At 41.0% G+C, this 144,179-nt stretch overlaps 5 protein-coding genes and 2 long non-coding RNA genes across 10 annotated transcripts; 2 read left to right on the plus strand and 5 right to left on the minus strand.

Annotated features, from left to right (window-relative positions):
• Positions 1 to 24,601: 24,601 nt before the first annotated feature.
• Positions 24,602 to 33,907, minus strand: dalrd3 (DALR anticodon binding domain containing 3). The gene is made up of 13 exons (XM_068332098.1): positions 33,355 to 33,907; positions 31,625 to 31,932; positions 30,411 to 30,721; positions 29,650 to 29,708; positions 29,450 to 29,551; positions 29,208 to 29,272; positions 28,982 to 29,040; positions 28,747 to 28,829; positions 28,035 to 28,161; positions 27,045 to 27,103; positions 26,812 to 26,928; positions 26,663 to 26,731; positions 24,602 to 26,559 (listed from the first exon to the last, which is right to left on the minus strand). The coding sequence occupies exons 1-13, from the start codon at positions 33,586 to 33,588 to the stop codon at positions 26,440 to 26,442; spliced, it is 1,713 nt and encodes a 570-aa protein (XP_068188199.1). The 5' UTR covers positions 33,589 to 33,907; the 3' UTR covers positions 24,602 to 26,439.
• A 366-nt stretch (positions 33,908 to 34,273) lies between these two features.
• Positions 34,274 to 39,327, plus strand: LOC137608625 (uncharacterized). The gene is made up of 2 exons (XM_068335131.1): positions 34,274 to 35,376; positions 37,143 to 39,327. The coding sequence occupies exons 1-2, from the start codon at positions 34,866 to 34,868 to the stop codon at positions 37,433 to 37,435; spliced, it is 804 nt and encodes a 267-aa protein (XP_068191232.1). The 5' UTR covers positions 34,274 to 34,865; the 3' UTR covers positions 37,436 to 39,327.
• LOC137608635 (uncharacterized) lies at positions 35,131 to 40,619 on the minus strand. Of its 2 annotated transcripts, none has more exons than XR_011038211.1 (4): positions 40,465 to 40,619; positions 37,085 to 37,279; positions 36,364 to 36,735; positions 35,131 to 35,264 (listed from the first exon to the last, which is right to left on the minus strand). It is a non-coding gene; the product is annotated as an uncharacterized lncRNA (long non-coding RNA). The 2 variants fall into 2 exon arrangements; XR_011038210.1 differs by having other exon boundaries at positions 37,090 to 37,279; positions 40,465 to 40,612.
• A 7,614-nt stretch (positions 40,620 to 48,233) lies between these two features.
• impdh2 (IMP (inosine 5'-monophosphate) dehydrogenase 2) lies at positions 48,234 to 58,093 on the minus strand. The gene is made up of 14 exons (XM_068339460.1): positions 57,669 to 58,093; positions 56,301 to 56,349; positions 56,010 to 56,111; positions 55,856 to 55,930; positions 55,171 to 55,377; positions 53,939 to 54,026; positions 53,612 to 53,811; positions 52,864 to 52,954; positions 52,582 to 52,677; positions 49,759 to 49,902; positions 49,498 to 49,642; positions 49,075 to 49,218; positions 48,508 to 48,591; positions 48,234 to 48,367 (listed from the first exon to the last, which is right to left on the minus strand). The coding sequence occupies exons 1-14, from the start codon at positions 57,764 to 57,766 to the stop codon at positions 48,346 to 48,348; spliced, it is 1,545 nt and encodes a 514-aa protein (XP_068195561.1). The 5' UTR covers positions 57,767 to 58,093; the 3' UTR covers positions 48,234 to 48,345.
• Positions 58,094 to 61,771: 3,678 nt separating this feature from the next.
• arih2 (ariadne homolog 2 (Drosophila)) lies at positions 61,772 to 78,403 on the minus strand. Its single transcript, XM_068339778.1, has 15 exons — positions 78,275 to 78,403; positions 74,585 to 75,107; positions 73,417 to 73,484; positions 73,125 to 73,197; positions 71,956 to 72,097; positions 69,079 to 69,200; positions 68,175 to 68,284; positions 67,538 to 67,655; positions 67,277 to 67,327; positions 66,941 to 66,962; positions 65,904 to 66,055; positions 65,535 to 65,678; positions 63,866 to 63,934; positions 63,635 to 63,760; positions 61,772 to 63,387 (listed from the first exon to the last, which is right to left on the minus strand). Exons 2-15 carry the CDS (start codon positions 74,846 to 74,848, stop codon positions 63,316 to 63,318), a joined length of 1,533 nt encoding a protein of 510 aa, XP_068195879.1. The 5' UTR covers positions 74,849 to 75,107; positions 78,275 to 78,403; the 3' UTR covers positions 61,772 to 63,315.
• A 975-nt stretch (positions 78,404 to 79,378) lies between these two features.
• On the minus strand, positions 79,379 to 89,473 carry xpc (xeroderma pigmentosum, complementation group C). Of its 3 annotated transcripts, none has more exons than XM_068331289.1 (14): positions 89,159 to 89,473; positions 88,067 to 88,360; positions 87,791 to 87,887; positions 87,180 to 87,264; positions 86,939 to 87,096; positions 86,163 to 86,283; positions 85,966 to 86,055; positions 84,932 to 85,780; positions 84,102 to 84,262; positions 83,388 to 83,469; positions 82,667 to 82,798; positions 82,305 to 82,474; positions 80,795 to 80,888; positions 79,379 to 80,603 (listed from the first exon to the last, which is right to left on the minus strand). In XM_068331289.1, exons 1-14 carry the CDS (start codon positions 89,295 to 89,297, stop codon positions 80,274 to 80,276), a joined length of 2,802 nt encoding a protein of 933 aa, XP_068187390.1. In that variant the 5' UTR covers positions 89,298 to 89,473; the 3' UTR covers positions 79,379 to 80,273. The 3 variants fall into 3 exon arrangements, 1 of the variants encoding a protein (XP_068187390.1); XR_011037831.1 differs by having other exon boundaries at positions 80,555 to 80,603; positions 80,795 to 81,422; positions 82,209 to 82,474; XR_011037832.1 differs by having other exon boundaries at positions 80,558 to 80,603; positions 82,209 to 82,474.
• Positions 89,474 to 105,220: 15,747 nt separating this feature from the next.
• LOC137603531 (uncharacterized) lies at positions 105,221 to 129,078 on the plus strand. Its single transcript, XR_011037294.1, has 3 exons — positions 105,221 to 105,263; positions 123,897 to 124,021; positions 128,947 to 129,078. It is a non-coding gene; the product is annotated as an uncharacterized lncRNA (long non-coding RNA).
• Positions 129,079 to 144,179: the final 15,101 nt, after the last annotated feature.

The following is a 144,179-nucleotide window of genomic DNA, read 5'->3' on the forward strand; positions in this document are numbered from 1 at the left end:
TTCCCTACTCCTGCTGCTCTTCATTGGAACGATACCCAAGACTGTTTGAAGTTTTGCTGTCTTCTCCTCAGCGGATGAGACCTTCCAAACCTCTTCTCTTACTCACATGCTTGTTTTGTGGCTGTTATTCTGTTTCTCTCTCCTTCTGCATCACCACTGGCCTACTGGCCTGTGTTGAGTTCGGCGCAACCATGATGTCATTAATTGTTTGGGGAGAGATTAAATGATTAAGCATCTTTCTGTGTGCGTTTTTGTGTGCATGTGAATGCCTCAGTGAGTGTGTATGCACATTTTTCTGATTGTGTTTTGTATCTGGAGGCCACATTATTAGATTCATACCAGACCAAAGAGATTGCATGCACAGGCGTTTTGTTCATTAAATTCGTGAACCACTACTATTTTGTTGATGAAGTGAAAATGGAAGCAAGAATGGCAAACAAAGAGTAAAATAAATAAAAACCCTTTTTGATTCTTTCACTTCAAAGAAATCAAAAATTAGAATAAACAGTTGTTTTGAAGGCCAAAGAAGAAACAATAAAGAAAGAGGAGAGAAAATGAGAGATGATGATAGACGTCCAGCACAAGAGGAACCAAATAAACAAATGTGTGTGTTTTCTGACAGTGGGAATTTTCATGATGTGTTTGTATGTGTGCAGAGGGGGAGTGGCTTAAAGACCAGCTGTGTGTGCTTTTACTCAGTCAGTGACCTAAATCAGAGAATAGAACAGTGTGTGAAAAGAAATAAGAGGATAAGAAAGAGTGAGTGGAAGACCCATAGAGCAAGGGAAAAAATGAAAAAATGTTTAGAGACCAAAATAAAGGAGAAAAGGGGAGTTAATAGAGAAGGAAAGAAGGAGAGCAGAGTTGAGTGAGATGTGTATGGTATGTATATGTATGAGGGTGACTTTGTGAAGCAGATATAAATATCTGGGCTAGTTACTCATTCTTTGCCTGCTTTGCATTTCCAGAGCAAAAAAAACTTTCAAATGTTTTTTGCAGCCTCCTGTTTCCCTCTTGCGACTTTAGTACCCATTCGGGTACTAAACATAGCATCACATAATGCAAGAACATAGTTTTCTTCTGCTGGGAATTTGATTCAAAAGAAGGACAATTAACTACATTTTGGTAGTGAATTAACACAAAATACAATATGAAGAATTTTTGCAAACTGAAACAACATTACCTTTTAAGATATTTATATTGCAGAGGGTTGGTGGTCTTTGGTGTGAGAGAAGAGGATGCAGAAGATAGGGTTAGATGGAGGCTACTGATTCGCTGTGGCGACCCCTGAAGGGAAAAGCCGAAAGGAAAAGAAGAGAGGGTTGGTGGTCTTTGGACATTCATACCAGTACACAACAAATGAATGTAACAAAGACAGTCTGTTACATATTTATAGTATTATCATGGTCAGATATTTGGATTTGTGACTCAGAGTGTGGAAACATTAAGAGGGATCAGAAACAAGGGCACCGTCCATTAACATTACTTCCAGGCTTCACATCTGCTGACCTCCCTGCCGGCTTAGGACCAGTGCACTGCCAGGACTTCAACATCACTGTAGAGGAGATTCACAGCAGAGACTCAGCACTGGTGTGGAAAGCAAAATGTCAAGTAGGCGTGGAAGGGGGCTGCAAACTGTTGTTTGTTATCTGCTCTGATTCTTTAAATTTTGCAGTTTGCGATAAATAAAGTTTATCTATCTATCTATCTATCTATCTATCTTTCAATCCATCACTTGTAGATTTTATTTATCCTTCCACTTCCTGTGTAACCTTCACAGATGATATTGCATCATTGGTTTTTTTTATCAGTTTTCAGTTCATGGAGTAGATAGATCCACTGACATGTAGATTTATCCTGAAAAAGAAAGAAAATGACTATGAAGGAGAAATTCAGACTGTTTCTTATTAGTACTTACAATGGTATCTGAGATGGTTTCTGCCGTGCAGTAGTTTCTCCAGGGCTGCTCCAAAGTCTGGGTAGCTGCCAGGTGTGAATATATATAGGATTCTGATAAATAAATAAATAAATAAGGAAATAAAATACATAGAAACATGCTTGATCAGCACAAGTTTTTCCTGCATGTCTCTGAGACCTCCAGGAAGTTTCAAAGTCAATGCGTCTGATAACTGTCACCTTTCTTCCAAAAAATTTCAAGGACCATTTGTCTCAATAATGGCTGATAATCCTATAGGACTGCGGCAGCGATTATAAACCAGACCTTTTTTGAGGATCCGGATTGTTTTGAGGCTGTGGTGCTGATCATCCAGACACCCCAAGTCAAAGACAAAAACAACAAAAAAAAAGGGAATTTTTCCTCCTTGTTCCTTTTTTTCTTCTAATTCAATTTTTAAATGTACCATCTACAATAAATATCTTGTTTGCAGTGTGCTTGCAAATTCATGTCATTGAATATAAATGTTTCATTCCAAAGATGACCATGTTGTCACACTGACCAACAGCAGATATCCATCTAATCTAAATGAGACAGGTCAAATGATGCAACCTTGTCTAATTGGACAGATTTCAATTACTGTTTAGTTAAAGGAGCCAGTGAGGCCATGTCCAGTTTGTGTAGCATGTTGATCGGAATTAATCCAGAGCAGCCTGTGAGCACAGATGGAGTTTCAAACCCTAAAAGCTAATCAAATTCTCATAGTGTGTTCAGTTCAGCATCATTCCTAGGTTTCAAGTTAATGGTAAAATAATTAGCTTATTTCTATATACTATTTGAGCCATATCAAGGCAATCTTAAATCTTTAATATACAGCAGTGGACCAGCCTGATTAATAAGCAGTCGTAGTGGAAATATGGAAGCTTAGATTATATTGGCTGAAACTAATATGAAATGAATACATTTATTATAATAGGAATATAAATATTTCTACTTAATTCTTATGTCAGTCTTTTTAGATTAAGACGCTGTTGACAATCACATTGTTGAGCTGTTTTCAGTACATGAAAATCAATGTGTGGATGCAGATTAATTATATTATTGAAATTGGTCCGTAATGTGTGTAGATAATTTCTTTGCATAGGTGGATACAAATAACATGCAGGAGGCGATTCAAAGATTTTTCTCCTCCTCAGACAGACAGCTGGTGATGGACAAAATACATTCAAATAGAGTTACAGGAAATATCCACTATAAGAACACCAATATCTAAGACAACTATTGATTGAATCAAGACAAATAACGGAATGATTCTGCAACATAAAAGTTATGTTCAGATGTGCTAAACCCATAAAATAAACAAGTGGTGTAAATATAATGCCAGATGAATATGGAGCTCATCTGACTCTTACTTTATGTTCCAGTAATCTTTCTAATAAATTGAACTGACGGTGTAGGTTGAATCAGTAGTTGCCAAGCTTTGATCTGCTGATCGGATTGACTGCTCTGGTGAGAGAAGTCTTATTTAAACTCACATGGTTTTTTCCTTGAAAGCGGATCCACACTGCAGCTCTGTTAGCATGAGGCAGACGTCCTGTCCCACTGTGCCAGCAGGACATGCAGGAACCCAGATCGACTGTAAATTATTCACACTTGGATACAGGAACATCTCTCCATGTTAGACAGAACAGAACCAAAGAAATCTTTACTACAATTATGCTGATGACAGTGATGCAGTTTGATATTCTGCATGGCTTTGGAAATGAGGAACATTGTCAAAGGCATACAGAAACTTCATACAGAAACGTATATGCATATCAATTCATTTGAAAGTAGATGTGAACAAAAGCCACGCTATAAATAAAGTTGCTTTGGTTTCTTCGATTACCACTGATGTGACCCTTATGGCAAACCAGTATTTTTTATATGTATATTTGATAAAAAACCCTGTTCATTTTACAACAAAGAGTTGGACAAGAATATTTTCCCTTTCAGTAAATTTTATTCTAGATGTATATTCTAAAGCGATCAGCATCTATGTTTGTGCCAGAATAAACAGACAAAATGTTTTCTCTCTATCTTTTCTGTTAGCATCAATTCACAGCAAATATCTCTCTCCTCCTTTTCCCCTGCTCTTCAGCTTTGGATGTGAGCATCATTTCTCGCTACATCCCTCAGTCTGGATTTCATTCAACATTGCTTTACATCCCACCAACCACAAGTCATCTTAGATGACTGAACTGGTGATGGACTCTTAAAAAAATATTTGTAATCTGGATTTAAATACTCTTTATCGTGGATGTTCGATCAGTTTGAGTTTGGACCTGAATCAAAATGCATACATATTCAGATCAGAGTGGCTTTGTGCTACTCTGGCATCGTGGAGTGTGTGTTGGCACCAGACGAGTCAGCACGCAGCCAGAGCTCTGATGGAAACCAAGCCAAATTGGATCAATGTTGAATCCTGGAGACAAAAAAGGAGCTGTGTCTTATTCCAGACTAGAACTGGAAGGTTAGGCTCCAGATATGATTACAGAATTGCAGAGAGAAAATACTGTAGGTGACTACACATTAACACGCTCATTTTATATGCATCATTACACAAAGAGCAGTAGGTGGTAATCACACTATCTCAGCTCTTCTAATAGGATGGCTTTTGCTTTGAACTATAGAGAAATAGGAAGTCACTCATTATGCGTAATGGGATTACTGGATTACTAGAAATCTGATTACAAAAAAAACAGTAATACATTTTGCTATGACGGCTTACAATCCACAGCCACGAAAGCAACCCATCGTTAACAGTATAAAAAGGAAATAAATGATTTTGATAAAATTAATTTAATACAAAGGTTGACGCGAATTTAAGAGAGTTCAACTGACTGAACTGTGTTGGTAAAAGTTAGACATTCAGGTATTCAGTGGACACAAATACACTCTGAACAGATAGACACAGTGGACCTGGATTATTCTTCCTGTTGTGTTCGGATCTAAAGGGCAGGTCTTTGTGTTACCCATGAAATGTGACTGTCAGTCATTTTAGGGGAGCTGAGTGGGACTTTGCAAAAAATAAGCATTAATAGCAACTGTTCCTCTGCTATGGATTAAATCAAACCTACTATAATAGTCCACCTATTCTGTCTATGGTAGCAGATACTTTGCTGACATATGCCAGTCATTTAAACTGAAATCTGTCTTCTTCAGTAGTGCACAACCACTCTATAGATAGATAGATGCTTTAATAATCCTGGAGGAAATTGCTCTATAGGGCTGTAAGAGGAATAGACTCATCTTAGAACTTGATCACTTAATGAGCAAACATGCCAAGGCCTTGAGATGTGCATTAAAGTGGGACAGAGGAGTGTGCTGAGCAGAACAGATGGAAAATCTTCTATTCTTTGAAGGTATCTGTAGACCGTGAGGCATTCAAATGCATTTGCATTTCCACAATTTACACCACACAACCACTTGCCATAAGTGCACTCAGAAGGAGCTCTGGGAGGCAGAAAGATTATCCTTTCATTGTGGAAACCTTTGTGACAGATGATCGGGTTCCAGAAACTTAGAGGAGCTCTGCACAGAAGTGTTACCGCAGATTCACCACCTTCAAATGACAGTGAAGGGTGCTGAGCTCCTCCTCAGCTAGCCATGTATGTGAGCAAGGTTGTCGGGAACTATTTCATTCTTCTGTCAGGGAATCGGTGTGTTCAATAGGCTTTGTTTTGTTCTTTGTGGTGCAAGGACATAAAACACCAATGAGCCTACTGTAGTTTGTGAGTCAGCCCTGAAGCCGGTTAAGCATGATGAATGAGGCAATGGGTGTGAGACATTGCTGTCTGACTGGCTGCTGACTTTATAAATCACTGATTTCACTCATTCCGTGTTGCTCTTTGATTTGGAGTTTTTTCTTCCTTGGCTGAACGCACAAACAAAAGTTCACACTGCAAGTGTTCATCAAATATACCCTCATTTGCTACTCCAAGAATAAACAAGACTTTTTAAATGGATCTACAGTGGCATGACAGGCTGCGGCTGTTGGTTTGGCTTGCCTTTTAGTTTTCTTTTTCCATCACGTTTGGGTGTCAGGTTATTGTTTCTTGTCTAATTACTTTCCTTCTCACTCAGCCAAAGCGTTTCTATACTGGACTGCAGCCTCTGCCACGTGTGCTGGAAGGATGATTTAAGCTGTGAAGCACTTGACTACTGCATTGTGTTTCTAGATGTTCTTTGAGGCTGGTATATTGAACAAGAAAGGTAGCACATGGAAAATAGAATGTGGAATAGTGAGTCCAGGAATCAATAAACAACAGCTTTCTCTGACTGAAAAATCAAAACACTTGGCTGCAGGCAATTTATGTATAAAGAGATGCCAATCACTGAGTGTTTGCAATAAATGGAAAACCATCATAGAGACTTTCAATCAACCATTTAAGTGAAGTGTATCTGGTATTAAATGAAACAAGCCACGGTGGGTACTCAATGTGTGATGCTTTTATGTAGGGCACATACATGTAGCCGGCAGTCAGCTGGACTATAAATAACAACAGAAACTAGGTGGATGTACACAACCTGTGTGTCGTCCTCATACGTTAAAGAGGCCCTATTATGAAAATCACACTTTTTCAGGTCTCTACATATACATAGTGGTCCTCCCTAACCCGACCAACTACAATCTGGTAAATAAACGCTCCCTGCATCAATAGATATTTGGAGTTTTAGGAAGTCATGGCTCTGAACGACTCAAATCGATCATATTGCGCTAGAATAGCCATTCTTGACGTCAGACTAGACACTCTGTGCTATTGGACAGAATATTGGACGATATTGATATTGAGTTCTTTGCGTCGGACTTGAGGCAGCAGTCTGTTGAAATGGCGTCTGTGAGAGGGAGACATGAAAGTTGCTCAGTTGTTGATTGTACAAATCAACACCAGTGTTTATCTTTCATCCCATCCAATGAAGAACAGAAGAGACCGTGGTTGCATTTCATTTTTAATGGCAATTTGCCGGCAACATCCCCTGCACATTTGTTTGTGTGTGGAAGCACTTCACTCCAGCCTGTTTTAGCAATGAGGGTCAGTCCAGACGGGGCTTTGCCTCGAGACTGATCCTCATCAAAGGATTACTCTGGGACCAAGGACCTGCACCCTGGTTAGTCTCACCACATTTATCTTTTTTGCAGTTGTCTGCTAGCATTAGTGATCAAGTTCTATTTGGCTAATTAGGTAGTACTGTTTTGTTTCGCGTTTGCGTGTGGGCACGCTCCAACATGTGTGTGTGCTGAACCTATAGGTACAACGCAAATAAGTTGGCCTCACATTTTATCTTTTTTCCTGTTGTCGGTTAGCATGAATGAAGTCATGTTGTGCTAGTTTATGTAGGGAGGTCTCCTTTATTTCACGTTTTTGTATTTTGTGTGTGTGCGTGCACGCCCGAACACGTGTGTGCGTGCTGGATTTACAGTAGGTACAACACACATAAGTTGGTCTCATATTTTCTTATTGTTTGTTAGCATGAATGAAGTCATGTTATGCTAGGCTATGTAGGCCAATGTGCTTTTTTTCACCCTTGCGTGTCGTGTGTGTGTGCGCACGCTCCCACACGTGTGTGCGTGCCGGACCTGCAGTATAAAGGTAAAACGCACGTTAGTTGGTCTCATGTTTTCTTTCCTATTATCTGTCAGCATAAATAAAGTCAACTTATGCTAGGCTACGTAGGGAGTTGTGCTTTGTTTCGTATTGTGTGTGCGCGCACGTGTTAGAGTCGATTGTTTGTTCGGCGTCATAGCGACAACACACACAGGTTTGTCCTCCTTATCGAAAATCAGAACATTGGTGTCCTGAAATTAGTGTCCCTCTTGTGCATCCTTTCAGCCACCAGCATCAAGGGACATGGCATGCAAAAACTGACCCAGTGGACACTCATGCTGTTGGTACACAGCTGTCCTGCAGGAATCTTCATTCCCACTATTGAAGTAAAGGTATGTACAAGTCATATTCCATACAATATGTTTTAATAAAATTGGTTAAATAGACTAATTTTCTAAATATTGTTGTCTATAGGTTTTAGTGAGCCCACATGTGTTGATAGTAGTTCAGTAAAAAATAATAGTGTTGTGTATTAGAATATTCCAGCAAGACAGTAAGTGAAGTAAAGAGTTTAGTATAAAAAAATTTGAGACAGATTCATGTATGTCATATGATATTGTTTTGGCTCCTTATTTCGTTACGTTTGGTGTACCCCTCTACAAGATCCATTTTCCAAAGGCTTTTGAAGGGACAATGCAGAGTCAAACCTCACAAGACAGAGCCAACATTCTGTTAGTGTTGCAGTATTTTAATATTTCAAACAAATATGTTTTGAAATTCTGCCGGTAATTTCTCACAACAAAACACAGTAAAAAGTAACCATACAAATAAATAAATTAGTAGCAAGTACCAGGATGTATTTTGAACACAATTTTTCTAAACAAAGAAATGGAGCAAACGATATCAATAACAGTGTGAAGATGTATCTTTGTGTTTTATTGAACAGGTTTTGTGGCTGACATGTTGGACCTCATATTTGACAAAGTCTTGGTGGACCCCATGCCATACACAAATAAGATTTTGGCCATTCCTGTCTCCAAGAATCTGTGTGCCCTGTATGAGCGTCCGGACAAGGAGGAGGTCATTGCCAGCTACATGACCGGGTTCAACCGAGACTCAGTCTAAATCCAGCGTAGTGGCCTTCGTCCTCAGGAAACTCCTGGCGTATGTGAAGGACCACACAGGCTGGAATGACGACCCGGATTCTGCGTCCTTAGTAGCCCCAGCAGCAGTCAACAAAGGTGCGATAGGCCAGATGTCTGCACCGTCTACAGAAAAAAGACACAAAATTATTTATTTCACAATGTTTTCAATCCTGAGTATTACAACTGTTGTTGATTTCCTGATAGGATGGCTCTGTGTTCTCATTATTGTTATTGGATGTATTGTTTTATGTAAATAAATGCTTGTATATGTCAACATAAATGGATTGTGAATACCAAAAAATGTTCAACATGTCTATTAATAAGATAAAAATCAAGGTGTCGCAAATACAATATATTAGACTTTGTTGTACCTATATTTGTCATGTGTTACTGCATTAATGAAGGAATGCCTGATGAAGCAAAATAAGACATAACTAGTTTTTATTCTGTGACATTTTTCAAAGAACGACTTACCGATGTATTGGTCTCAGACATGAAGGGCCATACTCGGCCCTCAGTACATGACCAGCCATTTGTAGGGTGTACACGTTTAGGCACACAGGCTGGAACCCAGGATGTTGAGTCATGCACGGAACCTCATCAACCTGCAGACGGCTCCTAACCTACAGTGAAAAACATGGTAAAGGTCATTTGAATTTATAATTGTAAAAGTAGCCAAATAGAGACATAACTTTGTGGTTTAGCTGTGAGCTTGCTACTTGTGTGTCTCCAAACAACAGATGTTTTCTGCTTCTGTTGGCATCCGTTCAGTGTCCACAGGAACACCTGTACAACAGGTGAAGACACCTCAAAATAGAGCAGATAAAGGCATGACTGCAATATGGTTACATCATTTCACCATTAACCTGGTGTGATGGTAGCAGGTATTAGCTTCGTGTGTCTTGTCACAGAGGACTGCCTCAAATATTTAGCAGCTTAGTAACGGGTTAAATAAATGTGATATAAAAATAAAGTAACTTAGGTGAGCAGAAGCCAGCATTAGCCACATGGTAACAACTATCAGAACCACCATCAGACTTTACTGTCACTTACAGAAATACAGCAACATTTTAGCAGTTAACACATCTGTACATATACAAAATACATAAGACAGATATGACATTATTACTGTGTGAAAAGAGGCGGGAGTAGACAAAAAACAGTAGCTACCAGACGATGCTCCGGTCCTGTGAGGACGTAGGTTACACAACAAAACAACACAGAACCAACTAAGTAACGTTCACACGCACTAACCATTCAGAAACGTCCTGCTGCAGCCGCACCATCGGTGTTTCTTCAGGAGCCCCCGCTTCTGGGTCCGACTCAGGGTCATAAATGTACGGCAACACGATGGGGCCTCCAAAGGTGAAGGAGGCGTTGACCAGCAGAGCTCATTAGCATACTACAGCCGGAGGCCTGAAACAAAGCGTTTTGTGAGTAGCTCAGATGAGCGATTTTGAAGAGCTGATATTAAGGACCACAGATCACTTTAGGTCAAAAAAATACAGTTTAGTTGGACATCTGGCAGCTAAATGACATTAAGTTAAAAATACATAATATGGGACCTTTAAGAAGTGTATGACTCATTGCACACAATACAACTCAACCCCATCCTTATCTCTCTTCTCGCTGTCTATTCCCCAATCTCCAAAGACAATATGCAGCTGACCAATTTTAAACCATGTCTCTAACCTGAATGTCAATGAAAATAAAGTGTTTATGTCCATCGATGGGAATGCCAACATTTCATGAGGGTGATCTAAGAAATTAAAAAAGACCTGAAGAAACAGAGCAGAACAGAAAAAGACACAGGAGATGAGTTCCACCAACAGGACAGAAATACATCAAGCACAAATTATACCAGAATACATTATGGACACTACGATGTGCAATGAGTGTTGATTATTATTATTATTATTATTATTATTATTATTATTATTATTATTATTATTATTGCTGTTGTTGTTGTTTTAAATCACACAAATATTAAATTAAGGTAAAATTTATCAATCCTGAAGAGACTGTGAAGATGTCAGTAGCTTTCACTTTTTTTTTCTTTTTTTTTAAGTTTTTTTTTTTTTTTTTATTAAAGGAAAAAGAAAAAAAAGACAAATTACATTTCCACATTTCAGACTAAGGAACATTTCATACATTGGATCGATCAGACATGGGGTACAGGAAGGATACATTAATACTACTCAACCTTAAAAATAAAAAAGAAACAAACGTAACAAAAAAGATAAGGTTAAAATAAGAGGTCGATTTAGTCTTGAGTTAAGGCATTTATATAGTCTATTACATTTAGTGCTTGTTTGGTTTTAATATACTTCAGTGATTTTCTCAAGTTTTTTAATTCATTTATGTAAACACAAAATAATGGTCTCGTTTTCATGAAACGACACTTATGTATATGTTGTTTGACCAGAATAATTATGGTATTATATATATATTTTCCCTTTTTCTATCCTCCAGTAAAACACCAAATTTAATAACATCATAACTTAAATTAGGTGAATTTGAATCATTTTCAGATATCCAATTTTGGAAAGATCTCCAAAAGGTTTTCACATATTCACACTCAAAAAAAAGATGTTCCAATGATTCAGTTTGAGATTCACAAAATGTACAGTCGTTTTTTTCAAACTTAAATCTCTGTCTAAGAAATTCATTACAGGGGTAAATATCATTATTATCTTCAGATGAGTTTCTTTAGTTTTGGGCAAAACTGAGTAGCTTTCACTTTACAGTGTTTACATTCAAAATGCAGGTAGGGGGTGGGACCAATGATCACTGTCCAATCATTTCGCTCGCAGCTGCTTGAGGATCATACTAAGCTACGAGTCTCTTCTCTGTTTTTCTCTGTAACTTTTTTTTCTAACTGCAACTGGGAAAGTGGCTTCTGGAAAGTGCTGTATCAGCATCGTACAATCAATACATTAGAGCATTTCTAGTAGATTTCAAGCTGTGTATGCATTAACAAACCATACTGCCCACATTTCTCTAACCGCCTCTATGTCCATGTATACCAGCGCCTTCTTTTAGATGTCTCAACATGGAATGGCATAGGTGATGATTCACCATCCTTCTGTCTTAAACCTTTACTTATTTCCTCTAATTCTACCTTCCCAAGTACAGTGGCACCTCTACTTACGAAATTGATTGGTTCCGGAAGAAATTACGTAAGTAGAAAATTTCGTAAGTAGAGGTGCATTTTCCATGCAAATGCCCTAATCCGTTCCAAGACCCCCCAAAATTCAGGCACCCACACGATGCCTTAAACTCCTTAAACTTCCTTTTGTTTTAATAATGTGGCGACTGTAGATACATTACGTCCATATTCTTTGGTGAGATCAACCAAATGCATCCCTTTTTCATGCTTTGCTATTATCTCTTGCTTTGTTTGTATGCACTAAAAAACTCTTTTCTTCATCTTTTCTTTTTCTCTTTTCTCCGTCACTTTCTTGGGGTCCATAGTGAATAATCTAAAAGTTAATATATTCATGTAAAACTATCAGAACATCGCATGAGTCGAGGGCCGAATGACGAGAACGCTGTATAGACACCTATCCACACACAGAGGTCCTTCTTAGCCAATGGGATGCCAGGATGCTAGGTATATAGCCAATGGCAGAGCATCTATAAGAATGTTGCATTCAGGAACCTTTGGGAGCTATGAGTAGCAGCTCAAACTGTATTTTTACCTTTCGTAACTCGAAATTTCTTTCATAACTAGAGGCAATATTTTCCTGTTGAGGCGTTTCGTAAGCAGAAAATTTCGTATGTAGAGACATTCATAAGGAGGAACCACTGTACTCGAAAAGTTAATACAGTATATTTGCGCAAAACGATCAGAACACCTCACGGGTCGAGAGCCGAATGAAGAGGAAGCTGCATAAACCGATCTAGGTCCACACAGAGGTCCCTCTTAGCCAATGGGATGCCAGGAAGATACTAGGTAATAGCCAATGGCAGAGCAGCTATAAGGATGTTGCATTAAGGAACCTGTGGGAGCTGCAAGTATCAGCCCATACTGTATTTTTACCATTTGTAAGTCAAAATTTCTATGTAACTAGAGGCAATTTTTTCCTGCTGAGAAATTTCGTAAGTAGAAAATTTCGTAAGTAGAGGTACCACTGTATAGTCTTTATTGACAACTGCTGATAGCCAGGTATTACTTTGCTGTTACTTTGCATTGTGTTTGATAAATATTAAGTTGGATTAAATATCAACCTGTAATTCTCCCTGACTGTTCATAATCTTTTTTTTTTTGGTCTCTGTATTGTTTGTAGTAAAATTCTCATCCGTCACCACTTGAACACCATTTATAAAGTAGAGGCTGTGTTTCCTCCCGCGTCCATCAGAGTTCTGGTTTGTCTGTTCCTCTGGCCTCAGCATGTCTGATCAATAAAACAGACGTCACCAAAGAGTTGAGAATGTGTCAGCGTGTTGTGAGCTGTGTTGTACCCCACTGGTTCAGTCCAGCATCAGAAGCCCCAGACACTCTCACACACTAACTGTGGACTTCTTTCAGCTCCGTGGGGGTTCATTACACTCTGTTACACGCTCCTCCACTCCCTGCTGCTCCCTCCCAATTACTGAAGTATGATATGCACTCTTAAAGGATGTGTGTGTGTGTGTGTGTGTGTGTGTGTGTGTGTGTGTGTGTGTGTGTGTGTGTGTGTGTGTGTGTGTGTGTGTGTGTGTGTGTGTGTGTGCGTGCGTGTGCGTGTGCGTGTGTTATGTGATGGATAAATCAAGTGCATTACCATATGTGTCTGAGCTTGTATCCATTAAAGCAACTGTGTGCACATGCAGGCCAGTGTGTGTGTGTGTGTGTGTGTGTGTGTGTGTGTGTGTGTGTGTGTGTGTGTGTGTGTGTGTGTGTGTGTGTGTGCGTGCTGGTATGGGGCTTCCTTGTGCTTTTGGAGATACAGCGTCAGAAGAGGACTTTGAAGACTGGCTGGTTTCTCTGATTTTCCAATATTCCAGTAAAACTGAACAAAATTAAGCTAAATGGAATGTCAAAGATTAATGACATGCACTTCCGACTAGAGCACCTCTGGAAAGGAAATACGTTCTCCTGTTATTTGGTACAGTTTCTTTCAAACTGTCCTATAGAATGTGGCTCAGATGCTAATTATTATATCATATTATATCCATAGGTTTTCCTCAACGTTTTTCCTCATTTCCAGGAATCAACCCTGAAGTTTATTGTTTGACTTCATGAGGTTTGTTCAAGGAAGGAAGGAATGACTTCACTAAACAAGCTGCCTGCTGGGGGTCTGTGGTGGGGCCTCTACATCTGGATATGAGCATCAAGGTCCATTAAGGCTAATAAACAAGTGGAAATATGAGCACAGCAGTAGCTGCTATTCAGAATGTAAAACAACATTTAATGCAAGTTTATTTCTGTTCGTTTCCCATTTAGAACAAATATAAATGGAAAAGTTTAATTGTTGTTGTTGTTGTTGTTTAGGGCTCCAAGATATAATCATTTGTCATTTGTCATGACGAATGTACAACAAATTATTTTCATATATTATAAATTATATTGATTTTAATACATTTTAATTATTTCAATTATTTAGGGATTTTTCATGTATTATTTCATTAATGTGTAGAGAAACTGATATTCCATAATCACATTATTTAATATTATCTATCCACAGAGGCTCACAAACACACTCTCTAACCCTGACAATTAATCACCTTTCATGTGTAGGTAAAAGAAACATTTACAACGTTGTCTCAGAACATGGTTCTGTGGAATGATTCTGTTATTCTTCCCTTGTGGAAATGTGAAGAATTGAATTTACAAGATATGCAGTATATTATATCAAATCCCACCCAGTGTGTTATTTGGAACTGGAGCATGGAGATTTATGTTTGATCTCGGGGACGTACACTGTGTTTGGTCCATTATGTCAGATTTACAACATCACAGCATTATCTGTGTCGAGCTGCTAACCTGAAGCTCACAGGACGTAACCAAACACAGGAAGTGTCTTCAGTCCAAGTAGAGACGTTTTTTCAAATGATTGAGAGCTTGTCAAAAAGTACAGTAAGACAAATATCCCATGTTACTGTAAATTCCATTAAAAGTTCACAATGTATGTGGGGGGAGCTCAGCAGGTTTGGTGCAGCCAGTTGAGATGTTTCCACATCTTCTAACAATCCTAGATGACTTAATGCTGGAATAATCCAGCAGCAGAGATAAATTAAATTTACTGAGAGAATGGTGATGGTTCATACCGTCATATAAAGGTCAAAGGTTCAGTCTGTCATTGCTGGATTACTACACAACGCATCAGCAGGAGCGTAAAAAACCAACTTGTCCCACAACAGTCTAAGCCCAGCTCACAGTCCCCATTGGTGGGTAAACAATCAAACACTGAGAATTCAGCTTCACAAGGATGGGAAGAAGACAATGAGCTCACACCATCCACTGTGTGTGTGTGTGTGTGTGTGTGTGTGTGTGTGTGTGTGTGTGTGTGTGTGTGTGTGTGTGTGTGTGTGTGTGTGTGTGTGTGTGTGTGTGTGTGTGTGTGTGTGTGTGTGTGTGTGTGTGTGTGTGTGTGTGTGTGACTGGGTCATGAGGAGGCCGATCAGGGTGACAGATGTTATATCAGGAGTTTATCTGATTAAATCTGACCATCTCCGCCGTGGGAGGGAGAGATCCAGTTAACTGATGCCCCAAAGATTCACTCACACACACCACACATACACACACTATCACACATACACACACACACAAACACAAACACGCACGCATGCACACGCACACGCACACACACACAAACACACACAGTTTTGAGTTTAGGACAGCTCCTTTCAAATTTCACATCAGTTTAAATGCAGAAAGTTATGAAGCACATTATAAATGAGTTCAAACTCTCTGTGGCTGAAGGAAGTCACTGCAGATTGAATGAGGAAATGATTGAGCCGATCTTCACATCAAAGGTGACATTTTTGTAATTGACCTACTGGACGGAGTGGATCTGATCCGGCTGCTCACTGGTGTGTTCTGATAGATGGACACAAGCCAGCAGTCACCCGTTCACAGACTCATTCCACAATACGTCGTGCTCGCTCATCAGGGGCACTAGCCAGTCACACCATCAGATCCACAGCAGTTATTCAGCTTCTGGGAGAAAACTGGGCTTCAAGGATCAATTCAAGGACGCTTCAACCTGCAGGCTGCAGGAGACTGGGATCAAACTCCTGACCTTCAGATGAGACGTTTCCTCTTGGGAACGGCAGCTGTGAATTGAATCAGATGGACTGAAATACGATCGTCTGATTCCCAGAACCCATGGTGGCTGCAGTAAAGTGTGTGTGTTTGTGCACCTGCGTTGGGCTATTATTATCATGTAGTTGAAGTTTTTCATACACCTAGATTGAACTGACTTATAGTAAGTAAGTCTCTTCAACAATCTTTTGTTTTCCGTTAAAGTGCTGAATTATTTTTTTAAGCTGTGGTTAAGTATTCTGCCCGTCAACATGAGATTATGCTTTGCTTTACGCAGCACTGAGGAGATTATAATGACGCTTTATAATGAGGGTTATTGAAGGGCATGAGTCAGGTCTGACCTGCACTCAGGACGCCACCTGGTCTTTGTGCATGCATTGAGTTCTGGTTTAAATACTGCTAACACTGATGTATAGTGAATCGTTTACCATCATTGTTAAAAAGCAGCACTTGGTCTTTCATTCCAGAGTGTAATTTATTTTTCACTGCTGAGATCTTTTATGTGTGCAGGAAGACGAGGTGGGTATGTTTTTCTTTAACCCTTGTTAAGTACATAAATAATGGATGATGGGCGGTTCTTTTTGCTGTTTGATCCCAATAAAAGAACCAAAAATTGCAGAATAATTTTTCCCAAGGGTTTAGCATCACTGTTTCTGGCTCTCCTCTACCCAGCCCCCACATCTACCATGAGCCATAGCCTTGGGCTAGCAACCTCAGTTCAGAGCAATTAGGTGTATCCAGAATCGCAAATTTATTCAATTTGATTTAATTCAGTTCTCTACATATTCAATCATTGTGTGACACAGGCCTGAATTCTACCAGCCCACTTCCTCTCTTCCACCCTTGTCATGACCAAACCCCCACCAATCTTCTGCCTGTCATTCACATCCTTGCAGTACTTGACAGATGTATTCACAATTGTTTTGGATATGAATTAAAGCAGGACAGTAAACTAAATATGCCACGAGTCCAACAGAATGCTGAGCCTCTGCTTCAGAGAGATTATTCCACACCAGCCGATGTCTACGGCTCACTCTCAGTCTTACTCATCCTTGCTCTAAATCAATTGAAGTGCAGCGCTGTCTCCACAGAATCTGGCTTCATAGAAATGTTAGCTGTTGCTGGAAATGTGTGTGTCATGAAGCCCTGCACATGATTCAAGATGTTCAGTGCCCCAAAGAACACATCAGCACACCAGAATGCCTTCAAGAAAATGGAAAAATATAACCATTAACACTGAGCACTGGTTTCACATTAGGTGATATTACATGCTAATGATGCACGATCACAGAAATATACAGTATTTAAAACTGTTTTATGACATGAGAAGCAATTTCAAAGCTGGATTTTACTAATTAAGTGTGATGTAAAAGTGGATGTGAAGCTGGACACATTTTACATTCAGCAGTTAATCCTGTGATGTGGATTATATTCATGGATTCTGGATTGTTTGATCTGGAAGAAGGAACAGTTTAGTTTATTTAGTTTAACCAAGAAGAAAACACATCCATCACAAGTTGGTATTCCATGTGGAACATTTTCATGTGACAGGGAAGCTGGTGGTGTTCTACCTTCAACCGATTCAGATCAGTCCATTCCACACACACTGACCACTGTAATGTCATTTGACCACAGGCTGAAGAAATGTCATCAGTATGCTTCATTTATGTATTAATTCACAACAATCAATCTATCATAAACAAGTGATTTTGATTTTTATTATTTTACCAAATAGATGATTTTTCATAAACTCAACCAAAGTGAAATTGTAAAATTATGAAGGTTAAAATAACCAAAGTGCCTTTGTTGCTAAAATGGAACCAGTCCGGTATCAAACCCTGAGTTACGGTCCTGGATCATGTGAACTCACCATCCACCCTAAACACACACATCATGATATATTTAGCATTTAGATTTTTAGCTTTTGTGGGGAGGATATCTTTGAATGGCCACTATGATGAAAAGTGATTACAGACTGTTACATTATTAACATGGATGCCTTATATTGATTTTAACTGACTTTAAACTTCATGAACCTATACATCCACCTATTGTAGTCTCAAACATTTAAAACACTGTCTGTCAATAACATTTCAAAAACTTTTTATTGGCAGATTACTGCTGTGTACATTAATCATTCATTCTAAAAGCCACTGTGCTGAGTGTGCAAGACTACATGACTACATAAAAATGTCAACATTTTCTTCATTCACAATAAATTTTGACAGTTAACAAACCTATTATAGAGAGAGTGGTCTCTTGGTTTAGAAGTTAAAAGGGAATTGAACCCTACACAAGTTTACACAAAAACAATGTTGCTGGAAATAATACCCATGATTGAGTATCACTCGCAATTATCTTTGTGCTCACTTCAGTTTCATCTTTAAGGTAAATAGACCTTCTGCTGTAGTTATAATCACTCCACATAAAGTGGCCTCACCACAGGTCTCTTCTCAGTATTTCAGCGGTAAATGTGGAAATTCAGCAATTTTGAGTAAGAATACTGTAAAACTGGTGACGATAAATGGAAAATAACTATATAATACACATTACTGGATAAATAAAACCATTTAATTTATTTTTTCCATTTTCCATTTTTTTCTTTGAGGATGGCAGGTGAGGCTGTGCCTCACTTGCTTCCCTTGACCGCACATCACTGACACTCATCTTGTTCCACCTCTCTTGTCTGCAGATCACATATGAGAACATCTGTATCTCCTCTGTGGGACATTATGTGATTTTTCTGCTTACCATTTTCATCATTTGTTTCATGCCCACTGGATTTTATAATAGTTTAGTGAGCATGAACATGGGTTTATGATGAACAGGATTTTCCATACACACTGCATATTTATGATGCAGTGACCTATCGGTGGTCTGAATTGTTTCATGTATAATACCTGCTCAACTCCTTTGAAGCTTCAATGGAGGAGCCCAGGAGAAACAAAAAGAAGCCACTTGATCTCTGCGGAGACTTGACTTTACATTGACACCTTAGACGGTTGGTTCGTCACAGTAAAGATTATTACAGTGAATTCTGTCTTACATTTCATTGAGGTCATTCTGAACATCCAAAAATAACATAAAAAATATTTATGTTAGTAATTGTTACTACCATTATTGTTAATAGACATTGTTAATGATCCAGATCCCCCCAAACATTTAAGCAAATTCAGTTTAAAGTTTTAATTGTAACAAAAAATTGTTACAAGAAAAAAAAAAGTACTTTGAAAGAAACGAAAAAAATGCCAATAAAAGCATCACCTCTTAGAGGCAATGGGTTAAAGAAGAGGAGGATTAGGAGAGCCTCACAGTGATGCTGATGAGCCTGTGGGTGTTGAGGGTTTGAGTTCATTCACATGTGAAACACATTATTTCCCATTTGAACTAATAAAAAGAGCTGCCCAAAATCATTAACCTCTTTTGATTATGTTAAACATTTGATCAAAAGATTTTTTTAAAAGGAACCTTGAACAATTAATATTAGTTGTTAAACCTACTGTATGTGTTTGTCATCATGCAGCACCTCTGTCTTTTGCCGTTGATGTTTTTCCTCAGTAATCTCTCTTCTGCCTGACTTCTGCCTAATCTCTCTTCTGGTTGATCCATCTCAGTTTTTTTCGGCTCAGATCTCTTCTTTCTTTAGCTTACTAAACTATTCCTTTTAATGACTCATTACCTTCATTACTCATTTCTCAGGTAACAATTATTTGGTGGTCTCTCATCAGTCATTGGTCTTTCTGCTTCTATCCTGCTAATTGTTGTCTTCCACTCCATCTTGCATGCTTCCTTTGGTCGTTTCTCCATTTCCTGCTGTCAATTAATTCCTGTTGCCCTCAGTCACATGTCAGTCCATTTCCACCTCATGCATTTACTCTATCCATTCAACTATTTATTTCACTCCATCAAATCTCCCTATCTCTCTCCTCTCTCTCGCTCTTTATTCTCAGGGGCGTCCCTGACCCCATTCATTCTTCTCGCTTCATGACAGCAGATCCACTCTCAGCAGTTGCTCTACATGCTCCGCTCTCTTTAACATCCCCTCCTTGTGTTTTCTAACCACTCCCTCTCCCCCCATCCTGTTTTATCCTCTATCCCTCTCCTCCCTCTTTTGTGTCTGTCTCCAAACTCAAGCCTGAGGGCAGTGATTGACAACCAAGCGGGGTCTTGTAAAGAGGAGTTTCTGATTGGTGGTGAGGGAGATGAAAGCGATAAAGCCTCCTGGATCTGCCCTGACTGCACTGCAAAACAACAGCTGAAGGTGTATTTTCCTCAAGCATGTGTGAAATATCATCCATAGAGTCAGCAGCGTAACTTCATGTAGATTTTACAGTTGACACAGCATCCACAGGGTTTGTAGTGTATCAACAAATAACTGACAATTGAACTTTTGTGTTGGACGACTTCCCTCCATTTTTTTATTTGTGAACTACACTTTCACAGTCTTTCATTTTCTTTAAGATCTTGAAGGTCTAACTTAAAAGTAGCGGCATTTTCCAGTTTAGCTGCAGAAGGCGACCATCTGAACCTCCCTGTCCCACCCCACTAAAACCAGATGAGATGAGATGAGATTTGATGAGATGGAACTTTGTTTATCCCAAAGGAAATTTGTCAGCCAGGGAACGCTTCAAATTACAGCAACAATACATTACAGGATTAATCACAGTAATAGATATAAATAAAAATAAAAATGTAAATCAGGAGTAAACTCCAGACACACCACTAGAAATAAAATAAATGATGTAAAAAAAGAATTCCCAGAGACAAAGAACTGTTGACATGAAGAGCCAAATTGGAAGTGATATGAAAAGTAAGATAGTAATACTGCTCCTTATAATGGACTTAATAGTTCACATCATTTTAAATATCCTAATGTATATGATAATAATACTTGAAGTAATATATAAATTTCCACCTCGTGCATTCAACTATTTATTTCACTCCATCAAATCTCCCTATCTCTCTGTCCTCTCTTTATTTTTAATTTTTGTGAAAATTAAAATTACTTTTAATTTTCACAAATTTAAAGTAATTTTCTTTATCATAGTAATGAAAGTAATAATGAAATGATGATATGATTCTAAAAAATAATTTGACATATCATACCTTAAGAAACACCATGGCTCATTAAAGGCTCATTCATTCTCATTATTTACGGTGTACTTGAATGTGGTGTAACTCACAATATGGAGAAAACTGTCACCATGTTGTTCTTAAAAGTAAATTAATTTGAGATTGTTGTCACTAGTTAGTTCAATGACGTAACAACTAGGTTCATAGGTCAAAGAGCTGAGCGTGAAACCACATCAGATCTCCTGATGATACACAGCTTCTTCTCTGTGTGTGCTTAAAATCAGGGGCGTCAAACTCATTTTCACCGAGGGCCACATCAGCATAACGGCTATCCTCAAAGGGCCAGATGTAACTAATAAATGTAACTAAGTGTAACTCAATGTACAGTAATGTAAAATAAACGTAACTGCTCCTTAATGTTAAATAATTCTAAATGTATTACTTAATCAAGTTACAAACATTACAGTTACACAGACAAAATATATGTTTGTTTCTCTGTTATAACATAAATCCTTTTAATTTGTCAGGTTATGAAACCAACAGAACTCCATCAATCAAGGATCAAACTATCCAACGAATAAAGAAAAATAACATCAAACACAAGTTAGAACATTAACTTTGCTCACAATGTTTTTGTTCATTTTAAATAGCCTTAGTTACTGCATTGTGGGAAATGTAGTTTTGGTCAACACACACTTTTGATACACTATATATTTTTAGACACTTTGACCTTTTATGCTCTTGCGGGCCATTTAAAATGATGCGGTGGGCCACATGTGGCCCCGGGCCTTGAGTTTGACACATGTGCCTTAAAATGTTGGAGCACCAAAGAAGAAGAATGTTCCTTAATCTATCACAATCTATCATGGTAATAATAAGTTGTTTCAAAAATGTCTGGACTCATAATAGAATTTGTGTGTGTGTGTGTGTGTGTGTGTGTGTGTGTGTGTGTGTGTGTGTGTGTGTGTGTGTGTGTGTGTGTGTGTGTGTGTGTGTGTGTGTGTGTGTGTGTGTGTGTGTGTGTGTATTTAAGCCACTTAAAATGCATTTAAAGCCTAATCTTGCCACACTGATGGAACCAGAGTGATTGAATTGTGCAGATGTTCTAAAGGCTTCCGTAGATTATGTTTAAAAGTGACTTTTTTGCAGTGCATCTGGGTTCAGAGCTCGGTGTATGAAATCTATCTGAACATCACCACCATGTGGTGAACATGATTCACTGATACGTCATTATTCTGCATACACACTTGTTCGTTTTTTTGTTTGTCAGAGGAAATCAGACACCCACACATGCTATCATACACTGATGCATATTTGGGAAATGTGCATTTAACAGCATCTGTGTTGTGTGTAGCCTTCACATATTTAAGAGAGAATCCAACAGCCATGACAGCTCTGCAGCCATACAGGGTAATGAAATATTCAAACTGGGAGAAGAAGGAAAGCTCCTGTAAATATGCAAACAGTGGATGGAAAATTAACTGTGTTGTTTTCGAAGCACAGAAGAGCCTCCAACAACAGACGATTCCATAAATGAGGAGATGGAACAGTGTTCTCTTTGTCACATGACTCCACATACATTTACACAAAAATGTTGGTATGGATGATAAAACCTGAGAAGCACACGGAAATCTTTAAATATTGTAAATCTCATAAACAGATTAATTGGTAGTACATATAGTGTATATATTTTGCATTTGCAGCTCTGTGACATTCAGCTGACAGTTAAAGTTTTTCTTCTGAAAGGAAGAAGTCTGACACCAGGTTTCTCCGACACGGTTTCAACAGATTTGGTCTTCTTCTCCAAGAATTCATCAACAGTCAGGTGTCAAATCTGACAAACATGGGAGAAATATTGTTGTTTAATGAGACAAACAACGATACCAGTGTGATTCCTAATTCTAACGGTAGGTTTGACGTAAAAATGTGGCATTATGAGGGTCTTACTGGGTCAGATGCTTTCATGTTGCAGTGACATAATGAGGAAACTGAGTGGTCTTGGCAGTTTGCTCAGTCTTCACACTGTATAAATCATTATCTAACCCGTATGAAGTTACTAAGTGTAAGTGTGGTCACTTTCATCACCAGAAGTGTGTCTGAATCACTTGAAACAAGTCCAAAAACTTGATTTAAGTCACAAATTTGAGGCCTGAATTGTTGAATTATTGTTTCAGGGTGAATTAAAATCACACGTTCAAGAAATTTTTGGTCGGAACACCAGCATAGCTCCAGAAAATGTGTGTGTGTGTGTGTGTGTGTGTGTGTGTGTGTGTGTGTGTGTGTGTGTGTGTGTGTGTGTGTGTGTGTGTGTGTGTGTGTGTGTGTGTGTGTGTGTGTGTGTGTGTGTGTGTGTGTGTGCGTGTGTGCGTGCGTGTGTGTGTGTGTGTGCGCGTGCGTGCGTGTGTGATTCACAGACCGGTGCAGCTGACTGCAGCTCATTACTGCGGGTCAGGACAGGCCGTTAGGAGGAAACGTGTCATTAAACAGCTCTGCTCTCTCCGTCTCTCTCCAGGCTGTGATCACTGAGGTCTCCAAATGTCAGGAGTTTATACCATCACTTCAAATTAAGTCTTAAAGTTGCTTTCTTCTACTTAATGTGTAAACTGTATACTCTGCAGGCAAACAGCACTTCAGCTCTGCTTTGGGTGATCGTGAAAAAAAAAGCATATCTGTGTGTGAGCTGGGATTGGAGAAGGATCACGACTGCGTGGGTGAAGGCCATCCCTCAGTCTGGAAGAAGCAGAGGCTGACAGCCAGAACAGGAGACAGACAGCTAGAAAAGGAAAATAATTTTGCTAGTCTGCGCATAAAAATGCCAATAAGAGACACTGAAAGAGGAGGCATATACAGAGTGATGTACTTTAAGTTTAAGAACAGTAATTAACATGTAGGCCCTAGACTTTTGCGATGTAGTTGCAAAGCAACATCACGGTGCTATTATTTAAAGTTGCTGGTGATGATCTTTGTAAACAGATAATTAACATTCTTAATTTTTCATTGTTCAGCTGAGCTGATGGAAACCAGCACTGCAGCAGGAAGTCGTCGTCGCTGTCACGCCGTCCCACCTGGACTCCATACTGGCTACCCTGAGGTGGAGTTCTCCACTAATAGCATTATTTCTGTTGAGGCAACCCACTGGTGTGTGTGTGTGTGTGTGTGTGTGTTGTTCAGTTAATTCTCACACACCCAATCACTCGTGCCATTATCCCATCCCATCCCATATGGTTTACACAGTATAATCTTTTCATAAGAGCAAACAGATCACAGGATCCACACCTTATATAATAAAAGGACATCTCTTATTTTACCTCTTACTGAACCACAGCAGAAATGTGCTTTAGCCCAGTGAATTTTGAACTTCAGTTTAATGAGTGAGTTTTGTGTTAATGAGGTCACGATTGAGGGATGATCGGCACAATGAAATCAGGAAGTTAGGAATCCTTAAGGAGAGGGAATGATGGACACAGAAAATCACTGGATTGTTGATTTACCTGTTAACAGCATACAGTATTCTGAATATCTATGTAATGTGTATGCTATTATTGGATGTACAGCCTGAAGCCAGTGAACAGTGGTGAACTGGGAGGGGATTAATTTACAATATAGAACAAGAGAATGTAATATTTCCTGAAGCCAGAGAGGAACACAGAGCAACCGTTTGTAGGATTGTTTTAATTCTGCAGACAAGGGAAACACAGAAACAGAGAGCGATCAGCTGTGTATTGAATGTTTGACAGCATTGTGTCTACTTAGATCGGTGAAGGCTCCTCACCGTCACACGAGGAGTGATTGTCCTGGATTTAAACAATACACACGTTTTTACGACGAGAACATCCTAAGAACAGGAGAATGAGAAGTACCAGGTTCTGCATCGGTTCTGCTTTAATACTGTGATAAATACAGCAGTGGTAGTGGTTCGACAAATAAATCAACATATTACATCTGATTCTATTTTCTAACGAAAATAAACTACAGTATTTTCTGCACTATAAGGCGCACCTTTAAGCCTTTAATTTTCTCAATTTCTTATAATCCAATGTACCTTACATATGAAAAAGTTTTAAAATAGACCATTCATTGAAGATGAGTTCTAAGATGTGTTTTATAATCCAGTGTACTTTATGTACTTTTTTTTTTTTTTAAATACGCCATTCATTGAAGGTGCGCCTTATAATCCAGTGCTCCTTCTAGTGTGGAAAATACTGTAATTGTAAAACAGAACAAAATCCTTAGCAAAGTCTGCAAGGATCACACAAAATGTCATGCAGTGAGGACTGAGTCTGCGAGAACGTCTCACACAGTTAGTAGGTTTGTTGGAACAACAGATACTCACTTAAAAGAATACACCAAAATGCAGATCAATGTAAGCAGAAGGTTAGAACCAGCTATGGCACATTTTATCAGGCATTTTACTGGAATGACGACACATTTCGTATTTCAGATAGTAAACAGTACATTGTAGGTAATTTATAATCACATGCAAAAATTTATAAATAACATATCTGGCAAAAGAATTCATCCATATTATCTTCACAGCGTGTCATGCACGTTCTAAAGTGGTGGCACAACGCCCTAAATGCTGTGGCTGGATGTTCCGTCAGTAACTCCTGTTACATCTGATGGCTGATTGCTACTGAAGGCTTGTAGTTTTTCAAGCAGCTCAATTGTGACTAATCACAGCAAATAAGACTCATGATTAGAATAAATATTCTATACAGATGGGCTTTTTTTCTCCACAATAAATAATTTGTGTGGCATCAATGAATACAAGGAGGTTAACATACATGAAATGTGCCTTCAAGAGTAAAAACAAAAGTCTTCAGGCTGTGACAAAGACACCAATGTGTTCAAGAAATCAGAGACCTTTGGCAATCTGACATGGGTGTGTGTGTGTGGGGGGGGTGATCGAATGACATCATTTAGAAAGTTTAAAGCAATTAGGGAATGTCTAGACTAATGGTGGGGTTGGGGCGTCTTAGGTGCACGTAGAGATGCACCAGCTTAGCATTAAGACAGGAAGCAGGAGGGAACAGACAGACCCAGTTCAGTCCCAACTGAGCCCAGCAGCAACCAAACTGACTCTCCCTGTTTAATGCCTGTAATGATAATGTCGTGTTTTTTAAGGAGGTGGATTATTTCTCAGCTGAGTCCAACAAATAGTTGTTTTATTTAAACACATCAATGGCAGGCTCGCCTGCTCGCTGAAACCATCCATTTCCCCCTGCTTCTTAAACTCGATGCTAAGCTAACCTAACAACCTGAACATTTAGTAAGAATTAACTATATTTCTCAAAATTTCAAATAGTAATTAACAACATACAAATGATTTACTACAGTTGGCAGCCGTTAAGAGGGAAAGGTGACTGTTTTTCTGGGATGGGGTGTTTTAGCTTCTAAACATCTACGTGATTAAACAACACAGGAGAATGTGCGTTTGCAGATGAGACGGGTGGGGAGGTAGCGATAACAAGACAGATGTGTGAAGTGGTGCTATAGCTGCCTGATGGGAGGAAGATTGAGGATGTCCAGAGCGTTGTGGTAAAGCTCCCTCAAGGCTCTCAACAAGTGCAGACGACAAAACATCTGGTTGAAAAGATGAGGCAGCGGTTCCTGTAAGAGAAATGGAGACAGCTTACCTCCGACACTCATTCCCAAAGACTGAATCAGACATACATGACACGCTTTATGAGCGTTCATATCAATACTTCCTCACCCCAAGAACATGGACTCTGTTGTAGTATGAGCTGAAGTCTTTACTGAGAGAAACCAGAAATTTGCAGACCTGAGGACACAAACGCATGTATCAGTAGTTAGTCAGCAGATTTCACACATCTATACATTACATGATGTTCTATTGCCGACCTGTTCGGTCTTAATGTTGACTCTGGCCACTCTCTCTTCACAGTCTAACGCTTGTCCTGATTGGTCCAGGAGTTCAGAGAACGGAATGAGGTAATTGAACAGGAGAAGCCACTCACCCTGTCGGTTAAAAACATAGACAGAAGGACAGGATGGATGAAGAGATAAAGCAAAAGTAAAGAAAATGACATCAAAGGCAGAAATGAAAGGAGTGACACGAGCGAGTGAAGAAGTACCTCTTCTTTGAGGGCAGAGAAGTCAAGCTGGGAACCTTCAGGGATTTCAGGGTAGAGGCCTGCAGAAAAACAGAACATGAACTGGTGCTAGTTAGAGAATTAAACCTATTATTATTAGAAATAAATACTACAGACATACAGGATTTATTCCTCAATCCTCAGTCTAGAGGCCAAATGTAGCCCTCAAACAAATTTAACGTGAATGCTGAACCAGTTAACATTGTAGACATCAAGTGTCATGTAGCTACATTTACAAATTCTAACACGGCAGTCAGAGACTGCAACATCCCACAACAACATCACATTTTTGTGCCTCTGACTTCCTGAAAATGTTGCTTTTTGTTTTGTGATCATATCTCATCAGGTTTCTGAGATGTGTACCTAAAAATGTATAAAAGTGAAAATTTGACCTTGACCTAGTTTTTCAAGGTCAAGGTCAAATGAACACAACGCCTTTTTTACGCCTTTTTTTCATCTTTCTATCTAATCCAGTTCCTGGGATATGTCCAAAAAAATGTACAAAAGTTTAAATTTGACCTTGACCTAGTTTTCTCAAGGTCAAGGTCATCATCTCATTTTCATCCCCTTTGCCCCGCGAATAATGTGCTTTTTCCTTCATCTTTTTATCTGTAACGGTTGTGAAGATATTTGGTGGACGGAAGAACGGACACACAAACACTGACAATTGCAATACATCACCGCTTCGCAGGATGTAAATAGACCTCAACGGGCCATGTTAACATGAACACAAAGTCAGACTGTAACTAGAGGCTGTATCTGAGACCAGATATCAACAGATCATATAAACAATCTGCAGCAGGTTGTCAAAGACTCTGTAAAATCTGCAGCCCCTGTTTTTGAATTGAACGATGGATTTTCTGTCTTTACGTTTGTCTTCTCTTCCCCTCGGAGATGAATGGAGTGCTGACTGGTCACGGTGGAGTGAGTTATTGCTTTTTTTGTCATTGTAGAAATAAAAACAACCCTCACCCTTCTCCACTCCTCTCTCGTAGCTGTCGAACAGAGTGTGCAGTCGGGCACAGTTATACATCACAAAGGCTCCCCCTCGTGGCCCTTTGGTGGGCACGCCGCCTTCCCTCAGGACGTCCAGCGTCACCTGAACAGACACCCATCAATCATTTTGATTTATTCATTACTTCAAGGAGCACAGAGTCATCCGTTTCTGAAGCAGGAGGTTACTGATAGCTGACAAGCTTGTCAATCAAATGACTTAGTATGAGCAGCTCCTCCTGCGCGAGCTACAAACACACCACAATGAAAAATGCCTCAGACAGCATCACAACTAATGACAATTTCCAATTATGATCAATCTGTTGATTATTGTTTTAATCAATATATTTTCAACAAAACAAATGAATGTCCAGGAAAAAAGATGCATCCTTGACTGTAAAGCCAATTTGTCGATGTGGACAGACCACAAAATCTCTCATAGGTGAATGTGAGCAAACTGACAAAATAGACTTTGTTGATACAGCCTTAAAATCGTCACATTAAGCAAAGTGTGGGGACCAACGATTAGATGTACACCTTTAGAGTCTGAAAAAGTATGGTTGAAAATCACTGGTTCCATCTTTCAAGTTTTAAGATGTGGATGGATATAGGTAACCCTGCATGCTCCCCTTGGCAGAGGCATAAATAACTCATCAAAACAGCTATTCTGTTCTTTGGCAGTTGTGCTTACTGGACTTGTGTGGACCGTTGACAGCAACTCAAATCTAACAGTAGCGGAGGTCATGGCCCTGATGATGTCATCCCACGTCTGACCTACAAAAGGACAAAGACGTGACATTTAATTCCAGGAAATAAAATTCACCTGCAGCTGAGGGTAATTTTAGTATCAGTCAGCTTTAGAAATAAAGAGCATGAATAATAATGAGCACCAGTATAAATGCACATGCTGCTTAAAAGGCACACACCTTCTACTTGGTCTCCATACTTCATCTCTGAGGCCTCCTTCATCTGACCTCTCCTCAGCCTGGAACACAGGAGAAGGACAGAAAAAATGGAAACCTTGTTTGCACAATCAGCTGCATTAAAAACGTGTAGTTACGACACTGATGTGAAGTAAAACACCATCCATGCAGAGAGAGAGAGGACGCCTTCAGACAGAGACAGTAGGTGAGAGACAGGGAAGCGTCTTACTGCAGGTACTGAGCAGCAGTGAGGTGAGAACCAGGAGTCTTCACAGGCCCACACACCAGATGTCTCTGAAGACACACACAGCCCCAAAGGTAAGAACAGCACACCATACAGTGTGTGTGTGTGTGTGTGTGTGTGTGTGTGTGTGTGTGTGTGTGTGTGTGTGTGTGTGTGTGTGTGTGTGTGTGTGTGTGTGTGTGTGTGTGTGTGTGTGTGTGTGTGTGTGTGTGTGTGTGTTTTGCTACCTGTGTATATTTGGTTCCGCTGGCTCTCCACAGCACAGCTATCTGCTGCTGGCGGAACTCATCCTGACAGGACGTCACATGTAACACTGTTGCCATGGCTACCTATTACACAAATAAATATATATTGAGCTTCTGTTACTTTGACCTGAGAAAATTCAAATTGTCAACATGTTGATGTACTATATTTCTGTGTGTCTCACTGTGCAGGCGGCTGTAGCGAGGTCCAGTTGGGCCAGATGGGAAACACTGTCTCTGTGCACTGAAACCGAAACACCAGCAGCGTCTCAGTAATGAATCCACAGCACCATCAACTAATCTGAAGGTCAGATTTAAGTTTGGTGTTCTGAAAGAAGGGTTGACTGACACCACTGTCGTTACTGTAAATTAAAGGTTCCCTGTGGAGGTTCTGACATCTAATATTAACATTCCAACACTGGCTTCCTAGCAATCCAGGGAACAAGAAGTGGAAGTATTGCTCCAAGACATGCACCAATAAAGGAAACAAAAATAACAAGTAACTGTGAATTTAAACAACGCAGCATTCAAACTGTGGGAAAAAAATTGTTCGATGGTAAAAAAAAAAAAATAGTGAAAGGCTTGTACATGATTATTTTGAAGTGTCAAATATGTATCTAGGGTGGCAAGGTGGTGCAGTAGGTATTGCTGTCGCCACACACACACACGCGCGCGCACACACACACACACACACACACACACACACACAACTCTGGACAATTTACAGCAACCAATTCACCTAAGCTGCATGTATTTGGAGGTGGGAGGAAGTCGGAGAACCTGGACAGAACCCACGCAGACACGGGGAGACCATGCAAACTCCACACAGAGAGGAATCAAACCCAGAACCTTCTTGCTGTGAGGCAACAGCTCTACCCACTGCACTACCATGCCGCCCAAACTCAAAATCCACATCTGAATCAATCCAGCCTCCTGGCAGTCTCACCTGTGCAGGTACCAAGACTGGGGTCATATCCCAGCAGCCCCTCCTCCTGGAATACTCTCTTCAAGTTGACCTTGAGTGCTTCCTCATCCGCTTCGTCCTCCACCTTCCTTTGCCCTCCTCCGCTGACCCTCCTCCCCCTCTGTGTTTCCCTCTCTCTGTATGAGGAGGTCCTCAGGGCCTCCAGAATCTGCTCCTCCCGTTCTTCATTGGTCCATTTGGCTGGTGCAGTTGGCCAATTAATACCAAGAGCTCGGAGAAGGGTTATGATGTCACTCTCTTCAAGAAGCAAGGGGCAATAGGACACTGTAAATCTGAGACAGGAAAGGAGATTGGTGCTGAGTACAGCATAATTGTAAGTCTGGTACTATTAATAAATATTTTAAGATCTAATTATCGGTTGATCATTTGTTTATTTATTGTCTTCAATTTTTAGAATATTGAAAAATGCCAATTCAAGATTCACAAAACCTGACGTGCCATATTTCCTTTACTTTGGCCAACAGCTGTCTCCTGCACCATTCACACAGCCAAGGTGGTTCTGCTGTGGATTTATTCTGCCCCAGTGTTTTTTACAAATGCAGCAGAATCTCAATGGATTTTGTACAGACTCGAGACAGAACAGCAGGCAGGACTGGGCTGTGACCTTCTGCTGACATGTTTCCTGTGAGACCCAAAATTAGCAGCTATGGGTAGCCTCCAACTCAAAGACCAAAACTGTCTTTGAATGCTATGTCAGGAAGCGGCTTTCATTCTGAGTAGAGGGCGAGATAAGCTGCCATGTAACAGGAAAGTTACCTAATGTTAATCCATTATTAAAAAAGCAATACTTAATGCATAACTGCAACATCCGACTAAATGCTGGTTCTGCTGTTACGCGAAGAAACGTCTTCATATCGGTTCTCTGCACGAGGGCTTAAAACGTATTCAGATGTTAGATGTGCAATTTAAAAACATTAAAAAAGAGAAACTACAACATTTTCAAAGGGTAAATGTACAATATATAAATAAAGTCGATATTTAAATTTTTTTGGCATCTTGTAGATTTGGAACCAGAATGCTACAAAAAAGGAAAAGGAAAATCATAAAAAATATGTTATGATGAGCCAAGTGCAGATTTAAATGAATGTTTGTAAAATATTGAAAATACTAGCTACACATCAGTTCTACAGATCTGTCAATCATATTCCTCTCTTATTAAAATTCATCACACTTACCCCTGTCTTCTTAACAGCGCCCCCATGTGATCAGCTAGCAGAACAGTCCTCAGCTGGCCCAGAGTCAGCGTATCACTGGTGGGTGTGTTGGGTCTGGAGTGCAACGCAGGGCAGTTGAGCACCACACAGCCTTGCTTCTGACTTGAAGGCTTCAGGTACTCCGTGCTTCCTCCTGCCAGGACAGCTCTGAAGGCTGCGGCACGATCCACACTCACCCTCAGCCCCTCACATGTCACCTCCCCACCAGCAACGGGCAGAACCCCAATGCCACGGAGGGACCGGAGCCTGGACATCACTGCTGGAGGGACCTGGGATGATAAGGGGAGTGATTTACTGTTAATTTATCGCTTTCGCTTCGTTATGTCATTTTCAAAGGAAGTGATGAACTGTTTTCAGTGACAACAATTTTCAGGGTTTCTAAGCTACGTGGTAATAAGCTTCACAAAATCAAGTTTTTTATTAATTCAGTAATGCTTGAGGACTTAAAGGGCACAGTTATTCAAAGCAGTTACAATATTCTTGCTCTTTACATGCAAAGGTTTAACCAGAGTGCCTAAATCTTTCAATTAAATTATGGAGTGAAGATGGTGAAAATTCACAAATTCATTGAAATTGCACATTGAGAAACTTCAACTAATAAATGGCTTGCACTGCAGATTTGGGACCACTCCCCATCTTTGCTTGTGAACATCTAACCTGCCCCTTTCATACTCTATCATGATACCATCACCAACGGCAATGATCCTGTCAAGTTGTGGAATAATCCAATCAGCTGTTCTCCCAGCTTTTTCTGTATTTTTTTTTTGACCAGATCACAACTTAATATAAATGTGATGGAGGTACAAAATCCAAAATGCATACAGTTACAAAAATTAATTACATTTACAATGTACAGATATATCTTTGTATTATTTTAAAATAACCAGCATGTCACAATGGATTCGGAAATTGTCACATTCTCCTTTATCAATGCCATGAATAAAAATTGTAATTGCATGTGCGTGTGTGAATATTAGTTGATGTTTAAACATGTCTCCGAACATTAGCAGTGTGAACTGAGTAATATCCCTTTAAAAAGACAGTAAAATAAGTTCAGATCATAAACTTCCACTTATGCTAGATCATGTGTCGGATGGTGTAAAGGTCCCACAAGACATCAGCGTGATGCGTGAACACGCCCACCAACGCAACGTTCCAGGAAGTGGAAATTTGATCAAATACACGTTCACTATATTATCTTCACACCTTCGTGTCTGATGACGTCACCCAGGCTGCGGCAGCGCTGGCCCCACGTGCCGGGCTTGCAGCTGTGTGTTTCTGGTTGACCCATTTTACACAGCCACTCATGGGTTAATAATCACTGCTGCAGCCTCAAAACGTCTGATCGATCACTTGGAGCAATGTCAACGGCTCCGATCAGAATATTTAGTCATTTACGATTATGACACTCGGGTTTATCCTTAGTTTTAGGTGAAATAAGGACACAGCTTCAACCGTGTTTACATTATAAGCGAGTCTTCGATTCCGATTGGCCGGATCCTGCTCGAGACCTTCCGCTATGTAAATATTACTGCGCTAAAACCATTTGTATCTCAGTAAACACCTTTTGAAGTACAGTATACAGGAACTACATTGTTTGGCGGAAGAACAAAATTGACTAACAGACCACGAAATGACCATTAAACCAGTTAAAATGTTGACAGGCACCAACAGGTATAAGGCAAACCAACCTGTCCGTTCGCATACAACGTGTTCAGCATCGTGGTTGGAGACAAGAAATCCCTGTTACGCAGATTTTTAGCGCTGCTCTCCTTAAACCAAAGCTTCTCGGGTTCCGGGAATATCCTGTCGCCGTTTTGCTGTCTGGAATCGGGGCCATTTTCGCGCTTCCCCCGCAATGCGGAGCTCAGCGCCCGGACTGTAGGGGTGATCCGAAGGGTCGAAGACTCCTCGATGTTCTCCATCACCACCACAGCCCGAAGAGGTGCGCTCGGTGTCAGGCTATCAACACAACCACACCCTGCTCATGGCTTCGGGTAAAAAGCAGTTCCTTCGTATGGAATCGATACACGGTTACCATCGATCCCGAATCACATGTCAGCGTCCAGCCGTAGCAATGGTTGGTCACTGGTTAATGTCAGATATTGGCATGAGAGGATGGCAGCAAAGAGCTGTGGTGGCGGAACAAGTAATGTGTGGTCGTGTTTCTTCCGAGTTGAATTTAAGTGTTGGACTTGTTCTTAACAGCGCCCTCCAGGGTATGGAAGAGAAAGTACAGTATATTACATTATTATTATTATTATTATTATAAATTATTGTATATTATATGATATGACATGATATTATATTTTATTACATTATATTGTATTGTATTATACTTAATATAATAATAAAAATAATAATACTTTTGCAGTTGTGGGTAAGAAACATCCGCAGCTGACCAAAATGTCATTTGTATGTTATTTCTGAAATTGCTATTAAACATCTTCATCAACTTGGACTGAGGTTTGACATTATTCTAGGAATTATAATATAGTCCAGGAATAATATAGAATTTTGTAATAATATTCTTTGCATCAATAATTTTAAATTATATAAGGCAATCTGTTTTCCAAAATCATCATGAACAGTTTTCTTTATTTGCTGCCATTGACAGGATAATAAGGTCACTGCACTTTTTCTCTTATTAAGTCTAATGCCACTTTGTGTGTGTTATTAGCTCCATCAATGTTAATAAGTTGTTGCCATGTTTGTCTATCTGTCTGCTAGCAGGATTAAACAAAAACTACCTGACAATAGGGATACGTTGCTGCATTGACAGAGGTTTCTGTGTGCTGTCTAACATAACCTTTTGTTGTATATTTTAAATTTTGATGATTCATTCAGAACATTCGAAAACATTTTGGAAAGATCCTGCTGTCCATTAACAAATTTGTCTTGTGTTCTGTCATTTACATGAAACTATTTCCTTTAAATATAAGGGGATTTGGACCTGCTCTTGCACGAGTTTAATTTCCTCCATCTTTGTCCAATAAGAGAAGTCAGGTTTTTATTCTGGTGTCTCAAATCCTAAAATTCCAGTCCTCCTCCTCCAGTTTGTTATGATATTGTCCAATATCGCGAGAAGCGTGTCTTTTATCCGGCGCAGAAATATGACGTCACGAGTGCAAGGCTGCGACAGGACGCTTGTTTGTAGTAAGTTAAGGCGGTCCAGCGGCGCAGTTTCCCCACAGCAGCGAAGATGCACAACTGGCAGGAGAACGAAATCAAAGAACTCCTGAACATCCGTGGGTCGGAGGCGATCCGTCGCCAGATCACCGGCACCGTGAAGGACTCGGTAGTTTACAACCGGGTGAGCAAACTGCTGGCGGAGCGGGGGGTGTACCGGACCCACATGCAGGTGATCAGCAAGCTGAAGGCGCTGAGGAAGCAGTACACCAAGTACCACCAGCAGAAGATCCGCTTCGGGGGCGACCGCGTCGACTGGCCGTTTTACGAGCAGTGTCACTTGGCTTTTGGCAGTTCTCCCCCCATGTTGAACACGATGAAGCGGCCGAGGAGTCCCACACCACCGCCCCCACCTGCACCTCCGCCGCCGCCGCCCGCCATCAGCGGGAAGCACCAGGAGGTGGTCGTCAGCCTGTGGGACGAGGTGGACGACAGGGACATCAACAAGCACCTGGGCCCCGTGGACGTGGACGACGAGGAGGAGCAGTACAGCCCCCCCGAGCCGTTCCATCCCATCAGAACCAGTACGTATGTGTTTCATGTCAGTGTGAGCGATCTGCGTGGAGCCAGAGCCGAGGGGGGGGGGGGCGTCTGGGTTCAACCCCCTCACGATAGGACACCCCTCACCCTTTACATTAATGGACACCCCTCACCCTTTACATTAATGGACACCCCTCACCCTTTACATTAATGGACACCCCTCACCCTTTACATTAATGGACACCCCTCACCCTTTATTAATGGACACCCCTCACCCTTTATTAATGGACACCCCTCACCATTTACATTAATGGACACCCCTCACCCTTTACATTAATGGACACCCCTCACCCTTTACATTAATGGACACCCCTCACCCTTTACATTAATGGACACCCCTCACCCTTTATTAATGGACACCCCTCACCCTTTACATTAATGGACACCCCTCACCCTTTACATTAATGGACACCCCTCACCCTTTACATTAATGGACACCCTGCTGCATATTTGACCCTGACTCAACACATCATGGGTGTTTTTCTCTTCTTTCTATCTTGACCCCTTTTGAAGGCAGGGCTGTCGCCCCTCTGATCTCTATAGATCACAATGTGCAGACTTTGATTGCTGTCCAGGCGTGTGTGGAGTCGACCAGTGTGTCCGAGTGGGACGCTGCACATGTTATGCACAGACTTGATTATGACGATTAGCAAACACCAGACGTATAAATATGGAGTGATTTGTTAAAACTTCATGTAAAGTTCAAAGTCTTAATGAGTCCATTTGACTCTTAACTCCTCAAAGCTACTCCCTGCACACACACACCAACATTTTCTCATTCACTCTCATTGACTTTAGTTGCAGGGGATAATGTTGACTTCTTTTTTTTTCTTTTTTTTAAACGGGTTTTGTAAATTTTACTATGCAAAGCTCTTGTGTTTCTAATCTGTGCAGGTTGTGTACATCCACACTAAAGTCTCGTGTGCGCTGGTGATCTGCTCACAGTGCTGTGAAAGCGTTGCTATACTCACCATTAGCAGCTGCTCTCGGCATGACGGCAGGCGTGCTGTTAGATACCAAGGTTCAAACACGGCTGGAGAGAAAGCTTCAGGGAAAGCCCTTTTGCCAAAGTTCATTACAAAAATTGTGAAATTGTGTTGTATCTTATTCATTTTCATCGCTGCTTTCGAAGAATGTCGTTCACCCACCAGCAATCACCTGGTTAATATCTGTTGTTACCTGGGCGACGGTGGACTCAGCGACCTGTCAGCTTCGTTGACGTAATCTGAGAATCTGATGTCCAGCCAAGAGTAACAATGAGAACAAGATGGTTCACTCCACCTGACACACACCCAAAGGAATGGCACCGGAGAGAGCCTGACAGTCGATGATCGGGGATAACTCTGAAGCGTCAAACAAAGAGTTACTTCTTTCTGTACAAGAACCATTTTATCAGGTCTGTTAAAAAAATTGTCACATCTTGATATTGAACATGACTTCATGCGTTCATGTGTGGATTTAACGTTAGATCCTCCAGTCCAGTAAGGAAAAATGTACAAAACAGGTTTCCTACCTTATTTTTAAAGGGAAAATAATGGAGGAAACCTGAGGATTATTCAGAGAAGTCACATTCAGATCAAACAGATGACAAGAACAACATTTCTGATTCATGTAGGTAGTTGGTTCAGTGACAGTGAACCAACCCCGCTACACGATCTCCTCCTTTAACAGAACAATCAAAAACTTAAAAACCTCACTGATGATTCTTGATTGTGACGCAGATGATATGTTTTCTCCTCTCGTTTGCCAGCATACACAGTTCCAGAAAAGAAGACACGGAAAACGACGGTGATGGAGCAGGTGTCTACGTTGGTGTCGGCGACAGTCTCCCAGCTCAAAGAGATGGACGCGTCCATGCAGGCGCAGGAGGACGCCCGCTTACAGAGGCTGATGGAGCACGAGAAGGAAATGCAGAACAGTCTCATGAATCAGCTGGTCGCCATGCACGAACGCATCAGCCAGGAAAATCACGAGAGACACCTTGAACTCGTGGACAGGATACTCTCTAGTTTGCCTTCGCCCTCTTCATCTTCAGGGCCCTGACTGATGCTGGCGATGTGACATCATCACCTCACAGGGTTACTCAGATGGAGAGAACTCTTCTGTCTCTCTTCTACCAGCTGATTCGTGCCTAAACCCACGTTCATGTCGTTTTCACTTGAGTTTCCATGCTACAGGGGTTCCGCTGGGTTCGTCTCAACTTCAAGCACGACTCTGCTGGCCTCAGTTAACCCTTTGTGTGTCAACTTGTAGCTGAAACAGCAGAGGAATGACGAAAACGCCAGCACTGCACCAGTATGTCCACCTGAGACGCACCTCTTCCACTTTTAGAAATCACTATTTCATTGCGTTTTATAATGAAGTAGCAAAAAAACCAATTGTATTAAAAAAGTTTTAAATGTGCCCCAAAGGAGGAAGTCCATTTGAAATGGACGGCGAGGCCAGCCCCTTTTTTATGTCTAATCGTGTTGAGCATACCCAAAAGGATGATTTTTTAAGAAACATCATCCTTAAATCTTAACGATGACAATCTCAGCCTTAAACTTAAATCAATCAGTTATTTATCAGTGAGAACATGAAGTCTGAGTCACTTCAGTCTGAAACGTGGACTCGGTCAGCATGGACGGAGACTATGAGTCTGTTGGTAGATGGTGGAGAACACGGGGGTGCGAACGGCAAACCAGTCACACTGGCAGCTGCTGCCCTTTGTTGTTGGAAACTCTTTAAGCGTTTTCTTTCATGGGGGGGGATCACGGCTCTGTCTGCAGTACGCTGTGATGCTGCAGAAGCTGCACTACCAGCTATTTGTAGCACAGATCTCACATGATGCCTGGTGATGGTGTAGTAAGAAAAAAACCCCACATGATAACTGTAAAGTTTCATCATTCAGAGGTTTATTAGGATACACAAGAAATGCTGAAAAGAAAAAACCGACCGATTTGCAGTCACTCGGGTTGCGGTTCCTAGGAGTCATTCTTGGCTGACACGAAATTCCCGGTTGCGTTTATTGTCGTCAGCAATCCGGGAGAAAACGTGTCATTGAGGAAAAACACCTCGTGCATCGGAGCGTGGTGTCATCGCAGCTGTTTCACCGCTGTGTGTCCTGCTGTTTGTTAAAGCACAACATGAAACACAATCCTAGCTGGTGTTTCACTTTCCTGACGTTCTGAGAGGAATAAAAGTGTAATTCTTTCTTAAATAGAGCGAATGGCTCGGTGAAGCGTTAATACTGGCGGCATGACTGAGACTGGGCAGACTATAAGCTAACTGGTTTTATTCTTGTGGTTCAGTCAGCTGGGACTTGTAGTTTGAGCGTAGATACCTTTTATTATGTTAAAATGTGTTACTGTTTAAAAGTTATTGTTCTTTTGCTGTTTAGGGAACAATAAAACTTTCAACTGAAATCTTTTGGTCTGAATCTGAAAGCGAAGGATGTGGTCTTCCACTTGAGGAACTGCTGCTCGGCTTCAGGCCATATATTCAGGACGTCCTGTGCATTATGGGATTGAAACGGACCCCATAACCAGCTGAAGCTCAGGTTCACAGCTGCATTATGGGTTCCGTTACAATCCCACCCGCCCAGACAAGCTTCAGGTTGGGACTCAGGTTCAGTGAGATGGGAAAAGAAAAACGTTTATTAAACACAAGGAAAAGGTGGATTCCTTTAAATGACGGGGACTGACTGATCAAAACATTCAGCTTTGTTAAGAAATAAACACAACAACAGTGATACGTCAGATGTCTACATAACTGTCAACTAACAGTAACACTCGATCCTCTAGGAATGGATGTTTAGCTCTTTTCTGAAAATGTGTCCAACACCACAAACCCAAGTGCACCATTAAAAATCATCCTGTCAGCTGAATTTAAATTTAAAACTCCTTCCAGGGCAATGAAAACAAGATGTCAGTGCTAGAAATGTTTGCCTTACCTGTTTACCTTATCTTCCTATTTCATGAGGATATTCTTGTGATAATCTTCAACTGAAGTGATGATTAATTCTAAAATCTTTTACAAAATCTCTGACATTCAACAACATCCAGGTTTGTTTTGAACATTTTAAATCAAGCGTGATTCAGTTTAGAGTCTGGTGCAGATTTGTTTTATTTTGCAGCTCGAATGGAAGCTAATTAGTCAAATCAAAGTTCTGTTTCCTGTAGTCAGTACACCTTGATTGGAGCCAGATATGTACAATCTTGTGTGTGCAGATCACCCTAGAATTTACATCTAATCAACCAATCATGTTGGATTAAATGTGAATTAAATGCTGGAATTTTTTTTTAGAGATTAAATGCTAAAGCGTGTTAACAGCTTATTCTTGATACTTATATCGCATAATTTCAGCTCCAAGTTGCAGGAAAGGAAAAACGAACAGTTTAAAAAGGAAATAAATTCACAAAGCACAAACTTTAAAACTTCCTTCTGCAGCCGATGTGTCCGCATCATGTCAAATCAATTCAAATAATCTCAAAGACGTTCTGTTTAACACTGCTGGAGGGAATGCTGTCCAATCACATTAAGAGTCATTGGTGCCACATCTAGAAAAACTTGTGTATCAACTGAAAGAAAAAAAAAACAAGCTAGACGGCCTGACGAGGAGGAGCTGATAGAACAAATAGAAGAGAGGTGATATTTCTGGTCCTTCACTGACCTTACACTAATAATTAGGTGTTGATTTTTTAAAAGCTTCATTCTGTTTGCTTCAAATGCTTCAAAAATCCTGAAAAATGGGAACTAATCCCAGAAAGAGAAGCAACAGTTAGAAAAAGAGAAACTACTCTATAACATAACAGAAGGTGCATCATGCTTTCAGTTCTATCTATACTTCAGCCCCTGAAAGAAAGAAAGGCTGTTAGATGAATGCAGGAGTTCATTCATGAGGAGCTGTACAGTGCGGAAAAAGAGTGAGTTCAGAAGAGGCCACACAAGTAGGAAGAAAAGGTTGACTGAGGACACAGACTTGGCAGTCAGTGGAATGAAAATAAATTTAAAGCAGCAGCAACAGCTGCTGAACGACTGGAGTGTTTTCACTGTTATTATGAAGTCTGAAGAGAAATATTAAAAGTTCTCACCGTCGTCTCAGGTCGGCATGAGTCTCCCTCTCTGGTCCCGGTTGCTGACAGGTCTGGAGTCCAAACTTCCTCTTTAAATACTGAAGAAATGTATTTCACTTTCACTTCTCCGGAGCAGAAAAACGCCTCCTTTCCTTGACTTCCTCCACTCCCTCCCAGCTCCTCTCCCTGCTAGAAAGACTTAAAGCACAATTTCAGTATTTTTACTCTCCTTCACTTGGTTTTCGAGAAGAAATCAATCATTTGACAGAAGTTGCAATGATTGTTTTTAAGGTTTTCATAATCAGACAGTTGTGTGTTATTTATCATTTTGTTAAGGATGAAAGTATGCTGACATACCTCAGGATGATCATGTCTGACCCACTGGAAGTAGGGTCTGCAGGGACCCTGCAGGGTTTGATTTTATTGGTTTTTATGAGTTTTCTGTGTTTCTCGATTCTCTGGAAAGACGTCTCAACCAACAACCAAGGGTGTGTTTAGAAACCAGCTGACAAATATTTGTTTTAGTGTTTGTGCGGTTATGACTAGAATTATTTATTTTATGGATAACATAATGTAGGCTGTGTGCTGAACGTCAAGATTTCTTAAGAATTCAAAAATTTGTCTTTTTATTATAGTTTTATTATAGTTTTTATGATATTTATAGTTTTTTTAATAACTTCTATTTTTAAAAGTGAACACAGTTTTAAACTCCCACTCACTCAAGTACTGATCACTCTAAATTTACTTTCTTCTCTGTCCATTTTTTCTTTTTTTTTGGTAAGTCCTTTATTCTTCGTGTGTGTGTGTGTGTGTGTGTGTGTGTGCGTGCGTACTTACGTGCGTGTGTGTGGTAGTTACTTGTAAAACATAATTTTATTTTCACAGTATTTCCATGTATTTCTGTAGTTGGTTGAGGCTTAAAATTCCAAACTGTTTAAAAGGTTAAATTTAACAGGCGGTATTGACAATCTAGACATTAAGTAGACTTGGATCGATACATGTAACGGACCTTCCTCTCATGTTCATCACACATGTGACTTGAGACAGGTGTGACCAACGGAGCGTTAGGAAGAGTCCCATCAATACTCCGGTGTGGAAAGTCCGGTGGATTTACCCACCTGATCCTCCTTGCAGCCTGCAGCAGCAAGGAGAAGGCCAGTGCTGAAGACTACATCAATTCCACATTGAAAACTTTTTATTGGGATAAAGATAAATTTAGTTTCTTTTCTAAACGAAATGCAAACCGTTAACAAGGTAACTATATTGGTAACCTAGTGTTTGTGTTTCTTGGGTACCATATTTTACTATGTATTGAAGGAGCCACCTGTTTCTAATGTTGAGAAGAAATCAGTGGTGTAACACAGAATCTGTTTGTCACACTGACATGGATCAATGATCATGTAAAAGACATAAGGGAGTAAAAACCAAAGTCAAATAATTTACAAATCAAGAGAATAAAATCTACATTTTTCTCCTTCTTCTTCTTCAGACAAGAGCCTCTGTTTTTAGTTTGATAAATGTCAGTTTTATTATTATTATTATTATTATTATTATTATTATTATTATTATTGTTGTTGTTGTTGTTGTTATTATTATGAATTTGGCTTTGAGTCAGAATTAAATTATTTCACAAATATTTAAAATATTTTGCTCTTGATTCTAAAGCGATACATTGGCTTCAAAGTAATATATATGGAATGTTTAATCAATATATGGTTGAATAGTAATAATAATATTGTTCGACTATACATTGATTAAAGATGAATAATGAAACTGAAGTAATTCCATCTCTTATCAAACTGGAGGTTAAATTTTGCTTCCCTTCATCAGACCTCAGAGCTTCCTGTTGCTGATGTTTTTCATGAAACATGTTGCAGCACATTTCCTCAGGTCATGCTTCCCCTGCAGGTAACACGAGGATCTGTAATAGTATGTCCTCCTTTTTCTTTTGGCTTTTCCCTTCAGAGGTCGCCACAGCGAATCAGTTGCCTCCATCTAACCCTGTCTTCTGCATCCTCTTCTCTCACACCAACTACCTTCATGTCCTCTTTCACTACATCCATAAACCTCCTCTTTGGTCTTCCTCTAGGCCTCCTGCCTGGCAGTTCAAAACTCAGCATCCTTCTACCAATATATTCACTATCTCTCCTCTGGACATGTCCAAACCATCTCAGTCTGGCCTCTCTGACTTTATCGCCAAGTCAGAGGGTTAGGATGACCCTAAGGTTAAGGTTAGGTTTTGTGTGACCCTAAGTACTTAAAATCCTCCACCTTCTTGATCTCTTCTCCCTGTAACCTCACTCTTCCACTTGGATCCCTCTCATTCACACACATGTAGTCTGTCTTACTGCGGCTAACCTTCATTCCTCTCCTTTCCAGGACAAACCTCCACCTCTCTAGCTTCTCCTCCACCTGTTCCCTGCTCTCACTACAGATCACAATGTCATCTACAAGCATCATAGTCCATGGAGATTCCTGTCTGACCTCGTCTGTCAGCTTGTCCATCACCACAGCGCACAATCTGTAATAGTATGTAATAGTGTATAATAGATGGTGATAGGGTGTAATAGCTTGTAATGGATAAGAAGCTGAATACTGTTGGAAGTGTTAAAGGAAACTCACAACATTCATTCATTCATTCATTTTCCAACCCGCTTAATCTGCTAACGCAGGTCGCGGGGTAGCCAGTGCCTATCCTGGCAGTATCAGGGCGTGAGGCGGGGGACACTGCGGGCACGACGCCAGTGTACTGCGGAGCCACATACAAACAAACATACATTCACACACACACTCACTCCTATGGGCAATTTGGGACCGGCCAATTATCCTGAAGCGCATGCTTTTGGAGGTGGGAGGAAGCCGGAGAACCTGGAGAGAACCCACGCAGACACGGGGAGAGCATGCGAACTCCGCACAGAGCGGGACTCGAACCCGGGTCCGCCGTGTTGTGAGGCAGCAGCGCTAACCACTGCGCCACCGTGCCGCCCCACTCACAACATGGTCAGGCAAAATAGGTTATATAAAGGAAAAAGATATTAAGTGGATCAAGAGAAAGAAAAGAGACAGGAATTAGGTTAAGAAAAAGTGATAGAGATAGTAAGTAATAATCTATAAGAGTTTAGAAATGCTAGTGGAGAAGGAATTGTGTGCAAATAGTAAAGCATAAATGCAAATTTATGTTTATTGATGTACATCATTAGGGATACAGTACCTAACTGTTTAATTGATGATATGCTCATAGTTTGTATACAAGAGATAACTGGACGAACATTGAGGAATTGTTTATTAATTTAATCGTTTTTGGTTTATCAGTTTTAAGAAAATGGGTTATTGTCCACTTTGTTGTTTTTATTTGTTACAGAAAAAAAAGAATGTTATGACGATCGTTCATGCATTTTAAGAGTTTTGTTATGGCAATATGAAAACCTGTTGACATGCAATGATATCTGTCAAGATTAAGAATGTCTGGTTCTGAATAAATGAAGATGGATTGGTTTAATCTGCGACCAGATGGGATAGATTTGCAGGGTTTTGTGTGGAAAAAAGAGTAGAAAACAAAAGAAGAGAAGGAAGACGAACGAAAAAGTTCACAAGCATCATGTGGACGGAATGGAATAAAAATTAATAAAATATACACCTGGATTAAGAAAGTCATGGAAAAATGCAGTGCGTGAAAAAAAATAGCTCCATCCTATATCATGAACTTCAATATTTGTCCCCCTGATGTAAATATAAGAGGAGATATAGTTGTTGGTGTGTTTCTGTCCATAATTATTTTTATCTGGAGAATATTTACATATTTTCCAAACTACCTTTACCAAATTCCACACATTAATGAACTGGTCATTACCTTCAGTAATGGTGTGATGACCACATTAGCAGGTCATCCACTCTTGTATTCATACGATGATGTCATCACAACAACCTGCAGCTGTCAAATTAAGCAATGTTTTTATCATCAGTGGGTAGGGTTGATCGACAAAAAATGGATTTAATATATTATCAGATCCAGATCAGTTTTTATCCCAGATATAACCTGTCATAGATATGAAATCAGTGTGAATAGGTCTGGACTATCACAGCTACATATCGATGCAGTGTCACGTCGTCTGGTCCACACTGTGATCCCATATATGTCTAGTTTTAAGACGTATTAAGACGCAAAAGTTTTAAGCAGGTGTGAAGAATTAAGAAACATTTGAAAAATATCAAATGTGGCTGTTTACATTTATCTATGTACAAAATGCAGAGTGAGTGAAAAACAATGTTGACAACTATAAATACAGCAGATGAGAGACATCTTAACCTTAAAACCTTAAAAATCTTAACCTTAAAAAACCCAAGATGTCCAGCGCTGCACTGAAATCTGGCCTGACAACCTGCCCCAAAAAGCCACACCTCCAACATGGAAATAAGGCCAGGCTCCTCAGCTGTGCACAGATCACCAGGAAATGTGGTGCAGAGAGAAAAGCAGGTGTTTTTCATGATATTGGTAACATTCTGAAAAAAGTCCCTATCTTTCAAAGAAGATTTTGTGTACTCAGAGCTGCAGAGTAAACAAGTAACTGCCCTCCGGCCCTCCCGTTAGGGGACTCCACAGCGTATCAGCTTTTCTCAGATGAACATTCATATTTATTTGACAAAATTTTTTTTTACGCTGGATTCCAGTCCTGCCACAACCCGCTGGATTTATCTGGGTTTGGGACAGGTTTATGGTTCACGCTGGCTTGTGCCCCCGGAGGGCTGCAGATGCTGGTAGTTGAACCCAGGACAGCTTACGAGTTAAACGTTTTCTCCACCACTGAGCCCCTTCCCCGGCTTGCAGAATGAACAAATAGGTGTTAATTTTACTGGTAAGGAGGTTGATTAAGAAATACTTGATGGTTTAGAATCATTTCCCTACTTTTTAAAAAGATCTGCCCACTTATCCAGCACAATGGTTTAGTTGTTTTATCAGTCTTTTCTCTGCTCAAGTTCCAGCTGAGACTAATTTATCTATCGACCCATGATGACAGGAGGCTGGATGTCACTGGACTGGAGGCGCTGAACGTAACCTCAGTGTGTGTGCGTGTGTGTGTGTGTGTGTGCACACACATAGAAGTATCAACAGTGGGATAAAATCGGTTCTCTTCGCCTTTTCTGTTTTGTAGAAAATTGTGAGGAGGGATGACAATCAACAACAAATGAGATATTCCAACAAATGTTATTTATTTACACTTACTGGTATTTAACGTTTATGTACATATTATTAAGAGTTACAGCTCAAGATTATCAAAAGCTTGTCTTCCTTTTCCATCCAGAGCTCCTGCAAAGAAACACACCATGTCTGATTTCACCTCCAAAGGGCTTGCTAAAAAGAAAGTGATTTAATGTCTACATTTTAAAAATCAATCATTTCAACAAGATCACTGATTGTTAAGGGACCTGTTTCACAAGAAAAAACAAAAACAAACCAGGATCGTTATGGTGATTGGCTCATTTTCAGTGGTTTCATAGTTTAACAGTTTAAATTGAGTTGCTATGGAAACATCAGAAAAGTTATTTGGAGAAAAAAACTGAAAATCAAGTTTACCTTAAAATGTGGACATGTGACACTTGTCAAGGTTAGCAATGACCTTCTAACGGCTTCAGACAGAGGACTTGTTTCTATACTGGTTCTCTTGGACCTTAGTGCGGCGTTTGACACAATTGACCACAATATTCTTCTGTCATGACTGGACCAAACAATTGGTATTAAGGGATCAGCACTGATGTGGTTTAAGTCCTATTTAACTGACCGTTCCCAGTTTGTTCACGTTCATAACGACTCCTCTCAGTCAACTAGTTAGTTATGGAGTTCCTCAAGGCTCGGTTCTTGGTCCAATACTGTTCATCTTATACATGCTTCCTCTGGGTAATTTGATAAAGAAACACTCCATCAACTTACATTGTAATGCCGATGATACGCAATTATATATTTCGATTAAACCTGATGAAGTCAATCAGTTGTGCAAATTACAGGCGTGTATCAAAGAGATTAAAGATTGGATGACCAATAACTTTCTGCATCTCAATTCTGATAAAAGTGAGGTCATCGTGCTCGGCCTAAAAACTGCTAGGGATGTAGTGCCAAGTGATGTGATAGCCTTGGATGGCATCAAGTTTGAGGCCAAAACCACTGCGAGGAACCAAGGTGTCATCTTTGATCAGGATCTCTCGTTTAACACACGCATTAAGCAGGTTTCTAGAACGGCCTTTTTCCATCTCCGAAACATTGCTAAAATCATGCATATTTTAAAACGTAGTGATGCAGAGAAATTAATCCATGCTTTCATCACTTCCAGACTAGATTACTAGAACGCACTTTTTTCAGGCTGCCCCAAAAAATTACTGAAGACTCTTCAACTAATTCAGAATGCTGCCGCCCGTGTTCTGACCAGGACCAGTACCAGAGACCATATTTCTCCTGTGCTGGCTTCTCTGCACTGGTTTCCTGTGAAAGCTAGGATAGATTTTAAAATACTCCTCCTCACTTACAAAGCCCTTCGTGGCCAGGCACCGACCTATCTGAAGGAACTTTTAGTTCCATATAATCCATCTAGAGCATTACGCTCTCAACATACTGGCCTACTAGTGGTTTCTAGAATTTATAAAAGTAGGACGGGGGCTAGAGCCTTTTGCTATCAAGGCCCTCTATTGTGGAACCACCTCCCTACCTCAGTTCGGGGAGCAGACACCCTCTCACTATTTAAGACTAAACTTAAAACTTTTCTTTTTCATAAATTTGACAATTAATGGCAACTTAGGTTACTACGTTTATATTCATATAGACCTACACTGCTGGAGACTCAACATCCAGACTCACTGAGTTCCTCTCTCCTCCTCCTTCTCTCCAACCATCTGTTTCTCCTCCTCCTCTCTGATATCACTCTCCAAGTCTCCAATCACACCCTACTAACTAAACTTCTTCCCTGGAGTCTCTGTGCTCTATGTCCTCACAGGACATAGAGCGGGTGGAGGGGTGGAACCACACTGTTCCACCCCTCATCCACCCATCCGCTGTGGACCATCTGCTGTGGACCTGCACCTCCCATCCACCAGTATCACCCCTCACCTAACCATCGACTGGGGTCCTGCTGCCTCTCTTCCTTCGTGTCATCATACTGCTCCACCCCTCATCCGCCCATCAGCTGTGGACCTTCCTCTGTGGACCTGCACCTCCAAGCCCACCAGTACCACCCCTCAACTATCCATCGGCTGGGGTCCTGCTTCCTTTCTTCCTCCGTGCCGCCATACAGTCATCCACGCAGCTGTAATTGTGCCTTGACTTTAGCAACCTTAACCATATTGACACTGTCTCTATCTGGCCTATCTGTCACTCTCTGTCTCTCTCTCTCTGATGCTGTTCTTATCTTCCTTTGATTTCTTTTCCACCCAATGTTTACTATTATAGATTTATCAAATGAAGGCAGCCAACCAATAACATGAACAGAAGACAGCAGCTTGTGGAAAAACATTTATTATTGGACAATATTTATTGCAGTAAAATGGACAGAGACCTTTTTCTTCACACATGAAGGCATTGGAGGACTCAATCACACGTGCACTGATAGATACGAGCACGTTCACCTCCTTCACACACAAACAGCTACACTGAACACAGGCAGTGCATAGATGACACTGGAAGGAAGACTGATGGATCCTTGGTAGAGGACTGCACGTGTGTGTGTATGTGTGCAATATATTTTAGTCTGTATGAAAACTTACTTGTGCTGCTGTGTGTGTGTGTGTGTGTGTGTGTGTGTGTGTGTGTGTGTGTGTGTGTGTGTGTGTGTGTGTGTTGACCAAAAGTGTGTGTTGTTTGCATAATGCGTCTGTTGGTAGGATTCTCTATCTGTGGGTTGATCGCTGTGATTCTTCTCAAAACAGACGCTTTTCATAACTGTGGGAGGAAGAAGAGTGAGTCAGCGTGGAAAAGAACTTTGTCCAACATCCATGACTCAACTCTGAGGCCTCGTGTCATGACAGACAGCCGGCACTGAAGACCAGGTTCATGTGAAGTGTGCATCAGAATGTGTGTACCTGTGCAGGCTGTGGACTCCACCCTCTGTCTGAGCAGACACGGTTCTCCTCTCAAATTTCAGATCTCCGGAGTACATCATGGCTCTGCAGGAACAGAAGACAGGATGTTAGGAACCAGGTGTGAAGAAGTTGGAAACAACAAACAGAGAAACAGCCTAACACCAAGGCTAAACATGTGTGCCTAATCCACAATATAATTAAAGATATACTAAAATAAAAGATTTAGATTTATTCCCCTGCTTTATTTTAACCAAGATAGGTCAACATGCAAAATTCATCCTGGGGGAACACACATCTGAGAACTAATCTATCCAATAGTTTTGAGACACCGCGGTCTGGAGAAAAGGCGAGAGACACACTGGCTGACTTGATGTATCATCATATAGTTTCTGGGGTCATCTTTCCACTGTGTAGCACCGCCTCGACTCCATGAAGTAAAAGTACCTGGAACTTTTTGGCATAACCTCAACGGAGGTTCTACAAAAACTGAGGATGTGAAAACACTACAGGCTGCTGTAGCCAAAAGGCTCACTTTTGCGTCGTTATCAGTCTGCCTGTGATTCCTACCTGAGCTGTGTGAGACTCTTGGCTCCGATGTCCTGACAGGAGTGCTGAATTCCGGCCAGCAGGTAGGGAATAAACTTGTGGATGGAGCCTTTGTCCTGCACCGCTCCAGAAACACCCTGAGCCACTTTAATCTTATCACTCTCACTGCGAGAAGAGAGGAGGCAGCGGTGAGTGTTGGTGGGGTTTACCATTGTGATGTTTTTCTTTTCAAAAATGGAAGTGAATTGAGTGAAATGTTTGCCACTTCCTTTACTAGTGGGCACATTGTTCTTCATCACTGCGATGAAGAGGTGAATTAGTGAAAATGAAATGAGGAAAATGATTGATCATCTGGGAAACACTGGCTATTGCTTGTCCAACAGAGCCGAACTCTTCCTTTTCATCCTCTTTGTGTTCTACATAACAAATTCTGTGTTGGTTTACCTGAAATATCTGGTCTGAGAGCCCAGATTTTTATCCATGGCATCAAGGGAGCCCATGCCACGGTACTTTTTTAGCCGAATGCCATCAGAGAAAAAATATTCCCCGGGAGCTTCAGTGGTGGCAGCCAGCAGCGAGCCCATCATCACTGGACAAGCAGAGGCAGGAGGCAGGTCAGAGGAACATAAACTCTATTCCAATCATCTATCATTCACTTTTATTTGTTGTCTTTAACTCATCAATATTTCTCCCATCCATCCGTACCTGTGGACGCTCCCAGAGCCAGAGCTTTAGCAATGTGACCAACGTTCTGGATGCCTCCATCAGCGATGACCGGCACACCGAAACGCCGGGCGTATTCTGACACCTTATAGACGGCGGTGGCCTGAGGTCGGCCGCACGCCAGCACTGCAGGGAGGAAGAGGAGACACTGAATGATGAAGACCATGCTCAGTTTATCTACTATACCAACCCTCCACCTGCAAGCAAACACATAACAGTCTCACAGAGTAATAGTAAAGCACCCCCCCCCCCACATACAAACACATTCATTTCTGAAAATGGAATCAATTGCTGCCTTTTTCAACTTCAGCAGTCAAATATTGTTTTAAAATTACGTTTTCAGGATTTTAGCCCCCAAATTGGATCATTTGACACTGAGAGTTCAGTTTTCATGAACATGCACGGTGATTCAAAGCAGACACGCAGTGAGCAGACAGGCTGGGGATGTGACTCCTTGTCATGTTTGTTAAAGAAAAGGAAGCAGGAAGTTGAGTCATTGAACAGTGATTAACAACTGAATTTCATCAGGATTTCCATTGATGATCGTTCACTCCACCAACTAGTCCGAATAATCTAACATTTAATGGTGGCCCCAATCGAGCACTGACACACACACACACACACACACACACACACACACACACACACACACAAATACATAACTTTGAAGCAGGGGTAGCAGCTATGTTTTCTCTACACAAAGACACACTGTTTTGTTTGTTTGTAGAGTAAACAAGAGAACTCATTGCAAGTAAACATGAGGAAACCTGAATCCACTCACAATAAAAGACAGATTTTTACAAAAACACACAAATCAAAAAGTTTTATTTTACTAAAAATGAACCGAAGCCTAAACACTTTATTGAACGACAGCAGTGGAAACATTTTCTGTTACCGTTGTTTTGTTTTGTGACACAAGAAGCCTGATTGAGGCAGGACTGTCAGACCTTCACTCAACCCTCTAGAGACAATATGAAGGCCTGAGAGGTGGGGGGGGTGTCTGTGTTTAAAAAAAAGAAATTGCCGAGTAGGCGGTCTGTGGTTGGACAGGACTTGGGCAAATCTTTTTCACGCTGCTGCTTTATAGCCTGGGGTGTAACTGTGCGACTGCACCCCGTATGTAATCCTCAGAAAACATACAAACACAAACAGGAACTAAACTGGACCAATAGAAGCAGCTCGTCCTTCCTCTTGACAGATGCTGCTACACGACACAAAGCCGCTGACGCCACTCACCAGGTCAGGATGTAAATCAGCTTAAGGTGAAGCGATCACCGTTAGCGACACATTTCTGTCTGCCTGAAGCTGCATGTTGACTTATAAAAAGTTAGAATCACAAATTATAATACGATACAAACAATACAAATACAGTAAACACAATACAACCTGCCTGGTCCTGATCAGTTCACCAGGCTCACCAAACAGAGACGGCGTGTCGCCCTACGGTACTGAGACGATCTCTACGTGTTACAGTGCCTTGACGCTAGACTAGAGCTGTGTCTTTGTGTGTGTGTGTGTGTCTTGAGGGGGGGCATTCGCTCAGGACCACTAGCAGATTAGTGAGAACACATTGACAAGCAAAACCCCAAAGCCCCAAAAGCTTCAGAACAAACCAAACGTGTCACCATGACCCCTGCTACGTCTACCAATGCCAAGCTGTTAACCAATCAATGCAGCAGACTGTCAAGTGAGGGGGGGGGACGGACAGGCACTGATGGTGGAGCCTCCTGGAGGCCAGCACAGGCCAGAGGTGGCGGGTAAACTTACTGCAGTATCCTGTAACAGTGGTTGGGGTTTTGGGGCTGTGGAGCTTTATTGCTGGTGGTATAGTGAGGGGGGCTGGACACACAGGTGCAGGCACACGCGCGCGCGCACACACACACACACACACACACACACAATAAAGGGACAGCACAGGGAGGCAGAGGATGGGATTTAAGAGGAAAATGCAAAGAGAAAGGGTTGAGAAAGAAGTCAGAAGGACGAAAGTAAAAACTAAGCAAAAGAACGTCAACAGAACAAAAAGCGAATCTTTAAATCAGATGAAGAGATGAGTCAGAGACGACAAGAAGGACACAGATAGTTAAAACCAACTCAAACCAGAGCACTAGACTGAAAAATCACTGCATCAAGTATTCACTGCTGTTATTCCTACTGTTACCTTCACTAACAGCAGCTCACAGACGAAGCACAACAAGCGCCTCAAGAATCATGAAAAAGTATTCCGAGTAAATCGTCTCGCGTTCTTATGAACGAAAAAAGTGAAAGAATCTTTACAAAATCTTCAGGTGTAATGAAGAGAATGATGATGATGATGATGATAAAATGTATACGGTAATATGAAATCAAATCATCTAACCGTTACATGTTACTTCACTAAAGCCTGGTAGCACCGGTGACAGCTGCACACGACTACAATGTCAGACCTGTGCTCACCGTATCTCCGTGAAATGTCCTCTAATCATTCGGGTTGTTCAAGAACACAATATTCCATCAGAGTTCATCAGTCAAGAGTCACCAGAGACGGAATTCCACAAGCAGGAATTTCAACACGTCACCGACGCCAGATTAGAGAAAAAGAGGCAAATTTTGTGATGTTCTTTCCATCACGGGTTCCTGAGTCTTAGAGGCAGGATTTCTGATCTCTTTCATTCCCTCCAGAGGACAAAACCAGACATTTCTTTACCCGGATGATTGTTTTCTTGACAAAATTAATCACACGAGTGACGGATTTCGGGCTGATCAGGCTGTTGAACAAAATGACATGCCGCACATCGTTTTCATTCACCCACAACTCTTCCTCACCTTCCTGTGTGATGCAGATGGAGCCGCTGCCCATCCCAACCCTGAGCCCGTCCACTCCTGCATCGATCAGGTTCTTCGCCTGAGCTGCCGTCACCACTGCAGACACAAAGATGCTGAAATTATTTTTTTAGTCGAATGATGATTCCGATTTGCATCTTTGGTCTTTTTACTCTTATGATGTTGATCAAACATTACAAGATGCGCCTGAAAAAGGGTAAATGCACAACCCTGTTTGGTCATTATGCACAAGTTAGGTGTGACGGTAAAGATAAGTGGAGTTACCGTTGCCTCCGATCACCTGCAGGGTTGGATACTTTTCTTTGACATATCGGATCATGTTGATCTGGAAGATCGAGTTGCCCTGAGAAGAATCCTGGAAATATAGAAGAAACGTGACATTATGTAGAGACCCTCACACTCTGAATGGGTAAACTTCCATTCCAAAGATGAAATCACAGGAATCTACCCAAAACAGAACTGCTTCCGGGGAAGAGATCATTGTGTTCAGGTGTCACACGTCAACAGACACTTACTGTATGTACATTCGTCCACTTCCATGGCAAGCATACGTGCTTTAAATGTCCCATTCATTCATTCATTTTCTGCTGCTTCATCCACCGTAGCGGGTCACGGGGAGCTGGAGCCTATCTCAGCTGTCATAGGGCATGAGGCGGGGGACACTCCGGGCACAACACCAGTGCACCGCGGAGCCACACACAAAGACATACAACCATGCACACACACTCACTGCTTCAGGCAATTTGGGACCGGCCAATCAACCTGAAGCGCATGCTTTTGGAGGTGTATCTTTGGACAAGCCCAACTTTGTGTTTTGCTAAACACAAAACATCGATCTGCGATCGGCTGCCACCCATCTCAGCGCCACCCAAGTTCACCGCTACAAATTTCTGAAGAGCTCTTCACCTCCATTGATTCTCAGGAATCACGTCTAAGAGTGACAACATCTTTTTAAATAGTCTCCATGTTCAACAAGACAAACCACCTCCTAAATGTGTCCCCATGTCCTCACCAGTACAACCACATCCACACCGCTCTGCACCAGCAGGTCCAGACGGTACTTGTCGTCCTCGTGGGTTCCAATGGCAGCTCCACACAGCAGCTGTTTGCGTGAGTCTTTGGAGGCCAGAGGGAAGTCTCTGTTCTTCTTCAGGTCTGTCCGGGCAATGATGGACACCAGGGAGCCCTCTTCGTTCACTATGGGCAGTTTACCTGCAGGAGAAAAGAGTTGAATGTTTACAGATGTTCAACAAACACAGGTCAATGTGTTTTACTTTCTAAATGAAAGGATATCTGAGCACATCATGAATAACTCCTGAGAAATTAACATTCACCTCACCTTTTTTACTCCTTTGAAGGATTTCATTGGCCTCTTTTAGTGTCACTCCAGCAGGAGCAACAACAAGATCCTCTCGCTTTGTCATCACCTGTGAAGACGCATACAGGATTGATTTGAAGCATCATCGTTCCGAGAAGCCGGTATTTATGGTAGTTTGGAGCTTCAGTGGTGGTCCAGTGTGTAGGACAGAGAGCATGATTTGATTTAACCGCTCATGCTGGTTGATTCGATCACACATTTCCCAGTTTGTGCACTGACGGCTATCCCTGCTCCATGACACCTTCTCTAACAGTCAACCAAAGATGCTGATGCTCCACCTTTAGCAATGTTCTCACCTTGCGTCTTTGAAACAAGAAAGAGGAGAAGACGAAGAAAAGAGTTTTTTTGTCTGTACAAACAAAGCAAGAGATAATAGCAAAGCATGAAACAGGGATGTGTTTGGTTTATCTTGCCGAAGAATATGGCCGTAATGCATCTACAATCGCCACATTATTAAAACAAAAGGAAGTTTAAGGAGTTTAAGGCATCGCGTGGGTGGTTGGAGAAGTTCAAAAGGAGGACTGGAATTCACTCTGTTGTTCGACATCGATTTTCAAGGGCGCATGAACCAAAAAGGGCAAAAAACAATGAGGACAGCAGTTAAAAGGTAAATGACCGTCATTTTGATTCTTTACTCTATTCTTTGTTTTTCATATTAAGCACAACTTGTTTATTGTGTAATAATCTAATCGTAACATATATTTGTTACATGTTTTGATGCATTTTTATGCTTTATAAAACATGTCGGAATTTTGGGCGGCTTGGAACGGGTTAGGGTATTTGCATGGAAAACGCGTCTCTACTTACGAAATTTTCTACTTACGAAATGTCTTCCAGAACCAATAAATTTTGTAAGTAGAGGTACCACTGTATTGGGAAAAAATGCAGTTCCATTCAACAACAATATTAACAATTTATCCATTTTGAACCAGGAAACCTCCATTATGTTTTGATCTGGCACGAGTTTCTCGTCGAGACTGATCTGCTTGATTCTGCCTTATTAAATTTGACCCAACAGCAACATGACGTCTGCTCGTTTTACAGGGTGCAGTGAGAGCGAGCAGATAGTTAGATTGACTGTAGACTGTTGGGTTTGTCTGTTTAAGCGCTTTGAAATGTCTGCTGATATGATTAAGTGCTATACAAATAACAGGGTTTTAGTTACCTCTGGCTACTGGTTTACATCTACCCACCTCACTCAGTGGCAGATCATGATCCTCTGGCTTCAGGAAGTCAATGTCTCTGGAGGAGATGATGCCCACCAGTTTGCCACCCATTTTTCCGTTGTCTGTGATGGGGATGCCAGAGAACCCATGGCGAGCCTTGGCCTGGAATACGTCACGCACCTGCTCGTTGGGACTCATCACGACGGGGTCTGTGATAAAGCCCTGTTCATAACGCTGGGGGAGGAAGGGAGGGAAGGGGTGAGGAAAAAAAAAACATTGGAGAGGGAGAGGAAGGAGCAACGGTGTAGCACAATAACAAATACAAACAGTGGCAGGGAGGATGTGATTGCGAAAGCAGGTTTAAGTGTCTGTAAGGGACTCTGTAAGAAGGAAGTGGGTGAATTGGGCTGGAAGAATGAGAACTTTTAAAACGAGAAATGATTTAATTTTCTATCATCATTTAGAATTACTGTTCCTGCTGTTTCAGTTTTACGTCCTCCAAACCATCAGCAAACACAAAGAGAAAGATATGGAAAAATAAGGGGAAAAGAAAAGTGATGATATAAAAGACTCAGGATAATAAGAACCCAAGATGACACGGAGGAAAAAGATTGGGGGGGGGGGCATAAATCTTCGAAAGGAGACAAAAGGTGATACAAATGAGAGAACAGAAGGAAGAACTGAGATCCATGCCAATAATCAGAAAACCTACCTTGACTTTGCGGACTTCATTGGCCTGGAACTCCGGTGTGCAGTTGTGGTGGATGAAGCCGATGCCGCCCATTAACTGGAGGTAGACATCAGTGTTAACGTGAGAGCAGCACAGTTTGCCAATAATCAACAAAAACTTCCTGTATTGTCCTTACGGCCATAGCGATGGCCATGTTGGCCTCGGAAACAGTGTCCATGGGAGAGGAGATGAAGGGGGTTTTCATGGTGATTTTCCTGGTGAGCGCTGAGGTCAGGTCCTGAACAACAAACAGGAAGAGATGTCAAAGCACCTTCAGGAAGGAGATGCGAAGCCTCACTGTAAAATGAAACTACCTGAGAAAACTAAGATCTGATCTGCCCACCATAGATAATTTAAAGTTTAAAACAACAGCAGCAGTTTTAGTTGGATTGTATGCCTTTGTAAATATTTGCCCATCAGCTCTCACCACTTGTTCTGATGTGAAGTCGATGTAGCCTGGCAGAATCAGGAAGTCACTGAAAGAAAAAAAAGTGAGGTCAGGGCAGTAAAAAGGTGGAAAAAGGCAGTCACAGACTGCAACATCCTGCAACCCCTGAATTCAAAATTTTACCCTGATCAATGTGTACCTAAAAAGGCATAAAAGTGAAAATTTGACCTTGACCTAGTTTTTCAAGGTCAAGATCATCATCTCATTTTCATCCCCTTTGCCACATCTTTCTATCAGCAACAATTGTGAAGATATTTGGTGGACAGACAGACAAAGGCACAAACACTGACAATTACAATACATCACCACCTTGTGAGATGTAATCAATGTCAACAGTTGTGAATCATCATCAACAAATCAGACATTAAGGTTCCATTAACAGCCTTATATTTTAAAATGGAGTTGAATGACCCGGTAAATAGAGTAAAGGCTGTATCAAAAAGATGAGCAAAAACAGACCAAACAAAACTTCACATGGCTGTTTACGGCCATGTGAAGTTTGTTTAGGTCAACATTTTGTTCTGTGGAAAGACAAACAAGGAAAATGGTGGCTTCCTGAGCAGGAAATTAAGTGGCTTGACAACCTTCAAAGAATCATGCTTTGCCGATCCTTCAAAATAATTCTGCGGAGACCACGTTCAATGGCACCTCGATCCAACATCACCTGATCTAAGACCGGGCCGGGCAGAGTGTTCTGGATCAACATGACTAGATTTCAGCCATTATCAGCTTCAAACCCCCCAATAATATTATTTACTGTATAATCATATTCACTCTTTTTTCACTCACTTATCGCATTCAACAAATAAAACATGCGGTTTGACATGGCTGTCTAAGTTCACAGATGGTCACTAGTAGAACTTCATGATGAATCACTTTACATCTCTGTGTGCTTTGTGGTGGAGGACGAGCGAGCAGACGCTCTAAATATAGCCCCAACAGTCCTCCATAACAACACAGGACCGGGTAACACCGTCTAAATGTGGGACCAGTGTGAGCACAAAAGGAATGAAAGATCTGCTTTCCGAGAGCAGCTTCAAGCGGAACACTTTACCAGAAAACATCTGACAACAGAACAGACTGTATTTCCCCACAAGAATTACTGATCTACTTATAAAAAGTTGTTTTGCATCGTGAGTTGACTAAAGTTTGAAAAATAAAGAGAAATAACACTCATATAATAAATGCAATGATATCAATCTACAAGCACAACAGGTTGCACCGGGAGCGGGGAACATGTTAGCTAACTTGAGGAGCTCCGGTTAGAGCCGCTCACTGACCGGCACCGGGTTTCTACTCCGGACCGGTGTTAGCCGCCCGGTTCTGGGAACACTGAGGGGTCTTTACTTGTAGGTGAACCCGTCTCCCGCGGTGAACAGCTGCTGCGCCGACAGCCCGTCCTCAGGCACGTAACCGGTCTGCCCGCTGATCAGGTAGTCCGCCATGACGCTCCAGTTCCCCGAAGCAGTCGCTCAGTCTCTGGGAGCAAACCCCCAGAACACACCGCTGAACAAACACACAGGCCTGACAACTTTGGTGCTATGCTGGGTGCCGCCGCCCGCGTTCCACTCGTCTACCCGCCCCACGTCTCTCAGGAGCCGGGAGGACACGGCAGTCTGTCGGCCTGAGACAGGAGAGGGAGAACCGGACACCCGCCGGGTCGCTGTGAACGTTATACTTCCCTCCTCAGGCCTGTCGGGTCTCCGCCGTGTTTGTTCATCTTCCTTCGACACGTGCGTGACATTCTCATCTGACTGGGCTTCCGAAGTGACGTCACGTCCGGTCGACCCGCCCACATATTTTTGGCGGTGGTTACTGAATGGGAGAAGTTTGTATTTTTATGTAAATGAAGTAATTTGTAATGTTACGAGGTTACGCTTTCTAGGTTGCCTGTTTGTTTGTTTGTTTGTTTGTTTGTTTAGCAGGATTATATAAAACCACCTGAACAGAAATTTGGCAGATGACCCTTTATTCAGAAAAGGCCCCATATAATACTTAATTTAAATTTTATCTTTAACATTAAAAGATAGGACATAGACATATTAATGGGGCTGGAATACAGTTTTTGCATGCAGTATAAAAACTCCATTGTGAGGCATCTTGGGAGTTATGTTGAACCAGGATAAATCATTTCTCTTCCGTATAAAACACATTTCCGAGATTCCCTTCTTTGCACGTCTCAAAACAGATTAAGAAAATTTAAGCCACAGATTTTTTAGTTCCAGGCAGTACAGCTACAACAACTCCATTGTTGAGAACATCTCCGGTATTAACCTCCCTGCAATGTCTCCCTGTAAAACAGAACAAAATATGAAATCCTTCAAGGGCTCAAGAGTTTACAACATTTAGACAATTAAACTCACAGGATACAGGCTTCCTTATGATCTCTAGGGTCTCCATCACTAAAATAGGAGCCAGAGCCTGCAGTCATCAGACTCCTCTACTGTGGGACCATCTTATAGTCTTGAATTTTGAGTCAGATGTGACCAGTAGAGAATGTCCCTCCTGAGCCACCAGAGTTTGGTAGCAGTCAGCTCCTTCCACCAATCCGCCAGGAATTGGTATAAACTGTTACCATGCTTCCTTTCTGGCTCAGGAGTTGATCGTTGCACGTGACATGCTGATGAGAGTTGTCTTGTTTTTTATGTGAATGTACTTTGTATGTTTTCTTAGATTTCTTTGTCACACTTTTGTTTTGGTTTTGTTCAATGGCTTCCCTCCTGCTCACACAGGTGGATTCCTAGAAAGGGTTATTCCAGAGGAGGTAAAAGGCCAATTTCTTTTGTGTGTGAATCAGTTTATCTGCCTGAAGCATTATTCATTTAACCTGCTTTCTTTCATTATAGACTGCCACAGCTGTTTTGTTTTCATTGTTTTGTTTCATTGTTTTATTCTTCTCCACTTTGCTTGTTAGGTTATTGTGCCCTTTTGTAGTCCTTGTATTTCTTCTGGGCTCGTATTTACTTTCCCTCCAAGACAATATACTGGACTGTGGCAGCAGTCTTGCTAACTTTTAACATGTTTAATTGTCTTTTCCTTTGCATGAGTGCTGCGGGGCCGGTGACAGTGGGAGTCTTTGGACGGTGAAGCTATCGGTGGTCGGGGTCCCTTACTTCAGCTCCACACTCCCCTTAGTTTGTGTGTACAGTATAGCTATTTTCGCACAGTCTTTACATTTTATACTTTTATTCCTTGTCTTTTGGTTTATGTTTGCTGTGTGAGTGTGTGTGTCGGGCATGGAGCTTGGTGAATGCTCTGGCCTCGATTGGCTCCCTGATTGCAGTCGTCCTGGCCGTCCTGCAGTGAGACCTGATAGGTCCGTTGGTGTTTGTGTTGCTGATTTTATTCTTTTAATTAAGTTTGTAGTCTTGGGGGACAATCTTTTGTTTCTCACCATTATTGGACAGTCACTTGTGTCACTTTTCAATCTGTGGCCTGTCGGTGAGTTTAGACAAGTCTCACAATTTAGTCATTTAATGTTCTCCGACTATATTCTGAGTCCTCAGTTTTGCAGCAGCTACAGACATGCTCTCTACACATAAGTGTGTTTTAATAAAGCCATGAGTACTTGGCTTTCTGTTTTTAAGTTAAACCGCTGGGGGATTTAGGCCTAATACCAGTTTTTTAATCTACCCCTTATTTTCAAGTGCACTTTTTTAGCTTGCCCCTTAAAATATAGTTAAGAGGGTTAGCGGTTGAAATAGTTTGTAGGAAATGGAATAACTTTCCTCCAATCATCAGTAAATGTTACATTATACTTAAGATAAATGTCAGAGGGAGGCGCAGTGGGTAGGTGTGAGTGTGTTCTTGTCTGTGTGCCTTGGCGGTGCACTGGCGTCGCGCCTGGAGTTTCCTCTGCCTCACGCCCAGTCAGGTGGGATAGGCCCCAGCCCCCAGCCACAGCGGATGAAGTGGTATAAGATAAATAAATCATCCAGGTTTAAATGTTTACCTGTCATAATTCCTGTTGCCATCCTTCAGACGAAAACTGAAGACGCCTCTTGGATAAGAGGTGAAACGTTTTCAAGGAACTTTCCTCAAGTCCAGTGCATTCATTTAATCAACTTTAGATAACAATGGCCTGGATTAATGAGAACCTACACAGACAATTCCTGTTGCTATCCTTTAATTATGGTGGTAGGGATACCAGTTTGATTTTGGATGATATTGGATTTAATTCCTCAACTTTGTGTCATTCTGCTTTTACAAACTCAGAGGCCTTCGTAACCAGCTCTTTAAAGTTTAGTGGGTAAATTACGTTAAAAACAACTTGTATTAACATGCAATTGTGTATAGAGCATTATCATTGCTGAACTTTTCCCCACATAACAAGTTTCAAAACAGGTTAAGCCTCTGTTGAGTTTGAAATACCTGACAGTGTGATCCTCCCTGTACTCATATTACTGCAGAGGTGAAAGGAGGACACACACATGCATAAGATCAGGCACGCAGCAGAGGATTTAAGACTATTCTGGAACATTGTTACCATCATCTATATTAGGAAGTCAAGGTCATAATGTCTTTTAAAGATTCCAAAGGAAAATGTTAGTCCTTTTATGTACTTTTTCTCAAAATTGCTTGGTGCACATGGTTACCCATAATGCCTCTTCTCACCTCTGAAGAGCTTTGTTCTGCCCTCTGGGAAAATGAACAAGGTTCATCAATAAACTGTTAATTCCCACATTTAAAATCCAGTTTGACAAGTAGATTTAAGTAACGTATTTGGTCTGTGTTATTCATTACATAACATTTACCGTAGATTTGTAAAATGGATTTTTGTGCTATGTTTTTTGTTATATAGTGCACTACAATATGTATATTTGCACACTATCTGTGGCCTAAATAAAGCATTAAAAAAAGTATTAAATGAAAAGCAGTGTTTTAGGTAAAAACACCCCACTTAAATAAAATGAAAAAATAAAGCGGTGTCATCAAAGCTGTTTTGAGCTCGGAAACCAGATTAATTTGAGACAGACTAAAGTAGTTGTGATCATTGTGATCGAATATAACTGGTTCACATAGATCAATGTCACTGACTACAAGTAATGGTTAGGAACATGTTTGAAACATGTGTGGACCTAAAATGAAGAAAGCTGTCAGAAACATAATTGTGAAATTAAAACCGGCTGAATATGTGTATGTAAAAGGTATATTTAAATATAACTTCTTATGTGTAATACAGTATGTGTCTACTGAGGGTAGGGCTACAGCAGTGATTCTCAGTGATCTTCTGAATCTGGCCTCATCGAGCGTTATACCGACTTTTCACATCACCTTTTGCCAAAAATAAAAGGCTAACCACTCCTTGAGAGAATTAAATATTTTCAGACAAACAAAACAATGGCTGGGGGGGGGGGGCATTTATTTCTCAGTACGTCTGAGGTTTAGTCCGAGTCAGCCTGCTCCACACCAGAGTTTGGGTTTGCGTAATGAACACACAAGAGACAAGGTCCGGGTTTTAAAAACTCTCAGTAACTCTATCTGTATTAATGTACAACCGTTGAAAATTACAATTTTTTTGTATTTTTCTCTTTTTGTCAAATGAACTATCAACAGCCATTTTCCAGCAAAAAAGTGAACAATGTGAGCAGGGATGTAAGAGGAAATAAAGACCAAAAGAAAGTGAGAGGATGAATGCAAAGAAGAGCACAATATAGGGGGAGGAGGAAAATTAATGATTAACATTTATTTTCTGAAGGAGTGTTTGTGTATGTGCGTGCAAATACCAGGTAAATTCATGTTTCTGTAGTGTACATAAATGGCTGAGATTAATCCTGCTGCCTCACAACCTAATATCTGACCAATGGAGGAGGTCTGGCTCATAGTGGTCCGAATCTACATGAGCTGCACACAATCAAGCAACAATACTGGTATGACAATCTAAAGGAACCAAACTCAATGAAGCTAAATGGTATTTTACCTCGATCATAATGACTAACAACAACTCGCTGGCAGCAACGAACAGGGGTGGTGTGTTTATTGTGGAAATAAAATTTAAAAATATTACCTAAAGAAGAACACATTCTTTATAGTCTTTAGTATTTTGCGTACATGAACATGCATCATACAGTATGTAATAAAATATTGCATTTTTTTTAACGTCTATCAAGGAGTATGCGGGACTGAGATCAACATTGTCCACAGTAAACACACCGTGTATATGTTCATGGCAGGATGTAAAAAAGGCTCGTAGAATGTAAGGTCGTATCTCCTGGTGGATCATCTCTGACACTTCACTGGTACACCGTCAGGTTCTGTAATAACTACTGGAAATAAATTGAATCCATGAATGTTACCAGACATTTCCTTTACCTGTGTTGTCACTTATTCGTAATTTATTTCAGAATTTCACCGGAAATTTAAATGTATGAAAAGTATCAATTATTAGAATATTATCGTTTGCATCTGTTCAGACTAATACAGAGAGTACTGCTACAGGTAGAGCTGCCAGCAAGAACCCGCTACTCATTATGGTCTTTCTGAAACCATCAAATAAAACAGATCCCTTCCCCACATCATCTTCTGTTGATAAAAGCGTTTACGTTCTTTTAAAGGTCACTCCAGCAGCACAGGGATAATGTTCAGAGCTCAGACTCTTACACTCTTTTCAGAGGCTACATGTTGCTTTTAGCTGCTCGTATCAGTGACTAAATGCTGATACTGGTTTTTACAAGAATCTCAAAACGCCACCTTCACCTTTTAACCAAATATAAGTTGATGCTATGAAGCAGAAACCTGAACATGAGGTGAGGATGAGACTGAGAGGAAGGAGATACAATCATGCCATTCTGTGCTCCTGCAGCATTAAAAGAATAAGGGGGAGGGGGCGACAAAGGAAAATGTAAATGAGAGAGTGTACAGAAGCGGAAAGGAGGGGGGGGTGAGTATGACAGCACGGTGGGATGATCATGGAAAGAAGCAACAGCAGGAGGAAGAGGAAGAAAGGGAGGAAGGAAGGAGGGTGATGCTGGTGCTTTGCAGTCGCGATGGAGCTTCAGGTGTCGTGGAAATCCTTCAGCAGCGTGCGTCGCTTCTGCTCAGCAATGTGCATCTGATTCTCCAGATCCTGAAAAAAACAGACAAAACATCAGTTTTAATTAAAAACCAAATGTAAGTGAGATTTCACCCAACTACTTTTTTTTATTACTCAACTAATTGTAAAAGTTTGTCAACCAGGCGCTTTAACCCCCCCCCCCCAATAAGGATTAAACATTGTTACTTTACCATCATTACATTTTGATGGTACAGGTGAAATGTCAGATAACCTCTAAAATGAGCAGAAATTCTCCTGTGGTTTGCATGAACATTCTTACCCCTCTGTCACTGGCGCTGAGCTCCCCCTCACCCCCCACCACTCCTCTCTCGTAGCTGTCGGCCCGCTCCACCTTCCACGACAGGTTTTCTATCTCTGCTTCCAGCTGGGCCTGCTGGTACTCAAACTACGGGGAGCGTAGGTAAAGAAAAAAAAGTAACCAAAAATATTTTCACACTAACATTTCAAGCATATTCTATGACAAAGGCCCACAAACATGTTTCTGACTCACCAGTTTTTTGCGTGGGCCGGATTCCATGTAATAGGCATAAGGATATGTGTACTGCAGTGTGTAGCGACACTGCAAACAATGAAGACGAGACATAGTCATGAGGTAACGCTAACTAGAATCTTGAGTGTTTAGACAGAAGTTAGGTTGCATCTGTTTTACAGAACATGACAGCGGTGTGAAAGAGCTGCGAGACATTTTTATTCTGGCACCAAAGTCCTTGAATAAGTGCTGACGTATCACTTTGTAACACTTACAAAGTGAGTGTCATGTGTGTTCATACACTGCATGTAACTACATGATGACTTTGTTCACACTGATGATAAAGAAAAGCCTGATCGGTGACTTCTCTGGGTGTAAACAAGGTGAGCATGCAGTTTTTAAATAGTGACATCACAACACCTCATGAGTTCAAGTGATCAATTCAGTTTTTTCACAAAAACTACCTGATACATCAACTGTTGATGAGTTGAGGATGTGGCAGAGTTCAACATTAAGTTACAGATCCATGAGTTTTTGACTTTGAAGGATGGTTTTTATTTTACTCCATTTCTGCTTACCATGTGCAAACAACCTGTTGTATTTTGATGTGACTTTGAGGAAAGGTTGGTCGTGTAGCACCGAAAACTAAAACACTTTGATTTGGGTCAAGATTAAGAGCTGGGCTCAGGAGGGGCCTTTAGATTATGTTTATTCAATTACATTACTACGCCTACTTGACAGGTTAACATGCGAAAAAGTGAGCATTGTCCCAGTGGGCCTGAATGAGAGCTGATCAGGATAAAGGGTTGGCTCATATTGTTTTTTTCTCGACCGTCTTCAACCATAAAAGATGCTTTAAGTTACAGATATTAGCATGAAGCTTTTATCAGAGGCAGGCAATCAAACAGGTGATAGGGAAAGGTTGGTGTATGCAGTAATCCCTCGTTTATTCGTGCTTCAAGATGCACGGCTTCACTACAATGCAGATCTTGAATAGGTAGTCACGTGATACCGTACGCACAGGTTATTGGCTAACAGCGCCCGTGTGTGTGCTGCGTTGAGACTCACAGAACACAGCACGCTTCCATGTTAAAGAAACACTTTTCTTTAATACAAAGACAGTCTATCAGAGTGTGGGAAAAGGTAATACAGTAATAAGGTGGTTTAATATCAGTATTGGGAGGGTTCATAAAAGTTTAAATTTCCATAAATAATAAAAATTAATAGTTTATCGCTATATCACGGAATTTTGTTTTTCAAGGGTGGTCCTGGAACGCATTAACCGCGAGTAACAAGGGATTACTGCATGTTCAAAGTGAAATGGCCTAAATACAGGAGTCACATTTAATCAGGATATATAACTTGTGGGAAGAGGGGCCCTATGAATTGATTGCCTTGATTTATTTGAATGAGCTCCACTGTGGCCAGTTACTGTACTGTAATTGTTCTGCTCATATCAGTTGCAGTAAACTGCTGCCACCTTCTGGCAATATTGATGCATCGCCAAGCTCTCAAAAACACTTCCACGACAAAACAAATGGTAGCGTATAAACGTCTTTCTATTAATAAATGAATTATACTAAATTAACATCAATTTGAATATTCAAAAGTAAAAGCTCATCTCTTTTCTTATATCCTTGCATTTAGAGTTTATACACAGATACAGCTGCAGTTCAATTTGTGTCGGTACCTTAGCCAGTAGCTTTGCAGCATTATGCAGGTACTGCCAGTCGATCCAGGTCCCCAAGTTGTTCATCACTCTCTCCTGGATCTTCTCTTGAATCCTCTGGTACGTCTGAGCCTCCAATTGCAGAGACTTGTTGTGATTCTCCCACTGGTGAGAAAATGTTAGGCTTTTCATTTGGCCTTAGCGTGAACTACCACATTTTTTACCATTGCAATTTTACCCTTGGTATCAAAAGTAAACATTTGAACAGCAATAGGGGAAGGAAATAAAGACATTAGAAGTTTTTTAATCCTCTATTTTCATCCATGAGGAAGTTATTTCTACCCATAATATTTTATTTCATGTAATTTGAGCGTAGCAAAAGCCACTCACCCTCTCGAAGTAGAAGAGGTATTTCTTGAGAGCCTCTCTGGCCTGAGCCTGCTGGCTCTGGTTGACAATATCGGGGTTTTCCTTGTAGCGACTGCACTCGTAGTATTCACTGCCGTGAGTCTTCCAGTCACCAAGACACATCCAACAGAAGTCTTGCAGGGAACACAAACCAGACATTAATGAACTCCACAATATCCCTGCATTACATTTTACCTGCAGCAAGAAAAACACATTTAAAAGTCTTCTGTAACAGTCAAAAAGCTCAGCTGTGTTTTTACTGTGGCTAAACTGGAGGATATCTGGGAGCAAGTAGCTCAGTTCACTAGGTCTTGATTTGGGGACTGGAGGGTGACTGGTTCAAGACCTGTGTGGAGTGGGAACTGGTAGCTGGAGAAGTGCTAGTTCACCTTCTGAGCACTGCCAAGGTGCCCTAGAACAAGGCACCAATCTCCACAAGCTGCCCTTGGGGCGCTACATAGCTGCCCATCATTTAACTATATTTCTCCATGATTTGCATGCCTACAAGCCCTTAATGTGTGTGTGTGTGTGTGTGTGTGTGTGTGTGTGTGTGCGCCTGTGTGCTTGTGTTGTAGCCTGTGTATATGTGTGAAATACATACAAAAAATGAAAAAATTAATCTCCCAAAAGAAAGTAACTTTTTCTTTCTGATATTGGCTCTAGATATTCTGTTTCTCCAGATGATGGACTAGATGTCGGTTTATGCACATTAGTCAAGACACATTGGATGGAGGCAAAGTGAAAAACAATTCTCAACTTGTAGCTTGTAGAGTTTTGTTTCTTTATGAAGATTTTATTTTCTCCCCATACCCCACTGGATTTTCTATATCAACTGTTTCCTTTAGACAAAAAGTGCAAAGGAATAAATACCATGTACAAACTGCAATTTTAAAAAAAATCCACTTTCAGAAACTAATTTCATAATTTTAAAATGTTGTAATTATGGTTGATGCTGTCCTGTATTGTTCTACTGGGTAAAAGCAAAGTGTCCGGTGACTTCATGCTGCTGGGAGACTCACCGTGTTTACACTTGGAGCATTGCTGAAACAAAGACACAAGAAAAAGTCAAATTCATGAAGAACCAAGACAGTCAGAGACTGCAACGTCCTGCAACTTTCAGGGTACCCTGACCTACCCTTAGTAAGTAGGTCAGGGTACCCTGAAAGTAGTACCTGACAAGTGCATAGCTTTGACCTTTAAAGGTTGGGTAGTTCAAAGCTAAAGCTAATTTAACTGATATTAAAATCAATAAATTTGAGGCCTTAAATTGCGAAATGCATGACAGTGATTCAAGAGAAGTTGAAATTCCTTAAGACATCAATAAAACAGAAACAATGAAAAGGGAAAAGACTTACCATGTGATTACACCCTCCATTCTTTTCAATGCAGATATTGCACTTCGGACACTAGTGGAGAATTAGAAAAATTAGGTTTGGCTAAATTACGTAACATATCTGCTGTACAAGTCTGGAACAGTTTAAGTGTCTCACTATGAGATTTTATGTTGCTGTATAAGTGCATTAAACTAAAGAATGCGTTATGTACATTGCATTGAACGCGAATAGCGCTTGTGTATATGCATGCTGCATAACGAATGCGTACACAGTAAGTCATACATCTTTAGTGTGTGCGCTAATGTAGTTAGCCGTTTCAGAGTCATCTGCACATTTGGTCAGCCACTTCCGAATTGTTGCACAGTCTGTGGGTGCGTGGTACATCTGACGACATTTAAAACTGTGAGAGAGTGAGAGAAAGAGAGAAAGAAGAGATCACACATTTTACAAGTACATAACGCTGAGCTTCATCCTCCGGGTTTATTAACTCAGTTCAAGGTTATTTGTCCTGTATGACAAAGCATTTTTTCCAAGAGAAAACAACCCAACAGATTCATCTTATAATAAAAAATATATATTTACATCTGTATGTAATGTGCAAAACTAACTGGGGATTTGTTAGACTGAATTTGACACTAATATAAAAAAAATATAGCATAAATAGCTCAATAAGGAGACTGTGTGCATATTCAGACACCAGTCTGATAATATAATTGAATCCTACACCACAGTTGACAAAACTGTCTAACAATTGTGTTGTGCATTCTTTTCTTTTTTTTGTTAAGTGTAGATATGTTAGGTACTTAAACACAAATATTCTACGGAAATAGACAAGAGTTCCTGGTTATTGTAAAAATAAATGCTTGGGGGGTGGGGGGTCGTGATCTAGGTGGACTTAAGTGTGTGGTGTGACTTTTACCAGAAGACTTCACTGCAGCGGCTGCACTGCACCCTGCGTGCCCGGGGCTCCTGCACCTTAATAACAATGGGACAGTCTGCGCCTGGACACAACTGCAACTGGAAATGACTCTGAGACAGCGAGACAGATGGATTATAAATTACACATGGACAATGTCAAAAAGGCAGAGATGACAGAGTATCTGTTGATTGAGAACACTTTAGATGGAACTACAAATTACTGAACTGTAATACAGCATGAACTGTTACTTTATATCATTTGAACATCATAGAAGAGGTTCATCGTATAATAGCTGACATAACTGCCATGTGAGCAGCAGAAATACCATTAATTTTGTATTATTTTAAACGGGGAAAATTTGTTTGAGTTACGAGTTTTTTGACTGACAAAGTGGAACTTGTGATCTACAACAGAAACAAATACGAGGAGGTGGATGTGGATACACAATCAGCCAGCTGTCAAGATGTGTGATGTTAATTTGTGTGAGACGAGTGACAGAACAGAAGAAGAGGTGCACATAGAAGTCATATCTACAAGGTCTATGTGCAGTAAATAAACTGTGACTCATGAGCTCAGTCAAAGAAAGAATTAAACTCATATCTCAAGGTACTAGTGTAGTGGCTGTCATTTAATGTTAAATAAGCATGAGTGTTGATTAGAATTAATGAGGCAAAATCTTTAAAAAATTGCTAGCTTACTTTGAAGTCTAATTGGCCAGTCTTGCAAGATAAAGCAGTAAGTGAAGGGACTCATCTCATGGAGATGTGAGGAAGCCTCAAAAATTAACTTGTTAAAACAACCAGGGTTCAGGGTTTTCTCATCTCATCAAATGCTTCTGATGTCTCACTCGTAAAAGATGCAAACCTTGACACAGGATCTGTGTCACACGCACACCCTCACACACCTCAACATAGTCTCTGAAGAGGTAGCGTCTGTATTTGTCCTTTAGCTCCTCTGTTGGCAGCAGCGGCAGGACAAAGTCTTCTGGCATCTGCAGGGAACAGTCCTGAGCCATACACGAGATTCCTGAACAAACACACACACACACACACACACACACACACACACACACACACACACACACACACACACACACACGCACACGCACACACACACACACTAAACGTAAGGATTTCTGGGTCACTGACAGGGTGTAGGGAGAGGAGCAGTACTCACACTGCCTCTCAGATGCTGTAGGTATGTATTGGGCTTTCTTTACTAACAAATAAATTGCATCATTCTAACGTCATCTGAGACAAGAAGAAGGTCTGTCTGTCACTTTTTTATTTGCTTCTTGAATTTCTCAATATGTGTTTTTACGTAAGTACAGTAACTGCTACTGAACCATCCAGACAAAGGACCCAACTGCCTGCAATTTAAATGATTTTGTAGATGGACTTGAGTCGGAAGTGAATTGCTTCTTTACAAAAACATATTTAAAGTGGTATGTTCCTTTCCCTGCACAAAAAACAAGTCCTTGCCTCAGTAGATGAAAACTATTTGATGCGCCTCCCTCATTGGCACCACCCTGATTGCTGAAAATATTGTGGAGGAAATTCTGTGAAGAGCTTACACCTTAAAGGAACCATGATAGAATTCTGACATATTTTGGCTTCAGTGATGATCATATTAAACAAAAAGGCTGCGTTCAAACTGCAGGTGTATTGGATTTCCTTCCATATCCAGTTTTTAGGGATGACAGTTCACTGATTTTAACAAGTGTCCAAATGTGATCTGGCTGTTCAGACTGGGCCACATTATCGGCTGATCTGATGGGTTGCCGTAACAACGACTTCGGGGCAGAGGCGTTATTCAGCGCTTGTAATGTGTGAGGTCACATAATTGCAACAACGACGACGAACATGAAGTTTTGTTACCTTAGTGCAGGGGTATTCAATTAAAAGTCACAGAGGTCCAGTTATTACAATTTCCTTAGTATACGGTCCAAACCCAAGTCCAGTTTGGCTCTTGTTGCCAATCCCTATATCCACATTTTCAGTTATTATCAATTTTCAATGCAGGATATTATTTAACTAAGTGCACAGCTAGCTCTTTTACCATAAATAAAAGTAGACGCAGGCAAATAAATTTAAAGCCTTTATGTAAGATTGAAGAACACACACAAACCTCAGATTTAAAAATAAAGTGCAAACAGAGCTGAAGAACCCTTTTTTCTCATAAATTAAAGAGGTTCCAGCCTAAATAACTGAAGGCCTACACTTCCAAGTAAAAAAATCATTCAAATCTTCAGAAAGCATAAATAAAAAGTGGCTCTTTCAGGGGGAAAATGCAAACAGAACTTTCTGTATCACTTTCTGGTAGAGGTGGAGGAAACCCACACACACCAAGGCCAAAGAGAAACACATCTCAGCTTTAGGGCCTTGTTCAGACTAGTCGCCTCTATCCGATTTTTAGCCGATCCAGATTGATATCGGATATGCCGTTTGTAGTCTGAACAGTCACATACCACATGATATTCGATTTTCGTGGGACGGATTGAAACCACATTCGGGACGTAGTTTCATATCAGATATGGACAGATCAGTCTGAACAGCGCCAAACACTCCAATTGGATACGGCGGACCGTGACATCATATTTGCGACACGAGAGCAAGGCACCAGAAGGAAGAGCGTCACACATTACAGAGCAGCAAAACACGGAGGAAGTTGACGATGTCTGGTGTGTGTGAGATTTTCTCCACCTCTAACAGACAGTGATATCGCCAATATGCTAAGGTAACAAAACTTCATGTTTGCCGTCGTTGCTGTTGTTGCCACCGTCGCAATTATATGACACCTCCGCCCCGATGTAATTGTTACTGCAACCTATCAGATGTGGCCCAGTCTGAACAGAGCCAGATCGCATTTGGACGCTTGCTAAAAACAGTGTGAACAGTCAGCCCTACAAATTGGATATGGAGTGAAATCTGATATGCCTGCAGAATGAACACAGCCTTAGTCAACTGGATTACAGTAAAGATCTTGTCACAGAATTTTGCAGATACCTGTAGTATTAAACAAAGTGATATAACAAATAATCCTTCATTAAGTGGAATGAAGGCTAAAGTGTTAAATAACTGTGGTGCTGCCTGGAAGTTAGAGCAGCCAGATCTACTCTATAATGACAATTATATTAACTTTGAATCTCCAGCAGGCTGGTTTTGAATTACAGTGACTCAGATAATGGAGTGGCATCCTCCTCCACCATAACTATGCCTTTAAAACAGCTGACAGAGCAATGCTTATCAGGCTCAGGAGGCTCCATTACACTGCCTGACTTCATCAGAGAGATTGTTAGATAGTGGGGCAGCAACACAACTGCATACACACAATTGCAAATGCACTCACACCTACAATAAAAAGGTTCAGGAATTCCACACACACACAAATCACTAAGGAGCATGCCTCCCTGGTTAATGGATAGCAGGTGGGAATTATCTAAACTAAACTAAACCTGTGACTCCTTTATCTACGACATCTCCAGTCACTTGGAATTTTACAGACACACAAACTCAAATCACTCACAAACACATTCCAAACAAGTGTAAAAGAAACTGTTCCTTCTTTTACACTTGTCCTGTTTGAATCTGCAGTACTTTTGCACCATGGAGAGAGGAGTAGCTCCTCTTGTTGAATTCAGTGGGGTCTGCAGACCTGCTGGTCTGACAGGAACACAGGCTAAAACTCAGACTGAGGCGAAACCCTGAATCACATGGGAACTGACATCAAATAAAGCTCGACTCACAGCATTGATGCTTCACACAGCCTTTCTACTACTCACCCACTCCCATGCCATCTTTGACTAGTACAGTGCAGTGCTGCTCCCAGCATGCTTTACAGAAGGAGTGCTGGCAGGGCAGCGCTAGAAGGGAGTCTCTCCGGACAACCTGTAGACACACCCCGCACTGGAGGGACTGAGTGGCCTGAAACAGATACACAGATATGAATATGCCATCCCCAATGTTGAAACAACCTCCCAAGCAGTCAGATCAGGGAGGTTCTTCTCCAGGTTCAACACACTTATCCTTCTCCTCTCTCTGTTTACACCCCTCTCTTCACCGCTTTCTTGATCTCATCCCTCTGAACTCCTATGGATAGCTGAGAACCATAAGGTGGTATTTTTATTTACAAGGTCTCAGTTGCCTCATACTTTAACGGTTGCCGACACTTTGAAATCACTTTGGATAAAAGCTACTGCTAAATGACTAGATGGCACATAGATTTAAATCAAACACAAACTGCACTGGACAGTTTGTGGGCTCATTTTACATTTAGGAGTGATTTTAGGTATTCTATGTATTTTAACCTCATCTCCTTGTTACATTATTATAGTATTATTATTAATATTATTTTTGTTATACTATTATTATTAGTGCTGCTATTATCACTAGTAGCCTCAGCAGTTTAGTGGTTGCAGTAATCAGGAGTTGATGCTTTCTGTGGAACCGACTTGTATGAAACACAATTTTGTTTCTCTGAACTCCAGCGTTTATCACATGTGCGTTACTATAATAATTCTGTTTTTGTAGAGTAGGTTTATTTATCTGAGCAGAGATTTTTATTTTGTCTGATTTGATGAAATTATTCTTGGTGTTGGTGCTGTTAGTATTATTGTTTTTATAAAATCCATCTACTATCACTGGATTATCTCCTGTATTACAATAATAACTACTTTGCTGCCATTAAGGTGACTGTGATGAATCAGTGACATTGCTGGCTACAGATAAAATAGATTTTGTTTTTCAATGTGTGGGTGTAGGCTTAAAGGTTATTCAAAATAGTGTTCACAAAAATAAAGGACATGGTTAGAACTGAATCAACAGGTTTACAGTAAATGTCAGCTTTTCCATTAAATACAAATGACAGAAAATTGCACTGAGGAATTAACAAAGCAGGTAAAAACTACTGTTCAAGTACGCCTTCATTTATTGCAAAAGATTTGTTACTTACAGTGACTGATCTGCAGATGTTGCTGGGCTGGACTAGAGCATCTGACAACAGGAGAGATGAGTTTGACTTATACCTAGATGGAAGCAAGAGTCGAATGAGTTTAAGGCAGGAAAATGTTGAAACTGCAGTGTAGTGGTGTAGAGTAAGAAGACGGAATTATAATGACAAAGTACAATCCACAAGTATTAAAAAGAGGAAACAGGGGGTTGATTGAACCAACAAAGAAAAAAACGAGACCCCATGAATGGAAATGAAAAAGGCAAGAACAAGGAAGATGCAGATGACACACTACCTGTCCAGTATTTGTGTAACCTGCCAGTGAAAATGCACCAGGATTAGTTTTGCTACTGCCGGTAAAACCTGAGAATAGAAAGAGCAGAGAGGGAGAGATTAGTTACTTCAATGACATTCAATTCAAAGCAACAAAATACTACCCTCACATGAACAACTTGAATGTCGGCTAATCTGTAACGACACAAAACACTCAACCCCACTCAAGATTTCTTTGTATTCCTCATTTATAAATGCAGCATGTTTTGGTTTATTGAAGCCTGACAATCCATTTTAAAAAGATCACATTGTGTCACAAATCCTGTTATTACACAACATGGAGATGCATGACATGCTACTGACAAGAGCCAATAATATAAAACAAATTGTTTTCATGGACTCAATAAGAATATCTAATTAAATTTGATTTGCGATAAAGACAAAACAGGAGGAGAGAAAGCAAAAGAGAGAAGCGGGGATGACAAAAGAAGAATGGACGTGAGCAATACGGTTTCAAGGAGGTTTAATGAACGTAAGATTTACTCTTTCACCTTTTGTCCAACATTTTATCCGCGTTTGGAAAGTGGATCATATTTAAAAGTTTTCATATGAACACATACATATTTACAACACGTACCTTCACTGTTTTTTTTTCTCTTTTACAAACTTAATAACTCAGTCAGGACAGTCAGTACCTGAAAAATGTGTTAATACCATTCTCTCGTGCCTTTAGTCCCTCGAACACGTCCACAATTTATCATTCTACTGTGGACAACGTCAGCTTTTTCAGGTTTATGCCTTTGTAGCACAGGTGTAAAATAAAGTAGGAGAGTTTTACAATATCAAGTTTTTGCTATTTATTGATTGTAAGCCAGGAAGAGTAACTGAACTCATCAGTGTGGTTCTTATTAGGTATTTAAACAATACCTTAACAGCTAAAATCTGGTGAGAAACTACCTCTAGTTTAACTCAGGATTCTATGAAGTGTACGGCAGCCTGCGAGATCTGAAAGCAAGCTACGTCTCAAAGAGGGTGAACAAAACTATTTTACAACCAACCCGGTGTATCAGTTGAGAAAGACACAATTTATCAACACATTTTTCCTACTAACTTGATCCTGGTCAGGAATCCTGTTTCATTACCATAATATTACAGTACAGCATCACAAACATAACTAGCGAAGAGCTCACCTTCAGTGCAGCAGCCACAGTGTTCACCTCCTCTGTCAACACCCTCTGACTCTCTTTGTAGGTCAAACAGGTGAACTGGTACTCCTCTGGGTCAAAGGAGTCAGCGCCTTGCTGCTCGACATCGCTGGCCACGCCTTCGTAGTAACCTGCAATATCACCCTGATCATCCTCCTCTCCTCCATCATCATCTTCCTCTTCTTCAGAGTTCACCCCAAAGTCTTCCTCATTACTGTCTGACGCCTGGCTGTTCATGTCCACAGACATCCAGTCGATTGAATCAATAACCCGGACAGGTAGACAGCTGGCCTACCTGTCGGATCCTAGTGGTTCGATTGGCTGAAATAGCTCGTTTGCAGCGGGAGCCGTCTTCCCACGCCCCTCTCCACCTGCCTGTGACACTGTTCAGACACACCCTGCCTTCCAGTCTGTCTGAGGTGCATAGAGACTACACTCAGCAGCAGCGGAAGAAGCAGAAGAAGTCACACTCCCCGTCACTCATTTGGAAAGCTGATTACAAGCCGATCTGAGGAGAGGAAACAAGAGTAATGAGGAGACAAGAGGCAAAGAATGAGGGAGAAGAAATATGGAGAACCAAAAAAAACATAAGACGCTAAAAAGCATAAGAGTTGAGAACAATGAAGTGAACAAAAGTAGAGCAAAGAAAAGGAAAATTATGAAAAAAATGGGAAAAAGGAGTTAAGCAATCAAAATTGCGAATCTTTTTTTTTTACCAAACTTCATTTTTTATTACTCCTTTGTTAATCATTATTATCAAATCGAGGCCTCTGAGTTTCGTGATATTCCAAATAAATTTCACAAACTTATTTAAATGTATCCGTTTTCTATACGCATCCAAAATTTGCGTGGTCCATGTAAGCACTACAGAGTACACCACCAGTTGTTTTGAAATGTTTAAAGAAAACGTGTTCCTAAAAATACGTATTTATTAGCCAGCATAAATTATTTGGTTTATAAAATATCACAATTAAAAGTGCCAGTCACCATGTTGTGACGTCTAAAGTAACGTGATCCAATGTATGGTCTGACTGGCCAAAGCTAAAGATTTTCAATTCCCAATCAACAATGTTCATTTTATTTTTTAAGAGTAACATCTTCACTAATTGGGTTTCATGCTGTTTCAAGATAATCACTGGTAAGATAAAGATAAAGTCACCTTTTCATTACATATTTATCAAACAACAATCACATATGAACTTGAGCCAGAAGTAGTACCTCTGCTTTCAAACTTGATAAGCAAATTAAAGAAAAAAAAAATCAGTCAAGAGAAAACCTCATTTAGGTAGTTGACAAGGAAAGATTGAGTAACAAACCACAAACAACAACTGCGAAACGCACACACTGTCCAAATAACTCCCACTGATATTGTGTTGTTTTCTCCATGAAAAAGGAATACTGAAGATGTGATTTTTCAATGAATGTCTCAAAATTTCTCAAAAATACAGTACCTGTTTTATTTACAGTACATCTCCTATTTTCACATTTAGCATTTCATTTCAATAAACCAAGTTTGAGTCAACTCATAAAACAATTTTTATGCCATTTTAATATAAAGCATTTATCCCTAATTGTTAAATTTATTAATAAACAATTTCAGCATTGTTCTGATTAAAAGTATGCCAATTTAATAGGATTATAACTATGCAGTGCTATAAACAGTCCACTCTTCCATTACATGTATAGTTCACCTTTGACAACCCATGAAATGGATATTACAGCACTCTGCAGTTTGCAATGTTTTCTTCTACTACATGAAGCGTGTGCTATTTCCAACTACCCTTCAGTCTGAGTCAACAAGGTCTGTATCATATTAAATCTGCTTTCTACACTAACCAGTGTGACCTGTGGGCAAACTGACATGCTCTGAAATGACTGCATAGCCATGGACTTAATTATTGATTTTGGCAAATTGTCCTTCCTCCCGTGCTGCATTCAGATCACAGCTACACACGTCATAGACACTATTGTGTTGCCATGTTTCTATGCTGTGAACATCCTATTGATTGGACTGAACTTTACAAAGAGGAATTTAAATCAGGTCTTGTTCACATATACTACCCTGCTGCAATGCAAATCTGTTATACACGTGCAGAACACGAGTCATGTGTTAACGCTTAATGTCACGGTTTAGAGGATTAACTGAAGAAGACACTCTAGCATTAAGTATGACACAAACTGTCAAAGCATGACTACAGTTAACAGACAGAAAAATACATTGCACAAATAAACAGTAGGAGGAAGCTATTGTAGATGGGTTTGCATGATTGCATTGGTAGTAAACAAATATTTACATCGATTACATCCCGCTTCAAAGCGGTGATGTATTGTGATTGTCAGTGTTTGTCCGTCCACCAAATATCTTTGCAACCCTTGCAGATAGAAAAATGAAACAAAAAGCACATCACTCAGGCAACAAAGGGGATGAAAATGAGATGATGACCTTGAGAAAACTGGGTCAAGGTCAAATTTCAACTTGTGCACACTCAGGAACCGGATAAGACAGAAAGACGAGGGAAAAGGCTAGTGTGAGTAAGACAATAGACCAAAGCTAGAGCTTTGATCTATAATGAGAGGTCAGGGTAAATTTTGAATTCAGGGGTGTTGCTGGATGTTGCAGTCTCTGACTGCCTTGTTATTTATGTAATTATTTGAGTTTTGCCACTCTGTGAAACACACGTTTTTTTTGTGGAGTACCCAAACAGATTTGCTCAGGGCTTTTTTCCGAAATATTAGTAAATGTGTACTAAATCGAACATCCGCCTTCCAACACAGAGCAGAACTCCCCATGCCTGAGGTTTGTGAGGATCCTCCCACGAGTGTTTTTTTTTTTACGTTTTACAGCAGACATTTCCAAATTCCTTTGCGTGTGAGAAGTCGCCAGTGTGTCTTCCTTTTTTTTTCATAATAGGTTCAAATAATAAAGTGTTTCAACAAGTTAACGCCACAGCGGCCTTGTTATCGGCTTTGTTCATCGTGTGACTTGATGCGACTCTGGTCAAGGGGAGACTGTTCGCGGGATCAAATGTGTCATCACTAGCCTCCATCTGGGGAGGTAACACGGTTAGCCCCGGTCCCGCCCGGCGACAGATGAATGCAAGCATTCCGCCCGGTCCGGGCTAAAAATAGCGAACTGGGTGACACACGTCTCGCTAGGCTAATGTATCACAGCGACCCAGCGCAGGCTTGGTAACAAATTTCGGGGGGTTGGGGAGTAACATGTTTTGGAATAAACTAATCAACGCTAAGTTGACTTAGTAGCAGCAGGATATCGACATTTTCGTCTGACGTGAAGGAAACTAAAGTGAATTAATTAAAATCTACAGATCGTCTTGCTAATTCACCGTTAGCCGGATTAGCTTCCAGGCTACCATCGTGGTAGTTTAACAGAGTAGATAAGTAACGGCAACACAAACTCACAGGTTTAAGGAGTTAAATTGCTAAGTACTTTAAGTACATACATGCAAAAGTTTTCGAAAAAGTTGTGTTTGTCCCTTGATAAGAATTTTCCACACAAGCGCTAGCCAGTATAGCCAAAACGCTTATCGCCCCCCCGCTGTGCCCCTGCATCTCATCCACTTTAGTCCGGGGATTGATATGTAAACAAGGCCGTTTGGAGCTCAGAAGCAAGTATCAATAAAGTAATTTTCACTGGTTTTAGTCGGATATAGTTACCTGTCAGAACAGCGTCAGCACAGCCCACGTTGAAAGCCAGGAGTGATTTTTATGAGGGAAACCCAAACAGCGATTAACACTCTACTCGCTAGGCTGGGAGGCGGAAGATAGAAGGTTCTTATCTGTGACGTCACGTCCGTATTCCTCTCGACATGGGCGGAAGCAGCAGCTGATGCGTTACTGCTGTCCATTACAACTAGAATAGATCACGGCATCCTCAGGATTCAATGTGGTATGGCTTTCATTTAATAGGAATTTTCCAGTAGAACAACCAGGATGTATCTATTAGCGTGTTCCAGGCTTTCATTGTTTGTATTAACTTTATTTCAAAGTGCGTAGTCCTCACTCCAAGATAAAAAATTAATAAAAAGTAAAGAACAACAAATAACACTCAGCAGACTGCATAGAGTTGCCGAGGCCCAGCACACTCCTTTAATTAAATCAACTCTTATCCAAAATCAAAATCAAAGCTGCAGGGCAACAGGCCAGACTGCCTCCTAAACCAACATTTTAAAATGTGCTGGATCCAGAGTTCCTCAATTGGGTCTTCACCACAGCACTCAATTAAGATTAGAATTAGGATTTAAACCTCCGCATTTGATGTTTTCCAATTTGAAGACATTCTACCTGTCAACCAAGGGCGCTAGAGGTTGGACTCTAACTGCAAGGGCAACAGCATCAAGAAGGAAACGCAAAGAGCTTTAGCGCTGGAGGCAGAAGACCAACACTTTATAAAGAGTTCATTACCATCTGCTGTGCTCCACCAGAGTCGCTTAATGCATAGGTGATTGGGTCTTGAATTTCTGAGGAAGATGCATCAGTATCAAATACAAAATGTTACTCTTAACAGTTAAGCTGCAATCGATATAAAATTAAATTCATGTTCTTAAAATATCGACACTTAAAAAAATTAGAAAATAAATTAGAATCATAAATTAGAAGTCATATAAACAAACCAGGGAGTCTTCTCTCTCTCTCTCTCTCTCACACACACACACACACACACACACACACACACACACACACACACACACACACACAAACACACTTTGTTCAAATGATACTGAAGAAAACGGAATGCAAATATTATTTATTGGTATTTAAACATGTTATAAAAATAAGATTCATAAAAAAGTTTTATATTACATGCCAGTACATTTATCTTCTTTGAACAAGTCATGTACACACACAACATGAAACAGTGATTTAAGTGTAAAAGACAGAACTGACTGTGAATAATGCAATGAAAACAAGTGATCATGCATTTTTTTTTATAACTAAACAGAAAAAATGTTTAGTTCTTCTGAGAAATGTTACCACAAATTTAGAGATTTTCATGTTTAAAATTTTCTATAGGAAAATCCTGCAAGCTAAAAATACTTTCAGTCATCCAGATTATTTTGTATCGTTCATGTTGTTCATGCTGTGTTGGTGCACAGGTTTTTTCTGTGTGTCGTTACCTGTGTCATTTCTGTGTGAAATGAATACTGTGCATATATTAATCAAACCAGCACCGTAGTGAAGTCCGCCTGAAGGCTCTTATAGAGTCACCTGTATCACAGGAGTCATTGTTCGATCAGTCTTAATGTCACCTCAAACACGAGACTATAAGACCACGTCCCTGTTCTCACATTCATATTGCTTTTGTTCTCGCCAAGTAAACATTGTTGTGCCCTATGTGTGTTCCCTTCCCTTGGTACCTTGGCCTTAACTAAACCCAACAGTATGCAAAATGAACAATATGTGGCATGGCAATGCTGGGGAGAGTGAGAGTTGGTCTGATGATTCTAGTCACCACTGGTAGGATTAGATAAAACCTGAGATCACTTCACAAAAAGTTACTTTCTCCTCTTTCTCTCAAGCCCACTAGACGAATAAAGTCTTCTGCCGTTAAGCAATAATTACATCTCCGTTAGAAACTCTTAGGAGTTACCAGCTGAGTTCAGAATGTAATAAACTTGTTTTAACCACACTTGAGTTTTCTGTGAGATCGCCAGCATTAAACTTTCTCAAAGGGGAACAAATGTTTTTCTTGTCCTCTCTTTTCTCGTTTGGTTCTTTTCTTCTTCAGTCCACTAACTCTCCCTTCATTCTCCTCTGCTTGTCTGTTCTGGGGCCAGGACATGGCCAGGGTTTCAGAAGCAGTCTTAGCTCCATGACTTCCACCTTCATCCGCCTCCTCATCAGAAGAAAGCACGTTGGTCTCTTCTCCTTTAGCGAGACTATTCAGTGCCTGGTTCTTCTTGCTGTAGCGCTGCTTAAGCTTCTCTCTGATAAGGAGACCCTTCACCAACAGTGTCCAGTTGGAGTTTGCCCGCTTTTCTCTTTTCTACAATGGGAGGAGAAAAAAAGGCTCATATGGTTTTCAATACAGTATTTTTCCTCTAACATAAAAGCTGATTAATAGTAACTACATTTCTCAAAATAAGATTTTAACTTTTTAGTTCAAAACAAAATCCATACAACGGTACTGTAATGTCAGCTGATAAGTCAGGTTGACACAGTTAAATACAAACACACCTCTTTTTCCTTCTGTTTTTGAAGCTCTTGTTCTTCCACCCAGGCTGCTCGGAGAATCTCCTCATGCTCTTCACACACAATGTAACCATCAGTCCTGAAACACACCCATCCAACCCAGATTAAAAAAGAAAATGGAATGCTCTCCAAGATGTTAATAAAACAGAGGTGATATGTCTGGCTCGGGATTTCATCACTGGCCTCTGGGATTCAGCCAGTAATGGAGTCCAGAGCCAGGCAAACCTCCAGTGAGAGGATTCATGTATGACTTCACCATAACAAACTCTTGCCATGGCCAGGCAGGGTGGGCCTAAAAACACAAAGGGACTCGGTATCAATGGCAAGGATGTCACTGAAGCCGAATAAGTCAAAGATGATAATGATACGGAGACGTCAAGTGACCCACAAATGTGAGGTTAAAAGGTCTTGGAGGAGGTCATCCCATCAGTCCAGGAAAATCCCTTCAGGTGCCAGTGAAAGCAGCATAATGAGCTTCTCAGAGACAGAAGCACCTTAGCCAATGCTGAACGGAAGACAAATGAAAGGCTGACGACGACTGAAAGAGCAAGATTGCAGAAGTACTGGAAAGGTCTGCTACCAAGACTGACGCTCTGCATCATACTGAAGACGTCTATGGAAGGAGTGGAGAGAGGAGTGAAGAATAGAACAGAGTCAATCCCAGCTTGACATTAGTTGGGTTCCTAGATCCAGTCAGCTGCAGCTCCCCCTTTTATCAGTGGGGGGAGAATTCAAGGTTTGTACCTGTGTATGGAGACTCATGTAATGAGAATGCTGAAAGTGTGGATCCTAGGCTGTGGGTCTCCAGTTCAGACCTGTACCCTGCTCAACTTGTATGTCAAGCAAGAATGGGACAGAATTCCACTTCCAAATTCAAACCAGACATGAGCCTATCGCAGCTTTTTTTTTTTTTAAAAGCCAGCTGGGATAGGCTCCAGCTCCCCGTGACCTGCTACGGCGGATACAGTGGCGGTACATGAAAATGACTGAATATTGCAATCATCAAATTCAGAGGTATCATATATTTATGAAAAATACATAAAAGTTTATCATACATTTGGTACCTTATTAAACTGCATTTACAATTCAAATCACTGTTATTTATTGACATTTATAAGGTTCTTTTTAAAGTCATAAATGTCCTGTCAAGAGATTATATAAAGACCTCGTGGTGCTCATGACTGATTATTTTAAGCATTGACATGATATCAAGCAACAAAATAACAAGAAAAAAACTGTTCCTCAGGCGTTGGGTTAATATTTCTTGACACAACAACTCTAAATATTTTTTCCTTTTCTTAGGATGTTTCAGATGAGATGTTTTTTCACAAGTTATCCTGCAACAATAAAAGTAACTGTGTCTAAAAGCAAAAATTTAGACACAAAGAATCCAACTCACTGGAGACTGGGAGGGACATGCTCCTGCACTGACCACACACTTCCTGGTGTTTATTTGATGCTTTATTAGCTGGAGATGTACTGAGTGTTGTCTTACACGGCGTGCGAGTAGCCTCCGTGGAAATCAAAGCCTGTGACTGCAGAGGCAGCGTCGACATCCAGCTTTTTGGCCACGCGGTGCAGGTTGGGCAGCCTCAGGTGAACACACCCAACTGGTAGCATACAGGGTTTAAACAGGTACACATTACCAAAGTCATTCCGGGGAACCTGAAAGCAGGAGACAAGAGACTTGTAACATACAGTATATTTCGCATTATTTTTCACATCTTTCAGTTTTACATCTTAATTTTTTGGTTGTTTATACAACCTAGGGCCCATTTCTCTGCTGTGTCTCCAACTTTAAGGCTACAGGGATCTTATTTTCTTTCAGTAACCACTCCTGTTCACAGAGACAGGTACCTTCCCATCCACAGCTATCGGTGGCTGATACTCCTCAGTTTGCCATTCTCCAAAGAGAGGAAGGTCATTCTCATCCTTCCGCTCAGACATCATCCTGGCCTTACGGGAACGATTAGAGAAGCCCTTTACCATCTAAAAGGGAGACACAGTGGTATAGCGTTACATACAATAAATAATTAGAAAAAATTAACGCCTTTAAGTTTCAGATCCAGAGGCAATAATGACTGCATCATTCTATTCAGTAATTCCCTGTTTAAATCTGGAGAGACTGTGGAAATACTATCGAGAAGTAACTTAATCTTTTCAGTGTCTTAGAAAGAATAATGGTCTCTAACCAGGCGTGAAAGAAGATGCGTGTCTTGAGTTAAGGACGTCCTCACAAAGAAGCGGTTACATAGACCCTTCTTCCTGTCAACACTTACAGCAATTGTTTGGCCAAAAATTCATGCTGGTGATTGCATTCAGTTTTCAACGTTCACATCCACCAGACCTCATCTACATAAATGTTAGAAAGGATTGTTGAAGGGTTTTGATTTCCATTTAAATGAACAGATTATGGCCACTTTCATTTCGTGACCAAATGTTCCTCTTTTTTTGGTCAAGTCACGCATTGTGCAGATTAAGACCTCTAACATGACTAGAGAAGATTTAAGGAGAACAAACACTGACAAACTAAAAGCCTAGGATTGAAAACAAACAAGCAACAAGTATTGTCTCTTACCTTGTACGGTTCCTCTCCTAGTCTGACAGTTCGTGCTTCTTTCAGCCAAGTGTCTTTGGAATGGAGGGTGTGAACACAGTCCCTGAGGAGAGAGATGATTTAACATTAGATTTAACAACTAAACAACAGTCCTCATTCGTTCAAGATTGGCTTGCGCCCAGTGCACACTTCCTTCCTTCTGGATTGTATTCAAATATGCATTTCAAGTGTGAAAGTGTGAACAATTTCCAAACAAACATTAGCAATCAAAAAGAGCAAAAGACATAATTTGCTGTGAGCTGAGGTGTCAACACAACACCCTCAAGCACACAACACCAAAGATGGTATGAGAGCACCACCAGGAGGATATGGATGCTCACATGAGCAAATACAGGTCAGCTTCTAGCTCGCACATCAGACCAATCAGGTTTGTCCTTGAGAGGCCAAGAAGTCCAGATCAGACTTCATAATGAAGTACGTTAGTTTGAAGTACACAGGAAGGACGTAGTGATTAAATGATCAATGACATCATAAAATTATTCCATAACACTACAAATAGTGCATGCTGTTCCTCCTGCATCAAAATATACTACTTGACTTCAGCAGGTCACTTATTTCTTTTTTGTACTTCAAATGCAACATTAAAAAAGCATTCACTCAGGGGCTAAAAGAAAATATAGCATCTTGATTCAAATAGACTCACAACTAAGAGTTTTATTTTTTTGTTTCTCTCACCTGGAGTAAACTGGCTCTCCTCTACAATATCCCAGAACGGTGGCTGTCCCAGGATATATGGCTTCATATTTCAGCAGGTGTCTCTTTAAGGCGTACAGTGGGTGATTCTTATACTCAGCCACTGAGATCGGCAGTGGCTTGTTCACTAGCTTGTTCTGCAGCTATGTGATCAAAAAAACAGACAGATGTTAAATCAACAATAAATAAAACAGAAATCTCTTTTTCCACAAAATCAGAACCTTTTATCTGTGCCCTATATCATTTTAGTTCTGTGAAAGCACACACACCTCCAAGAGACTCTGCTTCTGTAGGCTTTGGATATTATTATTTAACATAGTACATCATTTAAGTGATAAAACCAGACATTAAAAACGTCCGTGTGTTGATAACGAACAAAGCAATCGCAGGAAGTAAAACATAAAAATTTTCCCACTGATTTGTTTGATCAGCATTTAACAGAACCACTGCGTAAAAAGTCTTCAGTGACAAACTAAATGACATTGGTGTCTTTATCAAGTGGTGAGCAAATATCCATCTAAAATCCCCTCATTTTTGATTATTTACTGTTCATGGACTTTTTAGACAATAATTTAAACCAGCAAGAAATAAATGAAATAAAATGAGATTTTGAAATGAAACTTTTTAACAATAGCAGCTGGAATTAAAGGACAACTTCACAGGCAAGACAAAGGCTGCGAAATGAGCTGAAAAGGGGAGACATGGAATAAAACCTAATAATACATGTCTATGAAATATGAAGAATAATTAGCTTTAGTCATATGTATAAAAAAATAGATCCTTAGCTGTTGACAGCTGTCCATCTGTCTCACCTCTTTGTCTTCCTTTATGTCCCTCTCGTCCTCAGGTCCAAGGAATGGCTCAAGCATTTCCTGCCACCATTCCTCATCCACACGCCTCTTCCTGGACAAAGTCATCCAGGTGGGGTCATATTTCCTCCCCAAGTCTTTTAAAAATCCATCCCCATCCACTGACACCACGTATGTCACTGGTGCTGTTGCATTCTGGGAGCAGAGGGAAGGCAACCCGACCCCGTGCTCCACATCCACACAAATCCAGGAAGAGGCATTTTCAATATATACCTCCAGCCACTCATCAGCTCCAGAGCCCTCCTTCTTTTTCTTGCTCCTGTGCTTTAATCCATTGCTCACTGCTTCTTTACCCTCATTATCATCTCCCTCCTCTTCCTCCTGCTTTACCTGTTTCTTCCCACCACTCCTCCTCACTGTGGTAGTGGTATTTTTTCGTTTGGTCACTTTTGCTTTGTTCTTTCCTTTCCAATTTCCGTTCTTTGAAGATTTAGCTCCACTCTCTGAATCTGCACTATCATCATCCTCAGTGGTCATCTGAAAGTCTTCATCGCTAAGTCCCTCATCTACATTTTCCACTTCACTGCTGCTGTCCTCCTTGTAGCTAACTTTTGAGGCTATGCTGCGGCGTTTCGAGTTCTTTGGCCTCTGTCCTCCTGATGCTAAAGCCTTCTCCTCAACCTCCTCCTTTATTTCTGACCTCTTTGCTCTCTTTCCTCCTCTTTCCACTTTGGTTTTCCCTCCTCCTGCTGGTCTTTTGGTGCCTGGAGACACCTTTGACTCAGGGGGGCTGGTCTTAGGGTTTTTCTGGTATGTGTTGCTCTTTCCTGGAGCACCAGCACCTCCTTTGCTCTAGAGAAAGAATTTGTAGATTAGAAGAGATGTTTTTCCTCCCACTGATGAGCTTTCTTGATACACTCTTCAAAACATTAACAGAAGAGTATGGACCGTTGTGGATGAAATAATAAGTAAAAAGTAAAAGGTTAAAATAGTTAATTAAAAGTTAAAAATTGCTTAGTATCCTTCAATGGGAGTACCTTGGAAGGGTGGGGTTTGAGGGGAACTGGTTGCAATGAAAGAACCAATCGGCAGAAGAGCTGCAGAGATCTCAACACCAGCAGGAAGAGCTGCATAAAACATAAACCACTGAAGTATTTTATAACATCCAATTTATTATAACTTTGTATGTTCAACATAATGCAATCTACTTTATTAGAGGGACTAGGATACTAACATGAGTCATCTCCTGGTGGTTACGAGCCGACAGACTGGCCAGCCGTCTTTCCATCAGAGCCCTGAGGTCTGGACTCTCCTCATAAGGGAGGCTGGGGTTGATGGTGAATGTTGCTCTAAACCTGGAAAAGCACAAATTTTAGGATTGGATGGAATCAGAATTTAGAAATAAAGCTGTATTTACACCAAACCAGTCACTAAAAAGGTAAAGAGGTAAAGATGATTACTCTAGAACAGAGGAAGACCACACAGCATAATAGCTGTTCTCAAAAGGCCAGATGTAACTTAGAAATGTAACTAAATGTAACTCAATGTAATGTAACATAAATGTAACTACTCCTTAATGTTAAATAACGCTGAATTTATTATTTATTCAAGTCACAAAAATTACAGTTACACAGAAAAACATGTTTGCTTGATTCTCTGTTACAACCTACTGTATATCCTTTTACTGTAATTTGTCAGGTTATGAAACCCAAAAAACTCCCATCAATCAAGGATCAAACTATCCAAGTGAATAAATGAAAACAACATCAAACACAAGTTAGGACATTAACTTTGTTCAAAACATTTGGTCAAAGTTAAAATGGGCTGAATTACTGCATTGTGGGAAATGTAGTTAGTCAAAGCACACTTTTTCGAAACTTTGACCTTTTATGCTCTCGTGGGCCACATAAAATTATATGGCGGGCCACATTTGTCAAACCGTGCCATGTGTTTGACACATGTGTTCTGGAACCTCACATTACATGCATTTCCTATTTCATAAACCCTTACCATTTAAGCAGTCCGGACAGGTAGTTCTGGTTGATGCGTTCCTTGGAAACCAGAGCGAAGTGAGTGGGCAGGAGCGACAGAGTGATGGCCAGCAGGTCCGGTTCACTGCACAGACGGTTGCGGAACATCCCACTGGCAATCAGGCACATGAGGTGAACCTGGGAGACCACACAAGGTTTGCAGTGATCACAAACCTCTGAGGTGATTTCATATGAAATGTAAGATTAAAAAGTGTTTTCACTTTGTGTGTGTCCACCAGCAGGTCCTTCTTGTATCGGTTCACCATCCGCCTCAGATAGGTCTCAAACTCTGCCTGCCTCTTCTTCCTTGCCAATGAGTGATTACAATTAGATGAAAGCAGACAACAAAGCTCCAAAGTGTATGACCGCACACAAAACTGCAAATCAAAATGCTAATCAAATGAACATCTAAACCAACACACAGTGGGCACTAAAGTGGGCACTAAAAACACAAAAGGTTCTGTAAAGCATCGAGCTGGAAGACGACAGATACTGCGGACGGGGCCCACGTCCTTGTAGGAATCAATCTAAGACAAAATGATTTTATTTTTGATTCTCCTGCAGATGGGGCGGGTTATGTCTAGCACTCCTGTCAATCAATCTCATTGTTACATCATGATGGAGGCTGAATTTATGTATTTTATTATTTATGTATTAATTTCAGGACATTTTTATACTCCTGGATGTTTTTCTAGATGCAGTATTACAGTTGATACAGGACTTGTTAATCAGATTCTAGGAGTTGGTAGGGTTAGGGGGACCACTATGTACATGTAGAGACCCGAAAAACATGTTTTTCATAATAGGGTCCCTTTAACGCATAAATACTTACTTTTTCCTGACTTCTGGAGTCTCGATCTCTATCTCTACCGGCTGAGAGGGCAGCGCAGGCTCTGGTAATTCAACTGGACCCAGCGGCTCCTTCAGTTCTGATCAAAACACACACATGCAAATATTTCTCCAGTTGTCAGACTTTTAATGAAGCAGGTTTCACCGGTGAAATTAGTATTCTCCCAGTTCTTCCATTGGTATTTACAAATGAAGACATTTTTGAAATATTATCAGGCATAATAATCTTAACACTGCTTTCTGGTGAACCACAGATTACCTTCAACTTCCTCCCAATCATCCTCGTCTTCTTCACTGTCCTCCTCCTCTTCCTCTTTCCCTGTTCTCTCGGCATTCACGACGACAACAGGTGCAGCTGAGGTTACCATCTCAAAGTCCTCCTCACTGTCTGGCTCCTCCTCTTTCACTGGTGACTGAAAGTATTTACTGGTTTTTGCAGCAGCAGTGGTTGTTGTGGTAGAAGGGGCATTCTTGACTGTCCATTTTGTAGAAGAACGCCGTTTGGGTATGACCTTCCTCTCAAGCTTATCCTCTTCCTCTTTAATATCCCTACCTTGAAGAAGAGACACAAAGAAATAGTTGCTAGCTGATTGATTCTGAAAATGACGGCTTTCTACCTCTTCTTTCTTGACTTACTCAGTTGAAAAACTATAGATTAAGGGCATTGTATATTTGTGTGTGTGTGTGTATATATATATATATATATATATATATATATATATATATATATGCATGCATGCATTTGATTAACAAAGTTACTAGTGTGTGCCGGATTATTTACACCACTGTTGACCTTCTAAATTATGAATTATAAAAACTGCACATTGAAATCACTAGTATTGGGGAACTCACAAAACAATTGTGTGAATTGCCACTTAGTTTAACATAATATCAGCATCCATCCATCCACATAATGTTCCAATGATTATTCCACTGTTAAAAGACACTTCATACTGACTTTGGTTTTGCATGAGGAGTTTGACACAATGAAGAGGAACCGGCAAAACAAACGCACCGTATTTAACCCATCATTTTGTTTGCATTCTACATTTGTACGGTAATAAATCGCACTATATCACGCCTTCTGTTACATGTACATCATTAACGTGTTATGGTTAATGTTACTGATCAGTAATGTATCAACTGAATAGGTCTTAATATATAATCCAAGACTGATGCAGTGATGACATTCATCAATCCAATGTTTTCAGATGAACCACAGGAGTTCACAGAGAAAAATAAACGCATTACAATAGAAGGGGTTACATAGTCATTACCTGGCCCTCCTATAGTTCCCGGTACTGCATCCCATCACTTTTCAGGGACGACAAGAGGACCAGTCCTCACTTACCGGTGTCTCTCTCTAGTCCTTTGCTGGTCACACCTGCAGGCTTCATCCTCTGTCTGCCTCCGCTGCTCGTTGCCTTCTTCACCTGCTTCAGTTTGTTGGCATCGGCCGCTGTCTGCGCACACGCTTCGTGTTTGGCCATGCTGTCTCTCCTCTACTCTCAGATACACTCAAATAACTTCCGGTCACTTTGGTTTCTGAACCAAAGCAGCGGCGGGAGTCCCTCCGCTGTCCACGCGGTGTTGCGTAAAGGCAGGAAATCAGTAGTTATTCAACGTTTCACACAGACGCTTTTGTAACATATACCCCACACGGGGTTTGTTATGGGGGGGGGGCATTGCGTGACGTCACATCCGCTCTGTCTTCTTCGTCGCTTATAACGCAGTAGTGCTAAAAAAAAAAAAGCGACTTATCGCTTTAAACCTACCAAAAACTCAAAATCACTCATTATTTCAGCGTGTAAAGAGCTTTCATTCCTATCGCTGATATTATCATAACCGAATCGGAGATTGTGTGCGTGTCTCTACGGTGGCGTATTTATGTAATGTCACTATTTGGACACTAGGAGGCGCTGTCGTGATGTATCAGGAACTAAGACGCATTGCATGAGGAGACCAGACCAGTGTGTGTTTCCGTGTCCACAGTCATTGTCGATTTGAGGCTTGACAGGACTTTGCAGTGACACATTAACAATCTATTCATGCGGTTTTAAATAAAAGACACTCATTCTGTTAGTTGTACAACTATGTGACAGCAGAACAGTTGGATAATTTTTTTTTTAATTGACAGCCCTCATCTGGTGCCAAACAATGAGTTGGACTTTGTTGAACAACAGTTCTAGATTAACAAATCTAAAGACAGCTGTGGGAAAAATGTGATTTGATTAATCTGATTCAGTTCTTATTGTAAAGTGGATTTTTGTTGTTCCAAAAAACTGTTTTACAGAATATGTAGTTTCCTTCTTGCATATGAGTGGGCCATTCTCATGACTTGACTTACAGTACATGCATTCTCAGACGTACTACTACTTTATGACAATCTGCTGTAATTTTTAAGGAAAATGATAATGCTTAATATGATGGATTAGCTCAAGCAATCCATCTTAGTATTCATAACAAACTGTCTTAAATGGAAGCGTTGAATATATAAAGAATAAAGAAGAGATATAATACTACTGAAAAATAAAATAATGGTGCCATTTGCTCTGAAATAGAAAGTTTTGCCTCAACCAATGCAAAATTTCTATGAAAGTCTCTATAGAGATGAAGGTATGACACATGACATTGTTTCTCATACAGAATTTAAAAAGAAGTGACAGAATATAATTTTTAAGAACTTCATATTTATTATACATCAGTGACTTGTGTCACATTGCATTGCATTTTTTTAAACATTAAGCGTGCCTTGAAGAAAATGTTGAATGCTATTCTCAGGCAAATAAGAAAGGCACATATTCATGGAGTCTTGGACACATTTAGCTTCAGTATGATGACAAATGGATCCACAATGTGCACAGGAGCCAACTCTTGTGAGCTATCTGGCAAAATCATCTGGTTTAGCAGCCAGATCTGAAAACAAGCAGTCACAAGTAGATTTCTAATGGTTACACCAATGGAGATCTGAAGCAGATATAACAGATTTAAGACTTTTTGTTATGTTCTATTATCCACATAACTAGTAAGAGTGTAACAGTTAAAGTTTTTTTTTTCTGCTTATGATGAACAACACATCCTCTATCAGTGTCCTCCTCACTGATATAATTTGCTTCTGTTATGAAGGTATGATAACTATTTTCTTTAGAGGATCACAGTCCCTCAGTCTAATCAATTTAACAATTAGAATCAATTTGATTCACATTCCATACCATGGGATTAAGATGGTGTTTTCTTAATATGTAACAATCATTTCCAGAGAATGTCTATACTTTCCACCAAGTGCATGCTGGGATTCTGTCTTTTTTCCACAGGAACTGAATTCGAATTAATAGGGCAAAAGAGCATGACTGAATGAATTCTCTGTCTTGTCTTTTGCGACTTGTCTGTGTGATACCTCTGTGATGAGTTCTGCCTCTTCAGTTTAAATCAATTCAGTTTATTTCAGTTCAATTTAACTTTCATTCTACTCTGATGTGATCGGTATTGATCATTTTGGGATTCTGTGGCAGATGTGTGTTTCACTTCAGAGAGTTGCCTGTCAGCTGATACAGTCAGATAGCTTCAGACTGACTCGCTGCAGTCGGGGCCTGATGAGAATGGGCAACCATTAGTGTTCCTAATGTGTGAATATTCATCTGTCATACATGCATCCATCTACTGAATGCTACTGCAAAGATGAATGTACACTTATGCGTTCTGTGCATGTGCATCCATAATTCTGTGACTGTGTGGCAGGTTTTTTCGCTTCACACTCACTTGTATATGTGCATGAATTTATTGCTTCCAGTGAGCCTTGAGAGTTTGCGTATGCATTAGGTTGTGAGTGCATGTGCTGTATGTATATGTGTGAGATGACGGGGCTGGAGTCCATGGTCCAGTGCGCTGCACTCCAAGCGCGGTGCATGGCTTCCATCCCTATATGAGCCATCAGTACAGTCAGATAGGAATAAAAAGCCATACAGCGCACTGAGCATTGGGAAGACTGGATTTTAAGAGCTAAGGTGTGAGTCCACGTGTGCGCGCAGACACATGCACACACACACAGCGGGACGGTATCTGGAAAAGCATTAAAACAAAACCTTCTGGGGAGGACAAAACTGGAAAACAGAATAAAAGCAGAAGGACATTTGGAAAGCGGAAGGCAAGACTCTGCCCCGTATTCCATTTATACTGGGAATACAGCATCATACTGGACCAAGGACTGTTAGACAACCTGACCAGAGAACAAGTAGTGTGTGACTGAGAGGGCGAGCAGAAGAGGGTTCATGGAAGATGAATGATGCCATCAGGTGATGAAGTATGGAAACAAGTGTGACATTTACTCAGAAAGCACGGATACTGGGCTTTTATCTCCACTGTATTGTTACCAAGGCAGCTGGATTTCCAAATGTGCTGCTCCTGTACCTTGACTGTCAGTCAGAAAAACCCTGAATACAACGTGTAAGACCTTTTAATGGCGTGTCTTAGATGGTTCAGTCACTATGTAGGTTACAATATAGTGGTGTCCTTGCCTTTTCTCTTTGCATCTCGTATTTTCATCTCCTCGAGCTCAGGTTATGGTCCAGGTGCCTGTGGTAACAGAATAAACAGCTACAGATGGAAATGTTAAGAAGTGCGTGAAAAAAACACAATTCAAATCTAACTGATATCTCTATCATCTTTTCTTCACTTAATATTCCATACAAAAAAACTCATATTCAGAATTTTATATCCTTTCTGATGAGCACTTTCTCTCAAGAGATAGATGAGAAAAGATTCCACCATTGCCATCCACATTAAAAAAAAAAAAGATTACCAGGCATTTGGTGTTGGTATAAATCTAAATGTTGTGGGTAAACTCATCCAGGAATGAGAGCTCTGTGGCACCTGATGCCGCAAGTACAACCAGACCGAAAGACGTTGATCAAACCCGTTTCTAAAAACCTGTCAGTGGAGATTTTCCGTTTCACGGAACAACGAACTAGTTTTGGTTTAGTCTAGGTTCACATGCAGCGCCAACTTGCTCCTGACACATACAGTATACAGCTGTTTCTGGAATATCCATGAATCAAATAACTAAAATAGTCTATGAATCGTAGTGGATACTGATGACATCAGAAGGACTTTTTATTTTGCATCATGTGAAATGTAAAAAAAAACCGCGCCATTCTGCGTAAAAGCGCCAGATGTCCCGATCAGACCTGTATGACTGCCCCCCTACAGAAGCTTCATGGGTGACTTGATGAGGACTGAGACTTTGTAAGTGACTACATTAAATATCCCGGGTCTACAGTGGCTCTGCTAGTATTTGCTTTCTACAGATATAAAGCATGAGAAATAATTCCTCTGGCGCCGTAAGAGGCTTCACAGCTTCACGGAGCGGATATGAAATAAATCCAATTACCGGCCTGTCAATCATGTTGTTAATTAGCCCGACTCCAGCAGACTAAGTGGCATCAAAGCTAAAGACTCAAAATAGACACGAAGAGAAACAGAAAAATCACAGAAAGCGCGAAAATTCTGGAAACAACTACCGCGAATAAATCAGACAGACGCTCCTTCACTCAACCTCTAGACGGGCTGCTGCTATTTCTGGATCGCCACAGACAGCTCATGACAAAAAAAAAAAAGACAATGATTAAAAAAAAAAAAAAAACCACGAAGAAGAAGCGAGGCATCCACGCATCCGTTCCGGGACACCGCGGGTCCCCCCTCCGCCTCTGTCCCCACTTTACGCTGCGTCCTGCGGCCACGCTGCCGGCTGATCCGAGCGAACAGGGTCCGACCTCAAACAGGTGGGCTTCCGTCCTGGTGCCTCCGAATGAGGCCTGAACAGTTGTCAAAAACAGCAGCCTGTCCCCTCCTGTCCTCCTGTCCTAAGAGAAGGAGTGATAATGCTGCTATCGCCGGTGGATATGTGGAGTTTGACCGCCCCTTTACGCATCTGTGGTATTTCCATTCAGCGACGGAGAGAAAGAGAGAGGGGGGGAGAGAGAGAGAGAGGGAGAGAGAGAGAGAGAGAGAGAGAGAGGGAGGGAGAGAGAGAGGGGGGGAGGGAGAGAGAGAGGGGGGAGAGAGGGAGAGAGAGAGAGAGGTGGGGAAGGAGACAGACTGAGAAGAGGTGGAGAAAGGAGGATAAGGGAAGGAGGTGTGTGACAAAAGCGCATGAGTGAGAAGGAAAAAAACGGATGACAGAAAGGGAAAAAAGCGAGGAGGGGGCATCATCATACCTGAACAGGAGACCTTTCACTGTGTGTGCGCGCGTGCGAGCGTGCGTGTGTGTGTGTGTGTGTGTGTGTGTGTGTGTGTGTGTGTGTGTGTGTGTGTGTGTGTGTGTGTGTGTGTGTGTGTGTGTGACAGAAAGAGGGAGAGGGAGAGAGAGTGAGGAAGCCCATGTCGCCTCAGTGATGTGCAGTGTTAATAAAAGCTGGGCAGAGGGAATGAATAGGGCTCTTTTTAGTCTCATTCAAATCCCACCAGAAAGCACTTTCATTCTGCTGATAAAGTAGAGAGACTGTGTGTGGTGGCACGTTTGAGCCGTGTAACTCTGTGTGTATGTGTGTGTGTGTGTCTGTGTGTGTGTATGTGTGTGTGTGTGTGTGTGTGTACATCTGCATCCCTGTGTGTTTGCCCTCTCTTCCCCATTCCTCCGCCCGTGGCTTTCACTGGCATTTACACTGCAGGCAGACAAACAGACATGGGGTGTACAGCCGGCTGATGGCTGTTAAACAAAAGCCCCAAAGTGAAACCAGAGATGGGGGAAAATAAAGAACCAAATCAAGTTCCAAAAGCATGTGATATTAATAAGGTAAGGGATGAGGAGCGAGACAGGTGGTTAATGTCTGAAAGGAGATAAGGAGAAACAAAAGGTGTATAAAGAGAGCGTAACAATCCTCAGCGCCCTCATTTCAGTGATAGAGGGCAAATGAAAGGGAAGCAAAATGTCCTCAGACAAAACACAGACACAAACAGACAAGCAATGAAAGAGAAACAAAATGAGGAGTGCAAGACAAGGAAAAGAAAAAATAAGAGAGAGATTTGGGGAGAAACACTTCACAGAGATGAAGTGGAAATACTTGCTCTCGATCTCCCCTTCCTCCACCTCCTCCTGTTCTCAGGGGCTCGGCTGGAGTTGCATTCCAACGTGTCGCTCTCAATCCCTGTTACTCCAGGCAACACAGTTCCTTGATCTGGTCCCACGTCATGCAGGGCTGAGGGTGAGATGACAGGGTGGAGGGAGGTGAGCAAGGAGGTAAAGAGGGAGTGAGAAGAGGAGCCGGTGAGGGAAGGAAGGAGGGAGGACGGCAACAACGAGGAAAACAGGGTCACGATGAAGAGGAGGGAGCAGGACAGTGGAAGAAGGAGATGTGAGGTGAGAAGAGGACACAACCGTGGAAGAAGAATTAGGAGAGAAGAAGGAAAGGAAAGGCCAAGAAATGAGAGAGGACAGGAGCTGGTGAGAAGGAGTGAAGGACCAAAGGGTGAGAAAAAGGAAGAGTGAATACGTGTGGGAGGTGGACATGCAGAGGAAAGACAGAAAGTGTTTAAAAAGAGGAGAAGTTGCAAAACCCCCAATGGCCCTCTCTCAATCCTCAGTCTCGCGTACAATAAAATTAAAATTAAAATCATTGCTAAGGATCATTTGCTTCTCTCAAGACTTCAATAAAGTTCAATAAACTAGAATTAAATAGACAGAGAGAGAGAGACAGATAGGACGATAAAGGAGACTGAGAGGTGAAACAACTCATGGCTGGAGCTGTGGCCAGACGTGTTGGAGCTTATTACATCCCGCCTCAAAGCAGTGATGTATTGTAATTGTCAGGGTTTGTGTGTTAATTCATTTGCTCGTCTGTCTGTCCGTCTGTTAGTATGTCCACCAAATATCTTTGCAACCATTGCATGTAGAAAGATGAAACAAAAAGCACATTACTCGGGCAGCAAAGGGGATGAAAATGAGATGATGACTTTTTCGACTTTTGTACACTCAGTAACCGGATAAGATAGACAGACGAGGAAGAAGGCCAGTGTGAGACTGAAGATCAAAGCTACTGCTTTGATCAATGAAAGTATGTCAGAGCATTAGCTTTGATCTTTGACCTACGCAAGTATGTTAAGAATAAAATTTTGTGTTAAGGGGTGTCGCGGGATGTTGCAGTCTGCGACTGCATTGGTTCTAGTTTGAAATACATTGCTTTGGCAGACAGCTGGTATTTCAACCAGTATAGTCTCAGAATACTAAGAAAATCCAGCACAGGTTGTGTAGGTCAGCATAAAGTTCGTGACATTTTACTTTATATTGAAATACAGATGAAGAGAAATGTCACTGACATCATTTCCTAAGGACAGGTTAAGTTTCCTGTGAGTTGAAATACTTTCATTTTTTGTCTTCTGAACATCTGAATATGGATGAATTCAAGGGTAACATTTATTGAATTATCAAACATTATTATTACTTTTATTATTATTATTATTACTCCCATAACCTTGATCTAAAATACATCATTATCATGCTGTCTATTGTGTATCATGTATTCAACATTTATTAAGTGTCTGCACAAAGACTTGGAGTCTGAATGCAGGTTGCTGCTCAGCATATGGAGTACATTTGTTTTTTTTCTAATGTGCTGACTAAGAAATTTAATATTTAGATCAAAGACAAAAAGAAAATTCTCTGTAGAGCGGGGACAAAGCGCCGTGTCTGATACTAACCAATGTTACCAAGTCTGTTATCACAGGAGGCTCTGGGCTTGTTTTTCTGTGGAGTCGCTGACAAATATTGTAGTTTTCTGGGCTTGTTTCTGAAACATGTTTGATTATTTGGGCTCCTTTCCCCTGTCTCATCTTTAGTCAGTCATTGTTCATTTTAAATATTGCTATATATGAGAAAGTTAAAATTAAGAGGTAGAGCAGATTTTATAATGGTCGTTTATGAAATGCACACCTACGAACTGATCTAACAATTGCTTTCATGCATGGTGGTTGGTAAGGTTGCCTCTTTTTGGTTGACCTGGTTATTTGTTTCTCTGGTGAGAAATGGGAATGCTGAGGCAAACTTCGGTCGAAAACCTGCAGCCTGACTGGCAGCTTCTTGACTGAGGTTATGAAAATAACACACAAACTGACCGTGCTTGCTCTAACCTATCATGACCCCTGGCTGATCACGAGGCGATATCACCTCTGTTTCAATTCATTTTGAGTGACCAATGAGATAACTCAGAAATTAATAAATTGGTATTTATTGACATCCACAACAGCCACAGTGGTTGAACTAGATTCATTCATCATCACTCAAGCATGCGGCAGCAACTATAAGATGGAAAATCACCCATCTGGTTATTCAAGGAGGCCTACAGTCAGCACAATCAATACACATGTTTTTTATTGATCCATATGTGAACAAGAGTGTGGAACAAAGGTTGAAGGTCACAAAACCTTGATTTGGAAGAATGATTTTGATCCCAATATTTTTAACAACTTAACATTTCATATTTAGACAATAAATAATAGTTTTTTTTCATTTATTTGTTCTTCATAGTCTTTATAGTCTTTGAGACAAGATTTTAAGTATCACAGTGATCACTGATCAGTGTTACGAGATCCTAAAGACTATGCAGAGTTTTTTTTCTGCTCTTACAGGACATTGGTGCTTCCTGGTGTAAAGGGCTTGTGTGTTGGATTAAAACCAAAAGAAACACAATAAAAAGATTTAGAAACTGCAACCATGTCCCTGGCTCAGTAAGGCTGTCATGATGGGCGGATATGGACCCAAATGCAGGACACCAAAGGCAAATCTTTCTTCCATGATTTATTCAAAACTCAAAAAATTCTCCAGACAGGCAAGAAACAGAACAGACTTCCAGGAACCCAACTAGAGAAAACCAACCAGCAACTAGCTCTCATCCCACCTGGCTTACAAGCCTCATCCTGTTTACACCACTTGAGTCCAGGTGTGACGACAAGTAACTGGTGCTGCTCGCAGTGTTTTATGCTAAACTGTGTTTTATCAGTTTGCATGTGTTGCTTAAGCTGCTAAGAATGAAACACTGAAATGCAATGGTTTTAAAAACCCACAGAAACATTGTGGCTTGGCTGAAAGTGACATCAGATCAGAAAACGATTTTGTATGTCATTCCAGAAGGCATGAGCAAACATTTCTGTTGTTTAATTAGGAGGAACAATGAAAGTCTATGAAATGTTTAGGAAAATCCATCAAGTAGATGTTGAAATAACTGTCAGTATAAGTGAAAAATTTCACTTGATGGTGGGCAAGAGGAAAAGTCAGGGCATCAAGTCATTAGGCTTAATCCTTCGGAGACCATAAATGTCTCAACCAAATTTCATTACATCCATCAAACAGTTGAGATATTTCAGTCTGGGCCAAAGCAATGGACCAACTGACTGGCATTTTCATAAGCAGAACTTTCCGGGTGGCAAAACACAAGGACGAGTGGACTGCCATATTAGGCAGGAATTAAATATGTACAGAATAAAGCATGGTTGGTTATTTTTCTCACTTTCTTCCATTTGGTATATAAAAGTAAATGACATTGAACAAGACTTATTAGTTGGCACACATGCATTGGCAACTGTTGTGAAAAGGCCATAATGTGCAGAGGACTGCTCTGTACCGTGAATATGGATATGACGATGATGCATCAGGCAGCGGTGACGCAGAACCGAGATTTTACCACTGTAATCAAACAGTAGTCAGGCCTGGAAATGATAGGAATTTTAATTTGTCAGCATCTGCAAAGAAAAATACTTCCATATCAGAGCTGGATGAAGCAAAAAGTATGGTACAGAGAGAAAGGTTAATTCATCTCATTTGAGAATTTTAATGGAAGTAATTTGGGAGCAATGATCTAACTTTTTTCTCAATTCATTGAACACAGACGCTACTGCATATTCACATCTATACCGTAACAAGCAATCATCAATGGTAGACCAAATTGATAACGCACAGAATAAACACACAGGCAGGGTGTGCTTTTTGATCATTGCTTCAGGCATTTGATCCTTTGAAAGAAGAACAGGGGAAATTAGTTTTTTATGTTTTCGACAGTATCTGTCTGACTGTGGCACGCTCCATGATTACATAAAAAACATTAGCAGGGTAAGAGGAAGTGAATGAGGAGAAGAGAGAAAAGAATGAAATACGCAAGCGGGGGAAAAAATACAGAAAATGAATCCCGCGAGTGAGAATTGAACACAACAGCAGAGAATGGGCTGCAAAAAAAAAAAACATTAAATATGAAAAATGAATAGGCCCTTGATGATATTCCCACTCTATCTGCCTGTCAGTATGACTTCATTCATATTCAGGGGAGAACACTCCTTCTAGCATCACACATCAAAAGCTAGTGTTATGATCAATAAATATGTCATAGGAATCAAAGCTTTTTTTCTTTGATAGTATTGGTCATTTGCCCAGAAACTGTTTGGAAGTTGAGCCAGGTTTGAAGGCAGTGTGGTATGAGTCACCGGTTACATTTAAAAGAGGGCAGAAAATCCGATTTTTGACCTTCTCTTGGTCATCTGAGCCTCTCATCCCCTTGTAGAGTATCTTTGGTGGAGAAGCGGTCCGACTCATCACCACTGAGACAGCCTTGAAAAGAACACTTGTAAAAAAGAAAGCTGGTACCAATAGTAAAAATGTCCATAAAGAGTTTGTACCCTTCGACTTTTTGATTGATAATACTGCAGTAATAACAAATTGTGTGGCATTTCAGGGTTAACCCACGGGTTTAGGTCTGATTGGATGTTTGGACCTGCATGAGACGTGTATATAAAATTCCACAGGAATGACTGAGCAGTGAAAGTATTCCTTGGACTGGTTTTGCACACAGGTACCATATGTCAACTAAAATGGTACCTCCACCAAGACTGAACAGTCCTACTCATCTGCTTAGCTTTTCAGGCATGTGTCATACGCTTCGACAATTTTTTATAGTTCCAGGAGTAGTAAATGTTAAGTGATTTGGAAAAATACACAAAAAAATCAACTTTATGTTACAGAATAAGGGCTGAACCAGGCTCTGATTCTGCACTGAAATATATTGGGATGTATTCTGACCAAAAAAAACAACTCCATTGTCCCATCCAGTTTCATGGAATTCAGTAGAGTAGCTGTTTGTTGTTGTTTGTGTAATCCTGCAGACAAAGCAACCAACAAGCAGTCAGAAATAAGAATTTTTGAAATCAACAATTTTTTACAGGTCAGATACATAACAAAATGTTATTCCAATAAATTGTGATGATTATTTTAAATCATTATTGCTTCAGTTCAATACAGTGTACAGTATACAACTTGCAGAGGTTTGAAATGTCACACTGAGAATCAACACTACCTCTTGACTAAGTGTCTGAAAACTGTGGATCCACAGATTTTGGTTGGTTAGTGTTAAACATATTTATCCTCAGACACATGCCACATTTTTTTTTCTTCTACATCTCTTCTTTGAGAGGTGTTCCTGAGAGGTTCCCAGGAAACACACAAAAAACAAATTTCCTGCAAGGATACTCTAGTTTGATTTTTTGTTTTCCGGCCAGTTTAACAGAATAAATACATCCACAGGACCATCCAAATGAAATCCCACACTACAGTATATTAACTGGTTCCATTCAGTCGCTCAACTCTGTAAACCCCGTCCTGTTCCTGAGGCTGGGCTCAAACAGACTATGAAGGAAACTAATTTGAGCAGTGGGGAAATGTCTTTTAAAGCAAAAAATAAAGCTAATGTCAAACAGTCTGCAGTTCTAGATGATCATTTTTATAGTATAGTACATAGCAACCATCTTCCTCAGTCAGTGTTGTTGAATAAATGTTCTTTTGCTTCAGACAGGGATCCTCTCCCTTTATATATCCATTATTGTCTTCTTAGAAATAATTTGCCCCCATCCACCTCTTTTTCACAGATGCACTTTCATTGCAAATAAGAAAAATAAAACATCAAAACTGCAATTACTTCTTTCTAAGCCAATATCCAATCGCTGAGTCGTATTAAAGACCTTCTGATATCCATTTTTGAAGAGCCGATCAGTCCCAGTGGCTCCTACTCATCAGACTTCTATTAACACCAGGGCCAAATGCTGCTGCAATTACTATCACTGTCATGGCAGACACAAGTGGCACAATCCTGTTGATTAAAGTCAGGCTTTGGCTCTCTCTCACACATATGTGCACACACACACACACACACACACACACACACACACACACACACACACACACACACACACACACACACACACACACACACACACACACACACACACACAGTTGGTAGTTGTAACTTGCCTAAGTGGATGCTCCATCGTGATGCTACACTCAAACACCTGCTACCCTCTCGGCACCCTCACTTCAGACCGGATCATAACGGTTTCTGAGACGTTCGACATTAGTCATTAATTGAGCTAAATTGTCTCATTGTTTAATTGTCTGAGACCAGCCTAATGATTATGCCAAGATTCAAGAGCACTGAACACCTGGCTGCAATAAACCTGGAGCCATGAGTTTCTTAAACTAAGGGCGAGAAAAGGGAAGAGGTGTCAGACTCTTCCCTGCTGTGTCCACCTATGACAAGAGCAGGAACATTTAATGAGGCCTGGACCAGAGTTGAAACCAGGGTTTAAAAACTTATAACCACATTTGCAAAAATTTGCAAATCGCTATCTCTAAAAATCACTTACCTAAACGACAGTAAGCTCTATATGGTAAAACTGATAGTTCTGTGGATGATGCCATCAATTTTTTTTTAATGTTACAGTAAAAACTAGGATCAGTCTTCAGGAATAAATAGAAGGGCTGTAATTGTCCTCGCACATATAGCAATAAAAAATGTGCGTGTGTTTTTGCCTGGAGCAAAACTCCAATTACCACAACTGAGATGATTGTTTGGCAAGAAAGTGACAGTTGGCTTAAATCTCCTGGATTTGTTAGGTAACTGTGAGCACACACATGCATTCACACATGCATTCACACATGTCAGTGTGTGAGTGTCATACTGATTCAGGAGGCTGCAGCAGACACTGACAGAATGGCAGGCCGTGTACATGGGGCGATGAGGTGTGGGGCAATCAGAAAGGGGATGCATGTGGCAGGACGGTGGGGATTTTGAGGGTTATTGGGTGGACCGCTGCCCGTCTTTTGTACTCCAAATCCAAGGGAATCTGCTAGCCATTGTGGTTCCCTGCTTGTTCACCAGCCAGAGAGCTGAGAGAGGGGATTTCAGCTCTGCAGAGCCGATGACAAGCAGGTTTTTCCAAATTATCCTCTCTGGGTTTCTCTCGTGCTCTTTTATCCTCTCTGTGTTTCCACGCTGTCTCTCCACTTTGTTCTGGAAGCAATGCACAGTCAGCCCTGCACAGCTATAGTGAAGTAATCTGTGACTGACTGAGGTTAATGAGTCAGTCCGGGGTCTGCTTTAGTTTTCAGGGGCTAGTACCTGTGTGGCTCATGTGCGCCGCTTTATGTTACAAGTTCCATTTTTAACGTTTTGTCCCAGTTAAAAAACCAAGACAAAACAGCTTGCATTCATTTAGACTAGGCTATTTTTGTTGAGTCAAAATCTATGTTTATCATCTTATTACTTGAACAGTAACGTCTCCTCCCAAATCATCAGCATGAAGGAGCTTGTGAAGCAGCATGCAGACCGCCTGACATCAGACACGGCTCAGTCGAGACCAGTATTAATGAGATTCTTTGGCGGGATGGCGGTGACTCAAGGTGGAGTGATGCACCAATTCAAGTGGCAAAGAAAACTGCAGAACAACTATATTTCACATAATAAAGTCAGACATAAGTCTGATCCCATCTAAAGATCATAATACCTAACAAGTCATTTTGAAGAGAAGCAAAGTCTTTGACCTCCAAGCATGAAAGGTATAGGAAACTCATTTTGAAGTGATATACTTTTTGTTTATCATTATGAATTAATGAATAAAACAACAACTCCTGATGTCTGGCATCATCCCTGTGGTCAGGACACCTTAAAATATGCGCTGCATTAGCTTCCGTGTCGGGCTCTCCAGCAGGGGTCACTTGGGGTCATACGTCATTGGCGACACCCGTCGCTTCATCAGTCAGGGCGGCCATTACAACACAGTAGGATCACTGAAGCAATAAATCCGATAAAGTCATGGTTACCTGTGAGGTGAATGGTTGTTCCAACACCTCAAGAGTTAGACACAAAGATAGGAACCTTTCTTTCTTCAAAATATCTTCTGGAAAGATTGAAGAGCAGTGGAAAGCAAGGATAAACAGGGTCAAAATGACCAAAGGTCCAAGAATCTGCCATGAGCACTTAACCCGAGATGATTTTGAAGGTAAGATCATTTTCAGACAACCCATAGTACTTATTCAGAATTCCTTAGGTGTAGTGGATAATTAATTCACGTCTGGAGCTTCTTGGGTTATTGCATGAATGTTTTTATGACCAGATTATCAGGCGATTATGACACTCGTGAAAAGCAAACAATATCAAAAGTGTTAGACAGGTCATTTCACTAAGAAGATCTGTGAAACTGAAATAAAACATACAAAAACAGCATGTCAGGCCCTGATCCTTATACAGGTGCCCTTGAGCAAGGCACCGTCCCCCCTACAAGCTGCTCAATTGGGGCGCGTTCCTGAAGCCGCTGCCTGTCACTCTGCCTCCCTATGTGTGATGTTTGATGTGTGTACTAACTGCTAACTGCATACTTACAGGCCCCCCTGTGTGCTGTGTTTCACGGGGCCTGTGTATACACTGATTGCCATTAAAAAAACTAACACAAAGTACATTTAAAAAAATATACCTGAGTGACTATGTAATTTCCCTGCAGGGATTAATAAAGTGTACTTCTTCTTCTTCTTCTTCTTCTTCTACATTCGTAAATACAAGACGTCTCCCCACCTACATATTTGAATAAGTGCGCTTGAAAATCTCACGATGTCCTGTTTTTACTCCACCCACTAATGCCCAACCAATCATGGCATATCTGTGAGAAGGAATCACATGAACAATATGACGTAAGACAACGAAGATATCCAGGACAAACACGCTGGCCAAAGTGAAGTGTTTTGTAAACGCCGGGTCTGCCGTGTCGTGTGAACGCTGTAACCAAAACTTTTTTCTATCCGGGGGGCGTCTCCTTGCAACGAAAACCGCTGTGATGTTAGTGTGTGTGACCCGTGTCTTCATATACACACAGAATTGACGGAGTTAAAACTGGCTATTTTCTGACATATAACAGCTCCACGTCAAAGACACGTTGATAAACATGCTTGACAGTTGGATATTTGTTTGTTTGGTTCTCTCTTTATCAGTCATAAAGTTTATATATTTATTTATTTTATTCATTCATTTATTCACGTTCCTCAACAAAGACACCGACGATGTTTCTGGGTCAAACCGGGATGCGCTGCCTGCTTGTGGGAGAACTCTATAATGGGTTTGTAATACCAATACATTTGTTTTCATATGTTTGGTATGGAGTCTGATATTATTGTTTTATCTTGGAATTTCCATGGGTTTCTGCTAGTATTGAGATAACAGCGCTGTTATGAATTCACCATAATATCTACTAGTGCGTCACTTCCGCTGTCATGATTTGCACCATAACTTATGATATATTTTGTTTTTCCAAGTCCCCATTGATCATAAAAAAATTAAAATGCCACCAAAACTTAACTTTAATTATGTTCTTCAAATACACAACTATTTCATTTTGAATTTCCTGTCCCTTTAATCCCCATTTTACTGTTACGAGGAAAACATTTTTTTGGAGCTATGATTAAATTGATTTTTATTTGTTTCTGTTTCCTTGTGAATCACCAAACTCAGTTCAGCAGGCTTCAATTGTCATGAAAAGTTTCTATTCAGAGAAATAATCATTGAGATATTCATGCATTGTGTTTACTTTGCTGTACATCAGCAGAATACTGCTGATGTACAGCAAAATGGTTATTAATGATCTAATAACTACTGTATCTGCTGTTATATGCTGTTGCACTGGCAACCAATATAATGTGATTTTCAATACCTCAGGATCTCTCCATGTGAACAATTTGAACAGTTTAATTTACTTCCACAGAGTTGGCCACAACCTTTATGTTAAAATATTCAAACCTATTGTAGGCCAATTTCTGTCTGTGCAGTGTAAAGACAGAAATAGGCCTAGTGGTCAAAGGGCCAACAGTTTAAGAGTTCAAAAATATTGTAAACAGTTTTAACTTCGCTATATCCCTGCACTTTGGAGATGTGGGGAATAACCAGTGATGAGTGAAGCAGAAAAGCCTCTATGGTAGCGACGATTTAGAAAACAAATGGGGCTTCCTGGTGAGTTTTGAGCTTCAGTGCAGATGTGTGTCTCTGTGTGTGTGGGTTTGCTTCCAGTTTCGTGCTGGGTTGTTGCGTCTCACTGCTCCATTTCTTTTCTCGCTACTCTGTGGGTTGTCGCATGGCCTGAAGGATGGCGTACGCATTCAGAGGAAGGTGAGATGTACGCTCTTCTTTAAAATGAAATGGATGTAATATGAATTGGTGGATCCTGATGAGGAGACGGAGGACTTCATTGACTCCAGTAATGACAGGGTCAGTTCAACAGCATGCAAGTTTTCATTCAGAGCCGTAACCTGTTGAGAAATTACAATATAACCCTGAGAAAAACAAGGGTCCCCATAGTGAGCTTTTGAAGTTGTCAGGAACTGATAATTAAGCAATGCTAATATTTTTTTGGTAAAAGTGAGGCCAATATCATCCTTTGAAGACCATCTGTAAGCTGGGACACACGCAGAGGCACCAAAAAGCAAAAACAAAATGAAATCAGATTAAGGCTTTAAAAAAAAAAAGCTTCAGTGAAAACATAGAGGGAGGCAGAAGAAGGAAGGGAAGCAAATGTACAGGCTCAAGAATAATGTCGACAATCAAGGTGAGAGCGCTCCAGGTAAGTCAGCTTCTCTGCTGCTCTGGTGATCTTTCATCCACATACTTCCTAAATGAGTCAAATACACTCCGTGAGAATTGGGCCGATTTATGCCACCCAGCAATCAGAGAAAAAACTAGTTTTGTAACTTTGATCAGTTCTGATGTTCTGCCAAGATAATCTGGCACTGTTCGCTGTTTACAGATCCAGTCTCACACTTCACAATCTGCTCTTGGACAATTCGGAGCTGCGCTGATGTTCAAAACAAGTCCAGTATTTCAGTATTGAATCTGCATGATTACAACAGTAATTTCCAAGCAGGACTACATTAGCCAGTGACTCATGCTGCAGCAGGTGATGGTTCGGCAAAACAGCAGTAGAACATTCCAGCCATACATTAACCAGCATACTACTGTTGAAATTAGGATAAATTAAAAATCTGGCCTCCAAGTTCTCCTAAAAGGAGGGACAGCCTGTTCAGTTGTGTCTTTCCAACCACGTCTTCGTCCACACTGGTGTCTGGTGGTTCGTTCTTTTCTAACTGTAAAGTAGGCTGAACGCTACATCATTTTGTTTCTGCCTCTCCAGAAATCACATGAGGCGGTGAATGTGTTCATCACTGCCTTGAGTACCAGCATCTTGTGTGATAAGAAATGAGCAAGGAACATCTTGTAGAGTGTATGATGAAAACCATTTGATTATTGGTGTATAGCAGGGCTGGAAATCCACCTTGAATAAATTGGATTTTTTTCTGTTTATTTATAAAATTCTGAATTTGTCTTTTTTACCACAGAATGATCTATTACAAAATGTGGGCCTTCCTACAATTTGTTTCTTTTGGAAAAAGTGATGACAGTCCAGGTTTGAAGACTCTATCAAGCGTCACTTTAATGTATAGCTGTGCTTACTGCTCGTATCCATTCATTCATCCTCTTGAAGACGAGATGTTTACGATTCAAAATATTGTTTGCGGGTTATGCTGCAGCCTGTCCCAACTGGCTATGGGCAAGGCGCAGGGTACACTCTGGATGAGATGCCAGATCATTGCAGGGCCACACATTGACAGACATTCATGCTCACATTCACATCTACAGACAATTTAGTGTGTGTCCAAGTCACCTAAGTTACATGTTTCCAGAAGAACCCACACAGACATACAAACTCCACAGGTTCAATTCCCAGGTGGGATCGATCCTAGGACCTTCTTGCTGTGAGGCAGTCATGCTACCCACTGCAGCACTGTGCTGCCCACTGTTTGGATTGTAAATGTGTATTTAACTGACCAAATGTGTGTTTCTTCTTTCATTGCTGACATTGTTGAAGTTTTTAGATGGTCAAGGATGGAGCGGTTTTCAAATTGTGTTGCTACAAACTCAAAAAATAATTCAGCTTTGGAGAACTAACCCTAACTAAAACTCTAACCCCTGTGTCACAGAAAAAAGGGTTGTTGTTTTTTTCACATTGACAATTTGTGAAAATATTCAAATATAAATAAATTTTTGTTTTGTCCTCTAATAACAATTTAAGCTTGAACTTTTGAATTTTAAAGTATTTCAGTGAGTCCCCTATCAAGGGTTAGCATCCTAATAATTTCCTAGAGACGGTTATGCTAACGTTACATGATCAATTTGATTAATTTATTTCTATCATAATTAACTATCTTAATATATTTTTACAATTTTTGCATTCATACAATCGGTTTATTCTCTTTATTGATTACCATGAACCTGGTGGAGAGTTTTTTGAAGGAGGACCCATTAAATTTTGTACTAGATCTCGATTCAGTGCTGGATCCACACTCCACAATCCACTGTCTTGATGAACACGAGGCCCTGACTGCAACCATTTAACTCAAATAATTACAGACACATTTGCATGAATGTTTCAGCTGAGGTACACATCAGAGCTGAAAATATATGGGCAATGTTTGTGAAGCAAACTTGTCTGGAACAGCAGTATCCCCTCAGAAGAAACCTTTGGATTGATCTGTTAAAGGTGTATGCTATCATGCTGATAATGATAAAAGTCATTAAAAGTCACAAGCCTGAGAATAAGATGAGTAGATAAGAAAAGAAAAGCCATGAGAGGTTAAACAAAAAGACAAGGAGTTAGCCAGCAGGAGGAGAAAGGGAGACGACAGGTGGCGATAAACAGAACTTTTAACTGGAACCTGTGGGAGTGGAGACAGCGGAGAAACACACAGCATGATGTGAAAGAAAGGGAAAGAATAAGAAACCGGGATATAAAGGACACGAAACAGGACAGGAATAGTGTGCACATATGTGTGAAAATGTGTGTGTGTGTGAGATCCTGTGTGAGCCGTGTGGAGGGTAGACTGCATGGCTGAGCAATTCCTGTCCAGTTGGCTGGTTGACTGTGAGTGTGTGCGGTGGGGGGTCCTGGGGAGGCCTTTGATCATTAGCCAGTGTGACAGAAGAGTTCTGACAGAGGGGCAACCCCCCCCCTACCTCACACTCACACATGTACCGGTAACAACATCACCACAACTGCTGATGTTCCTCCTGTACTGGAGCAGATGCAGACATGTAGCAGAAGGTGAACCTTCTCAAGTTCAGACTTCACGCTACTCGTCCCTTTCGCTTCTTTTGCCTGAAATTGAATTCAGCTGCAACCATCATGCATTGCGTCTGTCACAAGAATAAAGCCTTGTTACACACAGACAACAGCCCTGCAATGAAGTTTTTTTTTTCTACAACGGCTTTTGATTGTCCACACTAAATTATGGCCGAATATCCATTTTAGATCACATGAATAAAATGTCAAAATGTCACAGCCTAGCCCTTCATTTTCAGACAGACAGACATTATTTGACGGTAGTGAACAACTACTTAAAGATTTCTGTGTGAGTCACAGCAGCATCTTACAGGATAACATTCTGATCATCATCCTGTTTTCAACACTTCACAGGGTTTAGAGATGTTAGTGGACTGAGTACCTCTGAAATGACTGCAATTGCGAATCTCCAGAGAGACATTCCATGTGAGGCTGTTGTTGATAACCATGGCAGGTCTTGGTTTTTGGTGCAGTTTATGTATTTAGGGTTATGTTGGCATAACCCTAAATACAAACCATATGAAGCCAACATGGGCTTTTACCAGTCACCATGCTCATGTAGGGGACGGGTGGAAGTGGGTGTTCAATCCTGAACTTTACTAAATTCAATATACTGAACCTTTAAATGTTGTTAATAGTTTGACTTTTATGGCCTCGATATGACAAAAGATATGAACACCCAAGTATTCTGCTCCCATACGAAGTTTATCTCACCAAGAAGGTCCGCCCCACCAGCATTCAGGCAAAGGACACTTTCACCCGTCAGTTGTGGACAATGTTCACAGAATGAGGTACAGATTTAAATTGTAATTTGAAAAACTCAGTGTTCACTCACCAATGTTCCATCGAAATATTTTTCATATTTTAATAAAAATGACCCAAAGAATGACAAAAAGTGACCCTGAAGGCAATCAAATAATCATACCTTCCAAAATACCAGCCCACACACACATTCTCAGTCAAATAATAGAACATTAAATTCACAATTTTTTTTGTCTATAGTTACCAGCCTGTAAGTCCTTCAGGTGTTTTCAGTGAGGTCTAGGTTTCTCAGACACCCTGTGAACTGGTAATTAGTTTCCCTTGGCTTTCTGTCTCGTAGTCTGTGTGTGTGTGTGTGTGTGTGTGTGTGTGTGTGTGTGTGTGTGTGTGTGTGTGTGTGTGTGTGTGTGTGTGTGTGTGTGTGTGTGTGTGTGTGTGTGTGTGTGAGAGAGAGAGAGTCACATCCAGACAGAAATCAATTTCAAGCGGAGATCTATCAGCTTTTGTAGCCAGCGATCCAATCATCAAATAATGCATCTGATATCACGCTGTCGAGGTGGTCTGTTCAGGGAATGATTCACTGTCTCTCTCCTTCACTTTCCCATTCTCTCTCTGTCCAATCTTTGCCTCCACCACCCACACACCTGCAGTATTTGTCACACACACACACACACACACACACACACACACACACACACACACACACACACACACACACACACACACACACACACACACACACACACACACACACACACACACACGCACGCACACACACACACACACACACACACAGTGACAAATGTGATGGATAGTATTTGTCTTTACCTCAGTATCATCAGGGGAATAAGTCCCCTACAGATTATTTTAAACCCTTGGATTATCAATCTGAGACATTCGCAGCACAACAAGGGAACATTTTTGATAATTGGTATCTAAACATCATGTGTTGCATTTGTTTTTATGCTAAGGCTGCTATATCTTCCTCTAATTCAATCGGTGATGTCCTACTAGATGCTGTGAAAATGTTTCCAGCTGCTTTAACAATAAATGGAATGAACAGCGTACGGTAAGACTGATAGCATGGAGGAGGACGTTTGTTTTCAAGGTGCGAGCTGCACCTCCTCTCATTTACAACACTCATGCGCTGCTGCTGCTTCACTTTCTGGTTCATTAGGAAAACTGTTGGTCTAGAAACTCTTCATCAGTCTCTTGTGTGACGGATTCCTCCCTGAATCCAACATCTGACTCCAGACTTTTGCTACTGATGGCAAAACTGTCACTGTCGGTGTTGCTGTTGAACTGACATTACTGGATAATTGCAGCTTACTTCATTTTAAATCTTATTTTATGTCCAAGTATTCCTATTTGTCACAATCTTGTTCCAAATCATCTCCTGAGATCAGGAGGCAGAGATTCAGCTGATCAGTCATTTGATCAGTTAATTGATCAGGATCAAACTCTTTTCTTACCCAAATGTATTCATGAGAAGGGGATGATAAAAAATTTCAACAACTGTCTCTTTGACCTTTGATACTTCCTATTGTTATGAAGCACAAGGAATTTTCCCTACATTTCAGGTGCACTTTCTCTCAGCTCATTTCCTTGTCTTTCTAGGTTTCTGATCATCTGAATACCTGTGTGTTTGGAGCTGTTGGACCTGCAGTAATGACCATGTATTGCCAGGTGTCTATTATGAAATATGTCATGATAATTGTCCTTTATATTCAGATGATTGACATCAACTGGCTCTGGGGATGTGAATGTTAGTTATTCTACTGAAAAGGGATTCTGCTGATCCAGTATTTTTTACACATACCATCAATAAGGATTCAGTCTTACTGAATTTCTGTGTTGTATTACATCATACAGCAAAGTTAGTTTTTAGAGAACGGGTGAAGCTGTGGTGACTGAGCAGTCTACAGCAAGGAGTATGATGTCCTCTCAACGATGTGTGTGTGGAATTCTAAAATCTGATGAGGCAGTCAAAATTCCTGTACTGAAGACTTAATGTGTCTTATTTATTCAATCAGACGATAGTAAACGTCTCATCTTCAATCCCATGAATACGGGCCATGGGTTTATGCTGGGAGTCTATCCCAGATGGCATCGGACAAGAGGCAGAGTATACCCTGGACAAGTCACCAATTTATCGCAGGGCCACACAGAAAAACACACCCACTCATGCTCACACTCACATCCATGGACAATTTACAGCAATAAATTCATTTACTTGTGTGTTTTTGGAGTGGGAGGAAGCTGGAGAACCCAATCAGGCACAAGGAGAACATACAAACTGCACAGAAAGGCTCCAGGTAGATTTGCGTTGAGGCATCAGTGCTACCCACTGTACCACTGTGCTGTCCTAATATGACTTGAAAATGAATAAATAATTACATAAAATATTAAGAAATAACTAATTCAACATTTAACAGCAGGTGGCATGGTGACACAGTGGGTAGCGCTGTCATCACACAGCAATGCAGTTCCGGGTTTGTGTCCCGCTCTGTGCAGAGTTTGCATGTTCTCCCCGTGTCTGCGTGGGTTCTCTGGCTTCCTCCCACCTCCAAAAACATGCACTTCAGGTTGGTTAATTGGCCGGCTTCATGCGTGAGTGTCTGTCTGCATGTGGCTCTACGGTACACTGGGATTGTCCCCGGAGTGTACCCTGCCTCACACCCCCAGTCAGCTGGAATAGGCTGCAGTACCCCGCGATCCACGACAGCAGAAGAAAAGGGGCACTTAAATGTTCTTTCAAACGATTGAAAGAACATTTAACAGCACCTTTTTTCTTTTTTTGTGTGTGTTCAAATGATGAAAATGAAAAGTCCTTTGTCCATCAGTCCACTTTAATGCTCTACCAGGAGAAAAACCGGAGATAGGCTGAGTGGGGGACAAGTGCTCTCAACTGGTATGTTTCCATGTTGTCAATATGTGTCATGTCAATGTGTGTGATATGTGTGTGATATATGTTCTTCTCTGTTGCATAAAGCGGCTGCTGGGTCGCAAAACAAATTTCAGCACTGTTGACAAATAAAATTCATGTTATGTTATGTGTTATGTTAAAATGTGCGGTGTCAGTGATATATTATGATGCAGAAAATATGTGCACATTCTCTTTAATTGATAAAAATCAGTGAATTTGTAGTTGGTGAACGGGTCCAACAAAAATGTATTTTAAAGAAAGGTAGGCATATGCACACAGTGTATTACCACTCTCAATGTTTTTCCCACAGCACATCAAAGACCTGCACGCTTCGCTCTCAGTGTTAACAGGTTTTCTTCCCGCTCCACTTTTGTGTGCATGCATCTGTGTGTGTGTGTGTGTGTGTGTGTGTGTGTGTGTGTGTGTGTGTGTGTGTGTGTGTGTGTGTGTGTGTGTGTGAGTGTGTGTGTGTGTGTGTCTTGTGTATGTGGTTAAGAGCTCTGAATGTTTCACCTCTTCAAGCTGGAGTGTTGCACACCTGCAGCTTGTGTTTTTTTATGTAAATGCAAGATCTGGGTGTGTGTGTGTGTGTGTGTGTGTGTGTGTGTGCGTGCGTACATGCGTGTGTGCATGCGTATGTGTGTGTGTGTTTTTATAGCTTGAACATTGATGTCATAATGCATGGACAGAGACAGCCCTTCCCAGTGTGATGTCGTCATGGTTACCACATAAAGACACAGCACTGTAAATATCTATTTACCATCAGTTAATCACACATACACACACACACACACACACACACACACACACGCACGCACACATACACACAAAGCCATGTACATATACTGTGCACACACACATACAATCAATCACTCCCCCTGTTGTCTTTCTCACTAACACATTTTACCACGAGAATCTCACAACAGACATAAATACATTGACACACAATCACCTTCACACATGTGTTTGAAAACAGAGGCACACACAGACACACAACACACTTCACACCGTGTACATGCATGCACATTATCATCTGATGCACACAAACACTTATCTTTCTACTGTGGTAAATTATTATTCGCTCGTTCACACACATCACTACCTTCCTGGCTACGTGTACTGCCTCTCTGCCTCTCTCTCCTTCAGGAGAAAGGTCAGCGCTCACCATGAGACCCACCGCCCTGTCAGACACGTGGTGGGGGGTGGGGGGTATGATGGAGCACAGCCTCTGCTCAGCTGGTGAAATATGAAAAAAAGAAAAAACCTGTCTATTCCATTGCAGTTAAAATTTCATAAAGATGTTAACTGCACTGACATAATTAAAGATGCATTAATTATAAACCCAACACTAAATATAGTAGCTGGTATTGTGGTTGCGTATGTCTGTGTTCTTATTCTTCACTCCTCCAGTTTCTCTTCATAATGCCCCTCCCTCTCTCTTTCTGTCTATCATTCTCTCTCAACACATACATCTTCTCTCTCTCCTTCTCTCAATCCCCATCTCCCCATCTTTACCTTTTTATTTCAGTCACAGCAGCAGGTCAAAGCAGAGTCTTGGTCCTACTCAAGGTTTCTGCCTGTTAACAGGCAGGTTTTCTTCATTGCTTTTCTTGCTCATTGGAGATTGTTAGAGATAAATTGTTAGAATAAACAGTCGGTCTAGACAAGCTCATCTCTGAATACACATTGAGATAACATCTTTAGCCATTTGGAGCTTTATGAATAAAATGGACTTGACTTAATACAAGATGATCTAATCTCATGCGCACGACCTGTCAACTGAATTCAGATGCAGATTGAAATCTTGGTTCTGCCTCATCAGCATCTAGTCCTACCATATCTGAGCAGGTTTACTTCATTATTTTATAAGTTTTGTGTTCCTTGACAGTAAAAAAAATTAGTCATTTTCAGATTTATCCACATATTAATAAATATGAAAGGCAAATATTTAGCTGGTGTAACTTGTTCACCTTATAGGATAATAATTAAATATGTTATTACATATTTAATGTTAGGGATTGTTCGAGTCTGGACCCCAAAGAGTAGAGACTGACACGAAAAGTAAAAATCAACAGTTTTATTGCTCAGGCCAAAAACACGAGAGAGCAATGAAAACCAAAAGCAACAGAGCAAAAAATGACATAAATCCACCAGCACTGAAAAGGACAGGAAGCTGAGTGACAACTAGGAACAGTAGCACTGCTGACACAGAACAGAATTATCAGGAACCCTCTTAGGAGAGGACCAGGCCTTTTGAGATCTGATGAGCATGAGTAGGAACTGGTGCGCCTCAGCCCCTGGGTGCCAGCCACACCCTCTGCCACAGCCTGACCTGCAGGAGAAAACAAGCTTAACACAAAAACGGACTTGCCAAGAGTACAAAAACAGAACCATGATGTTTACATGGAGTATAAAACATTACTGAAGGTTAAAAGGCGATCTCTCCCTGCACCATGTGCTTTATTTTGCCTCTTTATTGCCAATGGAAGTATGTGACAGTCCTTCTTAATGGAAATAGGAAATTAATGAAATAATGTTGTGATATCCATTAACACTGCAAGCATCCTTGACTGTCCTCTACAGAGACTAGACAGGATTTTCCTCTTTTGTCGTTCTTTTTTTTCTGTATTTCCCTTCACCTTGTCTGTTATGTCTTTTGCTGTTAGTGAGATGCCTTCCACAGAAGTTCAAAAAGCATAATACAATTTTGTACCCATGTGTTGATATTGATTTTTTGTCTCCCTATTGTGTGTATTGTGGTTTCTTAACAGAGTTTATGTGAGTATTTTTCACATCTCTCCATCAATATAAACAACCCCATCTCAAGTAAATCTACACAGGCCGTTATTCTCACTTACTCACCCAAACAAACACCACGACACAACACGAGAAGAATAAAGAAAAGAATAAGACCTTGAGTCGAAGAGTGAATAAGAAGAATGAAAAGATGAATTTGAAGGTGGATTTGATTTCCTCAGGCAACTCCAAGGAGACTAACGCAGGTAGAATATGAATGAGGGAAGGGTAGTATGTGTGTGAAGGGTGGTGGGATAGGAGGGGTGGTGGGTGTAGGAGAGATCCGCAGAGTGACAGAGATGTGAGTGGGGGGCAAAGGAACAGAGTGGAAACAGAAAAAGCGAGGGGAAAAGGGGGAAAGGGGCCAAGAGAGTGATGCAGAAAAAAAATGACAGGATAGAGAGACAGACTGTCAAGCCAATGGCAAAAAACAATAAGAGACACTAAATGAAAAAGTTATGAGTAAAGTGATACTTTTTTGACAGTTCCAGGAGGGGAAATTAGGTTTTATGATGAAGGTGGGAGGGTCATGGAAGAAAAGACTGTACACAGAAAAAAATTATTTTAAAAAAGGGATATTTACAGTTTTTGAACCCGAAGTAGTTTTCAGATACGGTTTATTAGTTTCATATGGCAACTTCTTAAAGAAATTTGAATTGAATGATGACAAGTGACTGTCATGTGATAAACCAACATTGCCTTATGTCATTGTTTTCAGACAATATTACATAGAAAATAATTTTCTTTTGTCTTTATTGAGGGATGGAAGAGCTGTAGCAGCATACCATACACAGACAGATGGATATGCAGATGATGAAGGAGAAGATGAAGAGGGATGGAAAATTAGAAGGAGAAGACAGAGAGATTATTAATGAGAAGTAGACAAAAGAGAAATCCATGGAAGATTGGATTAAAGGGAAGAGGATCAGGATGAAGAAAGGAAAATAGAAAGGTAAAATGAGGAGAAAAGACATGTAAGGTGGAAAAAAGGCAGTCAGCTTAAAAATGAGAGACAATAAAAGTCAAGACAATCAGGAATGAAGCGAGACTGACAGATCAACGGGGGGAAGAGGAGGGAGTTGGTCTGGGGATCAAACTGGTCCCACAGATCATTTGACAGGAGATGGAAAAAAGAGGTGATGAGCGAAATGGTGCAGATGAACAGACAGGGAAGATGAATGCAGATGAGGACTGAAGGTGATGAGATAAAAGAACGACAGCAGGAAGAAAGAAAACAATGGTGGAAGACTTAAGCACCTGTGGTGTCACCTTTGTTGGCGTATGATGCCACTGCTCTGCAATTATATGAATGGAGACAGTGAGGGCTGCCTCCATTCCCAAAATATCACCCGCACTCCTCTCATTCATTGTCATTCATGACCTTTACTTCAACACAAATGCAAACAATACATATAAAAAATACATTACATATTTAAAAATAAAACAAAATCACAATACACAACATACGCAACATGTATTCAAAAAGAATGCTGCCTTAAATGAGGATTAAGGAATGAGGAAAAACGTTAATGACTTAATGCGGCTGCTTTTTTTTCCAGAGATTTGAACTGAAAACAGAGCAGCTGGTCTAGATTTATAGGTTTTTGCTGGCAGTTTCATTTATGAAGGTTCATGACATTTTAAAGCCTGTCCTATGTCAGTATTGACAAGTTGTCCTCATGGACCAAGTTGTCTTGGGACCTGGTGAAGTGTGATTTTGATTTGAAGTGAAGACATGAGAGTCCAGAAATACTACATTAAAGAATGCCATTTTATCCTCCATTGACTGCTAACAACTGCCACCCAACATTCTCTTTTAGTAAACTGTGTTCTAAAGGGTCCTGAGGGAACAATGACAGAATGCATTGATCTCCCCAACCACTGTGCAAAGGAATACAAGCAATTCATCTATATGATATAACTTCCAACCCTATGAGCCTGGTGTGGTGTAGCTACAGTACAGTATATTGTTTTTATACGTAAAATGGATAGAAGGACAATAATTCACTCAACTTCAAAACCATAGAATAGACAACCCGACGACTATATATCCGCATCATTTTTTGTTTTACAGAAAGTATTTAAAAAATAGGATGGATTATGTGGATATGTGATAATATTTTGTGTGTTTTACACAACTTGTGTGTTTACTTTCAGACAATGTTGGCCTGAAATGATGTGACAGTAACAAATCTGTTTATATATATAGGTGTGTTGAGCACTAGGCAGTTTCCCTTACACCAGTGGTTCCCAATCTTCTTAGCGCCAGGGACCAGTTTAATGTCAGACAATGTTTTCCTTGACCGGCCTTTAAGGTGTGGAGGATAAATGCAACAAAATTATTTATTTATTTTGCCATGAAAAGATCTGTTTAAGTGAAAACAAAGGCTGGTAAGACAAACAGGCTTAGGGAAAAATAAAAAGGGACATCTTAAAATCTAATTTCTGTGGTGCTGTTTGCTACATTCCATTATAATAAAATTTAACGTTGCAGTGAATACCCTATGTGTTTATCTACAGCAGTATTAAATTGCCAATTTCTTGCTTTAAACAGCTATCTACACTACATTTTCAATACCTTGATATAGATTTGAAACAAAAGACAGAGTTCAGACAGAGAAAGTTTTTAATTTCCTGCAACAACAGATGGCGAAGTTGTTACTTGGCAATTGAAAAATTGCTTCAAACATAATCAGTCTTTCAAGTAGAGTACAAGCCAAGGCACGCTACCTTAAAAAGAGCAAAGCTGGAAGTAGCACCAAAAGATTTGAGCAGAAAATATTGTATATATTGATGAAGTAACCAATTTGTCACTTGTTTGTTTTGTCTAAAAAACAAAATGACTGGATGAAGATGATGATGATGGTGATGACTATGATGATGGATGGCTTCAAGGTACTTTGATACCTTATAAAAAAAACCAGCACACAAACAACGAGCAATATGCTAAAGTCAACAGCAAATCACAGCAGCAGGCTAAAGTAAATAAAAATAATAATTTTGAAATGATTACAGGTTATGGTCATAGGTGAGTGTACAATCAGTATTTAAAGGCATGAAGGCAGTCAATAATATGGATGTCTTGTGGGAGTGAGCTTCAGAGCTGAGGGGCAAAGCAGCTGTCGGCTCTAAGCCCCATGTTGGTCAGGCAGACAGGAGCTACATTGAGACTGATGGAGGAGGCTGATGTAAGTCAGAGAGAGGGAGTAAAGATATGAGGGAGATCTAAGCAATGTGGAGGTGGCAGATTGTTAAGAGCATTTCAAGTGAGAAGCAGAACCTTGAAGTCAATGCAGAATGTAACAGGGAGTCAATGAAGCTTTTGAAGTACAGGAGTAACAAATTCTGTGGACGGGGAAACAGAGAAACAGTTCAATTCTGAGTTACATGTAATTTAGGGGGGGAGGGGGTTGAGGAAAACCATAGAGGAATCTTACAGTAATCAATGTGATCAGATCAAGAACAAGGACAACACTTAGATGTAGACTGATTTAAGGTGTCCAATTTGGAGGACATTTGCAGAATGAGTGACATTATAGCATGTGTTTTGAACCAAAGAGTAGTCCAGGATGACACTCAGACTCTAAAACTGTGGGTTGAGGGAACCAGATCATGGGAAATATTCAGTGAAAATTGTTTAAAATAAGACAGCTGCCAGAAGCACCTTGTTACAGGATTAAGTTTGATATTTTTAGACAGCCAACGTTGCATTCATTCATCATTCATTTTCTTAACCGCTCACGGGGACCTGGAGCCTATCCCAGCTGGTCTTAGGGCTTGAGGCGGGGAAACTCCGGGCGCGATGCCAGTGCACCGCTGAGCTACACATACACACACAAACACGCACACACTCACTCACTCCTATGGGCAATTTGGGACCAGCCAATTAACCAGAAGCGCATGTTTTTTGGAGGTGGGAGGAAGCCGGAAAACCCGGAGAGAACCCACGCAGACACGGGGAGAGTATGCAAACTCCGCACAGAGCGGGACTCGAACCGGGACCCGCCTTGTTGTACGGCGACAGCGCTACCCACTGTGCCACCGTGCTGCCCTTATTAGAAAATAATGATGTAGGTAAAAAGGTTGATGTGGAGTTAATTAAAAGAGGTTGTCATCCACATAGTAACGGAAGTGGATACCAAACTTCCTGACAGTATGACCAAAATGCAGCGGGTAAAATAAAATTAGAAAGGGGACTAAGACAGACAGGACCATGACTACTGAGTGGGAAGGATTTTTTAATTTAGCATAACTGTGCGATCAGGTGAAATGGGAGCATGTAAGGATATTAAGCAATGTCATTTAATATCCTTACATTGGCTGTTGGATCACAACCCAGAAATGACCATCAAAACATCACAGGTGATTTTGATCAAGCAAGTCTCTGTGCTTTGAAATGGATGAAAACCTAAATGAGGGAGTTCAAACAGATGATAATCAATAAGGTGAGAGAGAATCTGACGGGCTAATGTATTTACATCTTGCGAAGCGGTGATGTACTGTAATTGTCAGTGTTTGAGTGTCCATCTGTCCGTCAACCTAATATCTTCACAACCGTTGCAGATAGAAAGATGAAAGAAAAATCACATTACTTGGGCGGCAAAGGGGATGAAAATGTGATGTTGACCTTGAGAAAACTAGGTCAAGGTCAAATTTCAACTTTTGTACTCATCACACATTTTTGGAAGGCAGTCATGTGCACATTCTATTGGCCGACGTCATCCGAAAGTGCATTGCATTCTGTGAGTTTCGGACTTCCGTGAGACATAAAAGTGCTTTAAACAGTCGATAAGAGTGTGAGAGAAGGTAATACAGATAGAAGGTGGTTTAATATCAGTACGGGGAGGGTTCATAAATGTTTGAATTACCGTAAATAATATGATTACTAGTTTGTTGCTCTATAGCGGAATTCGTTAATCACTTGTGGTTCCTGGAACGCATTAACCGCGAGGAATAACGGCACACTGTATATCTTTTTAGGTACACATCTCTGAAACCTGATGAAATATAATCACTAAACAAAAAGCAACATTTTCAGGAAGCCAGAGGCACAAAAATATGTAGGTCAGGCTAAATCAGGGGTGAAATCAGGGGTGTCACGGGATGTTGCAGTCTCTGACTGCCTTGTTCTATTTGGAATTGGCATGCCTTTCTCAAGAATTTGAGCTTTTGGTTCTATTGTGCAAGATAAAGGAACATCAGCAAAATTAAGAGATCAGATGCATGATGGTAATAACCAAGGAGTCGAGGGAGTTATAGACAGGCTTTGGCCAAATGAAAGGAACATTATTAGCAGGTGGAGAGTTGAGTTGATTTCAAAAGACCAGAGATTTCAGCAAAAGGTGATAGTTTAAAACAGATATAGTGCCAAGATTTTCAAGTCTGGATGATCTGTCCTTATGATTTTTCCAGATTTCAAATGTGATAGTATCAACAGTAAATGATGTCTTTCCCTTTTTAAGAACTCAATGATGTGTTCATCTATTTTTAACAAGTGCTTCGGAGAAAATCTGGCATTCTGGCCCACCCTTAACGCTGTACCAGGTTTAAAACTGTATACGTAGTGGTCAAACAGGTGGTGTCACCAGAAGCTAGTCTAATAAATTTATATTTTAAATTTCCCGTACAGGTTGATTGCTGGTGAATAACTGATTTTTTGTTAAAGTAGGTGAGGAAGATGTTACTGTGAGTGGTGCTTGAGAAATGAGGAAGAAGAGATTCACGTGGCTCAGGAATATCATGAACAGCAGTAAACGATCCCCCATTTTCTACAGCTGGTTATCCTACAGACAATTTGATGTAGACCAATTCACTGAAGCTGCATGTCTTTTGAGGTGGGAGGTAGAACCTGGAGAGAACATACAAACGCTGCACCACAGGGAATAAAACCCAGAACCTTCTTGCTGTGAGGCAACAGCTCTACCCACTGCACTACTGTGTGGCCCAATCAATAACAAAACACCTTTATTTCTCCACTAGAATTAATCAAGCTTACATAGTTATCAGTTTTGGAGGGACCATTTGAATAAGAAATCATGATGATATTTACGATAAAAGTTAATTATATTTGAATGAATTTTCCTTAAATAACTATATTCAAATATATGCATAAATATATAATTATATATTGGGATATAATATGACATAGGCCAATACTGGGTCAGTGTTCTATTTTTAGATTAGATGTTTTATCCAATCAGCTAGCTTGTGTTGCCAAGTTGAGTGACATCTGCCGAGGACCTTCAGAATCTAGAGTGCAGGTCTACCTGCGCTGTGAGTGGATGGGAACATATACAGTACTTAGATGTGATAGCCAATCAGATCACAAGTTGACCTTCTGGGACCTGCTAGCTAGTCTACGCTGTCCTGACATGTACGTGTCCTGTGATTGGATACCCACTCTGAGAGGCACATTTGAAAAGAAGCTCTAATGAGACGATGGTCCAATTCCTGAACTAGCTAACCTGTTCTAGCTAACCTGAACTGGTAAGCTGTTCTCGCTAACCTTAACTAGCTAATCTGTTTTAGCTAGCAGAGTGTTCTTGAGGAAAGAAAGGAGAATGGATTTTGTGTTTAAATAAGCCGTTTGAACAGCTGTTTCATTTATTTATATAACATTTATGATATAAATTCATATAACAGTATTTAATTTATCTAGGTTTTCATATTTAATGTTCTTGTAATTCAGTTTCATTTATATCAAATCAATTACAACGAAATAAAATGACAAATATACTAAAAATGAAAAAAAAAATCTTGTTCTTCTGCAATGTGTGTAAATAATGTGGCCCACTTGTGCAGCTGTGTGATTGTAGTGGAAATACACAAAGAGACTTGTGTCCTTGATGGAAAATAGCCCGTTTTATACATGATAGAGGTGATGCAACATCTAGTGTGTTAGTGTATGTCTTTGTTTCGTTTCTCCAGCTGTGGTGTCATAAATGATGGTCATTTTTGTGGTTTTTGTTCTGTGACGTAGTTGTGTGACGTCTACAAAAGGTGTGACAGTGGGGTTCTTCTGTGCCATTGACAATAAAAGTAATGGAGCTGGCGCCAGTTTTTGTTCGATTTGCCGCTTACAGTATTATGGGATGTATTTATTCACGTTTGACTAAGGAAAACATCACTGAAGGCCTAGGTGTGAAATTCACGGCCCGCCACTGCTTTCCAAATGGCCTTTATCGTTAAATTCAGATGTAAACCAGGGTACAGAGAGAAGGATACAGTCTGAGCAAAAACATTCAGGAAGCTCTGTAGAGAGGGAGAACAGGTTACAATGGCTTGCAAAAGTATTCAGCCCCCTTGAACTTTTCCACATTTTGTCACGTTACGACTGCAAACAGAAATATATTTTATTGGAATTTTTTGTGAAAGACCAACACAAAATGGCACACAATTGTGAAGTAGAAAGAAAATTATACTTGATTTTTTTTTTAAATTTACAAATAAAAAACGGAAAAGTACGGTTTGCAAAAGTATTCAGCCCCCTGAGTCAATACTTTGTGGAACCACCTTTTGCCGCAATTACAAATGCAAGTCTTTTGGGGTATGTCTCTACCAGCTTTGCACATCGAAAGACTGAAATTTTTGCCCATTCTTCCTTGCAAAACAGCTCAAGCTCAGTCAGTTTAGATGGAGAGCGTTTGTGAACAGCAGTTTTCAGATCTGGCCACAGATTCTTGATTGGATTTAGGTCAGTACTTTGACTGGGCCATTCTAACACATGTATATGTTTTTTTTTTAAACCATTCCATTGTAGCCCTGGCTTTATGTTTAGGGTCGTTGTCCTGCTGGAACGGGAACCTCCGCCCCAGTCTCCAGCAGGTTTTCTTCTAAGATTGCCCTGTATTTGACTCCATCCATCTTCCCATCAACTCTGACCATCTTCCCGGTCCCTGCTGAAGAGAAGCACCCCCAGAACATGATGCTGCCACCACCATGTTTGACAGTGGGGATGGTGTGTTTAGAGTGATGTGCAGTGTTAGTTTTCCGCCACACATAGCGTTTTGCATTTAGGCCAAAAAGTTCAATTTTGGTCTCATCTGACCAAAGCCCTTCTTCCACATGTTTGCTGTGTCTCCCATATGGCTTCTGGCAAACTGTAAACGGGACTTCTTATGGTTTTCTTTTAACAATGGCTTTCTTCTTGCCACTCTTCCATAAAGGCCAGATTTGTGCAGCGCATGACTAATAGTTGTCCTGTGGACTTCCCCCACTTGAGCTGTGGATTTCTGCAGTTTGTCGAGTCACCATGGGCCTCTTGGCTGCATCTCTGATCAGTACTCTCCTTGTTCAGCCTGTAAGTGTAGGTGGACGGCCGTGTCTTGGTAGGTTTGCAGTTGTGCCATACAATTTCCATCTCCGGATGATGAATTGAACAGTGCTCGGTGAGATGTTCAAAGCTTAGGAAATCTTTTTATAGCCTAACCTTGCTTTAAACTTCTCCACAACTTTATCCCTGATCTGTCTGGTGTGTTCCTTGGACATCATGATGCTGTTTGCTCCCCAATATTCTCTTAACAAACCTCTGAGCCCGTCACAGAATAGCTGTATTTGTACTCAGATTAGATTACACACAGGTGGACTCTGTTTAGACATTACGTCAACGTTTGATCATTCAGCAATCATCAGGCAACTTTTGAAGGCAATTGGTTAGACTCAGAGAAAGGGGGCTGAATACTTTTTCACACTGTACTTTTCAGTTATATAATTTTTATCATTTTTAAAAAAAATCATGTATAATTTTCTTTCTACTTCACAATTGTGTGCCACTTTGTGTTGGTCTTTCACATAAAATTCCAATGAAATATATTTAGATTTGTGGTCGTAACGTGACAAAATGTGGAAGAGTTCAAGGGGGCTGAATACTTTTGCAAGCCACTGTATCTGCACATGAATATCGTCTATGTGTTGTCGATTCTAATGAGCAGTGAACAGAAACATCAATATTCTTGATGTGACAAAATTATATTGGGTTAGATGGGTTTGATTTAGATGATGTTAAGCTGACATGAACAGACACTAAATTATCAAAGCAGTGTAAATCTTTCTTCGGAATGTAGCATTTACTCATCGCAATATATAGACAGATGACTGTAAGAGAGATTTATTAAAACTTAATTTTCCACCTCTCTTTTTTTGACAGACCATTCACCACACACACCGTCATATCCTTGGCATCAGGTATAGATCAAGGCCTGCAAACAACCAGTCGGAGCTGCTGGTGCAGTGAGGATCCCTTTTTCTGAAGCAATGGATTCAACATTGTTGGTTTGTTCATTTGTTTGCCTGTCTCTTATTAAATAGTGGAGGGTATCTGTAAAAAGAGGCAGATGTATGAATGATCGTAACTTTCATTGCATAACAGGGCTTCTTTCAGCATGTTGATCTATCCCCACTTATATATTTGAATAAGCTCACTTGACAAGTGTCACGCTGTCATGCTGTCACCAACTCCACCCACTACCTGTTAACCAAGCGCTCAACCAATCACGGTGCCAAACCAATCACGGCACATCTGCCATAAGGAATCACATGAACAATATGGCGTAAGGCAACGGCTATGTTAGGAGAAGAAATTACTATACATGGACTTCCCAGTTAATATGATTTTAGAGTGTCATAACTTTTCCAACAATTATCGTCTTTTTGAGCAGAGAGTCCAAACAGCAAGTGCAACACAGAAAACGGAAACGATTTCTGAGTGAAACTAACTGACTAGCATGAACAGTCTGTCCAGCTATGGTTTCTGTTTGGAATGGGACAATCGATGTAGTTTCCAAAATGCTCCTCGGGTATCTGACAAAAACGCTCTTTAAGTAACTACATACAGTTCTGTTCATGTAGTCAACTAACAGAACTATCACTTCTCTAAAATTTCTTTTCCACTTGCTCTTTTGACAGGTGTCTTTTCCTTTAAAGTTAGCTCCTTTCCCAATCTCACGATTAGTTAGCGTTCTTCCTCCAGTTAGCCTGCTAACATTCATCTACGGCTTCGCAATGACCGCCCAGCGCAATCCATGATTTGCCAACACAAAGTCATTACGTCATAACGTTGATTTTGGACTATGTTGGGTGCGCTTGGTTTATAATACCAATACATTTGTTTTCATATGTTTGGTATGAAGTCTGATACTATTATTTTATCGTGGAATTTCCACGGGTTCCCACTAGTAAACATAAACGTCTTGTTTCATTTTGATGAATCTTGGTGAAGGGGATAGGCCAATAAGAAACTTCACAAATAAGAAACTTCGCGCCCGCCTTACGCGGGACAAACTCCGGGCGCGATGCCAGTGCACCGCGGATCAACGCAGAGACAAAGACAAACACGCACACACAGACACACACACACACACACACACACACACACACACACACACACACACACACACACACACACACACTCCTACGGGTAATTTGGAATGACCAATTAACTTGAAGTGCATGTTTTTGGAGAAGGGAGGAAGGAGAACCCAGAGAAAACACACGCAGACACGGGGAAAACTCTGCACAGAGCGGGAGGCAAACTCGGAACTGCCTTGCTGTCGGGCGACCCACTGCACTACCGTGCCGCCCCTTTGCTTGAATTAGGGTTTAATTTAATTTTAAGAGACTGCTACACATTGGCAGACCTTTGCACTAGATTACATGGAACGTCTTTCTACTGTATTTTATGATTGAGATTGCAACCCGAGAAGGGAAAAACAATTCTGATTTAAAGTTTCCAACAATATTTGCCTTCTCCTCTGTCCAGTTTTGTATATCTTTGCAAATATACATTAAACACAGAACAGAAAAAGAGCCAAATACTGATGAAAAGCACTACATTTTGACAGACAGACAGACAGACACAGACAGAAAATTAGCAGGAGGCCCACATGGTGGGTAAGGTACACCCTTCTTACAATGTAAGGCATCACTATCTAATATCACAACATCTAACATTTCTCTAACATTTGTCAACATCTATCTATCTATCTATCTATCTATCTATCAAGCTATCTATCTATTATCACAACTATCTAATATCACAACATCTAATATCTAATTTTTTATTTTTTTTTTTTATATACTGGTTTGATCCCCGAAGGGAAATTAAGAATGCACACTCTAGCTACTGATTACAAACGCATGCATACATTTATATTAGTGAGTACAGGCCCCTGTATCACACATACACACAAAGGGGCCTGTAGGCATGCAGGGGAGGTAGAGTGGCAGGCAGCTCCTTCTTGGTGCGCCTCAAATGAGCAATTTGTAAAGGGGATGGCACCTTGCTCAAGGGTGCCTCGGCAGTGCTCCGGAGATGAGCTGACACCTCCCACTGTCAGCTCACCTCCGGGTATTTTTGGGGGGGCAGGAGCGGGAATCGAACCGCCGATCTTAAATCATAGGACGACCCGCTCTACCGCCTGCTTTACCACTGAGCCACTGCCGCCCCCCCCTCTATCTAATATCTATCTCACAATGGTCAAAAATATAAGGCGTCACTATCTAATATCAAAACATCACAACACCTTGGCCCCGCTACACTGCAGCACAGAAAGACATCCCATCCCCTCCATCCAACTGCGTGTTGACCTTGCCACCTCCCCCCCGATCCTCCTGAGAGAGTCATCGTATGAAGGAGGCACGAAGGAGGACCTCAGCCTCTCTGTGGAGGCGCTGTGTGACAGCAGTCTGCCGCTGAAGGTGCTTCTCTGCTGGGAGAAGGTGGTGTGCAGGGGGTGGCTGGTGTTGTTCATGATAGCCCTGACTTTAGACATGGTTCTGCTCTGCAGAAGTGTCTCCACAGAGTCCAGGCTCGGCCCCAACCACTGAGCCTGCTCTGCGGATGGGTCTGTTCAGACGGTCCATATCTCTTTTCCTGGCCCCGTCACCCCAACACACAATGGCGTATGACAGCACAGTGGAGACTACGGACTGATAGAACATGAGAAGGAGCTTAGGACAGATGTTGCTGGAAATCCAGCACCATCTCCTTCGTCTTGGAGACATTGAGCTGGAGCTGGTTCTGTTGGCACCTCTCCACGAAATCAGCCACCAATGCCCTGTACTCCCCCTCATCACCGTCCCAGATACATGCCACAATCGTAGTGTCATCGGAGTACTTCTGTTTGTGTTTGTGTATCCGAGTTGTGCTTGAAGTCCGATGTGCAGAGGTTGAAGAGAATGGGGGAGAGCACGGTCCCCTGTGGCGCCCCCGTGCTGCTGGTCACCATAGAAGACAAACAGTCCCCCATACGGACGTACTGGGGTCTGTCCGTTAGGTAGTCCGTGATCCAGTTCACGAGGCAGGGGTCTACAGCCATGGAGGTCAGTTTATCCTGCAGGAGCCGGGGCTGGATGGTGTTGGAGGCATTCGAAAAGTCAAAGAAGAGCACCCTGACGGCACAGCCCCCGGCGTCCAGGTAGGAGAGCACACGGTGGAGGAGGTACAAGACAGCATCGTCAACCCCAACCTTTCCCTTATCGGTGAACTGGAGAGCGTCTATTGCACCTGTACATGCGTCTATTGCACCTGTACATGCATGAGCTCCAGGACCAGTCGCTCTAGGGGCTTCATTACGTGGTTGGTAAGAGCGACCGGTCAGTGGTCGTTGAGCTCAGTAGGGCGTCCTTTCTTGGGTACAGGGATGATGCAGGAGGTCTTCCACAGTGATGGGACCCTCCCCAGCCGCAGACTGAGGTTGAACAATCGCTGCAGGGGGTCCCCTAGTTCCGGAGCACAGGCTCCGAGGAGTCTTGGGGAGACCTTATCCGGTCCAGCCACCTTATAGGGTAGGAGCATCCGCAGCGTTGTCGTCACCAGGTCTGCAGTGATGACGGTCTCAGTCGTGGTGGGAGCAGGAGGTCGTGGTGAGGTTGGAAGTCCAGTGGTTGAGGTGGGGCCATTGAGCTTCGCAGCTCTTGGAGTGGGCTCAGGAGGAGTGGCATGGGTGGAAGGAGAAGACGCACAGGAGGAGGGAGCATCAGCGTAGCGGTCTGCAGCGTGGGGAGAGGCCTGGGACGAGGAGCAGGGAGTGGTGGGGGAGCTGAACTGATTGAAAAAGCTGTTTAGTTCATTCGCTCCGTCAATATTCCCCTCCATAGTGCTGTGCCCTTTCCCGTGTCTGGTGATGGTTCCCCAGCTGCTTCTCCAGCTTCCTCCTGTATGCCACCTTGGCCTGCCTCAGGCAGAGTCTCACTTCCTGCTGGGCCTTCCTCATCTCCTCCTCGTTCATGCTCCTGAACGCCCGCTCCTGTTCAGGACAGCCTTGACTTCCTTAGTTATCCAGGGTTTGTTGTTGGGGTAACACCTGACTGTCCTGAGAGGGGCCACGGTGTCCACACAGAAGTTCATGTAGTCTGTAAAACACTGAGCTGTGAGTTTGCGTTCCCCATGATGACGGAGGGGACGAAGCGGAGATATAAGCGGAGATATAAGATGAGACAAATGAAGTGACCTGAAACCACCAACCCACCCTGATAAAACTGAAGTTCGTTCAGTTTTTGACACGTTTGGTGTCATTTCGACATGATATCATCAAAACAGTGTGAATATCTGAAGATACACACTACATGTAAGAAAAAACAAAAACAATCAATTTCCAGATGGATTCCAGATAGATTCAAGTGTGTCTACGGCTGTCATGTTTTTCACCAAGAGACTGTGAACTCACTGCTATTGACCTATAGCATGTAAATCCTTGAACATTAACTCCTTAATCATCTTTTAGATATGGGGCACACCAAACCTGTGAGTGTAACCCAATAACAATAAAAGGTTTAAAAGCAGAGAGAAACGATAAGCCGCTCATTATGGGGCGGCAGTAGTCTCAGTGGTAGAGCAGGCGGTAGAGTGGGTCGTCCAATGTTCTGAAACCGGTGGTTAGATTCCTGCTCCTGCCCAAAAAAACACCCAGAGGTGAGCTGACAGTGGGAGGTGTCAGCTCACCTCTAGAACACTGCCGAGGCGCCCTTGAGCAAGGCACAGTCCCCCCTCACAAGATGCTCATTTGGGCGCTCCACAAAGGGGCTGCTTGCCACTCTACCTCCCATTGCTATCATACGTATATCTTGGAAAGCTAGCAACATGCTTTAATACCCTAGTTTATATGTGCGATGCTGCGCAGTTGATTGTTACCGAATATAACCATTTAACAACTCAGTTAGAGTACATTTTAAAGTCCTGTTTGTAAAAAATCACACAGGTCAGATCTGAAGGGTAGAGTGAGGACTACTTCTGGATCCAGTCTTATTGATGGCGAGCATCCCAGCATGATTCAACCTGAACTCAACAGACTCATCGGATACTCCACGGGGAAAAGGGCGGTGCCAGTCACCCACAATTGAAAGAGTGCACTCTATTTCAAGAAAAGTTAAAGAAATTTAAGATTCCACGGAAAAAAGATTTGAAAAGTGATCTCAAACAAAAGGATTTATAATTTTGAATGACCCAATTTATGTTTTGTTAAAATGTATTTTAATATGTATTTTTCTGTTGTTATTTACCATTTGTTTTAGTAAAAGGAAATCATTCTAAATTTATCTGATCTGTGTACTTTCATGTACTGTATACTTGTTACAGTTAGCTCCCTCAGCTCCTTACGAACCTGGATTAGAGGTGTATTCACTAGGAGTGGGTTACATAAGCAACAGATTTAACAGAAGGCGCTGCTGATTACATAGCCCTTCATATGGTGAGAAAAAAAGGCTTCTGCCATTGTAGAAAAAAAGCTTTTCAGGGTTCTCTTCGATCTGGAGTTTTTTATGTGGTGTTTTATTGGTAATGCAAGTTTTCTGACCCTGAGGGCCACAAAATCCATTCAGTATCCTTAATAAGATTTCAAAGATTCATAGTCATCAATCTTAAAATGAGCCCGCCTTTCTAAATTTCAGAAAAATTGACTTTTTGAAAGCACAGCGAAACAGCAGGTGAAGAGAGATGGTGTTCCCCTCCGCAGACACACAAACATGCAGCTCATCAGTCTTCTTACCAATTCAATTTAGGCGACAGCTGAGGAAAGACTTCTCTTGCTTCCCATTTATCCAACATTTGCAAAGGATGGATTCTGCTGGTAACTATGTGATTATGAGCACCCGTGGCAGTCTGCCTGTCTGCTGTAACACACCTTCAGGATATCCTATCTTCACTGTCACTGAGTGAAGGTCAGACATCGCTACCCACCAATCTCTGATCAGTCACCTTAATGTGTAACAGTACGAAGTAGTGAGTCAAAACGCAGTGACAACTATGTGTGTGAGGCCTGTTTGTGTACATGCAGAGGAAAAGTAGCATCATAAGAAATAAAATAAATGAACTTCAGCAGTGAGAGTACTGGGCAATCATCTGTCTGAAAAATGTTATAGACTTGTGTTGAAAACTTATGCCACATGCTATTAAAATAGCGCTTTTGGTAATTAATGCTAATGACCTCAGATTGAGGTCTGGGAATCTAATGATTTCATGAAGTAGTCAAATTGCTGAAATAATTTTTTTTTAATTTTTAAATTTATGAGCATATTTCAAACAGTTTGGACTCATGTCGTCATTGACTGCCAGTTAGTTCATATATTTTGATCCTGGTCTAAGATGTAAAAGTATTTCCAATTAGTACTAAAGTAAAGTTGAGGGGTATAGGCAGCTTTGACAGAGGTGGGTAATAAATTAAAAGAAAAATCTATATGAATTGAATACAGTATTTGGGCCACAAAGCAGCTGCTCCTTGGCAGATATTCTGGATGAACAATATTTGTTTAAATAATGACACTTGGTATTTTAATGCTTGTGATGGACATGATGTCTGAAACTAACTAAGATCTTACATTGCACAGTCATTTGGTTAAGAACACGTTTTGTTTTTTTAATTCATTACACCATTAGATGACTTCATTCACCCCATCTGAAAGCATCCGCATTCCATGCTACATTCGATCGCTGCAGCACCTTTCCACAATTAAGATCTAACAATTACTCCTTCATTCACTACTTTGTTAATGCTAATACACACTCTTTCCATTATCTTTAGCTTGTTCCACCACAGCTGCTTTTTGTCTGTTTCACTTAGTGACTTATGCTGTTGACTACTGTATATGTGAATAGAGTTTTTACAGACTGACAAACCGAAAAATAATTTTTACTGCTGGCATTGAGGTTAAGTTTCTTGGTCAGAAGGATTACTAAAAAAATGAGGAACAGCTTATGATTTAATTTTTAGAGGGGGAGGGTACCCAAGAGAGGCCAACCCATGGGACGGGGAACATCCAAACACAGGACTCACGGCACCAAACAAGCATGATGGCAAAGTCACCCACTTATTCCACAACACACTACAAAAGATATTTGTAGTTCCATTAAATTTTCACTACAGTCTTTTCTGTGGCTGATTTATTTGTTTAGTTTGTTTTCATTCTGAATTCAGTAAAACTGTGTCCCAGTTTTGTAAATACTGGCTGTGGTGAGAAGTCTTACTAAATCTGATTTCAGTTTTATTTGAGAACTAAATGCATCAACGAATAGAGTTAAATGTCAAAAATTTTGTGAAGGATTTATTTTTGGTTAATCTACTTTTGACATTGGCTTGTTGACCACTTCAGTTTTGATTTGAATGAGACTATTTTGTTAATTTGTAAATACTATGGGAGACCTTCACACGGATTCAGGCTTTTTCATGGAAATATAACATCTTGTTTGTTGAAAGCACAGATACGTTTACCGTGTAAACTGGTAAATCCGAATATATGAGAAAAAATTGACTACAGAGCTCCATTTCACACACTGATATCATTTTTTCAGCTAGGTAGCTTGACAGAAAAATAACACATTTTGAATGCGGAACTAGAACATGAAGGATAAACTTTTCTGGCAAGTTTTTCATATTTGAGGTCTCATGAGAAATTCAAGCCTGACATTGATACAGGTTGGCTACAAGTTGCTACATTGATTATTTATTTGAGCACCATTTGCAGAATTCTTTTGATTATAATAGTGAGATTACCGCTGCCAAGACCTTTTTTTTAAACTTGATTGAATTGGATTTAGTCAGACACCCAAGAAAGACTTTAGGATGACAAGTGGCGGACATACGTATTTTACTTTGATACTCGTGCACTGGACACTCATTTCAGCTGAGTACTCCCTCTATCCTAATATCAGTTTTTAGTTAATAATAAATGCTTCTTGAAATGAAGCCAAGGATGGGAAGTGAGGGCAGGAAAGTGTGACGAGTATACACCTGCCTCCGCCGAGTTCACTGGTAGATGGAGAGACGCTGAGGGAGGAGAACAGGGTGGGGTGGGGGAGGAGGAAGCAAAGGAGAGGGTGGAGAGGAGGGCAAGTAAAGGGAGTAACGGTTGTCTCCATGGTGAAGCAGTGGTCGTCATGGTTACCCGCAGAGCCTGGGTCAGTGGCTCCAGGAATGTACATGCTGTTTGCACACACGAACACACACACACACACACACACATACACAACAGAGGGAGAGAAAATAATGACGTGCGGTGTGTGTGTGTGTGTGTGTGTGTGTGTGTGTGTGTGTGTGTATGCATGTGTGTGTGTGTGTGTGTGTGTGTGGTGTGTGTGCAAGAAAGAGAGAGAGAGAGAGAGAGAGAGAGAGAGAGAGAGAGAGAGAGAGAGAGAGAGAGAGAGAGAGAGAGAGAGAGAGAGTGAGATGACAAATGAGGTGCTGTTGTCAGAATCATAAAGGGGTGTGAATGTCCACACTTCAGGAGGTAAGGAAAGAGGTGCGTTCTTTCAATGTGTGCCAGAATAAAAAGAGGCATAAAGTGTGTGCCATTCCTTCTCTTTGATTTATTTTGGGGATACAAATACATGTTTCATGTCTCTGTGATGTATTTGTTCATGCAGGTGCCTGTGGCCGGGTTAGATAGGTTCCCAAATGGAGGGGAGTGACAAGACAACTGTGACTCAATTGCTGCCACATGCAAGCCCATGTGGCAGCAGTGTGTGTGTGTGTGTGTGTGTGTGTGTGTGTGTGTTTGTGAGAGCTAGTAGGTTGTGTGCATATTTGTGTCTGTGTGTGTTTAGCCAGTGAGGAATCACAAGTTAACTAACATGCACTGCTGTGCTGCCATCTCTTCTACAAAAAACATCCAGATAATTTTGCAAGTGGTGATTTAGCACACACAGACTCACAAACACGTGTCTCTGCCTGCAGACATGCTCATCTGAGCACAAAATCACAAGTTAAAGCAGGAAATTCACTCAGTTTTTCCAGCGTCTTTCCACTACATTTGGGCTTCAATCTAACTCACATGGTTACCATGACATGAAGGTTTGCCACTCTAATGCCACCCCGCAGTGTTCTAACTTAGATCTAACTTAGTTATTGATGTGGCTCGTTTTAGACACCGTACTCTGGTTTAATGCACTGCAGGACTCATTGTAATTCCACATGCTCTAAAATATACTTTAGAGCACAAATGTGAGAGTCATGGCCCAGGGGCCAAATGTGGCTCTCCACAACATTTTATGTGGCCTGCAAGAGCATAAAAAGACAGTATCTAAAAATAAATAGGTCAAGAGTGTGCTTTGACCAAAAACTAAATTTCCCACAATGCAGTAATTAAGCCCATTTTAACATTGACAAAAACATTTTGAGCAAAGTTAATGGCCTAGTTTGTGTTTGATGTTATTTTTCTTTGTTCACTTGGGATAGTTTGATCCTTGATTGATGGAGTTCTGTGGGTTTCATAACCTGATAAATTAAAAGGATTTATGTTATAACAGAGCAACAAACAAACGTTTTTTTTTCTGTGTAATTGTAATGTTTGTACCTTGACTAAGTAATAATTTTCAGAGTTATTTAACATTAAGGAGTCGTTTCATTACATTGAGTAAGATTTAGTTACATTTACAAGTTACATCTGGTCCTTTGAGGACAGCCATTATGCTGATGTGGCCTCGGTGAAAATGAGTTTGACACCCCTGCTTTAGAGCATCATCCACTGTCCTGAAAAATAAAGGCACTGTCCCCAACACGTAAACATACACACACACACGCGCACACACACACGCAAACACATAACTTGCGAGTTTAAATGTTAAATGTTTGCTATCACAACATACACTAGTTTGTGTTTGGCGTCTAGGCTCCTACCTTAATCACTCCCTCCAGACATGTTTACATAGAGCCCCTGTAGAGCAATGAGCAAACTTTATGAACCCTCTATCTGGAACCTACAGGTGGATAACGGGGTGGTGGTGGGGCTGAGAAGCAGAGGGAGAGATGGGAAAGCGTTGCAGCTTAAATAGTCAGCCAATTCAGGGGGCGTTAAATGATGTTTGAGGAGAATGAGGCCTATCATGTGGATAGTGTGTACGCAGTGCAGCTGGAGTCGTTTGCCTGAAGTAGCTCACAGGCTGAACTTCATGAAATGAGAAATAAACCAAAAACTGAATCAGAATTGGTTGAAAAGATCAATACTTAAAGTGTCAGGTGAATGGCTGACACACAATATCAGTATTTTCCCTGTTTCATAGAGTGAAATGTGTTACCTTTGAAATGCCTTTGAATGCCTGTCAAGTTTGACCTTAAATAGTAGTTGGCAGATCCACCTGGTACCAATGCCAATCTGGAGAAAAAAACTTGATAATCTTCTTCTTCTCTTTTCGGCTTTTCCCTTCAGGGGTCGCCACAGCAAATCAATTGCCTCCATCTAACCCTGTCTTCTGCATCCTCTTCTCTCACACCAACTACCTTCATGTCCTCTTTTGCTACATCCATAAACCTCCTCTTTGGTCTTCCTCTAGGCCTCCTGCCTGGCAGTTCAAAACTCAGCATCCTTCTACCTTCTAATCTATCAAAAACGTGAGAAGCTAATTCCAAGGTAAGAGGCAACAGAGGACAAAAGGATTAGGACGTCGCTCTGAGTATGATTTCATTTAGAGGTTTACCCCGCCTTTAGCTGGTTGGGATAGGCTTCAGCAGCAAGGCTGTAGATGAGAAGTTTACAATCGTCTTGTCTCCAAGAAAATTTATGGATACACTGGGGTAAGTATGAAGCATTACCTCGAGGGGTTGCTAGCTAAGGCCTCTTTCTCTACTTTGATTAAACATTAAATAAAGACAGAAACAGTGCATGAAAACTAGAATAAGATCTTGGTTAAAGTCACTGATATTTTTTTCTGATGTGCTTTTATTTGAAAAAGCCTCAAAGTACAAAACAAAAAAAAACACATAAATGTCTGTGCTGCAAAGATATGATCGGAAATCTAAAGCTGACCCATAGAACAAAAAGGAAAAACCTCAAAATGGGACGTCTGTATCTTTATTATACTTCAATAATTTAGAATTTTTTTTAAAAAGTTACAGTTTCGTGGAAGTCACTGTCAGGACTGAGGCTACAGCAGTGACAGTACCAGCATCTGAGTGAATGGAGTGAGCTGGTAAGGTGGAAGGACAGGATGTTGTGACGTTTTGATGGTAATTTAAATGAAAATGAAAGAAAAAAAAGTTTTTTAATTATACAGAGCTGGACTTAAAGAAAGTTTCTTTAAAACTTTTTAACATTTGTATTTTTTTCTGTAATTTAAAAAAATTTGTAGTGATAAATCCTCATCCTCTTTACTGACATCCATCCATCAGTCCATCTGTCCATCCGTCCATCCCACCCACGTCATGGGTCTGCTGGAGCCTCTCAGTAGGCGAAAGGTGGGTACAGCCCTGTACAGTCGCCATCTCATTGTGGGTTCACCCTTGTTACCTATTAAAATAAGTAGATAAGTTTATTAAGTAATTCACTAATTGTAATGCTAGCTAGCTACCTTGCTGTTTAAATTCTCCAGCTAGCATCATCCACATTTAATTTGCCACATGTAATATTCAAAATTGTCTTACTTTTGGTGGTACGGTGGCGCAGTGGGTAGCACTGTCGCCGCGCAGCAAGGTGGTTCCCGGTTCGCGTCCCGCTTTGTGTTCTCTCCCTGTGTCTGCGTGGGTTCTCTCCAGGTTCTCCAGCTTCCTCCTGCCTCCAAAAACATGGTGTTAGTGTGTGCTCTGTGGTGCATTGGCGTGACGCCCGGGGTGTACCCCGGGCATCCCAGTCAGCTGGGATAGGCTCCAGCACTCCGCAACCCTCTACATCGGAAGAAGTGGGTTTGAAGCTGAATGAATGAATGTCTTACTTTTAGGTGAAAATATTCTACAAAGCAAAGTTATAACTAATGTTAAGATTCTACAAACAAGAATGGTGAAAGAACAGAACGTTAACCACAATGTAAGAGTAGCTAGCGAGCTCTAAGTTGCTGTGACAAATGAATCTGAAGTTAGCTCCTAAAATTTGCTGAATTGTCAAAGTAAATGTTAAGCTAGTAAGCAGAGCTAACAGAAGACACCACATTTACCTCATTTTAAATAATGAATTGAAACAATGAAATAATGAAAAATGATACCATAGCGCAATCATTCTAAAATGTTCCACGTAGTTTGTGATGGATTGTATGACAATTTTCTCCCTGGCTGTGTGTAAGGATTTTAACATAACTTACAGTTCTTCTTCATAGCCAGTGACGACAGGAGCCGTTCAACATTATTGTGATTGGTCACAACTGCAAAACTGTAATTAGTGCTTATATTTTCAGTCATGCAACAGCAACACTAACATTAAACACACTTGATCAAGACCTTGACCTTGCTGTGACACGCGACTCTGTGGCCCTACAAACGACCTTTGAACTTTGTGGCATCATTCATCATCAAACTCAAAGCCCTGCCTGTGTTGTGAAAGGCCTTTGAATGGACCCTAAATGGACCTCCCACTTCACCTTTATCGTTGGTCTATTCACTGTTGATGTGGACTCTAGATGGTATGTCGGGCCCCATCTGTGAATACCTTGGGCCACACTACGTGATACACACTGAGAGGCGTTAAATACATCAACACCCTTTCCAAAAATGCCCCAGTTGAGTTTTAATGCCACTTGGGGCTCTTTCAATTAAAATTTTGGACATGGAACTTAAATCTAACGTCCCCGGTGGCGCCAAGATGGCCCCCTGCCAGCTATTTTGTGTTGGTGGAATCACAGCGCCTGTCTCTAGTGACAGATACTGTAAAGTCCTACATCAAGATGGATGCCCGTATTCTTTGAAATAAAAGACAAATCAGAAGTTTTTGTCAAATGTCATTTGTGGCGCCGCAATGACTCCGCCTGGGCCCAAGCCTGCTCTCAAACATGTTTTGACTTCCAACTGAGTACAAATATTTCACGTCACTTACAACCTTGACGTTCATGTCACTTGTGATGCAAAGGAGTATTCTGTTTTTCTGGTTAATAAGCCATGTTTTCAGCTGTATGCTCCCAAAAACAATCATTGCAGGTATTTTAATGATCCTGCCTGAATCTCACAGCACCAAAACAGCTCCACTGCTGCTTGTCCTCATTTAATGGGATTGTTGTTGATGAGAAGTTTTGATTTGAAACCACATAGCTGTCACACTTGATTTGCTTTTCTCTGTCTGTGAAGAAATGGTGCAAATTCCAATAATGCTATGATGGTATCAATGAGATTGTTTTGCCTCAGCATGTCGCCCCCTCCAACAGAATTACCTGAGTCTCTGATAGGAGCCTCTGTATTGTGATCTATTCTTCCAGTGTGGCAACCTGGTGTGTTTGAGGTAAACAACATTCCAGTTCATTTTCAGGCCTGGGAGGAGGGCATGAACCATTAGCTTCAACAGGGCTGCCCATTCCTCCACTGTCTGTTGGCCCTGGAGGAGAAAGCCGACAGGCATGCAGGATACTAGGCGTCCTGGTTCTTTAGCCCGATGGTGACCACTCAGGTGGTCGGACATGCCAAAAAAGTGAGCATGAGCAAGGCTTGGGTGACTAAAGAATGAGAAATGTCACAAAAAATCAACCTTGTCATTTCAATGCAATTGCAAGCATTTCTGCTTTGCCTGACATATGCAGCTGCACACTATATCGACACAGTCGGGTTTGTCTGCAGGAGGTAATGATGTGTTTTGAGCTCCACAAATCACTCCAAGATGCAAAGACATTTTGATAGCTGTGCTTCAGCAAAACAGACAGGTACCACACTGCAAGGATTTTCTGTTTATTTTAGTTTTGTCACACATGGCTACATTAGCCACACAAATTAGAATTATTGGAGGAAGAGTATTGGAAGTGTAAAGTAAGAGAGAGGCAGAGATTGTCTCTCTCTTACTGTAATGGGTAACACTGACGCCGCATTGCAAGGCGGTTCCCGCTTAGGTGAATTGGTGATACCAAATTGCCTAAATTGCCTGTAGGTGTGAGTGTGTCCGTGTATGGTTGTCTGTGTAGGTGTGGCCCCGCGATGCATTGGCGTCGCACCCGGAGTGTGCCCTGCCTCACGCCCCCAGTCAGCTGGTATAGGCTCTAGCTCCCCGTGACAGTGGAGGAAGCGGCCATTTGCAATGAATGAATGAATGAATAAATGATATATATGATTTTAGATTGAAACATTTCTTTGTTCTGTGATCAGAGCCCAGCCTCTTTCACATGTCAAGTACAAAGAGGGAGGTTGAACCTTTATTAGAGCATTGAGGGTCGTTGTTGTTCCACCTCATAGGCAGTGGCAGTACCAAATCTGCATTTGTGTCAGTGATACCAGAACTAATGTTAAAAAGCATTGACTAGCAGTTAGCAGCTAACTCAAAGAAGAAAGTACATCAAAAATACCTGAAACTAAGGATACAGAATGAAGTCACCTCACCTCTGAAAAAAGGACGATATCAACTGTCATGTACCAGGGAAGGCTTGTTGTTTCTAAAGATGACACACTAGAGCAGTGCTGTGCTCTCATTGGTGTGTGCAGCATAAATAAACAAAGGCAGGATTGAGAAGGCTGTTGGTAATGGCGCTATTCCACAGTCAATCAATATTTGGTTGGTCTGAGGAGTCTGAAAATATTAAACTGTTCAGTTAAACTCTGCACTCTTACTCTTACTTTCCTATAATGATTTATTTTCTACTCTTCTTTATAATCTTATCATAATATTAATTTTATTGACATGATGTTTGAAAGCATTTTTTGTAATTTATGATGCAGCAAGAAGAGACATACCTGTAATCTTGCACAGATATTTCAGGTGAAATACAATTTGCCACTCAGTCTGTTTGGGGGCCCCATCCTCTGTGGACAAGTGTTGGGAGCAAACAGACAGCGTTTCACTTCATAACATCTCCATGGTTAGATGTGTGATGTTCTAACCAGCCAGCTGGCACAGACATGCAAGTTACTGAGCAATATCCACAGGGCTGGACTACTGAGCTACGGTGGCTGCCACATAATACCACAAAGGCCAAAAAGTAGCTGCTAATACCGACTGGCATGATGATTGCTATTCCACATTCTGGCACAGCGCCGGCCAGTTTGTCATTATAGAATTGTGGCTGGAAGTGGACACCAGGTGCCCAACGGTAAAGAGCAACATAGCGATTGCCAAAGTGTGAGACAACACGTGCTGCATCCACAATAAGATGATTCATTCATGTGAGCAGAATTTCTGTTTCATCTCCAGCAAATTGTTTTAAACACGTGACACATTTCCTGATCACATCTGTTCTCATTGTTCATAAAGGACTCCATTAGTCCTGCTCTAATGGTAGGGACCAAATCCGTCCTGCATCACATGGGCAATAATTTGATATAAGTAACATCAGTAAATTTATCCATTAAGTGCTTGATATGAATGTGCTTAAACTCTTACATGCATACAAACGTGATAATTTCAAGGAGAAGGGTGTCTTCTCCATACAGGTTTTCTACATTATGAAATAATTGTAAATATCACTTTGTTCAGTGAGATTCAAGAAGCTTGCTTCAGTGTGCTTTCTTCTGCAGACCGTCTGTTGTTTGGTGCTGGGCAGAGAGCAGAAGTCCGGTCTTTAGAATTCCAATGTAACCATCTCGTCTTCAGCCGTTCCCAGAGGAAAATTTTACTGCTTAAAGCTTGCTCTTCTATAGCTCAGGAGACAAATTTAGCCTTAGTCACAGTTTGGCATCCTACAGATCTCATAGTTGTCTAGGAGAAGTAAATGAAACATTTTTGAGATCTCTTTTCAAAATTTTATTTTCCTCTGGGTTTATCCAAAGTTACGGGTCATGGGCTCTACTGGCGCCTAACCCAGCTGGTTATGAGTGAGTACCGGGGTACACCCTGGATGAGATGTCAAATAATCACAAAGCCACACAAAAGAAAGACACCCACAGACATTTAGAGTGACTAATTAACCTAAATCACAGGTTTTTGATGGTAGGAGGAAGCTGTAGAACCCGCACAGACATGGGGAGAACATGCACTGTCAGCACAGAAAAGCCACAGGTGGACTTGAACCCAGGACCTTCTCACTGTGATACAATATCACTACCCACTGTGCCACTTTGACTGTTCTTTGACTGCAGGGGCATAAATGGAATTGCTGCATGACTTGTTGGCCTACAAAAATGTGAACATTTGTTGCATCACAGTATGTTAAGAAAACCCTGTGAACAACTGCGTCCAAATACTGCAGGAAATACATGCGACCCAAACCAAGTAATAATGAGTGGCAGTGCACCCAGTATCCATAGAGTCATTGGTTTTTCTTTAATGGAATTCCATGTGTACCTGACAACACAGGCAGGGGTGATGTGCTGCACCCTAAAGAGCATTTTCCTGAGAAAGCTTACGTGTTTTAAACAAAAAACAAATAAAATTCTAGTGTTCTTCTACAACAACAGAAATGATATCTCTGACCAGAACTCCGAATAGCAGCAGAGAACGGGAAGCAAGCGACACGGCCACTTTGGAACCAAGTGCTGTTCTGGCTTCACGCTACTCACTGTGAGGAGCGTCAAATTGTTTCACCAGGAAATCAGTTGGTGCTTAAAACAGTATGAGTGTGACTTTTAATTAAATCTTCGTCTCACTATAAAAAACAGAGGACAGTTAAGCATGTTGGCGGTTCTTAAGTTTGTCATCGCCTGAGAACAACAATAAAAAAGTATCTGTCAGGAAGTTGTGCTGAGTGGCTTCTCCCTGCTGCTTGTGAGCATGACTGTGAAACAGACACATTGAGCATTGCTCGCCTCCATCTTCAGTGCTTTTTTCTTAAAAGCCAAAACATCACTCAAAAATTCACGGATTGGTTGCTGTCAAAATTTGTTTCTTTACCTCGTCTCTTCTGCCATCTCTGAAACAGCTATTTCATGTTTGGCGTCTCCGCTTTGTGATGTTAGAGCAGAAAAGGCAACTTGGCAGCTAATCAACAGTTCAGATTTGCTAAAATTTCCCAAATTATCCAAGTGGTAAATTTGAGCTTTGACATGCCACCACTAATGTTGGTTCTTTCTGTAAAATGTGAGCTTCCACCACTGGTAACAACCTCCATCATCAGCTCACTTTGTTGCATTTTTTTTTTAGGTTTCTTTAAGCTCAGTTACACAATTACTTGTCAGCCAGAGATGTTTTCAACCTTGACAATATTTTTCCATTGGAATTTTTTTCTCCCAGTGGCAAACACCATTTTGTAACAAGCTCTTTGCCTCCGTTGAGTGGGGGTGAGAAAGCCAATACATCGCCTGTGAAACCTAATAGAGCAGAGATGTATGAAAACACTGCAGTGTTCCCAATAACAACGCACTGCATTTCACACCATTAGCACAACTATTTGAACCGTTACTTTGCTGCAGTGTTATGGTGTTTCTTATGGAAAAGATTTTATTATAATGAAAAAGCTCACTATACCCTGGACAGAGATTAACAGCATTTTGTCATTTGCTACTTGAATGTCTGGAAGTCACAAATGCTGCTCTTAACTTCCCTCCACAGAGAACACCAGGTTCAAAAATGGTTAGAACACTTTGACATGACCATGTTTTGTTGGTATGTGATGACCAACAGATAACTTTAAAGGCAGAAGAGGTATTTAAATGGTCAGGTCAAGTTTAAATGATGCTAAGGTGTTGCTTCAATGAATCACGGAGGCTTCAGAAAGAAATCGTGGTCCAGATACATCAGAAACACTTCGAAAATGTTCATTTGGCCAGTATTTATCTTTCTACAGTGAGGAGCGTCAGCATTTACACCCCCTGTGATTTTGCAAGTTCTCCCACTTAGAAAATAGGGAGAGACCTGAAATATTCATCACAGACACATTTCCACTGTTAGAGACATAATCTAAATAAAAACATCTGTAAATCACATGATTTTTCAATAATTTATTTGTATGTTACTGGGGTTCATAAGTATTTACACCCATGACAATCAGCAATAATTATGACTCTCAAAGAGCTGCCAGTCCGCGGGGCACTGGCGTCGTGCCCGGAGCGTCCCCCGCCTCACGCCCTATGCCAGCTCAGCTCCCCGTGACCCGCTATGGCGGATGAAGCGGCAGAACATGAATGAATGAAAGAGCTGTCAGTCCACCTTAAAAAAAATCCACTTTTACCCCACGAATAACGACCCACCCACAACCCCTTGGAGCTCATTAATGTCACCTGTGCCCCCCACAGTCAGGCACAATCCAGCTGCTACCATAGAGAAGACCAGAGAGCTTTCTAAAGACACCAGAGACAAAATAGTAGAGCTTCACAAAGCCGGAAAAGACTATGGAGCAATTGTGAAGCAGCTTGGTCAGAATAAATCAACTGTTGCAGCAATTGTTAGAAAATGGAAAAGGCTAAACATGCCTGCTAATCTACCTCGGACTGGGGTTCCATGTAAGCTCTCTCCTCATGGGGCATCACTCATGATGAGAAAAGTGAGGAATCAGCCCAGAATTACACGGCAGCAGCTGGTCAATGACCTGAAGAGAGCTGGAGCCACAGTTTCAAAAGCTACTGTCGGTAGAACACTATGGCGTAATTGTTTAAAATCATGCATTGCACAGAAGGTTCCGCTGTTGAAGTCAGCACACGTGAGGGCCCATATAAAGTTTGCCCGGGATCATCTGAATGACCCAGAGAGGTCATGGGAGTAAGTTATGTGGTCAAGTGAGACCAAAATGGAACCTTTTGGTGTAAACTCCACTCGTCATGTGTTGAGGAAAGAGAACAATCCCAAGAACACCATCTCTACTGTGAAGCACGGGGTGTTGGAAACATCATGCTTTGGGGGTGCTTTTCAGAAAAGGGGACAGGATGACTGAACTGTATTAAGCAGAAGATGGATGTGGCCATGTATTGTCAGATTTTGAGCAACAACCTCTTTCCCTCAGTCAGAGCACATGACATGGAGGAGTGGGCCAAAATCCATGTTGTCGCATGTGCAAACCTGGTGAAAAACTACAGGACACATTTGACCTCTGTAATTGCAAACAAAGGCTTCTGCACTAAATATTAGCACTGATTTTCTCATGGGTGTAAATACTTGTGAACCCCAGCAACATACAAAATAAATCATTGAAAAATCATACAATGTGATTTCCGGATTTTTTTTTTTTTTTAGATTATGTCTCTAACCGTGGAAAGGCGTCTATGATGAACATTTCATGCCTCTCTCTATTTTCTAAGTAGGAGAACTTGTAAAATCGCAGGGGGTGTAAATACTTATGCTCCTCACTGTAGCTGTCTGTCTGTCTGTGTCTGTCTGTCTGTTTAATTGAGTCTAATCAATTCCCATTAAGCTTCAATCAAAAGCTACTGTTTGTCTCAGGGAATGTTTTATCGATGCCCATTTGCTAAACAAAAGCCAACTCACACTTGAATCAGCTGGATTTCATTTTGACCAACAGCCAAGAGGAGGAATTTGGTTTGGAACCTTGGTTGTCCTGATGCTCATTCCAGATTATCTGCCAGTGTGAAACATTTACAGATCCAGTCTTACACCTAATAATCTGTTTCTCGATATAATCGAGTCACTGTGATAATTAGAAGTTAAAATCTGGATGATGTAATACCATCAATCATTTTTTTTACATTGCCAAGACGTCTCTTGTGGGATCACATGAGGCTGTGTGTTAACTGATCATTCTGGCCCCAAAATCACAAAATCCCCCAGTGTGTGGCACTCTATCATATTGTTGAATATATTGTTGAAAATTAAAGTGAATTGATGCTGAGATCTGAGTGTAAGATACCTTGTGGTGATAATTTAAAATCATTCAGGATGTTTGAACTCCTGCAAGTGAGTCCATCTTTGAGGCCATGAACTTGCTAAACATCATGCCTGCTAAAGATGATTAAAAACACCATCTTTGGTTTGGACTCAGCTCACTGTGCCTAAACGCTGCCTGAAAGGGTTGCTTTCATGACTACAATCTCCCACCCTTGTTAAAAATGCTGGTATATAATTCACATTTCCATTAAGCTGCGGCATTAATGATCAGATGTGTTTGTTGTTTTGTGTTCTGACTTAAATTTAACTTCTCAGCTAGAATCTCTGCACTGGCTCCACCGTTAACTGGATGAAACATTACCAAAGTGGTTTGCGAAATGCTCAATTTCTTCGAGCCTTT

The sequence above is a fragment of the Antennarius striatus genome, chromosome 2 (genome assembly GCF_040054535.1).
Source record: "Antennarius striatus isolate MH-2024 chromosome 2, ASM4005453v1, whole genome shotgun sequence".
Classification (NCBI taxonomy): Eukaryota; Metazoa; Chordata; class Actinopteri; order Lophiiformes; family Antennariidae; genus Antennarius; species Antennarius striatus.

Bases quoted from the DNA above. Each gene is read 5' to 3' on its own strand.
- dalrd3 (XM_068332098.1), bottom strand. From the start codon at position 33,588: ATGGAGAACATCGAGGAGTCTTCGACCCTTCGGATCACCCCTACAGTC. The intron at 30,722-31,624 runs GTAAGTGTGATG...TTCCTGTCTCAG, and splicing joins GCGCTGTTAAGAAGACAGGG to ATTTACAGTGTCCTATTGCC. The intron at 28,162-28,746 runs GTAAGCACAACT...GTGTCTGTTCAG, and splicing joins CAACGGTCCACACAAGTCCA to GTGACGCTGGACGTCCTGAG.
- LOC137608625 (XM_068335131.1), top strand. From the start codon at position 34,866: ATGCACAACTGGCAGGAGAACGAAATCAAAGAACTCCTGAACATCCGT. The intron at 35,377-37,142 runs GTACGTATGTGT...CTCGTTTGCCAG, and splicing joins GTTCCATCCCATCAGAACCA to CATACACAGTTCCAGAAAAG.
- impdh2 (XM_068339460.1), bottom strand. From the start codon at position 57,766: ATGGCGGACTACCTGATCAGCGGGCAGACCGGTTACGTGCCTGAGGAC. The intron at 56,350-57,668 runs GTAAAGACCCCT...TTTTTCTTTCAG, and splicing joins GGAGACGGGTTCACCTACAA to TGACTTCCTGATTCTGCCAG. The intron at 52,678-52,863 runs GTAACTCCACTT...TTGTGTCTGCAG, and splicing joins GCAGGTGATCGGAGGCAACG to TGGTGACGGCAGCTCAGGCG.
- arih2 (XM_068339778.1), bottom strand. From the start codon at position 74,848: ATGTCTGTGGACATGAACAGCCAGGCGTCAGACAGTAATGAGGAAGAC. The intron at 72,098-73,124 runs GTAAGTAACAAA...TATCTGTTTCAG, and splicing joins ACATCTGCAGATCAGTCACT to GCCACTCAGTCCCTCCAGTG. The intron at 67,656-68,174 runs GTAAAAGTCACA...ACTCTCTCACAG, and splicing joins CGCTGCAGTGAAGTCTTCTG to TTTTAAATGTCGTCAGATGT.
- xpc (XM_068331289.1), bottom strand. From the start codon at position 89,297: ATGGCCAAACACGAAGCGTGTGCGCAGACAGCGGCCGATGCCAACAAA. The intron at 83,470-84,101 runs GTGAGAGAAACA...CTCTCTCCTCAG, and splicing joins GGAGAGCCAGTTTACTCCAG to GGACTGTGTTCACACCCTCC. The intron at 82,475-82,666 runs GTACCTGTCTCT...TCCTGCTTTCAG, and splicing joins CGATAGCTGTGGATGGGAAG to GTTCCCCGGAATGACTTTGG.